We start from the raw sequence: 144,179 nt of genomic DNA, 5'->3' as shown, positions 1-144,179 counted from the left end.
TACAACCACAACCTTTTATCAAACCACACGATTAGTTTAAATATTACAAACCAAACATTGTTTTTGAAACACCCTGCTCTTTTTTTTTTTTTTAAATCACAGCGGAAGTCTTGATTCACATAAATACCCTTAGTTAATTACGAACATGATTATCACAAATCATTAGCTAGTTACTTATTACAAACAACCGGTGTTACGTTAAACAACTAGTTACATATTTATAAAAGTTAAGACATCAGAGTTCATCTTGTCAAACGTATCGTCAACCCAACTCCCGTCCCTACCAGCACTAAGATCGAAAACCTGCAAGGGAGGAGGTGAGGGGGGTTAGCACGAGGCTAAGTGAATAGAATCATCTAACAGATCTAGCATACAGTACCAACTTGTACAACTACAGCAACTACAACAATCCATAACAGGCAACTGACAACTAATAACTAGCAACTATCAACTGGCAACAATCAACTAGCAACTATGCTCCAACTAGAGACTCGGCGGCTTGTACGAGCACACGACCACTAGCTGATCAGTCTAGCGTCTACCGAAAGTCCTTACTACTGAATCCCCAGTATAGTAAATCCACACGCAGGTGATGCGTCATTCAGCACTATACTCAACAAACAGTAGCCAACTGGACCCAACCACAACAAGGTTGACCTCTCTTAGCTGAACCTAACAACAATAGGTTCCAACAGGCAACTACAACTTGTGCACACAACTGTTAAGCAACTACCACTACGAACAACTGTTCCTACGACTAGCATGGCAACTCTACGATGATCATTATTACAACACATCTACTAAGCATAGCAACTATAACAGTATAACATAGTAGCACAACTTGCTACTCTATACTACACCCGGAGATAATCCCACTCACCGATTACCAGCAAATGAGAAGGTGTTCAGCTATCTAATCACTGAACCTTCTCTGTCTCCTTTTCTCCTGAGAAATACATATACACGAGTTAGTTTATGTCCATAAACACTAAATAACACAAATATAGAAATTTTGTCAGAAAATCTGTCCGCTAAAATTTTTCTCCTTAACACTTGTGCACTTTTGAAATTTACATCAAAATCTCAAAATACAAACGGACAGCATAACGGCTAGAAATCAACACTTAGTAAAAATTTCACTGTCTAAGACCATCGGTCGATCGTCAGAGACTATCGGCCGATCGTCACTACTCCATCGGCCGGTGGACTACACCATCGGTCGATCGTTAAATTTTCAACCGTTCGTCGAAGGACTTCCACCATCGGTCGATCGTCTAGTCCGTCGACCGATCGTCTCACTCCATCGGTCGATGGTCAGAGACCATCGACCGAGGGTAGTTCATCTGCAGAAGCTGAAGCCAAAGTGACGGGTTTCACCCAAATTCATCCAATTCTTGCTCTAGAGCTCGATTTTTACCTCAAAACTGATCAAATCTAAGACACTATACATCAAGAAACATAAACCCACAAGATTTGGACTCAACCAACATCAAATTCAACTCTTTTGACCCAAATTACCCACTTTGTAAAAACTATCACAAAACCCAATTTTCTTGAAGATTAAATCATGAAAACTTGTGATTCTTACCTTGATAGAATCAGTAGATCATAAGGAACACGAAAATGTAAATGATTTGAGCTCAAGAACAAAGATTAGAAATTAGGGTTTGGTAGGATGGAGAGGTGAGTGAACGGGTGGGTTTGGGGAATTTTCTAGAAAATGGAAGAATAACCCTCCCACCAAACACTTATGAGTCTTAAAACTCATACATCACAACACACGGGTATTTATCAGTTATCTGATATCTTTCGTACATCATTTGGCAACCCAAACGAAGTCCAAATTCAACAAACGAACCTGTTCTGTGACCCTTGTCACAAACTGGTCTCAACTAAATAACCAAATAATTATAAACATATAATTATTAAAATCACTAATTACACCATACCCTAAGGGTACAATGGTCATTTCATCTAGGCCCAAAACGCGGGTGTTACAGTTTTAATACACACCATAACAAATAACAAGATTGTTCGAAAATGTTTCAATAAAATGATCATGGGCTCGCAGGCCTTCTGTTGTTGTAAGGCCAAAAGTAGTTTTCTGAGCCATCTCTGCTTCGGCGTCCTCGTGGGTATTCCTGCTCAAATCGGCTCCTGGCATCCTGCATCGCATCGTTATTATTATAAATTGGGTAAGGCGGAGGTGGGTGTTCTGGATCAGTGTAGTACTGAGGTGTCAGACGTGTTGTGCCATAGTACTGATCGGGGTTGGAATAATATAACTCGGTGTTATGGTTATTCCAATCAATACCATAACTATTCCATCCCTGGTTATGTATTTGAGCAACCTGGCGTTGCTCCATTTCTTGCTGACCCAACCTAATACTGTTCATACTGTTGACCAAATCATCCCAACCAGATTGAGACGGATACCAAGGACCTTGACCTTGAACATTTGTCTGGGCTTCCATTTCTGCTTCTTCCTCTACCTGCTGTTCCTGCTGCAGGTTTGCTCCACTACTACTCGCGCCACCTGCCACAAAAGGCACTAAATGCCCATTTCCATCCTTCATAAGAATTTCAGCGTTGATATAAGAAATTTTCTTTAATGGTTTCATGACGTTAGTACACTCCATCAATCGGCTGAAATCTATGTTGAAGTGATGAGCAATCCTCGTGATATAGTGGCCTCCAAGAAGCGGCTTTTCTCTCCGTGTTTCGGTAGCGATGGCCAGAAAATAGTTTCCTATCAATCCAAGAATATCAGTATAGCAACCCCGTTTTATTTGATCCATTATCCAGAGATCCAACGTTTTAACCTTTTCGTTACCTTCGACTCTCGCATTGAAAGTGCATGCGATAAGTCGATGAAGAAGTCTATCATCCGGGGATGCAATCTCATTATACCTGTGTCTGCTCGATTTGAATGGTGTAGATGCATTTGGCCCACAAATTCTTCGCCAATAAGCAATCTCATTAAAGGGAACTCGACCAACGTAATCGGAACCCTGAAAGTAAGCACCCAATTGGTTGTCGGTAAGTTCCTCAAAAATCCCCAACACTCTGCACAACTCAAATCTGCTTATCCCTCTATATTCGCCCCCTAACCGAAACCGAAGAAAATCATTCGACAAATAATCCCGAACATTATTAAACCGTACAGTTGAGTAAAATTCCTTTAGTAACACCGGAAAAATTGGTTCGCGGATGCTAAAAATGTGCTCCCATGCGTAGGCAACGATCCTATCGTAGGTGATGGCTAGCAAACGGGAAACATGTTGGTGCATATTCGCCCCATCTAATGGGCCCCAAATAAATTACCACGTGACATTTATAGGCCTACTGTTTATCCTATCAAATGTTTCTGCGTAATCGCTGTCGTTTTGAACTTGTCTCAACCAAACTTGAGGATCATTTAGGTCCTCCTCTTCTTCTTCGCCAGATGATGATGATGAATGTGGTTGTGGTGGTGGTGGTGGTGGAACCAAACCTGAGGTACTGCCTCTCTTTGGTTGACCTCTTCGGCTAGATTGTCCCTGCAAAACATAATAACACCAAACCAAAAGAACATAGAAACCATTGTGTTAATGTTAGCTAAAAACTTAACCGGATAGCAAGAGCACTTAGTCATTCCATTCATAGTTCATAAGCATTATGATTCATTTAAGCAAAAGCGTATGTTCAAAATTTTTAACCAAAGTCAACACAAACTCGCTAATACGCTTTCAAAAATGAAAATCACAAATTCACAATTTAGCATCAACTTAGGACTCAAGCATGTTGCGTTCATAGGTCATAGCATTTAAACTTGCATTCTAATGATATTCGTCACAAATCATAACACAAATTTTCACAATTTTAGCTCAAAAGGATCATTATAACGCCACTACATTATAGCATTCCATACCATCAATCTACTTCAACAGGCCTAAACAAGTGAAAGTCAAGCATACATATTTCATAAGATCATTACAATTCAAAAATATGCTAAAAATTCAAGAACATTCAAATTATGACTCGGCCAAATTGACATTTATATCACCAACAATAGTTAAACACTTTACAAGTATCATTAACATCATACACAAACTCAATATCTTGACTTAATTACCCTAAATTCGGATTCAATTACTATAAACCCTAGAATCATGATCATACCCCTAAAAACATGTAATTTTTGCAAAATCAAGACAATATGGGTAATTAAACAACTAAGGTATGTTAATCTTAACAAGAGTCATGAAAATCAAACACCCCACACTTATCTTTCACCAATGTATACATATAAACATACAATTCAAGTAATTGAGAAAGAAAAGTGTGAAAATCAAGTAACCATACCCTAGAAAACATGATTGGAGCTTGGAAATGATAGAAGAAATCACGAATTTGAAGTAAGAAATTAGGGTTTTTGGGAGTGGGTTCGTGTTTGGCAGAGAAAATATGATAGAAGTGTGTTTTGTGGATGAAAAATGGGGTGGATAGGGTTTAAAACGCGTATTTTTTCTGAGTCAGACATGTTGGACGGCGTCCAGATTGCTGGACGGCGTCCAACTTTAAAGAGTGGGACGGCGTCCAGGTTTAAAATATGGGACGGCGTCCAGATTAACTACAAAATTCTGACCAAATTTTTCGACACTCGCCAGTTTATAATCCAAACGTAAATCATTTTGCACAAAACTAAAAACAATCGTACACACAATTCAAAATATTTACACTTGTGAACCATTTTTTAACGAGTCCTTCACCCAACTTGCCCCCATATCGATTTATGCTTTGTTGTCGAAGTTGAGGCTAACCTCATCTTCGATTTCCAGGGGACCATCAACATAGTGCTTGACCCGGTGGCCATTCACTTTAAAAATATCACCCTTCCAGTTCACCATTTCAATTGTACCATAAGGGTACACCTTTCTTACAACAAATGGTCCCGTCCATCGGGACTTAAGCTTTCCTGGTGATAATTTGAAACGGGAATTGTAAACAAGGACACGATCTCCTTTCATGAATTCCTTTAGATTTTTCAATATCTTATCGTGCCATTGTTTGGTTTTTCTTTGTAAATTAGAGAGTTGTCATAGGCTTCAAGCCTCAACTCGTCTAATTCATTTAACTGGGTCTAACGTAATCGACCCGCCTCTTGGTAATCCAAATTACATGCCCTTAGTGCCCAATGCGCTTTGTGTTCAATCTCCAACGGGAGATGGCATGCTTTTTCGTATACCATACGGAAAGGAGTGGTTCCAATTGGTGTTTTGTAGGCCGTGCGAAAGGCCCACAATGCATCGTTTAACTTAAAAGACCACTCTTTTAGATTCGCACCAACGGTCTTTTCAAGTATGCGTTTTAACGACCTGTTGGTATTTTTCACTTGCCCACTTGTTTGGGGATGATAAGATGTTGAAATTTTATGGATTACTCCATATCTCTTCAACACCTTTTCTAATTGCTTGTTGCAAAAGTGGGTGCCCCGGTCACTGATAAGAGCTTTTGGCGTGCCAAACCTAGAGAAAAGTTCCATCAAAAAGTTTACTACAACTCGGCCATCATTTGTGGGGAGAGGTTTTGCCTTCGCCCATTTGGAAACATAATCAATGGCTACGAGTATGTAGAGATAAGAATGAGATTTTGGAAAGGACCCCATAAAGTCAATTCCCCAAACATCGAACACCTCGCATACTTGGATGCTTTGTTGAGGCATTTCATCCCGTTTAGTTATTTGACCGGCCCGTTGGCACGCGTCACAAGCCTTACAAACGGCGTAGGCATCTTTGAATATTGTAGGCCAATAGAAACTAGCCTCGTAGACTTTCCTCCCCGTAATTTGGGGACCAAAGTGCCTACCCGTTGGACTACGGTGACAATCAAGAAGAATTTGAGTGCATTGCTTTCCCGAAATGTACCTTCGAATCATACCATCCGCACAATGCCTAAAAAGATAAGGGTCTTCCCAGAAGTAGTATTTCAGGTCACTAAAGAATTTTTTTCTTTTTTGATGTGACCAACCGGTTTCTAAGTACCCTCCAACAAGATAGTTGGCTATGTCAACAAACCAGGGATCATCAATTTTCTCAATTTTCATGAGACTTTCGTCCGGAAAGTTATCTTGGATAACAGTCTCATGGAGAACCTCAAGATTCGGGTTCTCAAGTCGAGAAAGGTGATCGGCAGCTAGGTTTTCGGCCCCCTTTTTGTCTTTAATATCAATGTCGAATTCTTGCAAAAGCAAGACCCAACGTATTAACCGGAGTTTAGCATCTGGCTTAGCAAGCAAGTACTTTAATGCTGAATGGTCTGTATAGACAACCGTCTTTACTAGTACCAAATAAGATCAGAATTTATCAAACAAAAAGACAATTGCCAAGAGTTCCTTCTCGGTGGTAGTGTAATTAAGTTGGGCTCCTTGCAATGTCTTACTAGCATAATAAATGGGCTAAAAATGTTTTTCAATTCTTTGCCCCAAGACGGCACCAATAGCAAAGTCAATAGCGTCACACATAAGTTCGAATGGGATTGACCAATTCGGCGATATGAGAATGGGTGATTGCGTGAGTTTTGCTTTAAGGAGGTTAAAGGCTTTGAGACACTCGTCTGTAAAGACAAATGGAGCGTCTTTCTCAAGAAGTTTGTTGATTGGGGTCGCAATTTTAGAAAAATCTTTAATGAACCGACGGTAGAAACCGGCGTGCCCCAGAAAACTTCTTACACCTTTCACGTTCGACGGTGGTGGTAATTTAGCTATGACTTCCACTTTAGCTCTGTCCACCTCCAGTCCCGCAGAGGAAATTTTATGACCTAAAACAATGCCCTCTCTTACCATAAAATGGCATTTTTCCCAGTTAAGTACAAGATTAGATTCTTCACACCTAATCAACATACGCTCAAGATTATGAAGACATGAGTCAAAAGAATCACCGAAGACTGAAAAGTCATCCATGAATACTTCCATAAAGTCTTCAATCATATCATGAAAAATAGCTACCATACACCTTTGGAAGGTGGCAGGAGCATTGCATAAGCCAAAGGACATACGTCGATAAGAGAAAGTACCATAAGGGCATGTAAAGGTGGTTTTCTCTTGGTCCTCGGGTGCTATAGGGATTTGGAAATATCCCAAGAAACCGTCAAGAAAACAATAAAAGTTCTTTCCTACTAACCTTTCCAACATTTGATCAATGTAAGGTAGGGGAAAATGGTCTTTTCGAGTAGCATCATTTAATTTTCTGTAATCAATACATACCCTCCAACCCGTGACAGTCCTGGTGGAAATTAATTGATCGTTTTCATTGGTGATAACGGTCATGCCACCCTTTTTGTGTACACATTGCACTGGACTCACCCAAGGACTGTCCGAAATTGGGTAAATAAGACTCGCATCTAGGAGTTTGACAATCTCCTTTTTAACAACTTCTTGCATATTAGGGTTCAGTCGCCTTTGTCTTTGTACACATGGCTTATGTTATCTTCCATTAAAATCTTATGCGTACAATAAGAGGGACTTATACCCTTGATGTCATGTATTTTCCACGCTAGAGCCGTTTTATGGGCTTTTAATATGAAAACAAGTTTAGACTTCTCACTTACAGAGAGTTCGGATGAAATGATAACCGGGAGAGTAGAATCCTCTTGAAGGTAAGCATATTCCAAGTGACTTGGAAGTGGCTTCAGTTCCAAAACGGGAGGTTCTTCAATCGATGTTTTACATCGATACTCATTTTTTAAATCTAACTTTCTGTATTCTTCATCATTTGGCTCATAACTGTTAGGCATCAAAGCGGTCAACATCTCCACTTCTTTCACCATGTTCTCTTCATCACCTTTCGCAAAAATGCATTCTCCCGAACCTTGCAATTCTAGAAATTCCTGCAACAACTCTGAATATGTGTCTACGGTTTGCAAATAATAACATTGATCATCAGTAGACTCGGGGTATTGCAGGGCATGGTCAACGGAAAAGGTGACCTTAATATCCTCAATGCTAAGGGTCAATTTCTACCCATGAACATCTATCATAGCTCTAGCGGTATTGAGGAAAGGTCGACCCGATATAAGAGGCACACGTGTGTCCTCCTCCATGTCCAAAATTACAAAATCGGCCGAAAATACTAGGGTACCCACTTTTACTAACATATTCTTTAATATTCCACGAGGGAATTTAACAGAGCGGTCCGCTAGTTGAATTGCCATTCGGGTTGGTTTTAGTACCCCGGGGTCTATCTTAACATATAATGAATAAGGCATCAAATTAATGTTAGCCCCTAAATCTGCTAATGCTTTAATGCATTCAAAATCTCCTAGGAGACATGGTATGGTAAAACTTCCAGGATCTGCTAACTTCTTTGGTATTTTGTTCATCAAAATTGCGGAACAATTAGCATTCATGGTGACGGATGAAAGTTCTTCCATTTTCTTCTGATTAGTAAGTAAGTCTTTTAAGAACTTAGCATACTTGGGCATACCTGAGATTACATCAATGAAAGGCATATTTATGTTAATTTGTTTAAACATATCTAGAAATTTTGACCTTTCGGCCTCTAGCCTTTCTTGTTGTTGCTTTCTTGGGTATGGGAGCGATGGTTGATATGGTTTCACTACGGGTTTCTCCCGTTCTTCCTTTTCAACCACTTGTTCCGGCTCCTTAACCTGTTCATCATTTTGGTTCAACGGAACACTGAAATCAGAATTTTCGGGCATTCTTGGAGCTTCGTATGCTAAACCACTCCGTGTGGTGATAACATTGGCGTGCTCATTTCGGGGGTTCTTATTAGTATCGCCCGGTAAACTTCCTGGTTTTCTTTCACTAAGTAAATTAGCTAAACCATTCATTTGCTTCTCTAGATTCTGAATTGAGGCTTGTTGGTTTCTAAACTGGTGTTCGTTTTTCTTGTTTGTTTAGTTTATGTTTGTGACAAGCTGAGTTTGTGATGCAATCAACTTTTCCAACATACTCTCCAAATTTGACTTTTTCTCTTCCTGTTGGGGTTTTTGATAAAAACCCGGAGTTTGTTGTTGAAACCCACTACTTGACCCTTGTTAGTAATTAGAATTTTGACCTTGAGGGTTGTAGGGGTTGTTGAAGTTCCGGTTAAATTGGGCTCTTCCTTGAAATTGATTATTATTTCTTTGGCTTATGAAAGCCACTTCTTCTTTTTGAGCCATTGTTAGACCGGCATCACAATCTTTTCCTAAATGGAGTCCACCACAGTATTCACAACCTACTTTCATACTATGAATTTCCTTGGTGATTTTGTCCATGTTTTAAGCAACACCGTCTATTTTCACACTTAGGGAACTAAGGTCATCATAAGCACCGGCGCTTTGGACTTGAGCATTACGAGTAATTGGTCGTTCTTGATGCCACTCATGAGAATAATCGGCTAGCTTCTCGATTATCTCATAAGCCTCTTGCTCGGTTTTGTCCATGAGTGAACCTCCGGATGCTTGATCAATGGAAATTCGGGTTGCAACATCACAACCCTTGTAAAAGATTTGGACTTTTTGGAAGGTATCCAAACCATGGTTTGGACAACCTCTCAGCATTTTGGAAAATTGATTCCATGCTTCGTACAAGATTTCCATCGGCTTTTGACAGAATTGGGTAATTTCGTGTTAGAGTCTCACGGACTTAGATGCTGGAAAATATTTCTTAAGAAATTTTTCCAACATACCATCCCAAGTTTCTATCGTAGCCTCGGCCAATGAATCTAACCAACTTCGTGCTTCCCCGTGGAGTGTCCATGGGAAAATTCTTAAAAATATGGCCTGGTCAGTGTCTGGTTTAAGTTTGAAAAGAAGACATATCTCTTGAAAGAGACGAATATGTTCGTTTGCATCTTCATTTGGACCACCACTAAATTGACACCTGTTATTAATCATTTGGAGAATAGGTCCTTTTATTTCAAAATTTACCTCACCAGTGGGCGGAGTAATGGCACTACCTTGCCCGGTTCGGGTTGCCTTCATCTTGGCCGCCATTGATTGTCTTTGTACCACCGGTCTTGCTTCTCCTTCCATTTCAAATTTTGGAGGAGGAACGGGCTCACCAAATTCAGAATATCTCAGCTTGGTTGTACTTGATTCCGACTCAAAAGTTTCCTGCTTTGATGAAGATTCAAAAAGTTCAAGTACTTCTTTCGGGATCCTACCAAGCTTTCTATCAGGTTCCGTAAGCGGTGTAAGTAATGGAGAATCTGAACTTCGGGTATGTGGCATATGCAACCTAAAATCTGTCAATCACATAACTAACAAAACTATTAAATGCACTGATTCTATAAGTTTAAAATTCAAAGACTATTAATAATTTAAAATAATTAAGAAATTACTTAATCACAAATTAGTCAATAATTCTATTTTGACACAAAACTGTCCCCGGCAGCTAGTATAGTGGTAAGCAATGATTCAATTCAGAAGATGTAGTCCAGACCAGTTGTAGGGTGACGAAAATGTTAGTCAAAGCTTTTCTCAATGAGGGAGAATTGCTGGCCAAATGGGAAGCGCACCATGATATACAAAATGTTAGTGAATTGATCAGATTCCCAGTGGATAACCTCCGGAAAGGTAAGATATCAGCTTTTAAGCCTGATGAACCTCAATCTTTACGGTTGACTTAACAGATTAGATGATTACCTCATGATTATCGATGATATCTGGACATAATGTGTATCCTCCTAAACGCATTATTTTCTTACCAACATCTAATGATGTTAGGTACCGTGGGAGGGATTGGCTTGACCAGTAGCGGGAAACCCGCACTCATTTTTCAAAAATTCAGAAAATTCGACAAAATCGGAAAACGTGCCTAGTATTAAAACTAGCATGATATTTTCAAAACCATAAAACGTTTTCATCAAGGTCCTGATTTCCCTAGGATCAAATTTCTCGGATACTTGGCTCTAATCTCCCAAAAATGTGTGTGTGTGTGTTTTCATTGTGTATATAGCGTGAGTGTGATTACAATAAAGGTGTGTTATACTTAAAGCGTGTGTTTCATATAGCGTGAGTTGCGTTTCAAAAGAACGTGTGTGTTTCGTGTGCTTCGAGTGATTTGTGTAATGTTTGTAATCTATATTGTGTAAGTATGTTTGATATTGTTCTACTTTGTAAAGAAAGAATTGCTTGAGGACAAGTAAGGTTTAAGTGTGGGGTGTTTTGATATTGCTCAATAACATTATATATATCTATCGCAATATCGTGTAAAATACTCTCGAATCAAGGATACTGAAAGCGTTTCTACAAGTGATAGGCCAAGATATGCAAATTTGTATCTGAGAGTGATTTGTAAAGAGTTTTGATGATTTATGACTGTGGTTGATCCCGATACAAGTTAAGGTCTAATTAGTGCTCTAAAATGGAAAAACAAGGCTTCAAATGATTGGGAATTCATCTAAATGAAAGAAGATTGAAAAGAAAACGAGACAGTAAAATTTAGTACAATAGGACGCCGTACGCCGTCCAGCTTTTCATACTTGGACGCCATCCAAACATTTGGGACGCCGTCCAAGACTTAACAATGGGACGCCGTCCAGAAGATTAGGACGCCGTCCAGAAGTAGGTTTCAGCCTACTTTTGACTTTCTGACCCACTTTCTCCACTTTATAACCTCATGATTGAAGACCAGTTTACCAGATACGAACCAGAGAGTACAGAGACGAATTTTGGGAGCAATATTGGAGAACTCCAAGCTCTTGAAAGAGGCTCAACATCAAGGCATCAAAGATCAAAACCTTCTTCATCCAAGAACTCATTGTTCTTGTAGGTTATTCCTTATTCTAAAGCAATGATTTCCGTTGATAATCTGATTGTTATGTTTTCTGTTACCATGATTGTTGGCTAGTTTCTATAATGTTTGTCTAGATTAATAACCGAGGTATTGGATGTAATCTTATTGATTGTATGTACTATGTGTGAAAGATTGAAGCTTGAATTAAAGAACCATGCTTATTGATGTTTAATCATTTGTATCTAGTTAATTGATATGTTGTTGATAAAGAGAACTCTTGTTGATGTATCATATTGATTTACAATCAACTTGTCTTAGATTGATTGTTTACTAAACCGGACCAAGGGGGTAAATTAGATCAATACGATTAAACGATATAGGAATGAATTGTGTAGAGCGAACGCAAAGACAATTGTTATTTAAGTCTTTGATCTTGCTAATCAACTAGTCATAAACGAAAAGGTCTAGGTAATAGGGAACCCTCACTTAGTACTTCTAGTTTGAGTACTCGCTAAAGAGAACTCTTGGCGGGTCGATTTAGGTGATTAGCACATTTCATAGTTATTTGATTACAAACACGAGAACTATAGAGAAAAGGGAACCCTTGATCTTGTAATTGTGTTTGCGTGTTTATTTAAGAGAACTCTTAGTGAACCTATTAGATAACTTACACACATAATCGTTCAATCAGGCCTTAACAGCAAAACTTACATCCAATACCGAGGGTAAAATATCTAGATGAACATTTCATCTCTTTGATCTAAATCAAACTATCTTAATTGCTTTATTTGCACTTATTTTCATTATATAAACTTAAAAGACCAAAAATATTGTTTTTACTTTTAACCTTCTCTGATTTGGCTAAATCTTTAAAAAGCCACAAAAACATAATATCTTGTACCTTTAAGTTTCATTTACTTAGTTAATCGTAATATAGTTTCTAATTCTAGTTTGACTAATACAACTGTCCTTGGAACGATACACAGAACTAAACCATTATTTATACTACTACACGATCGGGTACACTGCCTGTTAGTGTGTAACAGTCTTTTTAACCGGTGTTTTCCAACGATAATTTATATACCTGATTACGCACATCAAGTTTTTGTATAGTCGTTGTAGTATAGTGGTAAGTATTCCCGCCTGTCACGCGGGTGACCCGGGTTCGTTCCCCGGCAGCGGCGCCAAAAACTTGATGTGCGAAATCAGGTATATAAATTATCGTTGGAAAACACCGGTTAAAAAGACTGTTACACACTAACGGGCAGTGTACCCGATCGTTTAGTAGTATAAATAATGGTTTCGTTCCGTGTATCGTTCCAAGGACAGTTGTATTAGTCAAACTAGAATTAGAAACTATATTATGATTAACCAAGTAAATGAAACTTAAAGGTACAAGATATTATGTTTTTGTGGCTTTTTAACGATTTAGCCAAATCAGAGAAGGTTAAAAGTAAAAACAATATTTTTGGTCTTTTAAGTTTATATAATGAAAATAAGTGCAAAGAAAGCAATTAAGATAGTTTGATTTAGATCAAAGAGATGAAATGTTCATCTAGATATTTTACCCTCGGTATTGGATGTAAGTTTTGCTGTTAAGGCCTGATTGAACGATTATGTGTGTAAGTTATCTAATAGGTTCACTAAGAGTTCTCTTAAATAAACACGCAAACACAATTACAAGATCAAGGGTTCCATTTTCTCTATAGTTCTCGTGTTTGTAATCAAATAACTATGAAATGTGCTAATCACCAAAATCGACCCGCCAAGAGTTCTCTTTAGCGAGTACTCAAACTAGAAGTACTAAGTGAGGGTTCCCTATTACCTAGACCTTTTTGTTTGTGACTAGTTGATTAGCAAGATCAAAGACTTAAATAACAATTGTCTTTGCGTTCGCTCTACACAATTCATTCCTATATCGTTTAATCATATTGATCTAATTTACCCCCTTGGTCCAGTTTAGTAAACAATCAATCTAAGACAAGTTGATTGTAAATCAATATGATACATCAACAAGAGTTCTCTTTATCAACAACATATTAATTAACTAGATACAAATGATTAAACATCAATAAGCATGGTTCTTTAATTCAAGCTTCAATCTTTCACACATAGTACATACAATCAATAAGATTACATCCAATACCTCGGTTATTAATCTAGACAAACATTATAGAAACTTGCCAACAATCATGGTAACAGACAACATAACAATCAGATTATCAATGAAAATCATTGCTTTAGAACAAGGAATAACCTACAAGAACAATGAGTTCTTGGATGAAGAAGGTTTTGAACTTTGATGCCTTGATGTTGAGCCTCTTCCAAGAGCTTGGAGTTCTCCAATATTGCTCCCAAAATTCGTCTCTGTACTCTCTGGTTCGTATCTGGTAAACTGGTCTTCAATCATGAGGTTATAAAGTGGAGAAAGTGGGTCAGAAAGTCAAAAGTAGGCTGAAACCTACTTCTGGACGGCGTCCTAATCTTCTGGACGGCATCCCATTGTTAAGTCTTGGACGGCGTCCCAAATGTTTGGACGGCGTCCAAGTATGAAAAGCTGGACGGCGTCCCACAAACTTGGACGGCGTCCTATTGTACTAAATTTTACTGTCTCGTTTTCTTTTCAATCTTCTTTCATTTAGACGAATTCCCAATCATTTGAAGCCTTGTTTTTCCATTTTAGAGCACTAATTAGACCTTAACTTGTATCGGGATCAACCACGGTCATAAATCATCAAAACTCTTTACAAATCACTCTCCGATACAAATTTGCATATCTTGGCCTATCACTTGTAGAAACACTTTCAGTATCCTTGATTCGAGAGTATTTTACACGATATTGCGATAGATATATATAATGTTATTGAGCAATATCAATATGCAAGAACTTGTAAATCAATTACTTGATGCATTTACAGATATAAAAAAGAGTGACTAAATCATATATACCAGCAGTAAATGCTCCAGCTCGAACTGAAATTCCAAAAGCTGGCAATAATGTCACTGTTGAGTCTTTGCCACGTATCAAACGTGGAAGATCAATTGGTTCCGAAGATAAAAATCCTCGAAAAATAAAATCAGCTGATAATGAGGTAAAAGAAAGTGTTCAAGAAGAACCACAAATCAATATTCCTTCTGCAGAGGATATTGATAAATGTAAATACATAAATTGCGATAAATTATGCAATATTATGGAACCGAAATGAAATGAAAAATCTTGATGAGATATTTTCATATAATATTACAATGACATCATGAATAAAGATGATGATCTAGAACCAAAATCTGTCATTGAATATCAAAATAGACATGATTGAGCTCAATGGAAAGGAGCAATACGAGCTGAATTAGAATCACTCAATAAAAGAAAAGTTTTCGGATCAATCATTATCACTTTAAAGATGTGAAATGTATGAGATACAAATGAATTTTTATCCGAAAAAGAAATATGCAAATGAAGTTACAAGGCAAAACTAGACTTGTAACTCAAGATTTCCCACAAAGACCGGAAATGAATTATGAGGAAAGCTTATCCTCCTGTAATGGATACAATTACTTATTAGATACTTAATCAACCTGGTAGTTACTTAAATGCATCTCATGGATGTTGTAACTACTTATCTGTATGGATCACTTGATAGTGATATACATGAATATACCTGAAGGGTTTAAGGTATCATAAGCATCTAATGCAAAACCCAAAGGAATGTATTCTATTAAATCACAAAGATTTTTATATGGGTCTATACAATCAGGACGTATGTGGTATAACTGATTAAGTGATTACTTGATTAGAAAAGTGTATACATATAAACTTATTTGCACATGTGTTTTTATTATGAAAAACAATGATCGGATATATATCGTAGTTATTTATGTCAATGTTCTTAACATCATATGAACAAATAAAGAGATCTATGAAATCATTCAACTTCTAAAGAATTATTTTGAAATGAAAGATCTTAAAAAAAAAAACCCAAGTATTACCTTGGATTGCAAATTGAGCATATGCCTAATGGTTTACTTGTACATCAAACAACTTATACCGAAAAGATTTTAAAACATTTTTTTTTAAAGACAAACTCATTGTTGTTAGATCACTCAATATTGACACTGATCTATTTCATCCCTGCGAAGATCAAGAAAATCTTAACAGATCGGAAGTTCCATATTTTAGTGCAATTGAGGTTCTTGTATATCTTATAAATTGTACAAGACCTGACATTTCTCTTGCAGTTAATTTGTTGGCAAGATTCAACTCAAATTCTACCAAATGACAATGGAACGGGATCAAACACATATTTTGATACCTTTGAGGAACTGCCGATTTAAAATTATTTTACTCTAATGCTTCAAAACAAGATTTGGTTGATTATGTATATGCAGGTCATTCATCAAATCCTTATAAAAATAAATCTCAAACTCGATATGTATTTCTAAATGGAGGTACCACAAAATCATGGCGTTCTCAAAAACAAACACTTGTTGCAACATCATCAAATTATGCCGAAGTGATTGCATTACATGAAATCACTCTGGAATGTTTTTGGTTAAGATCAATGACACAACTCATTATTGATTCTTGTGGACTAGAACGCGATAAAAGTTCAACAACTATCTATGAAGATAATGCAGCTTGCATAGTACAGATGAAAGAAGGATATATCAAAAGTGACTGAACAATACACATACCTCCTAGATTCTTCTTATATACTCAAGATCTTATAAAAGACAACCAGATTAAAATGAGATACGTTCAATCAACAACTATGCAGATCTTTATACCAAAACACTGTCAACTACTGTTTTCAGAACACATGTTCACAATATTGGTATGAGGCCAGATCAAAAGATGTGACGACTCATCGATGTCTACTTGAGGGGGAGTCAACTCTATGCTGCACTATTTTTCCCTTGGCTAAAGTTTTTATCCCACTGGGTTTTTCTTTAGAAAGGTTTTTAACGAGGCAGTAACTTGTAGTTGATCTCTAGTGAAACAAAATTGTCGTCCAAGGGGGAGTGTTATAAGTCAAGTGTCATGGTGTAGTGGCCGACACTTTTGATAAAGTAAAATTTGGTGAATCAATATATTTGGTGAATCACGGATATTACTGTTCCACCTAACTGCACAGTGAATTATTGTACTATAAGTATGTTATCGATTGTAATCAGTAGGGACACCATTCTTGAATAAGAATCTACTATCTTCTTTCTTCATTCATATTTCTTTAAAATAGGTATTACAAGTAGTTATAAACTACTAAATTATAACACAATTTGTTTTTTTTTATATTTTTTTTATTTTCTTCTTTCAATTTATTTTGTCTCCTTTTCTTTCTTCAAATATTCTTTATTCGCTTTCCAAATTTACTAAACATCACCAACATTCTGTTTTAAAAAAATCTATATATGTCAGATTTCTTTTCTTGCTTCTTTCCTTTTCTAAATTCAACTTTCATTTTCTATATTATATTTATAAATCATGATGATTCGAACCTGTGTACTGATTCATAATCACTCATTGAAACTATATGAAGCAACTGATCAGATTTAACTTCATCACAGATTGCTAATTTCAAAGTCAAAGGCTTGAAGTAAAAAGTCAAATGAGTTGGAATTAATCGAATTCGAAGTGCATACTGTTTCAGGATATGATTATGACTGATGAAGGTTAAGTGATTGATTTGCTACAAATTTCGTGAAGGAATCATAGCATGAAAGTGTCTCAATTAAAAATTCAGATTTTAAGTTTCAAGTTACAAGATGAAGATGAGGTTACTGTACAAATTTGATGAATAAACGGATGGTAGCAAGTTAACAAGTTATTTTAGTTTATATTAACACGAATCTTGAAAGTATAAAGCTAAAAAATAGTGTTTTTTTTGTATGACCTAGAACAATATATATATATATATATATATATATATATATATATATATATATATATATATATATATATATAGTGGTAGGATCAAGAGGGAAGTAACCATTCGGGGGAAGCAAAAACTTTTTTTTTTCGTTTTTTGAAAAAATTTTGTTCACGAACATTATAAATGAGATGAAAATATGAACATTTAGTAGAGACACTTTGTGATAAATGTTTTTATTTTGGCGGAAAAACGCTCGAAGAAGTAATATATAACAATTATCGTGTTTTTCGAGCGTATTTTGAGGTTTTAGCTATTGGGGTTTAGATATTAAGGTTTAGATATTAGGGTTTATAGGGTTTAGATATTAGGGTTTAGAAATTTAGGGTTTAGGGTTTAGATTTAGGATTTAGATTGAGTTTTTAACACGAACGGTTTAGGGTTTAGGGTTTAGGGTTTGGTGTTTTGGGTTTATGGAATAAACCCAAAACACCAAACCCTAAACCCTAAATCCTAAACCCTAAACTCTAAATCGGGCTAAATTTTACTTCACAAAACATGAAGAAAAAAAAACGTTCATATTCTTCACGAACAATATTATCTTGAATGTTATTTTTGTCGATCGTTTTCCCGCCTAAATAATAACATTCATCAAGAAGTGTCTCTTCTAAATGTTAATATTTTCGTGTGATCTTGATGCCGGAAAAAAAAATTCAAAAAAAACGGAAAAAAAAATTTTTTTGCTTCCCCCGATTGGTTACTTCCCCATTGATCCTGCCTATATATATATATATATATATATATATATATATATATATATATATATATATATATATATATATATATATATATATATATATATATATATATATATATATATATATATATCTTTGATAGCCTTAACTATTTACAATATTTTTCAAGAATAAACATTGATTTGTAACAACAAAATCAACTTGATCCATGAATAATTAGTTTTCATCAAATTGTATCAACTAGTGTTTGGGGGACGCGCGTTGTCGCGCTCTTTTGTAGATATTTTTTGGGCAATGTGATGGAGTCGTTGTTGGCGAAAGTGTAGGAAAAATTGTAGGGAAAAAGTCTTTATCGTTTTGTTTTTTGAAGAAAATTAGTTTAAAAAAACGTCTTTATGCGGTCCTTTAGTAAAATTTGTAGGGGAGAATGAGAGGGACAAGTAAAAAAAAAAAAAATTAGATGAATAGTGCATTACTCCTTGTGGGTACAATCTCCCTCTGCGCAACGTACAAGTCATTAAAGCGCAAAATGTGCCGCTATCGTTGAATAGTTAGTGAATAGTAGGCAACTTTGTGGATTAGTATATAGAGTAATAATGAGTAGACTACACTTTGAATAGGATGTCAATCGTAAATATTACAACTTTTGCGGAATTTTGAAAACAAAGACTTTTGTATCGTTGTTTTTTTTTTTTTTTGAACGGCGAATTTGCATCAGCGGATCATTTATTTCAATGACCCTCATCATTTGCACCCACACACGCTAGAAGGAAACTCCTACCCGGGTTGCTTGGCAACTAATCGCGGGACCTGTGTTGCTTGGCAACTAATCGCAGGAAATTGGAGAGAAAACTTTCCGCTCCCAGGAATTGAACTCGGGTTGCTTGGCAACTAATCGCGGGCCCTTCCATACTGAGACTTGATACCGTTGTATCGTTGTTTTAGATATAATAATTTATTTCGTAACTTGATTTAAAATGAAAATATCAAATAATGTTTTTCTTTCATTTATGAAATAAACGTATGCGTACAATAACACGTATTCATTTGTTTAATTGAGAAATACATACGTGTCTAATTAATTAAGTCATAGCAAAAACCATAACTGAAATTATGCGAGTGGAGTGAACCAAGAGCGCAATCCTCGAGTGCCGCTGATTCATTTTTTCACACATTTAACCTTCAATTTCATGTTTACACATAAAATTAATCCCTCAATTAAAACTAACAGCAGCTAAGCTTGTTAATCTCACATTAATTTCCTAGAATTTAATTAGCAAAGAGTTTGGATCAAGAGGTGACCAACTTATTACAAAAGCAACAACTCGTTTATCAGATTACTAGCTCAAATACAAATTGCAAATTTAAGAGATACGGAGTAAAAGATTAGATATGAGCATCATTTAAGAGAAACGGAGTAAAAGATTATATTTCTAAGCTGGTCTAAAAGACTTGAAAATCCTTTAAACAAACACGTGGCAACGTTTTAACGAGTGTAATGTATATCATAAAACTGAAAGCTAAACAAAATGTTAACCCAACTGTCCATAAAAGCCATACGTCTAAGTCACAACATTCAAAATGTGTTTTATACATCCAGCATGCTAAAAAAATTTATTCACCTTTGAAGACTAATCTTGATTTTACTGTTGCAACTTGTTCCTTCACTTCCTCAAGTTCTTTCCTCAGCAACTCAATCTCACTGCCGTGTTCTTTCTGGACTTTTATAATTTCCTCAGCATGCTCTCCCAGTCCTCCTCCTCCTCCTCCTCCTCCTCCTCCTCGTGTCAGAACCCCAGATTCTTCTTCATTGCTTGTCTCATGCTGCTTTGGTTTATCAACTTGCTTATCCTCTCCCAGTACTCGAACCCCAGATTCTCCCTCATCACCTGTCTCATGCTCATTTGGTTTATTAGTCTGCATTCCCAATGTTTCAGACAATTTCTTCTTTTCACCTAGCAACTCATACTCTTCATCGTGCTTCTTCATAGTTGATTCAGCGGACTCCTCATGCGCTATGCCCATTGTCCGTTCCTTCTTTTCTTTTCTCAGTTTGTCAATCTGTTCCTTCAAACGAGTAACTTCAGCCTCATCAGTAGCCAATTTTCCTTGGTTTTCTTCTCTGGCACGTTCCAAAGCTTCGTTTATATACTTCAATTTCTTAGAATATCTTGTTTCCTCCGCGTCTAAAACTCGCTTATGCATTTCTGTGGTATTTTCTTTATCGCTTTCCGCATTTGCTACTAGTATCTGAAGCTTTGTAGAGTCTCCAATAATGTTTTGGGTTCCAAATTTCAAACGTCCATTTTGTTCGCTCAGACTTCTCTTTCTGTCTTGACATTTTGTGACCGCACTTAGCAAACCTTCATTAGTAGGAGTCAATACCGCAACTTCAATATTCAATGCCACATTCTCTTCTATTAGATTCTCTATTTGTGGCAACTCCTCTGTTAGATTCTGTAGTTTGAGTGTTAAATCATCATTTGTATTCTGAGCTGATGTTTTCCCACCCTTCAATCGGGCATTTTCTTTTTTGACACTTTCCATTCTACTTTGATAAAATTCATGTCTTTGTGGCCCGTAATCGAAATTAAATGGATCAGCCATGGCCTAACACATAACATTACAAAATCTTAAATAAAAACCCACAATCTATAGGAACAGAAGAATTCAACTTGAGCAGCATCTTATAGTTTCGTATATGACATGATAATTCAATTTCAATACCAAATTATATATTAAAAAAAAAAAAAAAAAAAACAATCAAACAAGAATGTTAAACACTAATGTATACTCAAAAAATACTCTCTGCAAACTTGGCAATTAAATTTAGAAAATACACAACAAGGAAACTACAAACACGTCTACGATTACAAATAAATAAATAAAATAAATAAATAAAACACACACCTCAAACCTTTGGAAGCGTTATACAAAACTGCGAGATACAATTATAACAGTATAATAATTATAATTATGATATGATGATGATTATGATAATGACAGTATAAAAGAAAAATCAATTATAGAAATCAAGCACAAATCCTAACCCTATAAAGCAGTAAGCACAAATCTAAACAAAATTCTGAAACAAGCTTATCAGTTCATCAATCATGTAAAAAAAAAGCAAATATATAAATTTGACAGCATGAAACAAAAATCAGTGCTAAACCCTAACGTATTCCAAAATTACATTGCGCAGACTCGCAATTACGTCTAGAAAATACACAAGATTGTAGAAACTACAAACGGCGTCTACAATTATAGAAAATTGAACACAAATCCTAACCCTAAGAAGAAACGTAGTAAATAAGTTGTACCTCCGGCAGTAAGCAGCTGATAACAATGAAAAAAAAAAAAAAACTCCGGTGATCGGTAATGGTGTGCGTGGGGAACACTAACTAAATGATTATCTCCAACTGCTACTGTCGCGATTCATTTGTTTGGGTGCATTTTAGGGTTATCGATTCGTTTCTTTCGGTGAATTTAGGGTTATAGATTTGGCCAATGAGCCAATGGATCGATTCGTATGTTTGGGTAAATTCAGGGTTATATATTCGGCCAATGGATCGATTTGTTTGTTTGGGTGAATTCAGGTTATATATTGGGCCAATGAGCCAATGTAAGTTTTTTTTTTACTACTTTAATATTAGTAAATCTACTAGATACATTTAAATCATTAAAAAAAAAAAAAAAAAAAAAACATTACAATATGATTTTTTTTTTTTTTTTTTTTTTTTTTGGGATATTGGGATCACCCATGGGACTAAACCAGCCACGCGTTCATCTTTCGTAGTTGCATAATCTGCCCCCAACTACTGCCCTGGAGGAAACTCAAACCAATCCGAGGGCATGGCCGGTAAAACCCAGTTCCCCGCTACCACAACACTAAGAGAAAAGCGACATGGGTGGATATTCAGGTCATGGATAACATTGAGTGCAATGTTGTAGTCCAGCGGAGTCGAATTCCTGACCCCTCGCCAAGAGAAGCAGATCACTACCAGTTGAGCTACAACTCAATACCCAAGTTTTTTTAGATCAATTTTATTTCAAAATCCCACAAATTATTAGATTACATAAAATCAATATAGTAACACCAAATTAACACGGTTTAAAGCGACAATGTATAACAAAAACAATAGCCTCAAACAAAAACACTGTGATTTGATAAATACAATTCATTAACTTTCGTATGAAATTTAGTTGTTGAAACACAAAATATTTAAATATATCATATATGTCTTGGAATAACCAACATGACAATTTAGATGGTGTTTGGGGCTGCGTTTTAATAATGATTTTTTAATTATCACGATTGTAAAACGTAAACAATTTATTTTTAGTGTTTGGCAAACAATATTTAAAAATTGATTAACTGCGTTTTAATAGGTTGTAAATGCCATTTTGAAACAGTGTGGAAGGTACTGCACCAAAATGCAATAATATTCACTGGTCAAAATTACAAAATTATTCTCAAAATATTATACTCCCTCCGTTCCATATTAATAGTCCAGTATTCCATTTTGAGATGTCCCAAATTAATAGTCCACTTTCATAAATAAAAAATAATAAGAAGTTTATGTTCTATTATGCCCCTAATGTATGTGGATAGGATTAAAGGAGAAAGAAAAAGTAAGGGTAAAACTGAAAAGTAAACAGAACGTACAGTACTTTTATGACAGTTTCTTAAACTGTGTGTTTTTTGTCTGTGGACTATTAATATGAGACGGAGGGAGTATGAAGCTTCGATCCTATTTTACCACATTCTACGCAGAGCACCTCCATTTCACTATTTAATTTATTTTCGTTTTAATTTTTTCATCTTAACATGGTCAACACGTAATGACAAAACCATAATGTATCTATTTATCTATAGTTAATATTAAAATACTATAATAATAACATCATAAATAGTCATTTTCCTTCATTGAAAAAAATCAAAAAGAAAATAGAAAAAAATATCTAACCACTTAGATGACATTATAAATCAATTTAATTTACAATTAAAATTTAATCTTTATAATTAATTATGATTAAGATATAAATTAACAAAAGATGCGGCCTTTATTCCTTTTGTTATCAACGGAGTATTTGTTTTTTTATATGGTAAATAAAATTACCCCAGTGCTTCGCAATATATTCGCTAAATCAAAAAGCATATACGGATACAAATCGTCATCCTTAAAATATATCCTTTTTCCCAAATCAAATTACAACCCTATAAAACTCAAACGAATTGCACGCCTTTATTTACTCTCTTTTACAAAGTGTAAGACCCTAATAATAATTGTACAGCAGTGTAATTATGGTACATGAAGTGTGGGTGACTTTGTATATATAAACAGAGGTCAGAGAGCGATCTGGGCTGGGTGCGCTCAGCGCACACATAGGGGTGCGCCTGGTGCACTCCTCACTGTAGCCGGGTTCTGCTTGTTTTAATTAGATATTTTGATGAGCTTTTTGGTAATTTCACTTGTGGACGATTTGGAGGCCAGTAGGTCAGATCTTGGGGTGTCATCCACTCCATTTCCAACAACCTCATCCTATCCACTTCAATTTTAGAGAGAGAGAGAGAGAGAGAGAGAGAGAGAGAGAGATTCTTGTGTGAGAAAGCTCAAGCAAAGGAAGAAGGAGCTAGTTTTGAGTCTTAGCTCGAGTTATAAAGTTGTTCATCTCTTCTCTAGCTACGTTTTGGTTGTAGTGATATGTTCTAACTTTAATTTCCTTACTTTGATTTTGTGTAAGGGTTAGGGTTTGAGATAGTGATGAACATAAAACCCATATTTTTATGATTTTGGGTGTTCTTGGGTAAGATGGAGTCATGAAGACTCAATGGTGACTAACCTAGGGTTTCAAAGTGTTAATTGATGATTATGAGTCCTAAATGGTTAGTTAATCACTAGCACACCTAGTTAATTAGTAAATGGGTGTTAGATGGGTTAGTGGATGACCCGAATTGGGTGTGTTGACTTTAAATTAGTCTAAGGGCTAATGATTTACCTAGTTGGAAAATATAGGTATGAAATACCCTAATTATGTAATAGTTAGTGTTGTTGGACCTTAATCACTAGCTTTTAAGTGATTAATGATGGTCTTGACCCTTAAGGGCAGTTTTGGTGAAAATGGAGCATTTAATGCATTTAAGTCATTAAATGCACATGAGTGAAGTGTTGGTATTTAGTCCAACAAGTTTGTTTATTGATCGAGTACTTATTATAATAGGTACCTTGCTTTGAAGCTTGTGGAGGTATAAATCATCACCAAATCGTTAAGGTGAGTGGAATGATTATATGCATATGTATGTAATGTATTTATTTGTATGCTATGGTATGAACCAAAGAGCCGGTAGTGCCATAGTATGTGCGAGCGTGCTATGATGTGAACCAAAGAGCCGGTAGCGTCATTGTACGTGTGTTGTAGTGTGAACCAAAGAGCCGGTAGCACTATAGCATGATTTGTTAGGGTGTGAACCAAAGAGCTGGTAGCACCTTAGCGTTGTTAGAGTGTGAACCAAAGAGCCGGTAGCACTCTAGCGTGAGTATGACTCGAGTTATGATGTGAACCAAAGAGCCGGTAGCATCATGACAAATGCGTATGGTGTGAACCAAAGAGCCGGTAGCACCATGACGAGAAAATGGTTAACCATGGTTGTGTATTATTTTGTAGCATATTATATTATGTGTAACAGACTAAAACCGGGGTTAGATGTACGATTACTTAATTACCCTTAGGTTTATATTTGTGTTTAAAATATGCTTTTATTTTAATATTATGTTTATTATTTATTATTAATTGATTATGTAGTTAAGACCAGTTTGTGACAAGGTCACAGAACAGGTTCGTTTGTTTAATTTGGACTCCGTTAGGGCCTCCTAACGAGGTACGAAAGATATTAGATAACTAGTAAATACTCGTGTGTTGTGGGGTATGGGTTTATAACCCACATAAGTGAGTAATATCTGGATGTTTCCATCCATTTCATCTAATTTCCCAAAACTAGTACGTACCAAACTCTTTCACTCTCAAACCCTAATCTGATCCAAGCTTGAAATTGAAGCAAGTGGCTTTATGGATTGATTCATATCATCCTTGTGATCATTAATTCAGGTTTGTGTGTTTGAATTCGTGATTTAATTCTTAGTAATTGGGTTTGGGGTGCAAAGTGGGTTTTTGATGAAATTAAGCTTGAATCTTCATGTTTTGTGTTTGTGATGCTTAATTGATGTTAGAAATAGTTGATATATACTTTATATGATGTATTTAAAGTGGTTTTGGTGTTAGAACTTGCAAAAATTGAGTTTTTGGGCCAAAAATGTGAAAATCAGCGTGCAGGAGCTGTTCTTCAGCTCCCACACGAGTGACAGGTCAACCGCACAAGTGACCACACTTGTGAGGGTCAACCGCGCGTGTGAGGACTCACTCACACGAGTGAGATCTCAGTCACTCGTGTGAGCACAGGGTCAGATTTGTGGAAACTTGTTTTGGTCATAACTTTCAAATCGTAACTCCGTTTTTGATGAATCAAGTATCGTTGGAATCGTAATGAAAAATCATTTCCAATGGTAAAATTTTTAGATGCTATATCAGAATGTATTTGGATCAGAAATAGAGGTATTAGCGTGTGTGTTTAGTGTGCATGCGTTAATTTGTTATTATGGGTCGAATTCTTGATATATGCTTATGAATGAATGAATATATGATGAATATAGGTTGAATAATGTTATTACATGTTGCTATTGATGTTCCTTTTCACTCACACGAGTGAGCCTTCACTCGCACGAGTGAGATTTCACTCGTACTGTTAAGGTGGTCAACCGCATGGTGAACCGCACGAGTGAGTGGGTACTTGAACTATTATATTTGCTGGTTGGATCGTACGGTTGAGATATGACTCATACGGGTCATATGTCACTCGTGTGGTCAACCGTACGGATCTACTGTTGTTAATTGGATATTTGGCCAAGGACCAAACGTACGAGTGAGGTGTCAACCGCACGGTTGATGTTTCTCAAACGTGCGGATAAGTGTCTGATGTTATGCGAGGTGTATACGAAATAGTATTAATTTTACTAGGAATTACTATTAAATACGATACAATTTTACACAAGTTATTTATTTATTTATAGAGTGGATATACCTAAACCTTGCTACAACACTTATAGGCAGTGTACCTAATCGTACAGTAGTGTAGTTTTTAGTAAGTCCGGTTCGTTCCACAGGGATCTTAGCCAAGTTTAACGCTATATTTTTAAAAACTATATTTGTAAAAATATAAATATAAATATATATATATATATATATATATATATATATATATATATATATATATATAAGTAGTATTATTATTATAAAAAGGGGGTTTTTACCGTTTAATGACCGGTTTGTCGATTTTAAAACTTTGGTCGCAGTTAAAACCTAATGTAAAATATTAAAAATAAAAATAACTTAATTTAAAGCGTAAAGTAAATGACAATAATTAAAGTGCGATAAATTAAAGTGCGATAAATAAAATGACAATAAATAAAATTGCGATAATTAAAAAGTACGATAATTAAAATGACAATAAATTAAAGTGTGATAATTAAAAGTGCAATTAAATATGAAATAAAGGAATTATGCTTATTTAAACTTCCGTAATCATGATGTTTGACGTGTTGATTTTAGTTTATTCCCATGGGTTAATTGTCCTTTATCCTGGATTATTTAATATGTCCGTCTGGTTTTTGTCCATAACAGTCCATCAGTCATAAATATAAAGTGCGAGTGTCCTCGTCAAATTATCCTTATATCCGAAGTCAAATATTCCAACTAATTGGGGACTTAAATTATAATTACACCAAGTGTCCTTGTATATAATTCACCCCTGTTTTAATAAGTCCACTGACTATTAATCCATTCCCGTGTCCCGTTAAATGAACGATTATTAGTACTTATAAATATCCCGCCCATCGTGTCCGATCGAGTGTATATGGTTATTTATAGGTACGTCCAATTGTAAATCTTTATATTAAATTAACAAACTATCATTTAATTAAACAAATATAAAGCCCATTAATAACCCATAGTCTAATTTCCACAAGTGTCGTTCTTTTGTCCAAACCCCAATTATGGTACAAAGCCCAATTACCCTGTCTTTAATATTTAGCCCAACATCACGATTACTTCGACTTAAATAAGCATAATAATAACTTAGCTACGAGACATTAATTTAAAAAGGTTGAACATAACTTACAATGATTAATAATAGCGTAGCGTTACACGGACATAATTTCGACTTACACCCTTACAACATTCGCTAACATACCCTTATTATTAAAATTAAAATTAAAATTAATATATATATATATATATATATATATATATATATATATATATATATATATATATATATATATATATATATATATATATATATATATACACACACACACGTAAGATAGAGAGATTGAGAAAAGATGTGTTTTTGTTCGACCAAAACTGCGAAATATATAGATGTGGCCAGCATATTGGGGCCATGCGATCGCATGGAATTTTCACTTCCAGGCCATGCGATCGCATGACCTGCTTTTCCAGCTCACATTTTGTTGTTTACTTCTTGCCGACGGTTTTATAAATATATATAATATATATATATATATAATTTTTAAGAATTATTTATATATTATATTATATTTATGTGCATAGTTGACTTGTAATTTTTAGTCCGTTGCATCAAGCGTTGAGAGTTGACTCTGGTCCCGGTTCCGGATTTTCGAACGTCCTTGCGTACAATTTAATATCTTGTACTTTGCGTTTCGCGTCTTGTACTCTTGTAATTTTGAGACGTTTCTCATCAATAATTTGAACCACTTTGATTGTACTTTGTACTTTTGAGCTTTTTGGTCGTTTACGTCTTCAATTCGTCGAATCTGTCTTTTGTCTTCACCTTTTATTATTTAAACGAATATCACTTGTAAAAAGAACAATTGCAACCAAAATCTTATCTTTCTTGAGGGATAATGCTATGAAATATATGTTCGTTTTTAGCATTATCAGATATTCTCACACTTGAGCGTTGCTTGTTCTCAAGCAATATAGTCTTGAAATACAAATACTAGAATCACTTCTTTATTCTTCACACTTTGTACATCAGTGATTTCTATACGGCGGTATGAACAATGGTAGTAACGTTGTGGTTTACAGTCCCACATGACTATGAAAATTTAGATCCTTAAGGAAATTGGATCTTTATGAAAATATTTGATCTTTTGAAAATTAAATCTAGCTTTTACCCTAGATAAGTTTTCCGGAATAACCCTTCACCGGTGTTTGCAAATTGTTTTTGTGGGTTTTGTGGGTTTCAGATTTGAAAATTTTAGCTCAAAACTTATGGTTTTGTGTCACCAACTTGCTAACCTTGTATTGGAAAAGCAACATGTCCATTATACTTGCTCCGTATATTACCTTTCGGTAAACTACCGTCCGGTTGTAAAGGAAAACGTTGAACAAGCAACTGTTAAGGCAATGTCCCCTGATATGCTTTTAATTATGGTCTATATCGTGTCGGATGCAATTACTATCCTTTGTAGGAGCAATAGTAAAGCTCACCCTATAGTTTTTCGGTCTGGCACAAGGTCCTGTCTTCGACCATGCTATGCAACCACCGTTCTTACGGTTGACACCCGATTTGGTTCAGGTGACCTAATGAATTCCAGGTGAATTCCTAGGATTTTACGTTCAATGGTAATGAACGCATTGAAAATAGGGTTTTCAGAAAACAAATCGGTTTGTAATTTAATCAAAATATTTTCTCTTTCAAGCTCGAGTTTAGATATCATTGAATTCCATGAGTTTGAATTCTCAATCTTTAAGGTCAATCTCAAGGATTGAGTAATATCAGTCTTAAAAGCTGATTTTTAATCTTTAAGGAGATTATCTTTTCTGGGGGTCTGATTCATTAGTCTTATCAAGCTAATTTGCACGGCGCCCTCCCCATTTTACGAGACAGATCCTCTCATGGTTAGGATAAGTCTGACCACTTGGTGACCCTGTTTGATGCTGAGGTCCGTGGATTTTCAGCTGATTTTTTAGAAAACTTTTCTAGGTTTTTCGTAGACTCTACAACTGGTCTGGACGACAACTTCCTGACCTAAATCAAGAAGCGCGTGTCTTTTTCGGAAGACTTTACTTCCTTTTAATGATGGAATTGATTCATCGTGTAGATCTATCTTCTTTCAAATATATTATAAGAAATTGGGTAAAAATGATAAAATTGTCCAAAACAAAAGTATCTTTAGTTATTTGTACAAAAATATGTGATATATGTTTTAAATAACTTGGTAAATTTTCCCACACTTGGCTTTTATTTTCCTTTCTTTGCCTTTTTATTGTCCTCTATTCCATTTTAAATGAATTCTAACATTTTGGGTTGTTTCTCAATTTATGTCCTTTCCGAGGTAACAATAATTTTGGTGTTAACACCTAGTTTTATCGTTCATAAATATGCATAAACATGATTTTGAATTCATTTAATTGAAAATTTTGAAAAATTTTACTAGAATTGGGTAGTCAGTATATAAGACTAGGGCTGTTCTTTATTATCAGAGAGCACTAGATTCTAATACAACTACTGCGTTACTAGTATTTTTAATGGTAACCAAGTGTATAAGTTAAAATTTTAAAAATCCGAAGGAATTTTATCCCTTATCACACTTAAGATCTTGCAATGCCCTCATTTGCAAGAAATCAGTAACAATTTAAATTATTGAGGGTGATTAGTGTAGAAAAATGATTATATTTTACCAAAGTTTCCAAACATATTGGCGTTTGTTTGCTGAATGATAAATGGTACACATCATTTGTTCATTCCGTCTTGTTGTTACATCACATTTGTTTTTCGTTTTGTCGTCAAAATTAGTAGCTTTTGCTGAACTTAATGTCAGTCTTTGAAAATGCGCTGTTTTACCCTGTTGTGTACAATTGACAATATACATACATACAAATAATAAAATGCATGGTAATTTGAAATGGGACTTAACATCCCACTTTTAAATCAAATATGAAATATTAGTACAACATAATAAAAATATTAAACTTACATAAAAGTATCAAATCAAAATATAATGTTTAAACATAAATAAATAAAAATAATAAAAAGATAAAAATCATAGAAATCACCAACGGGAACTATATCAATCTGGATAGGGGTTCCAGTTCATGTCGTCGGTCGGGTTCCATGGTTGGTGATAGGTGTACTGGTAGGCCTGGTTAGGGTCGTATAGAGTAAATGGTGGTCTCATCTCGGGCTGGTGTGGAGGATAGTAACCGGGTCGGGTCGGTATGTAGTGATCCTGAGGTGATAGCCGACTCATGATCTGACGCTGATGATAGTCCCATCTATCATGCTGTCGTTGCCTAGAATGCTCGTACTCATTCCGGGCTAGCCACTGCTCTAACCGACTAAATCTATCCTCGTTTGTCATTTCTCCCTCATCTATACGCTGGTAGACATCAGTCATAGCCTCCCTAATGACATCCCTAATGTCATCCGCTTCCTCAATTTCTTCATCTGAACCTCTCTCTACCTGTGGATGATTACCATCATAGGGTACTGCCTGGTTGCGTCTGCTCTTTAATACCTTAGCACCCTGATAGACCCTCAATCCTAAAGGCTCAACAAGTTCCCTACATACCAAAAGTAGACCCCCTTGATCCCTATCTACACCCAAATACTCTCCAATGAGAGTTGATGTTTTAGCAGAGTAGTATATAAAATAGCTTATATTTTTACCAGGAAATACTATTAAATACGATACAATTTTACACAAGATATTTATTTATTTAGAGAATGGATATACTTAAACCTTGCTACAACACTTATAGACAGTGTACCTAATCGTACAGTAGTGTAGTTTTTAGTAAGTCCGGTTCGTTTCACAGGGAATCTTTTTAAACAAAGCTTAACGCTATATTAGTTTACTTTTATAAAAATACAAATATATATATAAGTAATATTATTATTATAAAGGAGGGTTTTTACCGTTTAATGACCGGTTTGTCGATTTTAAAACTTTAGTCGCTGTTAAAACCAAATGTAAAATAATAAATATAAATACAAGACTTAAATTAAAGCGTAAAGTAAATAACGATAATGAAATTGCGAATAATAAAAGTGCGATAAAATAAAAGTGCGATAATTAAAAAGTACGATAATTAAAAGTGCAATTAAATACAATAACAATAAAAATGCGATAATTAGAAGTGAAATTAAATATAAAATAAAGGAAATTAAATATGAAATAAAAGAATTATGCTTATTTAAACTTCCGTAATCATGATGTTTGACGTGTTGATTTTAGTTTTATGCCCATGGGTTAATTGTCCTTTGTCCTGGATTATTTAATATGTCCATATGGATTTGTCCATAATAGTCCATCAGTCATAAATATAAAGAGCGAAAGCCTTCGTCAAATTATTCTTATTCCCGAAGTCAAATATTCCAACTAATTGGGGATTCGAATTGTAACAAGGTTTTAATACTTTGTTTAATGAATACACCAGGTTATCGACTGCGTGTAAACCAAGGTTTTACTACTTTGTTAACAATTACACCAATTACCCTTGAATGTAATTCACCCCTGTTTCAACAAGTCTATTAACTATTAATCCAGTTCCGTATCCGGTAAAATGAATAATTATTGGTATTTATAGATATCCCGCCCACCGTACCCAGTCAAGCGTATGTGGTTATATATAAATACGTCGAATTATAAGTTTGTATATTAAATTAACAAGGTATTGTTTAGTTAATATAAAACCCATTAATAGCCCATAGTCTAATTTCCACAAGTGTCGTTCTTTTTTCCAAACCCCAATTATGGTACAAAGCCCAATTACCCAATTTTAGTAATTAGCCCAACATCATGATTACTTCGGATTAAATAAGCATAATAATAACTTAGCTACGAGACATTAAATTAAAAAGGTTGAACATAACTTACAATGATTAAAAATAGCGTAGCGTTACACGGACAGAATTTTGACTTACACCCTTACAACATTCGCTAACATACCCTTATTATTAAGATTAAAATTAAAATTAAAATTAAAATTAAAATTAAAATATAAATATATACGATGTAGATAGAGAGATGGATATATGATGGATCAAAAATGCTCAGAATTCGGTTGCTTTTATAGGGAGTTTCAAACTTTGGGGCTCCGCGACTCGCGGCCAATTTTGCCTTCAAACTCCGCGAGTCGCGGAGTTTGCTTTTACAGCTCACACAAGTTTGGCTCTTTGTTTACCGACGGATTTATAAATAAATATAATATATTAAATAATTATAAGAATTATTTAAATATTATATTATATTTATGTGCATAGTTGACTTGTAATTTTTAGTCCGTTGCGTCGAGCGTTGAGAGTTGACTCTGGTCCCGGTTCCGGATTTTCGAACGTCCTTGCGTACAATTTAATATTTTGTACTTTGCGTTTTGAATCTTGTACTCTTGTAATTTCGAGACGTTTCTTATCAATAATTGGAACCTCTTTGATTTGTATTTTGTACTTTTGAGCTTTTTGGTCGTTTGCGTCTTCAATTCGTCGAATCTGTCTTTTGTCTTCACCTTTTATTATTTAAACGAATATCACTTGTAAATAGAACAATTGCAACTAAAAGCTTGTCTTTCTTGAGGAATAATGCTATGAAATATATGTTCGTTTTTAGCATTATCAAATATTCCCACACTTAAGCGTTGCTTGTCCTCAAGCAATATCGTCTTGAAATACTAGAATCACATCTTTATTCTTCACACTTTGTACATCAGTGATTTTTATACGGCGGTATAAACAATGGTAGTAACGATATGGTTTACAGTCCCACATGACTATAAAAATTTAGATCCATTAAGAAAATTGGATCTTTATGAAAACATTTGATCTTTTGAAAATTAAATCTAGTTTTTACCCTAGATAAGTTTTCCGGAATAACCCTTCACCGGTGTTTGCAAAATATTTTTGTGATTTTGGTGGGTTTCAGATTTGAAAATTTTAGCTCAAAACTTATGGTTTTGTGTCACCCACTTGCTAACCTTGTATTTGGAAAGCAACACGTCCAGTTTACTTGTCCCCGTATATTACCTTTCGGTAAACTACCGTCCGGTTGTAAAGGAAAGCGTTGAACAAGCAATTGTTAAGGCAATGTCTAATGATATGCATTTGATTATGGTCTATAACGTGTCGGACGCAATTACTATCCTTGGTAGGAGCAATAGTAAAGCTCACCCTTATAATTTTTTGGTCTGGCACAAGGTCCTGTCTTTGACCATGCTATGCAACCACCGTTCTTACGGTTGACACCCGATTTAGTTCAGGTGACCTAATGAATTCCAGGTGAATTCCTAGGATTTTACGTTCAATGGTAATGAACGCATTGAAAATGGGTTTTCAGAAAACAAATCGGTTTTATCTTTGATCAAAATATTTTCTCATTCAAGCTCGAGTTTAGATATCATTGAATTCCATGAGTTTGAATTCTCAATCTTTAAGGTCAATCTCAAGAATTGAGTAATATCAGGCTTAAAAGCTGATTTTTGATCTTTTAAGGAGATTATCCTTTCTGGGGATCTGATTCATTAGTCTTATCCAGCTAATTTGCATGGTGCCCCCCCATTTTACGAGATAAATCCTTCTCATGGTTAGGATAAATCTGACCACTTGGCGACCCTGTTTAATGCTGAGGTCCGTGGATTTCCTGCTGATTTTAGTGATGACTTTTCTAGGTTTTTCGTCAACCTACAGCTGGTCTGGACGACAACTTCATGACCTAAATCAAGAAGCGCGTGTCTTTTTCGGAAGACTTTACTTCCTTTTAATGATGGAATTGATTCATCGTGTAGATCCATCTTTCTTTTCTTTCATCGGGTAAAACAGTTTAGTTTAGTCCAAAGCAAAAGTATTTTCAGTTATTTGTTACAGATATATGTGACATATGTTTAAGATAACTTGGTAAATTTTCCCACACTTGGCTTTTATTTTCCTTTTTATCGTCCTCTATTCCATTTTAAATGAATTTTAACATTTTAGTTTGTTTCTCAATTTATGTCCTTTCCGAGGTTACAATAATTTCGGTGTTAAAACCTAGTTTTATCGTTCATAAATATGTATAAACAATATTTTGAGTTCATTTAATTGAAAATTTTGTAAAATTTTACTAGAATTGGGTAGTCAGTATATAAGACTAGGGCTGTTCTTTATTATCAGAGAGCACTAGATTCTAATACAACTACTACTTTACTAGTATTTCTAATGATAACCAAGTGTATAAAGTAAAAATTTTAAAAATCCGAAAGAATTTAACCCCTTTCCACACTTAAGATCTTGCAATGCCCTCATTTGCAAGAAATCAGTAACAATTTAAATTATTGAGGGTGATTTGTGTGAAACTGATTAAATTTTACCAAAGTTTCCAAATATATTGGCGTTTGTTTGCTGAATGATAAATGGTGCACATCATTTGTTCATTCCGTCTTGTTGTTATTTCACATATATTTTGCATCTTGTCGTCAAAATTAGTTGCTTTTGCTGAACTTAATGTCAGTCTTTGAAAATGCGTTGTTTTACCCTGTTGTGTACATAAGATAAACTGCAAACATATATACATATTTTTGAAGTTTGGTATATTACCCCACATTCAAAAATTATTAAAATCTAAGAATAAAAGTTAGAAAATTATAAAAACTATTACAATATTAACATAAGTATTAAACGTATCAACATTACAAATTACAAAATAAATAAAACTAAGTAGACTAGGGATGATATTGATACCAATAGGGGTTCCAAGCATAACCATAGGTGCTATAGAATGCTTCGGCAGGGTTATACGTAGGATACGGTGGTTGCATCTCTATAGACCAGGGATGGAAGATGGGTTTTGGTGTAGGAATATAGTTTCTACCTATATGTTGGCAATGAGCTATGATTTGGTTCTGATGAACTTGCCAATCTTCAAATGCTCTCTGTCTAGCATTTTCATATTCCTGTGAAGCTATAAACCTTTGCATTTCTTGCATCTCATTTCCCCCTCCTACATTACCTTGCTGTTGGTTTCTCTCAACCTGTGGATGTCTACCATGGTATTGTACTGCGGCGTTATTTCGCCTCTTCAAAACTTTCGCCCCATGGTATACATTTAAACCTATAGTATTGCGGGGTTCTGGTTCTTCGACTAATAATCCCCCCCGACTTATATCCACACCGAGATATTCAGCAATCAAAGTAATAAAAATACCACCTCCTATTATGCTATGCGGTCTCATCCCCCTAACCATAGCTGATAAATAATAACCCACACAATAAGGTATACTTACAGCGCTTTGTGGGTCTCGAATACACATATGCTAAAACAAATCCTGTTCATTTACCTTTTCCTTGTTCTTACCTCTTTGTGTAATCGAATTAGCTAAAAACCTATGAATTACTCTTAATTCAGCTCTATCTATATCCAAATAAGAGTAATTTCCCCCTTTGAATCGGTGATGGCTTGTCATTTGACTCCATACACCGTGTGTATCAAAATTTTCATCTATCTTTCTACCATTTAGTATCAACCCTCTACAATCGGCAGATGCTAACTCCTCAGGCGTATATATACGTAAAGCCTGAGACATGTCTAGTAAAGACATGTGGCGTATCGAACCTCCTAACAAAAATCTAATAAAAGATCGATCGGTTAAACTAGCTACCCGATCATTTAATTCTATACTACACAACAATTCTTCACACCATACTTTATATACAGGTCTACGCATGGTGAATAAACGTACCCAGTCATTAAAAGTAGAATTACCATACCTCTGTACAAGTAATTCCCTAATTGGCCCGGCCAATTCTACAGCTTCTAAGGGTCCCCATTCTATGACCCTAGGTACCTCAACAACTTTAGAATGAAGAGTATGCAAACCCCTTTGGTATTTTGGATAATCTATCCAAAGTCTGTCAAATCTCAGGTTCGGGTGCAACTCTTCCAAGTGCATATCAGAAAATGTCATGACTGGATGCGGTATATCTTGCTTGTAGTAGTTATCCACCTCCTGTTGTTCCGCATTCTCAGCAGGAGCATTGCGAGCTTGGGATGAAGATTCACCCCTTTCAGTCTGCAAAACACATCAAACACAATTTTTGTGCATCCAAATATGCATTAGTGTCAGCAAAATCATCAATCAAAATAATTACAATGACATGATCAATTTATATCAAACTTAAGCTCATTTTCACATTTTTATCAAATCTACACTTTTTCAAATAAGCATATACGAAAATGTTCGCCAAGTTCATAAGCATTCAACTCAAATAACATGTCAAAATAATCATTACTAGCAATTAAACAAGTTTCAAATGGCATTATCTCTCAAAAATCAAGTTCATGAATTTTAGACTTGAAAAAGTCCACTTTAATTCTCAAAATCATGTTTAGGCTCAAAGTTTGGATCATTTAACTACCTAGACATGTTACACTACTTAATTTAGCAACAATTCATGACAAAAATCGGCCATAACCTGTTTATATCAAAAAGCCCCAAATTTGCTCAAGAACACAAACCCTAGATTACTCAAAATTTGAAGTTTAAGGCTTCTAATCATGTTAAACAGCATCAATCTAGGTTATACAAGCATAATACATAAACAATTTAAGCATAATTACACTAAAAAGCATCAAAATCAAATTGGGGAAAAAATTGCTCAAGAACACTAATTTTCGGATTAAATGGTGTTTAGGTGTAGAAATTTACCATTTTTCTTGAGTAATTCCTTGATAGCATCCTTCTCAACATGATTTTAGTAAAAGATTTGATGATTATCGGTTAAAAATTGTGATTTTGGGGGTGTTTTTGCGTGTTTTTTCGACAGTTATTTTCGCAGTTTGTTTGAGTTTGTGGTGTGCAACTGAGCTGTTTCAGCTCTTTTTATTTTTTCTGTAATCCGATCCCTCCGCGACTCGCGGTGAATTAAACCTCCAAACTCCGCGAGTCGCGGAGTTTGGTATTTTTTTTTATTTTTTTTATATCTTATACTAATTAAAACATTTAAGTAATTAATTTTAAAATTTTGTTTCTCTTGTTATTTAGGACGAGGTCGTTTCGGATCGATGTCCTAGTCTGTCCTTCGACAAAATTTTAAAATTTGTCTTTTTGTAGCGATTGTTTTAAAAGCTAAGATTTTTGGGTTTTTTTAATGTTTTTGGCATACTTTAATTCAATAAGATTAAAAATAATGATAATAAAAGTTCTCGTCCCTCCCTTGGGTAAAGCAATTTCGGTTCAAAGACCTAGTCTTCAACTTACGACGAATTTTAAAAATCATATTTTTAACTTAATGAGATAAAGTAAATTTTTGTTTTTAAATTCACACAACTTAAATATAAAATTCAAAATTAATATTAAAAATTCACACCAAACTTACAATTTAAAATGCATAAAATTAAAAATTCATATTTTAAAAATAAAAAATTCACACCAATCTTAATTTAAAAATTCATATTATAAATTCACACCAAACTTATATTAATTTTTTCAAATATTTACAATTTTAAATATATTGATTTTACAAAGTTTACAATATTAATTTAAGATTTAAATATTAATTTTAAAAACATGGTAAAAATAAAATTAAAAATCTTTTTGGCTTTTTATCTCACTTTAATCAATCAAATATTATCAAAAATATGCGCCCCTCTTTTCGGTAAAGTAATTTCGGTTCCAAGACCTAATTTAACTCATGACGAATTTTTGAAATATTTTGGGTTGATTGATTAAAGATATTTATACCTTAAGAATAAACGTTAAATTTCGCAGTGATGTAATAAATTTTTGAATGATATCAATAATTTCGGTCGCCAAACCTAATTTTATTCAATACCAATTTAATACTTTATAACGAACAAATTAGCGTTTATTATCAAAAGGTTAAAAATAAAAATAAAAAAAATTAAAAACTGTACAAACATACCTGTGAGATAGTATTCTTAGTTATATGATCTATCCCATTCATAAGATAGTCGGTTTAATTGGTTTTCCATGGCTACATAGGCGTAACCTCGAGCATTCGGTATCTTTTCTTCTAAACATATGAACGGTCCGTCTCTGCATAAAGTAACAAATTCGGTGTTTGAATAGGTTTGATTATTTGAACATTTACCTCCATGTGACCATTTTCCGCATTTGTGACATCTTTCTAGGTGTCGTGCTCTTCTTTTCGCTGCGGATTTTGATTTTCCTTTACCAAATTGTAACTTATTATCTTCGCATCTGGATTCTTTTCTAACTCCGTCCATTCTTTCTCTGATTACTGATACTATTTCACTCGGAAGTGTGTCATTATTATGTTTAGTGATCAAAGCGTGTAGCATTAGACCATGGTTTAGTTCACAGGCAGTCTTCATTTCCTAAAAACCTAAAAAAAATAAAAATTCAGAATGGGGGGAGAAGACTAGTTCTTTAGGGTCTGCTAGGGAAAGACCATTCGAGTTCCATTTTCGAGAACTACACGAAAACAGACAATCTAACTCTAACAGAAATACATAAACTCCTTGATTCTCCCCACACTTAGTTAGCTGTGGTGTCAAAATTGTGATTAACTTCATTGTCAACTTCCATCGGACCATGTATGTAATGTTTAACTCTGTGACCATTAACTTTAAATTCATTTCCATTTGAATTTATCAATTCTACTGTTCCGTATGGGAAAACTCTTTTGACTATGAATGGTCCAGACCATCTTGATTTCAATTTTCCAGGAAATAGCTTGAATCGTGAATTGAAAAGAAGAACTCTGTCTCCTTCTTTAAATTCTTTTGAACTTCTGATTCTTTTATCATGCCATTTCTTCGTTCTTTCTTTATAGATTAACGAATTATCATATGCTTCATGTCTTAATTCTTCTAATTCGTTTAGTTGACTTAATCGTAGACGTCCGGCTTCATGTAAATCAAGATTACATGTCTTCAAAGCCCAAAATGCTTTGTGTTCAATTTCTACTGGAAGATGACATGCTTTTCCATAAACAAGTCTAAAAGGTGTGGTTCCAATTGGAGTTTTGTAGGCTGTTCTAAAAGCCCAGAGTGCATCCTCCAATTTAATGGACCATTCCTTCGGATTCGATCCTACGATTTTCTCTAGAATACGTTTTAAAGCTCGGTTTGTATTTTCAACTTGTCCACTTGTTTGTGGATGATATGCGGTGGAGATTTTATGAGTTACTCCATATCTTTTAAGAACTTTCTCAAGTTGATTATTACAGAAATGAGTACCCCGATCACTTATTAAAGCTTTCGGTGTTCCAAACCTTGCAAAAAGACGTTTTAAAAAGTTGACTACAACTCGTGCATCGTTAGTTGGGAGAGCTTGTGCTTCCGCCCATTTAGATACATAATCAATGGCTACGAGTATATATAGATTATTATGAGATTTTGGAAATGGACCCATAAAGTCAATACCCCAAATGTCAAATACTTCACATACTTGGATGAAATTTTGTGGCATTTCATCACGTTGACTTATTTTTCCGGCCCTTTGACAAGCATCACAGGATTTGCAAAGAAGGTGTGCGTCTTTGTAAATTGTAGGCCAATAGAATCCAGCATCATAAACTTTTCTTGCTGTTAGTTGAGGCCCATAATGCCCTCCTGTTGGTCCTGTGTGACAATGGTTTAATATTTTACTAGCTTCATCTCCAAATACACATCGGCGTATTATTCCATCGGGACAACTTTTAAACAGATGTGGATCTTCCCAAAAATAGTGTTTTATATCACTGAAGAATTTCTTTCGTCTTTGGTACGATAATCCTTTTTCAAGGAATCCACATACTAAATAGTTTGCATAGTCTGCAAACCATGGAATTTCTTTATAATCTATCTTCAATAGATATTCATCAGGAAAGTTGTCTTGTATGGCCGATTCATTTAGAACTTCTAATTCGGGATTTTCAAGACGAGAAAGATGATCAGCGGCGAGATTTTCTGCTCCTCTTTTATCTCGGATTTCAATATCAAACTCTTGTAAGAGTAAGATCCAACAGATTAATCTTGGTTTAGCATCTTGTTTTGAAAATAGGTATCTAAGAGCAGAATGGTCGGTATAGACCACCGTTTTTGCTAGAACGAGATATGATCGAAATTTGTCAAAAGCAAGGAGTTCTTTTTCAGTAGTTGTATAGTTCGTTTGTGCTCCTTGTAACGTCTTACTAGCATAATATATAGGTTGAAATCGTTTTTCAATCCTTTGTCCTAAAACGGCTCCCATTGCAAAATCACTTGCATCGCACATTAGTTCAAATGGTAGATTCCAATTTGGTGTTATCATGATCGGCGCATTAGTGAGTTTCTCTTTAAGAATATTAAAAGATTTGATACACTCATCTGAAAAGATGAATGGAGCATCCTTTTCTAGGAGTTTATTCATAAGAGTGGCAATTTTAGAAAAATCTTTTATGAAACGTCGGTAAAAACTGGCATGCCCTAGAAAACTCCTAACTCCTCTAACATTGGTGGGATATAGAAGTTTAGCAATTACATCTACTTTAGCTCTATCCACTTCAATTCCTTCTTTTGAAATTTTATGTCCAAGAACGATGCCTTCTTTAACCATGAAATGGCATTTCTCCCAATTAAGTACTAGATTTGATTGTTCGCATCTAATAAGCATTCGTTCCAGATTAGCTAGACATGATTCAAATGTATCACCGAAGACTGAAAAGTCATCCATGAAAACTTCCATGCATTCTTCTATCATGTCGTGAAAAATCGCCATCATACACCTTTGAAAGGTTGCAGGGGGCGTTGCAAAGTCCAAATGGCATGCGTTTGTAAGTAAAAGTACCATAAGGGCACGTGAATGTGGTTTTCTCTTGGTCTTCGGGTGCTATTGGAATTTGAAAATATCCGGAAAATCCATCTAGGAAACAATAGTAACTATTTCCGGCTAATCTTTCCAACATTTGATCTATGAAAGGTAAGGGAAAGTGATCTTTTCTGGTGGCGTCATTTAATTTTCTATAATCAATACATACACGCCATCCAGTTACAGTCCTAGTAGGAATAAGCTCATTTTTCTCATTTGTAATGACAGTCATGCCACCCTTCTTAGGCACGCATTGAACTGGGCTTACCCAAGGACTATCAGAGATTGGATAAAGTAAACCTGCGTCTAGCAGTTTAATAATCTCTTTCTTAACTACATTTTGCATATTAGGATTTAGTCTTCGTTGGCGTTGCACATACGTTTTATGACCTTCTTCCATAAGGATTTTATGTGTGCAATACGAATGACTTATTCCTTTAATATCATGAATCTTCCATGCAATGGCTGGTTTATGAGCTTTCAACACAGAAATGAGTTGTGATTTCTCATTTTTAGTAAGAGAAGACGATATTATTACAGGTAATTCAGATTCACCATGTAAATAAGCGTATTCCAAATGGTTTGGAAGTGGCTTTAACTCTAATTTCGGAGGTTCTTCTATCGATGATTTGTATCGATATCTGTCTTCTTCTTTTAGCATTTGAATTTCTTCTGTTGTTGGTTCATATCCATTAGCTATAAGTGTAGCTAACATTTCAGCTTCATCAATTGGTTCATTACCTTCTCCTAAAGAACATTCTCCTGTTCCTTGTAATTCTGGAAATTCTTCTAATAATTCTGCATGTGCATCTATAGTTTGAATATAATAACATGTATCATCTGCAGATTGCGGTTGTTGCATTGCTCTATCAACTGAAAAGGTAACACTCTCATCCTCTATACTTAGGGTCAATTTCTTACCGAACACATCTATCATTGCTTTAGCCGTGTTTAAGAATGGTCTTCCTAATATGAGAGGAACTTGAGAATCTTCTTCCATGTCCAGAACAACAAAATCTACTGGAAATACTAAAGTATCAACTTTAACTAGCATGTTCTCCATTATTTCTCTAGGATATTTTATTGATCTATCGGCTAGTTGTATGCTTATTCTGGTTGGTTTCAATTCTCCAAGGTCTAGTTTAGCGTATAGTGAATACGGCATTAGATTTATACTAGCACCTAAGTCTGCCAATGCTTCTATTGAACTAAGACTACCCAGAAAATATGGAATTGTGAAACTTCCTGGATCAGATAGTTTTTCTGGTATCTTATTCAACAGCACTGCTGAACAATTAGCATTCATGGTATCAGCCGAGAGTTCTTCCATTTTCTTTCTATTTGAGATTAGATCTTTCAAGAATTTAGCATATCTAGGCATTCCTGAAATCACATCAATGAAAGGAAGGTTTACATTTATCTGTTTAAACATATCCAAGAATTTGGATTGCTCGGCTTCAAGTTTCTCTTTCTTCATTTTACTCGGGTAAGGAAGTGGTGGTTGGTATGGTTTAACATAAGGTTTAGCCTTAACTGTGTTATCTTCATTAACTTTTTCAACTACCGGTTCTTTTTCCTTATCTTGATCAGGTTGTGGTTCTTGTGGAGTAGGAATAGCTTCATCAGAAGTTACAGGTATTTCAGGTGGTTTAAGTGTTGTACCACTTCTTGTGGTAATGGCTTTAGCTGTTTCATTCCGGGGATTAGCATTTGTATCACTAGGTAGACTTCCCGATTTTCTTTCACCTATTAACCATGCTAGGTTACTTACTTCTTGTTCCAGATTTTGAATAGAAGCTTGTTGATTTCTAAATGCTTGAGCATTTTGTTCATTGGTTTGTTTCTGAGATGTGAAAAACTGCGTTTGAGTCTCAACTAGCTTCGTCATCATATCTTCTAAATTCGGCTTTTTATCATCGGTTTGTTATGGTGGTTTGTTTTGAAAATTAGGTCTTTGCCGATTGTAAGTATTATTGGATACTTGTTGATTGCTAGGACCTTGTTGGTTGTTGTATGGAATATTTCGGTTATAATTCTGGTTTTGATTGTAAATCGGTCTTGGCGGTTGATAATTATCCTGATAATTATTTCCAGGCCTTTGGTTTATGTATGAAATATTCTCTCTTTGTTCCATTGTTAATTCAATACTGAGACAATCTTTTGTCAAATGTGGTCCTCCACACTGCTCACAACTAATTCGTATTGAGTGAATATCTTTAGTCATCTTTTCCATTCGTCTCTCGACAGCATCTATCTTTGCGGAAATGGAATCTAAGTCATGGCTAGAATCGGCTCTAGCTGCTTTAGATGATCTAACGATATCTTTTTCTTGGTGCCACTCATGTGAGTGGGAAGCAGTGTTATCAATAATTTTGTAAGCATCAGTTTCGGTTTTCTTCATAATAGAACCACCAGCTGCTATATCTATGTCTTTCCTTGTAGTGATGTCGCATCCTTGGTAAAATATTTGTACTATTTGACAGGTGTCTAAACCATGTTGCGGACATCCTCTTAATAACTTTCCATATCTAGTCCACGCCTCATATAGAGTTTCATTTGGCTTCTGTGTGAACGTAACAATTTCTCCTTGAAGTCTTACGGCTTTAGATGCAGGAAAGAATTGTTTAAGAAATTTTTCAACTAAAACGTCCCATGTATCAATCGCCCCTTCAGGTAACGATTCCAACCAATCTTTGACTTCTCCCTTTAAAGTCCAGGGAAATAACATGAGATATATCTGTTCATCCTCCACTTCTCGGATTTTAAATAGTGTGCAGATCCTATTAAAGGTACGTAGATGTTCATTTGGATCTTCCTTCGGCGCACCACTAAATTGGCATTGATTAGTCACCATGTGTAGAATCTGTCCTTTGATTTCATAATCTGGCGCATTAATGTCTGGATGAGTAATTGCGTGACCTTGGCCAGTGCGTTTAGCTCTCATTCGGTCTTCCATACTTAAAGGTTCCAGATTCTCCATAATTGAATTTGTTGAATCGAAATCACTAGAGGATTCTGATTTAATGGTTCGTTCCTCAACAATCTCTGTTTGAATGATTGGTGGTTCCGGAGGAAAGTTTAATGGTTCAGGATCTATGAATCGTCTTTGAATATTCTCCGGATTCTCAATTGTGAGGTCGGGTTCAAAAAATGGATTATCGGAAATTTGAACTGGAGTACTTGGTCGACTGGATGACGATTCTAAAGAAAAATCAACGGTAGTAATATTTGCTAAATGTCTTGATCTAGTTACAGGTGGTGAACGTACAAAAGGTGGTGAACGTCTTGCTCGGTGCATTCACTGAATATCCTATTAGTTTTTAAAAGGAAAGAAAAATTATAATAAGTTATCCAATCAATAGACTTTTCTGATTTTGCCCACGTTTCGAATAGCCAAAAGATGCAGCAGAGGGGCAGGATTCGTTTGGTCTCAATATAATTGAGGACTGTTTGGCTCCAATAACCCGGTCCACGTACAAATCCAACTATTACTACGAACCAGAAAATTTTGATGTCTATCAATTTAACCACTTAAAATAAATTTTCGTAATTTTAAGAAATTTAGATAAGGAGTAGAATAAAAATCTATGTCCTAAAACTAGAATAGCGAGAAATAAGAAAGTAAAAGAGTTCGTCGAAAAAGGTCGAAAAAGAAAAATGGTTGAAAAATAAAAGGTGACGGAAAAATAAAAGAAACTTATAAAACTTAAAAATACTTGACTAACCTAACCTTATTACTACAACTAACTTAAAATTATAATCGCAAATTGAGATTAATAATTGGAATGATAATTGATACATAGGTAAAAGTCGTCTAAAAATATTAAAGCTTACAGGAAAAACTAAATCCCAAATGGAAATAACTTTAAAAGAAACTAAAACTTAAAAAGGCGTCGCAAAATTCTAAAATACCTAAATCTTAGTCTAAAGAAAAAGCACTTAAGGAATTCTACGGCAAAGCCTAAAAATCTAGAAATAAAAATAACTATGACAAAAACTAAGTTTAAAACTAAATATGAGCTAAAAATACAAATATTACGCTAAAACAATTAAAAAGGGACAAAATATAAAAATACACTAAAAGTTGTAAAAAGTACAATTTTTATAAAAATATTATTTTTATATTATTTATTTATTAAAACTATTAATTTTACAATTTAATTAAACTAATTTAACTAAATAAAATAAATTAAATAAAAAGTAAAACTTAAAATAAAACTAATAATAATAATAATAATAATTAGGGTTAAATAATAATAATAATAATTAATTACCCGTAATTAATTGCAGTTAGGGTTTCTGTCGGTGTCAGAGTTACTCCGCGATTCGCGGTATTCAATGCAGAAAACCTCCGCGAGTCGCGGGGATCCAGAATTCAACTCAGGAACAGTTTAAATTGACGCGTTTTTTTTTTTTAATTTCTGTTTTTATATTTTCTGTTTATATTGTATAATAAAAACTTATAAATAAAAACTTAAATAAAAATAGAACTTACTTTATAATTTTTAAAAATATCTTAAAAATAGATTTATATATATTAAATTGTTTTTATTTTTTCGGTTTTTATATTTATAAAATATATTTATAAAATAAATTAAATAAAACTTATATTTTTACAAACTAAAGAAACTTTACAAAACTAAAATATTTATCTAACTTCTAAAAATATTTATATTTTTGTTTTTCTTTTTATATTTTCGAATATTTAAAAAGTATTTTTATAAAAATGAATTTTAATAAAAGTAAACTAAATTTTTTTTTTATTTTATATTTTAGCGTTGCGCTTCCGGCTTTTAAGAAGTTCCCCGGCAGCGGCGCCAAAAATACTTGATGTTTTAGCAGAGTAGTATATAAAATAGCTTATATTTTTACCAGGAAATACTATTAAATACGATACAATTTTACACAAGATATTTATTTATTTAGAGAATGGATATACTTAAACCTTGCTACAACACTTATAGGCAGTGTACCTAATCGTACAGTAGTGTAGTTTTTAGTAAGTCCGGTTCGTTCCACAGGGAATCTTTTTAAACAAAGCTTAACGCTATATTAGTTTACTTTTATAAAAATACAAATATATATAAGTAATATTATTATTATAAAGGGGGGTTTTTACCGTTTAATGACCGGTGTGTCGATTTTAAAACTTTAGTCGCAGTTAAAACCAAATGTAAAATAATAAATATAAATACAAGACTTAAATTAAAGCGTAAAGTAAATAACGATAATGAAATTGCGAATAATAAAAGTGCGATAAAATAAAAGTGCGATAATTAAAAAGTACGATAATTAAAAGTGCAATTAAATACAATAACAATAAAAATGCGATAATTAGAAGTGCAATTAAATATAAAATAAAGGAAATTAAATATGAAATAAAAGAATTATGCTTATTTAAACTTCCGTAATCATGATGTTTGACGTGTTGATTTTAGTTTTATGCCCATGGGTTAATTGTCCTTTGTCCTGGATTATTTAATATGTCCATACGGATTTGTCCATAATATTCCATCAGTCATAAATATAAAGAGCGAAAGCCTTCGTCAAATTATTCTTATTCCCGAAGTCAAATATTCCAACTAATTGGGGATTCGAATTGTAACAAGGTTTTAATACTTTATTTAATGAATACACCAGGTTATCGACTGCGTGTAAACCAAGGTTTTACTACTTTGTTAACAATTACACCAATTACCCTTGAATGTAATTCACCCCTGTTTCAACAAGTCTATTAACTATTAATCCAGTTCCGTATCCGGTAAAATGAATAATTATTGGTATTTATAGATATCCCGCCCACCGTACCCAGTCAAGCGTATGTGGTTATATATAAATACGTCGAATTATAAGTTTGTATATTAAATTAACAAGGTATTGTTTAGTTAATATAAAACCCATTAATAGCCCATAGTCTAATTTCCACAAGTGTCGTTCTTTTGTCCAAACCTCAATTATGGTACAAAGCTCAATTACCCAATTTTAGTAATTAGCCCAACATCATGATTACTTCGGATTAAATAAGCATAATAATAACTTAGCTACGAGACATTAAATTAAAAAGGTTGAACATAACTTACAATGATTAAAAATAGCGTAGCGTTACACGGACAGAATTTCGACTTACACCCTTACAACATTCGCTAACATACCCTTATTATTAAGATTAAAATTAAAATTAAAATTAAAATTAAAATATAAATATAAATATATACGATATAGATAGAGAGATGGATATATGATGGATCAAAAATGCTCAGAATTCGGGTGCTTTTATAGGGAGTTTCAAACTTTGGGGCTCCGCGACTCGCGGCCAATTTTGCCTTCAAACTCCGTGAGTCGCGGAGTTTGCTTTTACAGCTCACACAAGTTTGGCTCTTTGTTTACCGACGGATTTATAAATAAATATAATATATTAAATAATTATAAGAATTATTTAAATATTATATTATATTTATGTGCATAGTTGACTTGTAATTTTTAGTCCGTTGCGTCGAGCGTTGAGAGTTGACTCTGGTCCCGATTCCGGATTTTCGAACGTCCTTGCGTACAATTTAATATTTTGTACTTTGCGTTTTGAATCTTGTACTCTTGTAATTTCGAGACGTTTCTTATCAATAAGTGGAACCTCTTTGATTTGTATTTTGTACTTTTGAGCTTTTTGGTCGTTTGCGTCTTCAATTCATCGAATCTGTCTTTTGTCTTCACCTTTTATTATTTAAACGAATATCACTTGTAAATAGAACAATTGCAACTAAAAGCTTGTCTTTCTTGAGGAATAATGCTATGAAATATATGTTCGTTTTTAGCATTATCAAGAGTAACAAAAATACCTCCTCCTATTACTCCCCCTTCCTGTATTCCTTCCACCATCTTAGATAAATAAAAACCAACACAGTAAGGGATATTAACAAAGCCTCTTGGGTCTCGAATACACTTAAGGTAAAATAAATCATGTAAGGTCATTTTCTCCTTGTTGTGACCTCTCTGCGTAATCGAGTATGCCAGAAATCTATGAATTATACTAAGCTCGGCTCTGTTAATATGTAAGTAGGTGTGTGTTCCCGCCCGCCCAAAAACATTATAATCTGACATACGCCTCCAGACGGCGTTAGCATCAAAATTCCTATCTACCTTTTCACCATGATAAATCAAGTTTGTACAATCGGGTAATAGTAATTCAGCGGACGTATATATCTGTAAAGCCCTGGCCATGTCCAGCATGGACATCCTATACATCCTACGGCCAAGTATAAATCTAAGAAAACTTCTATCATCTAACCTATCTACATCCGCATTTAACGCTATAGTACTCATAAGCTATACGCACCATTCTTTATATACAGGCCTACGAATGATGAATAAACGTTCCCAATCGGGAAAAGAAGAGCTGACGTACCTTTGGATCAAATGCTGTCTAACTGAGTTAGCTAGTTGGACCCTTTCCAAAGGCTCCCAATCGATTACCCTTGGCACTTCTACATTTTTCAGTACCAGTTTGAATTTGTTACTTTGATATGTTGGGTAATCTTTCCAGCTTCGATCAAATCACAGATTAGGATGCAACTGTTCTTCATGAATCGTTGGGTGTTGTACTATTGGATGCATTGGAAATACTACGTAGGCATCAACATATTCTTGTTGCGGATCATAATAAGGTACGTGTTGATCAGGTTGTTGTTGTTGTTCCTGTTGTTGCCCCGGTTCATATTGTGGTTCATATTGCATTTCTGGTTCAGGTTCTGGAGCAGGTTGTCTAGATGATGATGATGCACTATCAGTATCGGTATTTCTCTGTAAAACACATTAAACACAAAATTTGTGCATCCAAATATGCATTAGTGTTAGCAAAATAACAACTTGAAACAATTACAATAACATGTTTAATCAAAATTAAACTTATACACATTTTTACAATTTTAACAATTCTATACTTTTTCAAATAAGCATATATAAAAATGTTTACAAAGTTCATGAGCATTCTACTCAAATAACATGTTAAAATAACCATTACTAGTAATTAAACAAGTTTCAAATGGCATTTATATCAATTTAATCAAGTTCATGAATTTTAGACCTAAAAAGTCCACTTTAATTCTCAAAAATCATGTTTAGGATCAAAGTTTGGATCATTTAGCTACCTAAATATGTTACACTACTTAATTTAGCAATAATTCATGACAAAAATCGACCATAACCTGTTTATATCAAAAAGCCCCAAATTGCTCAAGAACACAAACCCTAGATTTCTAAAATTTTTGAAGTTTTTGGCTTCAAATCATGTTAAATAGCATCAATCTAGGTTATACATGCATAAAATACTAACAATTTAACTCTAATTACACTAGAAATTAACAAAATCAAATTAGGTAAAATATAGCCCAAGAATAATAAAAATCAAATTTAAAGAGGTTTAGGGGTGTAATTGTTACCCTTCTTGATAAACTTCTTATCAAATTCATGATTAGAGCGGATTATAGCAAGAAATTTGGTTGATTTTGGTGAAAAATTGATGAAAATTGAGAGGATTTGGGGAGTATGTTCGTGTATTTGTGTGTGGAGTGAGGAAACAGCAGAACTCAACTGACCTTTTGATACCTGACCAGAATTCGGTCCTCATGCGATCGCATGAGTTTTTCAAAGAAACCCCATGCGATCGCATGGGGTCTGGCATTTTATTTTTTATTTTTATATAAAAATCTTATACTTTTTAAAACAAATAATTAATAAATTTTTAAATTTTTTTTTCTTTTTAGGAGTGAGGACGTTTCGGATCATTGTCCTAGTCCGTTCCTCGACAAAATTTTAATATTTGTTATTTTTAAGCGCAGTTTTAAAAGCAAAGATTTTTGGGGTTTTTAAATGTTTTTGGCATACTTTAATTCAATAAGATTAAAAATAATGATAATAAAAGTTCTCGTCCCTCCCTTGGGTAGAGCAATTTCGGTTCAATGACCTAGTTTTCAACTCACGACGAATTTTAAAAATCAAAATTTTAACTTAGTGAAATAAAGTAAATTTTTGTTTTTAAATTCACACCAAACTTAAATGCATAAAATTAAAAATTCATATTATAAAAATTCTCACCAAACTTATATTATATTTTTGTTTTTATACATACAAACTTATTTTAAAAATATTAATTTTTCAAATATATACAAACTTAAATATATTGATTTTAAAAAGTTTACAATAATAATTTAATATTAATATATTAAATTTAAAAACAAAGTAAAAAAAATAAAATTAAAAATCTTTTTGGTCTTTTATCCCACTTTAATCAATCAAATATTATCAAAAATATACGCCCCTCTTTTCGGTAAAGAAATTTTGGTTCCATAACCTAGTTTTACTCCTGGCGAATTTCTGAAATATTTTGAGTTGATTGATTAAAGATATTTATACCTTAAGAATAAACGGTAAATTTCGCAGTGATGTAATAAATTTTTGTATGATATCAATAATTTCGGTTACGCATACCTAATTTTATTGAATACCAATTTAATACTTTATAGTGAACGATTCAGCGTTTATTATCAAAAGGTTAAAAGCAATAAAATAAAAATAAAAACTGTACATACTTACCTGTGAGAAAGAATTCTCAGAGACCCGCTTTAGCCGACTCATAGGAGAGTCGTGTGATTTGGTTCTCCATAGCTACGTAAGCATAACCTCGAATCTTCAATATCTTTTCTTCTAAACATATAAACGGTCCTTCTCTGCATAGAGTAACAAATTTGGTATTTGAATATGTTTGATTATTTGAACATTTACCTTCGTGTGACCATTTTCCGCATTTGTAACATCTTTCAAGGTATTGTGCTCTTCTTTTTATTGCGGATTTTGATTTTCCTTTACCAAAATGTATCTTATGATGATCTTTTCTGAGTTCTTTTCTTACTTCGTCCATTTTGCCTCTTATGAATGATACCAGTTCACTCGGAAGTGTGTCATTATTACGTTTAGTAATCATAGCGTGTAGCATTAGACCATGGTTCAGATCAAAGGAATTCTTCATCTAGTAAAACCTAAAAAAAATAAAAATTCAGAATGGGGGAGAAAACTAGTTCTTTAGGGTCTGCTAGGGAAAGACCATTCGGATTCAATTCTCGGAAACTACACAAAAACAGAATATCTAACTCTAACAGAAATATATATTACCCTAAAAGATTCAAACCTTCCCACACTTAGTTAGCTGTGGTGTCGAAATTGTGATTGACTTCATCTTCAACTTCCATTGGATTATCTATGTAATATTTAACTCTGTGACCATTAACTTTAAATTCAACCCCATTTGAATTTATTAATTCCACTGTTCCGTACGGGAAAACTCTTTTGACTATGAATGGTCCAGACCATCTTGATTTCAATTTTCCAGGAAATAGCTTGAATCGTGAATTGAAAAGAAGAACTCTGTCTCCTTCTTTAAATTTTTTTGAACTTCTGATTCTTTTATCATGCCATTTCTTTGTTCTTTCTTTATAGATTAACGAATTTTCATATGCTTCATGTCTTAATTCTTCTAATTCGTTTAGTTGGCTTAACCGTAGACGTCCGGCTTCATGTAAATCAAGATTACATGTCTTCAAAGCCCAAAATGCTCTGTGTTCAATTTCTACTGGAAGATGACATGCTTTTCCGTAAACGAGTCTAAAAGGTGTGATTTCAATTGGAGTTTTGTAGGCTGTTCTAAAAGCCCAGAGTGCATCCTCCAATTTCATGGACCATTCCTTCGGATTTGATCCTACGGTTTTATCTAGAATACGTTTTAAAGCTCGGTTGGTATTTTTCAACTTGTCCACTTGTTTGTGGATGATAAGCGGTTGAGATTTTATGAGTTACTCCATATCTTTTGAGAATTTTCTCAAGTTGATTATTACAAAAATGAGTACCCTGATCACTTATTAAAGCTTTCGGTGTTCTAAACCTAGCAAAAAGATGTTTTAAGAAGTTGACTACAACTCGTGCATCGTTAGTCAGGAGAGCTTGTGCTTCCGCCCATTTAGATACATAATCAATGGCAACGAGAATGTAGAGATTATTATGAGATTTTGGAAATGGACCCATAAAGTCAATACCCCAAATGTCAAATACTTCACATACTTGAATGACATTTTGTGGCATTTCATCACGTTGACTTATTTTTCCGGCCCTTTGACAAGCATCACATGATTTGCAAAGAAGGTGTGCATCTTTGAAAATTGTAGGCCAATAGAATCCAGCATCGTAAACTTTTCTTGCTGTAAGTTGAGGCCCATAATGCCCTCCTGTTGAACCTGTGTGACAATGGTTTAAGATTTGACTAGCTTCATCTCCGAATACACATCGGCGTATTATTCTATCAGGACAACTTTTAAACAAATGTGGATCTTCCCAGAAATAGTATTTTATATCACTAAAGAATTTCTTTCGTTTTTGGTACGACAATCCTTTTTCAAGGTATCCACATACTAAGTAGTTTGCATAGTCTGCAAACCATGGAATTTCATTATAATCTATCTTCAATAGATATTCATCAGGAAAGTTATCTTGTATGGCCGATTCATTTAGAACTTCTAATTCAGGATTTTCAAGACGAGAAAGATGATCAGCGGCGAGATTTTCTGCTCCTTTTTATCTCAAATTTCAATATCGAACTCTTGTAGGAGTAAGATCCAACGTATTAATCTTAGTTTAGCATCTTGTTTCGAAAATAGGTATCTAAGAGCAGAATGGTCGGTATAGACCACCGTTTTAGCTAGAACGAGATATGAACGAAATTTGTCAAAAGCAAAGCCAATAGCAAGGAGTTCTTTTTCATTAGTTATGTAATTTGTTTGTGCTCCTTGTAACGTCTTACTAGCATAATAAATAGGTTGAAATCGTTTTTCAATCCTTTGTCCTAAAACGGCTCCCATTGCAAAGTCACTTGCATCGCACATAAGTTCAAACGGTAGATTCCAATTTGGAGTTATCATGATCGGCGCATTAGTGAGTTTTTCTTTAAGAATATTAAAAGATTTGATGCATTCATCTAAAAAGATGAATGGAGCATCCTTTTCTAGGAGTTTATTCATAGGAGTGGCAATTTTAGAAAAATCTTTTATGAAACGTCGGTAAAAACCGGCATGCCCTAGAAAACTCCTAACTCCTCTAACATTGGTGGGATGTGGAAGTTTAGCAATTACATCTACTTTAGCTCTATCCACTTCAATTCCTTCCTTTGAAATTTTATGACCAAGAACGATGCCTTCTCTAACCATGAAATGGCATTTCTCCCAATTAAGAACTAGATTTGATTGTTCACATCTAATAAGCATTCGTTCAAGATTGACTAGACATGATTCAAATGTATCACCGAAGACTGAAAAGTCATCCATGAAAACTTCCATGCATTCTTCTATCATGTCGTGAAAAATCGCCATCATGCACCTTTGAAAGGTTGCAGGGGCGTTGCAAAGTCCAAATGGCATGCGTTTGTAAGTAAAAGTACCATAAGGGCACGTGAACGTAGTTTTTTCTTGATCCTCGGGTGCTATTGGAATTTGAAAGTATCCGAAAAAACCATCAAGAAAACAATAGTAACTATTTTCGGCTAATCTTTCCAACATTTGATCAATGAAAGGTAAGGGAAAGTGATTTTTTCTGGTGGCGTCATTTAATTTTCTATAATCAATACAAACACGCCATCCTGTTACAGTCCTAGTAGGAATAAGCTCATTTTTTTCATTTGTGATGACAGTCATGCCACCCTTCTTAGGTACGCATTGAACTGGGCTTACCCATGGACTATCAGAGATTGGATAAATTAAACCTGCATCTAGCAGTTTAATAATTTCTTTCTTAACAACATCTTGCATATTAGGATTTAGTCTTCGTTGGCGTTGCACATACGTTTTATGACCTTCTTCCATAAGGATTTTATGTGTGTAATACGAAGGACTTATACCTTTAATGTCATGAATCTTCCATGCAATAGCTGGTTTATGAGATTTTAGCACAGAAATGAGTTGAAATTTTTCATTTTTAGTAAGAGAAGACGATATTATTACAAGTAATTCAGATTCACCATGTAAATAAGCATATTCCAAATGGTTTGGAAGTGGCTTTAACTCTAATGTCAGTGGTTCTTCTATCGATGATTTGTATCGATATCTGTCTTCTTCTTTTAGCATTTGAATTTCTTCTGTTGTTGGTTCATATCCATTAGCCATAAGTGTAGCTAACATTTCAGTTTCATTAATTGGTTCAGTTCCTTTTTCTAACGAACATTCTCATGTTCCTTGTAATTCTGGAAATTCTTCTAACAATTCTGCATGTGAATCTATAGTTTGAATATAATAACATCTATCATCTGCAGATTGCGGTTGTTGCATGGCTCTATCAACTGAAAAGGTAACACTCTCGTCCTCTATACTTAGGGTCAGTTTCTTACCGAACACGTCTATTATTGCTTTAGCCGTGTTTAAGAATGGTCTTCCTAATATGAGAGGAACTCGAGAATCTTCTTCCATGTCTAGAATAACAAAATCTACTGGAAATACTAAAGTACCAACTTTAACTAGCATGTTTTCCATTATCCCTCTAGGATATTTTACTGATCGATCGGCTAGTTGTATACTTATTCGTGTTGGTTTCAATTCTCCAGGGTCTAGTTTAGCGTATAGTGAATACGGCATTAGATTTATACTAGCACCTAAATCTGCCAATGCTTCTATTGAACTAAGACTACCCAGAAAACATGGAATTGTGAAACTTCCTGGATCTGATAATTTTTCTGGTATCTTATTCAACAGTACTGCAGAACAATTAGCATTCATAGTAACAGCCGAGAGTTCTTCCATTTTCTTTCTATTTGTGATTAGATCTTTCAGAAATTTAGCATATCTAGGCATTCCTGAAATCACATCAATGAAAGGAAGGTTGACATTTATTTGTTTAAACATATCCAAGAATTTGGATTGCTCGGCTTCAAGTCTCTCTTTTCTCATTTTACTCGGGTAAGGAAGCGGTGGTTGGTATGGTTTAACATAAGGTTTAACCTTAATTGTGTTATCTTCATTAACCTTTTCAACTACTGGTTCTGTTTCCTTATCTTGCTCAGGTTGTGGTTCTTGTGGAGTAGGAATAGAGTCATCAGAAATTATAGGTATTTCAGGTGGTTTAAGTGTAATACCACTTCTTGTGGTAATGGCTTTAGCTGTTTCATTCCGGGTGTTAGCATTTGTATCACTAGGTAGACTTCCAGGTTGTCTTTCACCTATCAACCTTGCTAGGTTACTTACTTCTTGTTCCAAATTTTGAATAGAAGCTTGTTGATTTCTAAATGCTTGAGCATTTTGTTCATTCGTTTGTTTCTGAGATGTGAAAAATTGCGTTTGAGATTCAACTAGCTTCGACATCATATCTTCTAAATTTGGCTTTTTATCATCGGGTTGTGGTGGTTTGTTTTGAAAAATAGGTCTTTGCTGATTGTAAGTATTGTTGGATACTTGTTGATTGCTAGGACCTTGTTGGTTGTTGTATGGAACATTTCGGTTATAATTCTGATTTTGATTGTAGATTGGTCTTGGCGGTTGATAATTATTCTGATAATTATTTCCAGGCCTTTGGTTCATGTATGAAACATTCTCTCTTTGTTCCATTGTTTGTTCAATACTGAGACAATCTTTTGTTAAATGTGGTCCTCCACACTTGTAACACCCCAGCTTAACATGACCACAATATTGTCCGCTTTGCCCGCAGGCGCACGGCTTTTTCTTGGCGACCACACACGAGAAGCACTTTCCCAGGAGGTCACCCATCCTGGTAGTGCTCTCGCCCGAGCACGCTTAACCATAACGTACTCGCACTTCTACTCAGCCTGTGATCCCAAAACGCGTTGTGTCATTTAAGCGTGAGTATTACCTTATAATCCCATGATCACTCATGTTCGTGGGCGATGTGGGATTTGCCTAGGGTGTTACATTCACCCCCCCTTAGGGACTCATCGTCCTCGATGAGGTTTGCCCCACCACCCCCAACGGCACATGAGTGGCTCTGATACCATTCTGTAACACCCCAGCTTAACATGACCACAATATTGTCCGCTTTGCCCGCAGGCGCACGGCTTTTTCTTGGCGACCACACACGAGAAGCACTTTCCCAGGAGGTCACCCATCCTGGTAGTGCTCTCGCCCGAGCACGCTTAACCACAACGTACTCGCACTTCTACTCAGCCTGTGATCCCAAAACGCGTTGTGTCATTTAAGCGTGAGTATTACCTTATAATCCCATGATCACTCATGTTCGTGGGCGATGTGGGATTTGCCTAGGGTGTTACAACACTGCTCACAACTAATTCGTATTGAGTGAATATCTTTAGTCATCTTTTCCATTCGTCTCTCGACAGCATCTATCTTTGCAGAAATGGAATCAATGTCATGGCTAGAATCGGCTCTAGCTGCTTTAGATGATCTAACGATATCTTTTTCTTGATGCCACTCATGTGAGTGGGAAGCAGTGTTATCAAAAATTTTGTAAGCGTCAGTTGCGGTTTTCTTCATAATGGAACCACCAACTGCTATATCGATGTCTTTTCGTGTAGTGATATCGCATCCTTGGTAGAATATTTGTACTATTTGATAAGTGTCTAAACCATGTTGCGGACATCCTCTTAACAACTTTCCAAATTGATGTTATGCGAGGTGTATACAAAATAGTTATATATTTACTACGAAAAACTATTAAATACGATACAATTTTACACAAGATATTTATTTATTTATAGAATGGATATACCTAAACCTTGCTACAACATTTATAGGCAGTGTACCTAATCGTACAGTAGTGTAGTTTTTAGTAAGTCCGGTTCGTTCCACAGGGATCTTAGCCAAGTTTAACGCTATATTCTTAAAAACTATATTTTTAAAAATATAAATATATATAAGTAGTATTATTATTATAAAAGGGGGTTTTTACCGTTTAATGACCGGTTTGTCGATTTTAAAACTTAAGTCGCAGTTAAAACCTAATGTAAAATATTAAATGTATAAAAGACTTAATTTAAAGCGTAAAGTAAATAACGATAATGAAATTGCGATAAATAAAAGTGCGATAAATAAAATTGCGATAATTAAAAAGTACGATAATTAAAAGTGCAATTAAAATAAAATGACAGTAAATAAAAGTGCGATAATTAAAAGTGCAATTAAATATGAAATAAAGGAATTATGCTTATTTAAACTTCCGTAATCATGATGTTTGACGTGTTGATTTTTGTTTATTCCCATGGGTTAATTGTCCTTTGTCCTGGATTATTCAATATGTCCGTCTGGTTTTTGTCCATAACAGTCCATCAGTCATAAATATAAAGTGCGAGTGTCCTCGTCAAATTATCCTTATATCCGAAGTCAAATATTCCAACTAATTGGGGACTTAAACTATAATTACACCAAGTGTCCTTGTACATAATTCACCCCTGTTTTAATGAGTCCATTAACTATTAATCCATTCCCGTGTCCGGTTAAATGAACGATTATTAGTACTTATAAATATCCCGCCCATCGTGTCCGATCGAGTGTATATGGCTATTTATAGGTACGTCCAATTGTAAATCTTTATATTAAATTAACAAACTATCATTTAATTAAACAAATATAAAGCCCATTAATAGCCCATAGTCTAATTTCCACAAGTGTCGTTCTTTTGTCCAAACTCCAATTATGGTACAAAGCCCAATTACCCCGTCTTAATATTTTAGCCCAACATCACGATTACTTCGGCTTAAATAAGCATAATAATAACTTAGCTACGAGACATTAATTTAAAAAGGTTGAACATAACTTACAATGATTAATAATAGCATAGCGTTACACGGACAGAATTTCGACTTATACCCTTACAACATTCGCTAACATACCCTTATTATTAGAATTAAAATTAAAATTAAAATTATAATAATAATATGTTTATATATATACGTTTGAGAGTAAGAAGAGAAAAAGATGTGTTTAAGTTCGCTCAAAACTACGAAATTTATAGGCATGTGACCACAAAAAGTGGCCCATGCGATCACATGGATATTAAGCCTACAGGCCATGCGATCGCATGGAGGTAGGATCCAACTCACATTGCTTTGTTTGATTTCTTGCCGACTGTTTTTTAATAATAATATAATATATAAATAATTTATAGAATTATTTAAATATTATATTATATTCATGTGCATAGTTGACTTGTAATTTTTAGTCCGTTGCGTTGAGCGTTGAGAGTTGACTCTGGTCCCGGTTCCGGATTTTCGAACGTCCTTGCGTACAATTTAATATCTTGTATTTTGCGTTTTGCGGCTTGTACTCTTGTAATTTTGAGACTTTTCTCATCAATAATTGGAACCACTTTAATTGTAATTTGTACTTTTGAGCTTTTTGGTCGTTTGCATCTTCAATTCGTCGAATCTGTCTTTTTTCTTCACCTTTTATTATTTAAATGAATATCACTTGTAAATAGAACAATTGCAACTAAAAGCTTGTCTTTCTTGAGGGATACTGCTATGAAATATATGTTCGTTTTTAACATTATCAAATATTCCCACACTTGAGCGTTGCTTGTCCTCAAGCAATATAGTCTTGAAATAAAAACATACTAGAATCACTTCTTTATTCTTCACACTTTGTACATCAGTGATTTCTATACGGCGGTATGAACAATGGTAGTAACTGATGGAATACCACATGTAAACAAGTCACAAAACCCATTTGTGTATGTATGTTTAGAGAAAGCGGAAGCAATTTAAGTTTGCATGTGTATTTTAACCTTTTAAAGGTATTCCATTAAAAGATCTAGTCTTGAAAATATACTAAAATGTAAATAGAGCTAGTTAGGGTTTATACCTTCTCCTAAAATGGAGGTTGAAGCAAGATGAAGATGAGGATGATGAATAGCAAGTTTCTAACTTGAAACCTCAAGAGATAATACCCACAAGCCTTAGTATAACAACACCCTTGTATGTAGTTAGGATTTTTACACCAAATAAGCTTGAAATCAAACTTGAAGAACCCTTTTCCTTCTCTCCAAAATTCGGCCAAGAAAAGGAGGTTGGGAGGAGTTTTGGTTTTTTCAAAAATGCAAGTAATGAAGTGTGAGAGGATGTTCATAAAGTGATGTATCAAATGGAGTGTTTAAACAACCAAGGCAAGGCATGGGGTGGCTTGTCTTGGAGCCATAAAACCGCCACCCCCACCATTGGCTAACCAAATATTTTATTTTTCCTTTATTTTTCAAATTAATAAGATTAATTTGTTAAATAAAACCCCACTTGATACTTACACATTATTCTTTATAAAACCCATTATAAAGATATGTAAATATAATTATTTACTTGTACATCATAAGACTTATAAGCCACTTACAAGTTGTCTATGTGTTTCTTGCACATATACTTAATTTTATAACCATTTTATAAAATCATCACACTTACATTTATAATTATCCAAATAATTATTCAAGCATATTATCTTTAGAAACCAATTTCTAAAGTCAAAGCGTCTAGTATTTATGAAAGGATCCGAAACTAATCATCCGGACGTTGTCCATATTGATTACAAACGAATTACAATAGTTGATAACATTGCGAGGTACTTGCCCTCTATATGATACATCTTACAAACGTTGCATTTATTCTTAAAAGACAATCTATAGTTACATCCATAATTGACATATTCGCCTGACATTTCATAATATTCAAATGACCTAAACCGCCATTTACTTAATAATAGTCTCTATGAACTTCAATGACTCGAATGCAACGCCTTATGATATAAGTCCTTAATGGCCTCAAGTAGTATCCTTAGTACGAGATAATGCACAGCGGAAGACTTAATTCATACCTGAGAATAACATGCTTTAAAATGTCAACATAAAGTTGGTGAGATATAGGTTTAATGTCGACAGCGATATAAATATAGACCACAAGATTTCATATATAAACATTTTAATAAAAATATTCTAAGTGGTTGAGCACTTGGTAACCATACTTAACAATTAATCACGTCGCATATTCCCTTTAATATGAAATCTTACTACACTGTACCAAGTGTAGTCACGAAACGAAGTACTGTGCAACCGTTGAATACTGGTCGTCCAGTCCGGTTGGGGTTGTCAGGCCCGATAGATCTATCAACAGGATTCGCGTTTACAATACCGCTGTAAATATTAGTTACCAAGCTACAGGGAAGTATGCCAGTGGTACAACTCAACGTAGAATATATTTTTCAGTTACTTGTGTCCATAACGTAAAACATAAAATACATGTATTCTCATCCCGAAATATTTAGAGTTTAAAAGTGGGACTATATACTCACTTTCGTCTTGAAGATATATATAATTTGACTTGGTCTCCGGTTGATATCACGAACCTATCCATATATAATATATCAATACCTTTTCTTTTTAAACAAACGTCACATATATATACTTGTTATACTTTTAATACTTTGAATAATTCCTTAGTCCGTAGTTAGCAGCTCGTTGTTAGTAATTCAATTTTAATGGTTCATTTTTAGATGTTTAATATACCCGCAATGAAATAAATAAAACCCCCAACGAAATAAATAAAACCCCATCGTATATGTATTGGTCGAGATTAATCTTGACCCACGGTACCGGTGTTGTCAAATGACGTGTTGCGTACATAAAGTACCGGTGTTGTCAAATGACGTGTTGCGTACAAACATGGGATCTTATGATTAATCTTCTCGTGTTGTTTATGGGTGATCTTGAACCATATAAAATTGAATTATAAGTACATATATATAAAATATCATGTTATCTTAGAAATATGTGATTTATTTAATTTTTCCCAATTAATCCCGAAGTTAAACAAGTCTAGGATAACCAATTTTGTTTCGGTCATAGTTTCTTCGTTACAAATCCGTTTTCGTTGATTCAACTTGCCATCTCCTTGGATCGAGTCCCTCTTTAAGACTATGAACTGAAAATACCTTGGTTTGTATTCAAAATCACACGGCATAGGTGAAACTTTAGTGAAACTTATGAAGTTAAACATTTTTGTTACAAAAAAATAACACTTAATGACCATTTTTCTAAAAATACTTATACTTTGAATTAAATCATGAAATTTCTATGTGTTAACATATTTATAGTAAAAATCATTTTTCCAGAACATAAACCTCCAATTCAAAGTTTAAGTTAGTTTTTAATTATCCAACCCAAAACAGTCCCCGGTTACACTCCGACGTCGTAAAAATAGTTTTTAAGATATTCTTTGAAAAACCAAGTTATACCTTGTTAAGTTAGCATATATTTAAGTTATATTACAGGTCTTGAAGTATTTTAAAAGTTAAGTTAGAAGGATCTATTTAGTTTGCAAACAAGTTTGAAAACTTTCAAACTATGTTCTTGTTGTTAAAATTGTATACCACAAAATATGATAGCTATATATATATGAATCGAATAAGGTTATGAACATAGATACTACCTCAAGTTCCTTGGACAAGGTTTCTGTAAAAGAGGAGTAAAAAGCTAGAACCAAAAGGGTGATGGAATTGGATGAAAGATTGGAAGTAAGTTTGTGTTCTTGGAAGGATTTCTTGAAGTGTTTTTGTATGGTTTTCTTATGGTGTTTAAGTAAGGTTTTTGAAGCTAAATGATGGGGAAAATGCTTGGAGATGATCAAGTATGAAGTTAAGAGTATTTTGAGAGAGAAATGGAAGTGTAAGTATGAGAAAATGGGGTGAAGAAATGGTGTGCATGCATAAAAACGTTTTTAGGTTATAAAGGAAAAAAAAAATACCTAACTTTGTTTTCTTGCTAAATAATTCATGCTACTTGACAAATGGTTGGTTCCACATGTTTCTTAATCATTTAAGGCTGCTAAGGAGCAGATTTTTATTGGTATATACCAATAGTAAATACATCTAGAAGCTGCGTATGATACGGGTACATATACCCTAGGTATACGTATAGAAATCTTTGAGAAAACGGAACGAGGATTCAAATATAGCTATCTTTTGTAAATATACTTATATTGTTTTATGTATTTAAGTCTTTAAAAGTGATTAAATACATTACTTATACGATATATGTATAAACATTATAGGTCATAAGTATTTAAGTCAAATAACGTTACGTATGGTTATCGTTTTGAAAACTTAAGTTAGTAGTTTCAAAATATACTTATAACTTATTGTTATTAATACAAAATGAGATATTAAAACATTCTTAGATCATGTTAAATATGTATATATATATATATCTATACACAAACGTATAATTATCATATATTGTATAGTTCGTGATATCATCGGTCAAACTAGACGGTCAAACGTTGTGTAAAACTCTTTTCGAAAACATAAGTCTCAACAATTTGGATTGCTTATCATGTTGGTAAGGTTTAATTTATGTAAATATTAATCTTATGAGTATAGAACGATCGAAAAAGTGCGGGTCAACTTTAGGGTTTTTGCTTATCGTGTCGGAACCATATAGAGATTAGAGTTTAAATTTGGTCGGAAATTTCCGGGTCGTTACAGTACCCACCCGTTAAAGAAATTTCGTCCTCGAAATTTGGTAGAGGTTGTCATAAATAACAATAGGAATGTTTTCATGACGAATATGAGGTAATAATTAAATTTTATCATTATTGAAAGATTTAGATAAAACGATTCGGTTATGTGAGACGCACGAGCGAAGCTATCACAAAAGAATGAAATGAGTAAATATAGAATTGTTGTAACCGATGACGTGATTATGATCGATTTCCGGGATTTAAGGGTTTTAAAGAAAATCTTATGTAATAAGATTTAGTTTTTCGGCGATCAGGATCTTCTTTGATTTAACGCGGCAATCTGTTTTGATTTCTTTGTCGAATATTTCACTATAAATTTACCTCCTTCCCTTTCTTTCTTCCCACATCTTCTATTCTTTCTCTTTAGTTCCTACTTTAAGACATTCGCTAATATGCTCCATCCCATTCTAATCCTTGTTATATTTCTAACTTTCATATCTTTCATTCTTCTTTTTCATCTATCACCAGAAGAATCTATTCTCTTTTATCCTTTCCTTGGAATTATAATGTTTTTAATTCTCCCATGCCTTTACGTTGCAATACGTATTGATATGCACGGTTTGTAGTTTCGGGGTTGTTGTTAGGTTTTATACCTTCCCTTATATTTCGATGTTCCTACTCCCGTCCCTTAAAATCATTGTCATCCACAGTTAATGCTCTCTCTTATTTGCTGTGGTTTATGTTCCTATTTCTATTCTGAGGTTTTGTCCCTTCGTTTCTTCTTCCTGTCCTCGAGCCAAGCGAACAATGGTCCGAAATTCGTAGGTAGGAAATTTGGAATGAACCTAGCTATTGATTTTAGAATGAAATTGTAATGGCACGATCTTGATTCGTTAAATTACTCGAATATTCCGGAAAAATAGAACTAACAAGGTGATACGTTCTAATATGTTTGGAGACTTGATAGAATGTAAGAGCCGTGTAACATGGCACATGATGACGGTACTGTGAATCATCACATTCCATTAGAAACTTAACATGACTTACTGTAATATAATGAAGTTGATCAAGTTTCATTATATTATACTAATTCATGCATCAGTTCCCAACACTACTTCAAATCATTTATATTTTAATCTCGAAGGTTTCAGAATTTAGAAATTAACACAGTTTCTTTTATATTGTAACGCAGATGTTACGGAGAGATAAATGATCGCAGATAGGAATAGTTGTAAAAATATCTCCAGAAATATGAAAAATATGTATAACGAATGATATGAAGATATCTTATAATATCTAAGATAAGATGATGATGAAAAATATCATCCGGGCAAGGTTTTGAATAAAGAGTAGGGTTCTTACTGACGGTTTCAGCAGGTACGGAATCGTTTGTATTCTTTGAGAGCAGGTTCAGTCCCTGTGATTTATCCACAGCCTCTTTCATACTTTGCTTCATCCGTTTTCTAGTTCCAAACTTTTTTTTTTCAGCTTTACCACCTTACTATTCTTTGTCATCAAACTTTTGACCGTTAAAGTCGTTTACAGTTTTTGCTGCTTCGTTAGCATTTCAAGAACTATTTCATAGTCCCGGGTGTTTTTCAGAAACTTCACGTTCAGATTATGAAATTCTTAGGGATAGACATTATAGATATGATGGAAGAAGTTCCGCGAGATTTTCAAAATACTGATTGTTGATTTCGCCAAAAGGATAACGATCTGCTGGTGCACCTGTTGATGTTGTCGAGGGATATAAAAGGTTTTCCGGTAATGACGGCGAAAGGACAAGGTATAAATATCATGATTATAATAGAAATAATCTCACTGAAAAGTCGAAGTGGAGCTGTGACAAAATTAGCTTCTTGAAAAGGAATTGTAGGGTTGTTCTTGCTAATAAATGGCAAAGGATTCAATACGTTATGTGTTAAATTATGAATTTGGGTTCGAGAGTTCTTCAGGTGTATAACTGTATGTATAAATCTTCATTCCGTAGGCGAGGTGCGGCGGGTTCAACTTCTCGGTCGAGGTGTTTTCAGGAATCATGAAAGGATTTGAATGCGAATTGTAATCGTCAAGTTACGAATGAGGTTTAAGATAAAATCAAGTGGCAAGCTTGAAGAATTGTTTAGCTTCATATGTTACAATCAACATTTTAATTCATTTTAATTGTCCAGAGTTAGCCGGAACAGTTAGCGTGGAATCCTTAATAGATTTTTAATTAGTTAAATCGTGTGTTTCTAACAATTTTTTTTTTTTGTCCAATGTTTTCTTCTTTATGCCACTTGTTGGATTCTGGTAGGTCAAAATCCGAATATGAAATTTGATTGAAAATGGTTATTCTGGGGTGAGCGGATACGAATATCGGTGGTTGTAAGTAAGATAATAGATAACCGTTGAATCAGATTCAAGAATGTACAATATAACTTATTAATGTGAATTCTAAATATTCCTCGGGTACTACCCACCCGTTAAAATATTTTCATCATTAATAGTTTGTACGAAGGAATTTTTAATTACTATCTTTATGAAAATATACTTGCATATATATTTTCTTCAGAGATAATCATAGATTTAATGAGTCAATAAGATATTAAACTCATTTGATTTATCGTTAATTCTAGGTTACATAATCTCTAAGACTTTAGAAATTACATAATCGTCATACGATACGTAAAGCGAAGATAATCGATGTAGAACGATATATAGAACGAAGATCATACTCGAAGTACAGATATTGAGTCGTGTGATGTTGATATTCGAGATACAGATTGTGATGTTGAGATTTAAGGCGCGGTTGTGATTGGGGTGATAAAGGTACTGTCGGCGTTGACGATGGTAGTACGGATTATGCTGCTGGTGCTGCTGTTGGTGTTTGTAACCTTCGCACCATATTCTCCAAAACCACTACCCGAGCACGGAGTTCGTTGACTTCTTCTATTATACCGGGATGATTGACGGTTGGAACGAGCGAATGAACAAGATTTGAAATATGGGATAGTATGTAATCATGACGAGATACTCTAGAAATGAGCGAGAAAATGGTGTTTCGAATAGGTTCGCCGGTAAGTGCTTCAGGTTCATCGTTAAGAGGACAATTTGGTGGATGGAATGGATCACCTTCTTCTTGCCTCCAGAAATTTAGTATATTACGAACCCATCCCCAATTCATCCAGAATAGATGATGGGAAATTGGTTGATCCATTCCGGTAACGCTGTTCTCGGAGCTCGAATGGAAATCCATATCGGCGAAGCTATCGAAGTCGGAGGAATTTGAGCTGGATGAAGAATCCATCTTGTATGGTCGGAGAAATGAATTTTTGGTTTGGAATAGATTATGGAGTTGGGTTTGGTACTCTTCAATACATAATTTACATATGTATATATAATATCAAAATCCCATGAATTACGGAGAATCTTTGAAATACGTCAGGCAATGTCTATAGTAATAGATACGCTAGGATATGAATTTTGTCTATACATTATCGATGCACTAAATGTAGTAAGACGTCTCTAGACTTAAGAATGATAAGCAGGCAGTTCCCTAAGGATGATAAGCAGATGATTTCCGACTAGGATTGATAAGCAAAACTTTTGACAGGCAGACACGGTCAAAGTCCAGACTCACTTAATGTATCCTAACAACTACTAGTTAGACACACTAATGCAAGGCCTGGTTCGCTAAGACCAACGCTCTGATACCAACTGAAAGGATCCGAAACTAATCATCCGGACGTTGTCCATATTGATTACAAACGAATTACAATAGTTGATAACATTGCGAGGTACTTGCCCTCTATATGATACATCTTACAAACGTTGCATTTATTCTTAAAAGACAATCTATAGTTACATCCATAATTGACATATTCGCCTGACATTTCATAATATTCAAATGACCTAAACCGCCATTTACTTAATAATAGTCTCTATGAACTTCAATGACTCGAATGCAACGCCTTATGATATAAGTCCTTAATGGCCTCAAGTAGTATCCTTAGTACGAGATAATGCACAGCGGAAGACTTAATTCATACCTGAGAATAACATGCTTTAAAATGTCAACATAAAGTTGGTGAGATATAGGTTTAATGTCGACAGCGATATAAATATAGACCACAAGATTTCATATATAAACATTTTAATAAAAATATTCTAAGTGGTTGAGCACTTGGTAACCATACTTAACAATTAATCACGTCGCATATTCCCTTTAATATGAAATCTTACTACACTGTACCAAGTGTAGTCACGAAACGAAGTACTGTGCAACCGTTGAATACTGGTCGTCCAGTCCGGTTGGGGTTGTCAGGCCCGATAGATCTATCAACAGGATTCGCGTTTACAATACCGCTGTAAATATTAGTTACCAAGCTACAGGGAAGTATGCCAGTGGTACAACTCAACGTAGAATATATTTTTCAGTTACTTGTGTCCATAACGTAAAACATAAAATACATGTATTCTCATCCCGAAATATTTAGAGTTTAAAAGTGGGACTATATACTCACTTTCGTCTTGAAGATATATATAATTTGACTTGGTCTCCGGTTGATATCACGAACCTATCCATATATAATATATCAATACCTTTTCTTTTTAAACAAACGTCACATATATATACTTGTTATACTTTTAATACTTTGAATAATTCCTTAGTCCGTAGTTAGCAGCTCGTTGTTAGTAATTCAATTTTAATGGTTCATTTTTAGATGTTTAATATACCCGCAATGAAATAAATAAAACCCCCAACGAAATAAATAAAACCCCATCGTATATGTATTGGTCGAGATTAATCTTGACCCACGGTACCGGTGTTGTCAAATGACGTGTTGCGTACATAAAGTACCGGTGTTGTCAAATGACGTGTTGCGTACAAACATGGGATCTTATGATTAATCTTCTCGTGTTGTTTACGGGTGATCCTGAACCATATAAAATTGAATTATAAGTACATATATATAAAATATCATGTTATCTTAGAAATATGTGATTTATTTAATTTTTCCCAATTAATCCCGAAGTTAAACAAGTCTAGGATAACCAATTTTGTTTCGGTCATAGTTTCTTCGTTACAAATCCGTTTTCGTTGATTCAACTTGCCATCTCCTTGGATCGAGTCCCTCTTTAAGACTATGAACTGAAAATACCTTGGTTTGTATTCAAAATCACACGGCATAGGTGAAACTTTAGTGAAACTTATGAAGTTAAACATTTTTGTTACAAAAAAATAACACTTAATGACCATTTTTCTAAAAATACTTATACTTTGAATTAAATCATGAAATTTCTATGTGTTAACATATTTATAGTAAAAATCATTTTTCCAGAACATAAACCTCCAATTCAAAGTTTAAGTTAGTTTTTAATTATCCAACCCAAAACAGTCCCCGGTTACACTCCGACGTCGTAAAAACAGTTTTTAAGATATTCTTTGAAAAACCAAGTTATACCTTGTTAAGTTAGCATATATTTAAGTTATATTACAGGTCTTGAAGTATTTTAAAAGTTAAGTTAGAAGGATCTATTTAGTTTGCAAACAAGTTTGAAAACTTTCAAACTATGTTCTTGTTGTTAAAATTGTATACCACAAAATATGATAGCTATATATATATGAATCGAATAAGGTTATGAACATAGATACTACCTCAAGTTCCTTGGACAAGGTTTCTGTAAAAGAGGAGTAAAAAGCTAGAACCAAAAGGGTGATGGAATTGGATGAAAGATTGGAAGTAAGTTTGTGTTCTTGGAAGGATTTCTTGAAGTGTTTTTGTATGGTTTTCTTATGGTGTTTAAGTAAGGTTTTTGAAGCTAAATGATGGGGAAAATGCTTGGAGATGATCAAGTATGAAGTTAAGAGTATTTTGAGAGAGAAATGGAAGTGTAAGTATGAGAAAATGGGGTGAAGAAATGGTGTGCATGCATAAAAACGTTTTTAGGTTATAAAGGAAAAAAAAAATACCTAAATTTGTTTTCTTGCTAAATAATTCATGCTACTTGACAAATGGTTGGTTCCACATGTTTCTTAATCATTTAAGGCTGCTAAGGAGCAGATTTTTATTGGTATATACCAATAGTAAATACATCTAGAAGCTGCGTATGATACGGGTACATATACCCTAGGTATACGTATAGAAATCTTTGAGAAAACGGAACGAGGATTCAAATATAGCTATCTTTTGTAAATATACTTATATTGTTTTATGTATTTAAGTCTTTAAAAGTGATTAAATACATTACTTATACGATATATGTATAAACATTATAGGTCATAAGTATTTAAGTCAAATAACGTTACGTATGGTTATCGTTTTGAAAACTTAAGTTAGTAGTTTCAAAATATACTTATAACTTATTGTTATTAATACAAAATGAGATATTAAAACATTCTTAGATCATGTTAAATATGTATATATATATATATATCTATACACAAACGTATAATTATCATATATTGTATAGTTCGTGATATCATCGGTCAAACTAGACGGTCAAACGTTGTGTAAAACTCTTTTCGAAAACATAAGTCTCAACAATTTGGATTGCTTATCATGTTGGTAAGGTTTAATTTATGTAAATATTAATCTTATGAGTATAGAACGATCGAAAAAGTGCGGGTCAACTTTAGGGTTTTTGCTTATCGTGTCGGAACCATATAGAGATTAGAGTTTAAATTTGGTCGGAAATTTCCGGGTCGTTACAATTTATTTTAAAGATCCATTCATTAAAACAAATACTTTTAAAAGTGTTGTCGGCATGTTATTGGGTATGACCCGACTTGGATCATAACATATTGGCCACATTAATCAATTATGTCTCTCGGGCATATGAAATACCTTCTATCTCCCACTTGCACGAGAAACATAAGGAATTAATGCAAGTGACGGATACCACCTAACGACCGTCCATCACCCCCAATGTGTTATGACTTAGTGCCATTCAATAACATCATCCCTTTCGAGTTCCCATCTCGAATATGATTAGGTGAATCTTTCAATATATCCTTTCGTCCTAGATGTCATGTCAAATCCAAGAGACATAGAATGATCACTCTCTTATAGATTTAACTTTATCAGGCCTTAGACATCCGACTCTCAACGAATAAGAGGGACAAATTCCATCTTGACTACATACGTCCTAGACACTACACCTTGTACCATACCTGAAGCCTCCCTTATGTACTACCATATTTCAGAATAGCGAAGGAAAGAATCAAGGCACAATATTCGGTGAATATCCGAACCCAATATGTGTCTCAGGTCAGAGGATATAATGATATTCTCCTTTACTCAAGATTACATGTGATCAACCACAAAGGCTCCATATAGTAAATCTTGAGAGCGGGTCTTCCAATATTTGTGTCTCACAAATATCTATGAACCTTGGTTGCAACCTTGCCCTACATTCACCATTTGAATGTTAACCAATCCAAGTTCATAATAGTCTAGACCTCACACTTGTTCCCACAAATGTGATCAACTACGGAATTTAGAATAATAGTTTATTCATGGATAAAATATGCAAAATTGGAACATGACTCATAATTAAATTAATACCATAATTATATTAATGAGTTTGAACTAATTCGTTCCGTTACAATACTTAAAATAGATCAATTCCAATCACTAGAATATCGAAGCCCTAATGCACAAACATGTCCCTCATGTTTTGGCCCATGTAAAAGCTTCGTGAGTGGATCCGCAACATTTTGATCTGTGTGAACTTTGTGAATACATATCTTTCCTTTTTCAACCTCATCCCTAATGTAGTTGAATCTCCGCTCAATGTGATGAGTCTTTTGATGAGCACGAGGTTCCTTGATTTGAGCAATCGCACCCTCGTTGTCACAAAAGATCTCAAGAGGGTCCTGAATGGAAGGGACCACTCCTAAGTCGTCTATGAATTTCTTCATCCATGCAGCTTCCTGAGCTGCCAGTGAGGCGGCAATGTACTCCGACTCTGTAGTGGATAACGCAACAACTTCCTGTTTTGAGCTCTTCCAAGAGACTGCACCACCATTTAACATGAAGACATAACCGGATTGTGATCGAGAGTCATCTCGATCAGTTTGGAAACTCGCGTCCACGTAACCTTTTACAGCGAGTTCTTCCTCACCAGACCCATATATTAGAAACATATCCTTAGTCCTTCTAAGGTATTTCAATATACATTTAACCGCAGTCCAATGACTATTTCCCGGGTTATTCTGGTATCTACTTGTCAGGCTTAGGGCGCATGACACATCCGGTCTAGTACATATCATTGCATACATGATAGACCCAATAGCAGATGCGTATGGGACTTTCTTCATTCTCTCTTGCTCATCTTTCGTGGTAGGACACTGAGATGAACTGAGAATGGTTCCTTTTTGAATAGGTACCAAACCTTTCTTAGAGTTTTCCATCTTGAACCTTTTCAAGATTTTATCAATGTATGCACTTTGACTTAAACCTATTAATCTCTTGGATCTATTCCTATAGATCCCAATCCCCAATATGTATTGTGCTTCTCCAAGATCCTTAATAGAGAAGCAACTCTTTAGCCAAGTTTTGACTCCTTGCATTGTGGTAATATCATTCCCAAACAATAATATATCATCCACATATAGCACAAGGAACATTATAGAGCTCCCACTAGCCTTCTTGTACACACAAGCTTCATCACCATTTTTAATGAAGCCAAATTTCTTTGCCTCTTCATTAAAGCGATGATTCCACATTCTAGATGCTTGTTTCAATCCGTAGATTGATTTCTTCAACTTGCATACCTTTTTAGGATTTTTCGGATCAACAAAACCTTCGGGCTGTACCATATAAACATCTTCCTCAAGATATCCATTTAGGAAAGCGGTTTTGACATCCATTTGCCATATTTCATAGTCATAGTGAGCAGCAATGGCAAATAATATCCTAATAGACTTTAGCATTGCCACTGGCGAGAAAGTTTCATCATAATCAACCCCTTGAGTTTGAGTGAAACCTTTTGCTACAAGTCTAGCTTTGTATGTATCCAAGTTTCCATGTATGTCGGTTTTCTTCTTGAAAAGCCATTTGCAATCAACTAGCTTGGAGCTAGGAGGTTGCACAACAAGTTCCCAAACTTGGTTTTCATACATGGATTGCATCTCGGCGTTCATGGCTTCCTGCCATTTATCTTTATCAATTCTTGATAAAGCATCTTTGTAGTTTGTCGGTTCATCCAAATCAACCGTATAGCAACCTTCCACGAGAAACCCATATCTCTCGGGAGGATTACTAATCCTACTAGATCTTCGAACGTCTTGTGTACCTTGATCATCCACTTGATAATTTTCAACATCCTCATGTTGAGTACTAGTGCCAACCAATTGTGTATCATCGGCTTGATCTTGTACCTCTACAAGATCTATCTTCCTTTCACCATCACCTTCCATAAGGAACTTGGTTTCAAGGAATTCCGCTTTCCGAGCAACAAATACCGTTTGCTCGGATGGATCATAGAAGTAATATCCCATGTCATCTTTGGGATATCCTATGAAGATACACTTTGTGGATCGAGCATGTAGCTTATTTGCTACATAACACTTAGGATAAGCTTCACATCCCCATACTTTCAAGTATGAAAGAGAAGGAGGTTTTCAAACCACATCTCATGAGGAGTTCGTTCCACCTTCTTGGTTGGGGCCATATTTAAAATACGAGCCGCGGAGCTTAGACAATAACCCCAAAATGATAGAGGTAACGAGCTTCTTGCCATCATAGATCGAACCATATCCATTAGGGTTCGGTTCCTCCTTTCGGAAACTCCATTAAGTTGGGGTGTTCCGGGTGGAGTAAGTTGTGAGATAATCCCATAACTCCTAAGATGATCTTGGAAGGCATCGCTTAGGTATTCACCTCCTCTATCGGTACGTAGTACCTTAATTGTCTTATTGAGTTGATTTTGTACTTCGTTTTGATATTCTTTGAATGCTTCAAACGTTTCGTCCTTGTGTCTTAATAAGTAGACATATCCGAAACGACTAAAGTCATCAATGAAAGTAACAAAGTATCTTTCACCTTTCCTAGTCATGGGTTTAAAGGGTCCACATACATCCGAATGTATTAATCCCAATAAATCTTTAGCCCTTTCATAAGTCCCTTTGAAGGGTGCTTTAGTCATCTTGCCTTGTAAACAAGATTCACATACATCAAACGAATCCATTTCATTTGATTTCAAAAGTCCATACTTTTGAAGTGTATGCATTCGGTTCTTGTTTATGTGACCAAGGCGACAATGCCATAAATAGGAATCACTCAAATCCCTTTTGAGTTTCTTGGTGCTTGTATGGTATATAGAGCTCGATGATGCGTCATCATGAACCAATTCATAAATTCCATTTGAAGGCGAAGCCTTGAAATAGAATACATTGTCTTTAGAAACATGAATAACATCATCAATAAAATTAACAAAGTAACCACATTGTTTTAAGCGAGAAATAGAAATAATGTTTCTACACAAATCCGGAGCATACAAAACATTTTCTAAAATAAGTTCCAATCTCTTGGAAGCTTCAAAATAAAATCTCCTTGAGCTTTAACATGCACCTTTGCACCATTGCCCATATAGAGACTTGATGTTCCCGCCTTATGATCACTTCTTTTGAACCCCTGCAAGGAATTGCAAATATGAGTTCCACATCCCGTGTCTAATACCCATGTATTAGAAGAAGTAATACTAAGCTCTATATATACCATATATATATTACCTGAGGTTTGGCCTGCATCCCTCTTGTCCTTCAACTCCTTAAGATAGACCGGACAGTTTCGTTTCCAATGACCCATCTCACCGCAACCGAAACATGGGTCTTCTTTGGGGTTTGCCTTCTCGGCTACCTTTTGCTTCTTAGCCTTGTTGATGGTTGGGGTAACCATCTTCCCTTTCCCTTTGCCTTGATGGGCGGGTCCTTTTCTCTTGGCCACCTTTGGCTTAGAGGTGTTACCTTTTGACCCACCTTGATCGATTGCTAACACGGGTAAAGCCCTTTTACCCATGCTAGTTTCCGCCGTTCTAAGCATACCGTGAAGCTCACCTATGCTCTTATCCATCCCATTCATATTGTAATTAATTACAAATTGATCAAACCTTTTTGATAGGGAGTTTAGGATAAGATCGGTGGCTAACTCATTTAATATGTTTAGGTCAAGACGGTTAGCACGATCGATAAGGCTTTTCATCTTAAGTACATAAGATGAAACCGATTGGGTATCGTCCATACGACAAGCATGTAGCGCCCGAACCGTTTCGAAGCGCTCGACACGCGCTTGTTGGAGGAACATCTCCTTCAATTGCGTTATCATGTCTTATGCACTATGATGCTCGAAATCCTTTTGGAGTTCGGGTATTATAGTCCCAAGCATTAAGCATGAGACTTGAAGGGAGTCGTGGCAATACTTATCGTAAGAGGCCATTGCCTCCACATCATTCTCATCCGGTTGATCGGGAATGGGGTCCTCAAGTACATACGCTTTATCCTCTTGTTTGAGGACAATCCGAAGATTGCGGAACCAATCCATAAAGTTGGTATGGTTGAGTTTGTCTTTCTCGAGGAGAGACCGTAACGATAGGTTGTTCATGTTAAGTGGTGCGTTTTGCATGTTGTTGTTGTTATTAGCGGCCATCTACAAAATTCAACAAAGTCCTTTTAAGTATCGATTTTAAATTTAATAAACAATACCCTTTTAATTTGTTTTATTAAATATTAGAATCCATCGGTAAATCAAATTTCGGTTAGGTGACCTTTATCCCGTCATTTGATTTAGCTAGGTAGTCATAATGACAATTGCAATCCTTTTGCAACTTCTAATTTTATGGGATCATGCAATCCTTTTGCATGGCATATTAATCCCATCAACGCCTATTTGTTCCTCATGCTTCGGTGACCCTAAGTTCATGATTCCCAAATCAAGTCGTCCTACTTGTGTAAACATGTAGACTTAACATACAAGTGGTTAGGTGACCTTTATCCCACATGTATGCGAAGTGTACCTTATTCATATTTGTTCACTCATGACGGTTAGGTGACCTTTATCCCATCAAGAGATTCCTAATATGTCTAAGTGTTTCCACAAAAGGATGGCGTTTAACTTGTTTACCTTGTTTTAGTTAAAGGGATTTTATGTTTTCTACATTCTAGTTTTAGAAAACAAAATGCTATACACCAACATGCATTTGGTGTGTAGTGTTTTATGAAAAACCTATTTTCATGTCCTTTTAGTAAACCAATTACTAGTTATAAACCATTTCATTACCTTTTAAATAAACCATTTTATTTAGATCTAATAACCAATTATTAGTGTCATTTTGTTATGTTTTATTATAACCACTTATAATGTATTATGCAAGTGTTAACATGTGATAATCTTGTAGCAACCAATCATACAAACATACACAACATGCATAACAAAATATGTTCACAATCGGGAGCCATTTTGGTGGACATTTGTTTAGCCAAAAAACAAATGTCACCGGAAAGGGTAAAGGAAAGTAAGAGATTTTAAGCAAAATCTCCCACTTAATCTTGTAATCTTCAAGAGCTCCAACTTGTAACCTTCTTCTTGATTCTTCATTTTCATTTTACAAAATTATATCCTAATACAATTTTTCTAGAAAATGAAATAACAACCTACTCTATTTTTTACATACCAAAATAGAATGAATTACATCAAAATTACAAGAACAATTACAACTTATTACAAACCAAAATGATGAATTACAACCATGAATAATAACCAAATCATTCAACCAAACAAACACACGGTCTAGGCTCGATTGTGAACAACAACATAACAACAAATCTTGGCCAAACTTGAAGTCCCAAACCCACTTTTGGGACCCATAAAATTCGGCCAAGGTACCAAACCCACCAAAACTCATGATTTTTCCATTCTACTTTCATGCATGTTAGTAGATTGTAAAATAAATGAGTTTTCTAGCCAAAAACAAGAAGCATATTATCAAGACTTTGGCTCTAGATACCATTGATGGAATACCACATGTAAACAAGTCACAAAACCCATTTGTGTATGTATGTTTAGAGAAAGCGGAAGCAATTTAAGTTTGCATGTGTATTTTAACCTTTTAAAGGTATTCCATTAAAAGATCTAGTCTTGAAAATATACTAAAATGTAAATAGAGCTAGTTAGGGTTTATACCTTCTCCTAAAATGGAGGTTGAAGCAAGATGAAGATGAGGATGATGAATAGCAAGTTTCTAACTTGAAACCTCAAGAGATAATACCCACAAGCCTTAGTATAACAACACCCTTGTATGTAGTTAGGATTTTTACACCAAATAAGCTTGAAATCAAACTTGAAGAACCCTTTTCCTTCTCTCCAAAATTCAGCCAAGAAAAGGAGGTTGGGAGGAGTTTTGGTTTTTCAAAAATGCAAGTAATGAAGTGTGAGAGGATGTTCATAAAGTGATGTATCAAATGGAGTGTTTAAACAACCAAGGCAAGGCATGGGGTGGCTTGTCTTGGAGCCATAAAACCGCCACCCCCACCATTGGGTAACCAAATATTTTATTTTTCCTTTATTTTTCAAATTAATAAGATTAATTTGTTAAATAAAACCCCACTTGATACTTACACATTATTCTTTATAAAACCCATTATAAAGATATGTAAATATAATTATTTACTTGTACATCATAAGACTTATAAGCCACTTACAAGTTGTCTATGTGTTTCTTGCACATATACTTAATTTTATAACCATTTTATAAAATCATCACACTTACATTTATAATTATCCAAATAATTATTCAAGCATATTATCTTTAGAAACCAATTTCTAAAGTCAAAGCGTCTAGTATTTATTTTAAAGATCCATTCATTAAAACAAATACTTTTAAAAGTGTTGTCGGCATGTTATTGGGTATGACCCGACTTGGATCATAACATATTGGCCACATTAATCAATTATGTCTCTCGGGCATATGAAATACCTTCAGTAACGATGTGGTTTACAGTCCCACATGACTATAAAAATTTAGATCCTTTAGGAAATTGGATCTTTATGAAAACATTTGATCTTTTGAAAATTAAATGTAGCTTTCACCCTAGATAAGTTTTCCAGAATAACCCTTCACCAGTGTTTGCAAATTGTTTTTATGGGTTTGGTGGGTTTCAGATTTGAAAATTTTAGCTCAAAACTTGCGTTTTTGTGTCACCCACTTGCTAACCTTGTATTGAGAAAGCAACACGTCCAGTATACTTACTCCGTATATTATCTTTCGGTAAACTACCGTCCGGTTGTAAAGGAAAGTGTTGAACAAGCAACTGTTAAGGCAATGTCCCGTGACATGCTTTTAATTATGGTCTATAACGTGTCGTATGCAATTACTATCCTTTGTAGGAGCAATAGTAAAGCTCACCCTTATGGTTTTTCGGTCTGGCACAAGGTTTTATCTTTGACCATGCTATGCAACCACCGTTCTTACTGTTGACACCCGATTTGGTTCAGGTGACCTAATGAATTCCAGGTGAATTCCTAGGATTTTACGTTCAATGGTAATGAACGCATTGAAAATGAGTTTTCAGAAAACAAAATGGTTTGTAATTTTAATCAAAATATTTTCTCGGTCAAGCTCGAGTTTAGATATCATTGAATTTCATGAGTTTGTAATTCTCAATCTTTAAGCTCAATCTCTAGGATTGAGTAATATCAGTCTTAAAAGCTAATTTTTGATCTTTAAAGGAGATTATCCTTTCTGGGGGTCTGATTCATTAGTCTTATAAAGCTAATTTGCACGGCATCCTCCCCATTTTATGAGACAGATCCTCTCATGGTTAGGATAAGTCTGACCACTTGGCGACCCTGTTTGATGCTGAGGTCCGTGGATTTTCAGCTGATTTTCGAGAAAACTTTTCAAGGTTTTTCGTGGACTCTACAACTGGTCTGAACGACAACTTCCTGACCTAAATCAAGAAGCGCGTGTCTTTTTATGAAGACTTACTTCCTTTTAATGATGAAATTGATTCATCGTGTAGATCCATCTTTCTTTCAAATATATTATAAGAAATTGGATAAAACTGATAAAATTGTCCAAAACAAAAGTATCTTCAGTTATTTGTACAAAAATATGTGACATATGTTTTAAATAACTTAGTGAATTTTTTCCACACTTGGCTTTTATTTTCTTTGCCTTTTTATTGTCCTCTATTCCATTTTAAATGAATTCTAACATTTTGGGTTGTTTCCCAATTTATGTCCTTTCCGAGGTAACAATAATTTCGGTGTTAACACCTAGTTTTATCGTTCATAAATATGTATAAACATGATTTTGAGTTCATTTAATTGAAAATTTTGAAATTTTTTTACTAGAATTGGGTAGTCAGTATATAAGACTAGGGCTGTTCTTTATTATCAGAGAGCACTAGATTCTAATACAACCACTGCGTTACTAGTATTTTTAAATGGTAACCAAGTGTATATGTCAAAAAAAATTAAAAATCTGAAAGAATTTAACCCCTTCCCACACTTAAGATCTTTCAATGCCCTCATTTGCAAGAAATCAGTAACAGATTAAATTATTGAGGGTGATTAGCGTAGAAAAGTGATTAAATTTTACCAAAGTTTCCAAACATATTGGCGTTTGTTTGTTGAATGATAAATGGTGCACATCATTTGTTCATTCCGTCTTGTTGTTACATCACATTTGTTTTTCGTTTTGTCGTCAAAATTAGAAGCTTTTGCTGAACTTAATGCCAGTCTTTGAAAATGCGCTGTTTTACCCTGTTGTGTACAATTGACAATATACATACATACAAATAATAACATGCATGGTAATTTGAAATGGGACTTAAAATCCCACTTTCAAATCAAATATGAAATATTAGTACAACATAATAAAAATATTAAACATTACAATAAAAGTATCAAAATATAATGTGTTTAAACATAAATAAATAGAAATAATAAAAAGATAAAAATCATAGAAATCACCAACAGGAACTATATCAATCTGGATAGGGGTTCCAGTTCATGTCATCGTTCGAGTTCCATGGTTGGTGATAGGTGTACTGGTAGGCCTGGTTAGGGTCTGAGACGACCCGACCCAATCCATAGGGACGAATACAATAACATATGATAACATTGCGAGGTACTTGACCTCTATATGATACATTTTACAAACGTTGCATTTATTCTTAAAAGACAATCTATCATTACATCAAAAGTTGACATGTTCGCCTAACATTTTATAATATCCAAATGACCTAATCTGTCATTTACTTAATAATAGTCTCTAATGATCTTCAATGACTCGAATGCAACGTTCTTGAATCCTGGCTTAAATGGTCCCAAATAGTATCCTTAATATGAGCTAATGCACAGCGGAAGACTTAATACATACCTGAGAATAACATGCTTTAAAACGTCAACATAAAGTTGGTGAGATATAGGTTTAATGCCGGCAGCAATATATATATATATAGACCACAAGATTTCATATATAAACATTTTAATAAAAATATTCTAAGTGGTTGAGCACTTGGTAACCATACTTAACAATTAATCACGTCGCATATTCCCTTTAATATGAAATCTTACTACACTGTACCAAGTGTAGTCACGAAACGAAGTACTGTGCAACCGTTGAATACTGGTCGTCCAGTCCGGTTGGGGTTGTCAGGCCCGATAGATCTATCAACAGGATTCGCGTTTACAATACCGCTGTAAATATTAGTTACCAAGCTACAGGGAAGTATGCCAGTGGTACAACTCAACGTAGAATATATTTTTCAGTTACTTGTGCCCATAACATAAAACATAAAATACATGTATTCTTATCCCGAAATATTTAGAGTTTAAAAGTGGGACTATATACTCACTTTTGTCTTGAAGATATGTAATTTCGACTTGGTCTCCGATTGATATCACGAACCTATCCATATATAATTTATCAATATATTTTCATTTTAAACAAACGTTACATATATATACTTATAATACTTTTAATACTTTTAATAATTCCTTAGTCCGTAGTTAGCAGTCCGATGTTAGTAATTCAATTTTAATGGTTCATTTTTAGGTGTTTAATAAACCCCCAATGAAATAAATAAAACCCCCATCGTATATGTATTGGTCGAGATTAATCTTGACCCACGGTACCGGTGTTGTCAAATGACGTGTTGCGTACATAAAGTACCGGTGTTGTCAAATGACGTGTTGCGTACAATCATGGGATCTTATGATTAATCTTCTCGTATTGTTTACGGGTGATCCTGAACCATATAAAATTAAATTATGAGTACATATATATAAAATATCATGTTATTTTAGAAAGATGTGATTTATTTAATTTTCTCCAATTATTTTCGTAGCTAAACTAGTTTTGGATATCCGATCTCGTTTTGGTCATAGTTTCTTCGTTACAACTCCGTTTTCGTTGATTCAACTTGCCACTTCCTTGGATCGAGTCCCTCTCTAAGAATATGAACTGTAAATACCTTAGTTTGTATTCGAAATCACAGGTCATAGGTCAAACTTTGGTGAAACTTATGAAGTTAATCATTTTCCCTTATGTAAACAACATTAAATGATTATTTTTCCAAAAATACTTATACTTTGAGTTAAATCATGAAATTTTTATGTGTTAACATATTCATAAGAAATATCATTTTTCCAGAATATAAACCTCCAATTCAAAGTTCAAGATGGTTTTTAATTATCCAACCCAAAACAGCCCCCGGTTGCACTCCGACGTCGTAAATTCAGTTTTTAAGGTGTTCTTTGAAAAACTTATACCTTGTTAAATTAGCATATATTTATGATATATTACAGGTTTTGAAGTATTTTAAAAGTTAAGTTAGAAGGATCTATTTAGTTTGCAAACAAGTTTGAAAACATTCAAACTATGTTCTTGTTGTTAAAATTTTATACCACAAAATAAGATAGCTATATATATATGAATCAAATAGAATTATGAACAAGGTTACTACCTCAAGTTACTTGGACAAGGTTGCTGTAAAAGAGGAGTAAAAACCTAGAACCAAAAGGGTGATGGAATTGGATGAAAGATTGGAAGTAAACTTGTGTTCTTGGGAAGGATTCTTGAAGTGTTTTTGTAAGGTTTTTCTTATGGTGTTTAAGTGATGTTTTTATGGCTAGATCTTCATGGATATTAGCTGAATGGTTATGGAGTTTAAGGCTCTTAAAAGTGTGTGTGTTTTTAGCTAGAGGTTTGAGGTAAAAATGAATCAAAAATTGAAAATGGATGGAGTATAAATGGTGGTGTAAAAGGTGTATAAGTTTGTAATTTTGTGAAAAGATCTTTTAATCATGTGAAATTGTCATACTAGATAACAAAAGTAGTTACCTTATACATAAGGCATGAACAAGGGCTGGTTGGTGGTGATTTGATGTGTATATACCAATAGTAAATATGTATAGAAGCTAGGTATGATACGAGTACATATACTCTAGATATACGTATAGAAATCTTGTGAAAAATGGAATGAGAATTCAAATATAGCTATCTTTTGTGAATACACTTATATTGTTTTATGTATTTAAGTCCTTAAAAAGTGATTAAATACATTACATATACGATATATGTATAAACATTATAGGTTATAAGTATTTATGTCAAATAACGTTACGTATGGTTATTGTTTTGAAAACTTAAGTTACTATTTTCAAAATATACTTATAACTTATTGTTATTAATACAAAATGAGATAATAAAACATCCATAAATCATGTTAAATATGTATATATACATATATATACACAAACGTATAATTATCATATGTTATATAGTTCGTGATATCATCGGTCAACTAGACGGTCAAACGTTGTGTAAAACTCTTTTCGAAAACATAAATCTCAACAATTTGGATTGCTTATCATGTTGGTAAGGTTTAATTTATGTAAATATTAATCTTATAAGTATAAAATGATCGGAAAAATCCGGGTCGTTACATTACCTACCCGTTAAATAAATTTCGTCCCGAAATTTGGTAGAGGTTGTCATAATTAACAATAGGAATGTTTTCATGACGAATATGAGGTAATAATAGAGTTTTATCATTATTGGAAGATACGGATAAAACGATTCGATCATGTGAAGCGCACGAGTGAAGCTATCACAAAAGAATGAAATGGGTGAATATGGAATTGTTTTAACCGATAACGTGATTAGAATTGATTTCCGGAATTTATGGAAAATCTTACGTAATAAGATTTGGTTCTTTGGCGATCAAGATCTTCTTTGATTTAGTGCGGCGATCTGTTTCGATTTCTTTGTCGAATATTTTGCTATAAATCCACTTCCTTCTCTTCCTTATTTCCACAACTCACATCTTCTATCCTTTCTCCTTCAACTCATACCTTAAAGTATTCTTTTAAATGCTCCATCCCGTTCTAATTCTTGTTACACTTCTAACTTTCATATCTTTCATTCTTCTCTTTCATTTATCGCCAGAAGAATCTATTTACTTCTATCCTTTCCTCGGAATTATAATGTTTTTAATTCTCCCGTGTCTTTACGTTGCAATATGTATTGATATACACGGTTTGTAAATCCTGGGTGATTTTCTGCCTTTGTATTCTTCATTATTTTTCAAAGCTTCATACTTTCGTTTTCTCTTCCCGACTTCGAGTCAAGCGAGTAATGGTCCGAAATTTGTAGATATGAGATTCGAAATGAGTATAGCTAATGCTCTAAGAAAGAAATGGTAATAGAACAATTTTGATTTGTCAAATTACCAGAATACCCCGGAAAAGATAGAACTGTCAGGATGACATGTTCCTATTATGTTTGAGAATTGGATAGAATGTAAGAGCCGTGTAACATGGCACATGATGATGGTACTGTGAATCATCACATTTCATTAGAAACTTAACATGACTTACTGTAATATAATGAAGTTGATCAAGTTTCATTATATTATACTAATTCATGCATCAGTTCCCAACACTGCTTCAGAACATTCCTATTTTAAACTTGAAGGTTTTAGAACTTAGAAACTAACACAGTTTCTTTTATGTTGTAACGCAGATATTACGGAGAAATAAATATTCTCAGATAAGAATAGTTGTGAAAATATCTCCAGAAATATGGAGAATATAATAACGGAAGATATGAAGATATCTTATAATATCTAAGATAAGATGATGATGAAGAATATCATCGGGAAAGGTTTAGAATAAGGGGTGGGGTTTTTTACTAATGGTTTCAGCAGGCACTGAATCGTTTGAATCCTTTGAAAGCAGATTCAGTTCTTGTGATTTATCCACAACCTCTTTCATACTTTGCTCAAACCGTTTTCCGGTTCCAACTCTTCTCTTTTTCTGAGTTTTATCAACACACTGTGCTTCATCATCAAACTTTTGACTGTTTAAAATCGTTTACAATTTTCGCTGCTTCATCAGCATTTAAAGAACTACTTCATAATTCAGGGTGTTTTTCAGAAACTTCACCTTCGGAGTATGAAATCCTTAGGAATAGACGTTATAGGTATGACTGAGAAGTTTTGCGAGATTTTTAAAATACTAATTGCGGATTCCGCCAAAAAGATGACAAGCTGCTGGTACATGATGTCGTGGAATATGAAAGGTTCTCCGGTAACAACGGTGAAAGGACAAGGTATATATATCGAGGTTATAATAAGAGTAGTCCTACTGAGAAATCAAAGTGGAGCTTTGACAAAATCGACTTATATTGAAAAGAGAAATGTAAGGTTGTTTTTGCCAATGAACGATAAGGAATTTGACGCGGATAAGTTTTAACGATAACTTCGGTTTCGAAAGTTTCAGGTGTATAACTGTATGCATAAATCTTTCTTCCGTAGACGAGGTGCGGCTGGTTCAACTTCTCGATCGAGGTGTTTTCAAGAATCATGAAAAGATTTGAACGAGGATTATAATTGTCGAAGTACAAATGAGGTTTAGGATGAAATCAAGTGGCAAACTTGAAGAATTGTTTAGTTTTATATGTTATAATCAACATTTTATTTCATTTTAATTGTCCAATGTTTCTTCTTTATGCCACTTGTTGGATTCGGATAGGTAAAAATCCAAATATGAAATTTAAATGAAAATGGTTATTCTGGGGTGAATGGATACGTATATCGATGGTTGTAAGTAGAATAACAAATGACCGTTGAATCAGATTCGAAGAATGTACAGTGTAACTTATTAATATAAAATCCAAATATTCCACGGGTACTACCTACCCGTTAAAATATTTTTCATCATTAACAGTTTGTACGAAAGAATTTTTAATTACAATCTTTATGAAAATATACTTGCATATATATTTTCTTCGGATGTAATTATGAATTTAATGAGTCAATAAGAGATTAAACTCATTTGATTTTTCGGTTAGAATTGGAGTACATAATCTTTAAAACATTAAAGATTACATAATCACTATGTAGAACGAAAACAAATGATGTAGAACAATACGTAGAACGATGATAATCAATGTAGAACAATATATAGAACAAAGATCATACTCGAAGTTCCGATGAGGTTTTTGAGGTATGTGATGTTGATATCCGAGATACAGTTTGTGAGGTTGAGATTTTGGGGGTGACAAGAGTACTGTCGGCGTTGATGATGGTGGTACAGATTATGCTGCTGGTGCTGCTGCTGGTGTTTGTAACCTTCGCACCGTATTTTCTAAAGCCACTACCCGAGCGCGAAGCTCGTTGACTTCTTCTATTATACCGGGATGATTGACGGTTGGAACGAGCGAATGAACAAGATTCGAAATATGGGATAGTATGTAGTCATGACGAGATACTCTAGAAATGAGCGAGAAAATGCTGTTTCGAATAGGTTCGCCGGTAAGTGCTTCAGGTTCATCGTTAAGAGGACAATCTGGTGGATGGAATGGATCACCTTCTTCTTGCCTCCAGAGATTTAGTATATTACGAACCCATCCCCAATTCATCCAGAATAGATGATGGGAAATTGGTTGATCCATTCCGGTGACGCTGTTCTCGGGGCTCGAATGGAAATCCATATCGGCGTAGCTATCGAAGTCGGAGGAATTCGAACTGGATGAAGAATCCATCTTGTATAGTCGAAGAAATGAATTTTTGGTATGGAATAGATTATAGAAATTGGGTTTGGTACTCTTCAATACATAATTTACATATGTATATATAATACCAAAATCCCGTGAATTACGGAGAATTTTTGAAATACGTCAAGCAATGTCTATAGTAACAGATACGCTAAGATATGAATTTTGTCTATAAACTATCGATGCACTAAATGCAGTAAGACGTGTCTAGACTTAAGAATGATAAGCAGGCAGTTTCCTAAGGATGATAAACAGATGATTTCCGACTAGAAATGATAAGCAAAACTTTTGACATGTAGATACGGTCAAAGTCCAGACTCAATAATGCATCCTAACAACTACCAGTTAGACACACTAATGCAAGGCCTGGTTCGCTAAGACCAACGCTCTGATACCACATGAGACGACCCGACCCAATCCATAGGGACGAATACAATAACATATGATAACATTGCGAGGTACTTGACCTCTATATGATACATTTTACAAACGTTGCATTTATTCTTAAAAGACAATCTATCATTACATCAAAAGTTGACATGTTCGCCTAACATTTTATAATATCCAAATGACCTAATCTGTCATTTACTTAATAATAGTCTCTAATGATCTTCAATGACTCGAATGCAACGTTCTTGAATCCTGGCTTAAATGGTCCCAAATAGTATCCTTAATATGAGCTAATGCACAGCGGAAGACTTAATACATACCTGAGAATAACATGCTTTAAAACGTCAACATAAAGTTGGTGAGATATAGGTTTAATGCCGGCAGCAATATATATATATATAGACCACAAGATTTCATATATAAACATTTTAATAAAAATATTCTAAGTGGTTGAGCACTTGGTAACCATACTTAACAATTAATCACGTCGCATATTCCCTTTAATATGAAATCTTACTACACTGTACCAAGTGTAGTCACGAAACGAAGTACTGTGCAACCGTTGAATACTGGTCGTCCAGTCCGGTTGGGGTTGTCAGGCCCGATAGATCTATCAACAGGATTCGCGTTTACAATACCGCTGTAAATATTAGTTACCAAGCTACAGGGAAGTATGCCAGTGGTACAACTCAACGTAGAATATATTTTTCAGTTACTTGTGTCCATAACATAAAACATAAAATACATGTATTCTTATCCCGAAATATTTAGAGTTTAAAAGTGGGACTATATACTCACTTTTGTCTTGAAGATATGTAATTTCGACTTGGTCTCCGATTGATATCACGAACCTATCCATATATAATTTATCAATATATTTTCATTTTAAACAAACGTCACATATATATACTTATAATACTTTTAATACTTTTAATAATTCCTTAGTCCGTAGTTAGCAGTCCGATGTTAGTAATTCAATTTTAATGGTTCATTTTTAGGTGTTTAATAAACCCCCAATGAAATAAATAAAACCCCCATCGTATATGTATTGGTCGAGATTAATCTTGACCCACGGTACCGGTGTTGTCAAATGACGTGTTGCGTACATAAAGTACCGGTGTTGTCAAATGACGTGTTGCGTACAATCATGGGATCTTATGATTAATCTTCTCGTATTGTTTACGGGTGATCCTGAACCATATAAAATTAAATTATGAGTACATATATATAAAATATCATGTTATTTTAGAAAGATGTGATTTATTTAATTTTCTCCAATTATTTTCGTAGCTAAACTAGTTTTGGATATCCGATCTCGTTTTGGTCATAGTTTCTTCGTTACAACTCCGTTTTCGTTGATTCAACTTGCCACTTCCTTGGATCGAGTCCCTCTCTAAGAATATGAACTGTAAATACCTTAGTTTGTATTCGAAATCACAGGTCATAGGTCAAACTTTGGTGAAACTTATGAAGTTAATCATTTTCCCTTATGTAAACAACATTAAATGATTATTTTTCCAAAAATACTTATACTTTGAGTTAAATCATGAAATTTTTATGTGTTAACATATTCATAAGAAATATCATTTTTCCAGAATATAAACCTCCAATTCAAAGTTCAAGATGGTTTTTAATTATCCAACCCAAAACAGCCCCCGGTTGCACTCCGACGTCGTAAATTCAGTTTTTAAGGTGTTCTTTGAAAAACTTATACCTTGTTAAATTAGCATATATTTATGATATATTACAGGTTTTGAAGTATTTTAAAAGTTAAGTTAGAAGGATCTATTTAGTTTGCAAACAAGTTTGAAAACATTCAAACTATGTTCTTGTTGTTAAAATTTTATACCACAAAATAAGATAGCTATATATATATGAATCAAATAGAATTATGAACAAGGTTACTACCTCAAGTTACTTGGACAAGGTTGCTGTAAAAGAGGAGTAAAAACCTAGAACCAAAAGGGTGATGGAATTGGATGAAAGATTGGAAGTAAACTTGTGTTCTTGGGAAGGATTCTTGAAGTGTTTTTGTAAGGTTTTTCTTATGGTGTTTAAGTGATGTTTTTATGGCTAGATCTTCATGGATATTAGCTGAATGGTTATGGAGTTTAAGGCTCTTAAAAGTGTGTGTGTTTTTAGCTAGAGGTTTGAGGTAAAAATGAATCAAAAATTGAAAATGGATGGAGTATAAATGGTGGTGTAAAAGGTGTATAAGTTTGTAATTTTGTGAAAAGATCTTTTAATCATGTGAAATTGTCATACTAGATAACAAAAGTAGTTACCTTATACATAAGGCATGAACAAGGGCTGGTTGGTGGTGATTTGATGTGTATATACCAATAGTAAATACGTATAGAAGCTAGGTATGATACGAGTACATATACTCTAGATATACGTATAGAAATCTTGTGAAAAATGGAATGAGAATTCAAATATAGCTATCTTTTGTGAATACACTTATATTGTTTTATGTATTTAAGTCCTTAAAAAGTGATTAAATACATTACATATACGATATATGTATAAACATTATAGGTTATAAGTATTTATGTCAAATAACGTTACGTATGGTTATTGTTTTGAAAACTTAAGTTACTATTTTCAAAATATACTTATAACTTATTGTTATTAATACAAAATGAGATAATAAAACATCCATAAATCATGTTAAATATGTATATATACATATATATACACAAACGTATAATTATCATATGTTATATAGTTCGTGATATCATCGGTCAACTAGACGGTCAAACGTTGTGTAAAACTCTTTTCGAAAACATAAATCTCAACAATTTGGATTGCTTATCATGTTGGTAAGGTTTAATTTATGTAAATATTAATCTTATAAGTATAAAATGATCGGAAAAATCCGGGTCGTTACATTACCTACCCGTTAAATAAATTTCGTCCCGAAATTTGGTAGAGGTTGTCATAATTAACAATAGGAATGTTTTCATGACGAATATGAGGTAATAATAGAGTTTTATCATTATTGGAAGATACGGATAAAACGATTCGATCATGTGAAGCGCACGAGTGAAGCTATCACAAAAGAATGAAATGGGTGAATATGGAATTGTTTTAACCGATAACGTGATTAGAATTGATTTCCGGAATTTATGGAAAATCTTACGTAATAAGATTTGGTTCTTTGGCGATCAAGATCTTCTTTGATTTAGTGCGGCGATCTGTTTCGATTTCTTTGTCGAATATTTTGCTATAAATCCACTTCCTTCTCTTCCTTATTTCCACAACTCACATCTTCTATCCTTTCTCCTTCAACTCATACCTTAAAGTATTCTTTTAAATGCTCCATCCCGTTCTAATTCTTGTTACACTTCTAACTTTCATATCTTTCATTCTTCTCTTTCATTTATCGCCAGAAGAATCTATTTACTTCTATCCTTTCCTCGGAATTATAATGTTTTTAATTCTCCCGTGTCTTTACGTTGCAATATGTATTGATATACACGGTTTGTAAATCCTGGGTGATTTTCTGCCTTTGTATTCTTCATTATTTTTCAAAGCTTCATACTTTCGTTTTCTCTTCCCGACTTCGAGTCAAGCGAGTAATGGTCCGAAATTTGTAGATATGAGATTCGAAATGAGTATAGCTAATGCTCTAAGAAAGAAATGGTAATAGAACAATTTTGATTTGTCAAATTACCAGAATACCCCGGAAAAGATAGAACTGTCAGGATGACATGTTCCTATTATGTTTGAGAATTGGATAGAATGTAAGAGCCGTGTAACATGGCACATGATGATGGTACTGTGAATCATCACATTTCATTAGAAACTTAACATGACTTACTGTAATATAATGAAGTTGATCAAGTTTCATTATATTATACTAATTCATGCATCAGTTCCCAACACTGCTTCAGAACATTCCTATTTTAAACTTGAAGGTTTTAGAACTTAGAAACTAACACAGTTTCTTTTATGTTGTAACGCAGATATTACGGAGAAATAAATATTCTCAGATAAGAATAGTTGTGAAAATATCTCCAGAAATATGGAGAATATAATAACGGAAGATATGAAGATATCTTATAATATCTAAGATAAGATGATGATGAAGAATATCATCGGGAAAGGTTTAGAATAAGGGGTGGGGTTTTTTACTAATGGTTTCAGCAGGCACTGAATCGTTTGAATCCTTTGAAAGCAGATTCAGTTCTTGTGATTTATCCACAACCTCTTTCATACTTTGCTCAAACCGTTTTCCGGTTCCAACTCTTCTCTTTTTCTGAGTTTTATCAACACACTGTGCTTCATCATCAAACTTTTGACTGTTTAAAATCGTTTACAATTTTCGCTGCTTCATCAGCATTTAAAGAACTACTTCATAATTCAGGGTGTTTTTCAGAAACTTCACCTTCGGAGTATGAAATCCTTAGGAATAGACGTTATAGGTATGACTGAGAAGTTTTGCGAGATTTTTAAAATACTAATTGCGGATTCCGCCAAAAAGATGACAAGCTGCTGGTACATGATGTCGTGGAATATGAAAGGTTCTCCGGTAACAACGGTGAAAGGACAAGGTATATATATCGAGGTTATAATAAGAGTAGTCCTACTGAGAAATCAAAGTGGAGCTTTGACAAAATCGACTTATATTGAAAAGAGAAATGTAAGGTTGTTTTTGCCAATGAACGATAAGGAATTTGACGCGGATAAGTTTTAACGATAACTTCGGTTTCGAAAGTTTCAGGTGTATAACTGTATGCATAAATCTTTCTTCCGTAGACGAGGTGCGGCTGGTTCAACTTCTCGATCGAGGTGTTTTCAAGAATCATGAAAAGATTTGAACGAGGATTATAATTGTCGAAGTACAAATGAGGTTTAGGATGAAATCAAGTGGCAAACTTGAAGAATTGTTTAGTTTTATATGTTATAATCAACATTTTATTTCATTTTAATTGTCCAATGTTTCTTCTTTATGCCACTTGTTGGATTCGGATAGGTAAAAATCCAAATATGAAATTTAAATGAAAATGGTTATTCTGGGGTGAATGGATACGTATATCGATGGTTGTAAGTAGAATAACAAATGACCGTTGAATCAGATTCGAAGAATGTACAGTGTAACTTATTAATATAAAATCCAAATATTCCACGGGTACTACCTACCCGTTAAAATATTTTTCATCATTAACAGTTTGTACGAAAGAATTTTTAATTACAATCTTTATGAAAATATACTTGCATATATATTTTCTTCGGATGTAATTATGAATTTAATGAGTCAATAAGAGATTAAACTCATTTGATTTTTCGGTTAGAATTGGAGTACATAATCTTTAAAACATTAAAGATTACATAATCACTATGTAGAACGAAAACAAATGATGTAGAACAATACGTAGAACGATGATAATCAATGTAGAACAATATATAGAACAAAGATCATACTCGAAGTTCCGATGAGGTTTTTGAGGTATGTGATGTTGATATCCGAGATACAGTTTGTGAGGTTGAGATTTTGGGGGTGACAAGAGTACTGTCGGCGTTGATGATGGTGGTACAGATTATGCTGCTGGTGCTGCTGCTGGTGTTTGTAACCTTCGCACCGTATTTTCTAAAGCCACTACCCGAGCGCGAAGCTCGTTGACTTTTTCTATTATACCGGGATGATTGACGGTTGGAACGAGCGAATGAACAAGATTCGAAATATGGGATAGTATGTAGTCATGACGAGATACTCTAGAAATGAGCGAGAAAATGCTGTTTCGAATAGGTTCGCCGGTAAGTGCTTCAGGTTCATCGTTAAGAGGACAATCTGGTGGATGGAATGGATCACCTTCTTCTTGCCTCCAGAGATTTAGTATATTACGAACCCATCCCCAATTCATCCAGAATAGATGATGGGAAATTGGTTGATCCATTCCGGTGACGCTGTTCTCGGGGCTCGAATGGAAATCCATATCGGCGTAGCTATCGAAGTCGGAGGAATTCGAACTGGATGAAGAATCCATCTTGTATAGTCGAAGAAATGAATTTTTGGTATGGAATAGATTATAGAAATTGGGTTTGGTACTCTTCAATACATAATTTACATATGTATATATAATACCAAAATCCCGTGAATTACGGAGAATTTTTGAAATACGTCAAGCAATGTCTATAGTAACAGATACGCTAAGATATGAATTTTGTCTATAAACTATCGATGCACTAAATGCAGTAAGACGTGTCTAGACTTAAGAATGATAAGCAGGCAGTTTCCTAAGGATGATAAACAGATGATTTCCGACTAGAAATGATAAGCAAAACTTTTGACATGTAGATACGGTCAAAGTCCAGACTCAATAATGCATCCTAACAACTACCAGTTAGACACACTAATGCAAGGCCTGGTTCGCTAAGACCAACGCTCTGATACCACATGAGACGACCCGACCCAATCCATAGGGACGAATACAATAACATATGATAACATTGCGAGGTACTTGACCTCTATATGATACATTTTACAAACGTTGCATTTATTCTTAAAAGACAATCTATCATTACATCAAAAGTTGACATGTTCGCCTAACATTTTATAATATCCAAATGACCTAATCTGTCATTTACTTAATAATAGTCTCTAATGATCTTCAATGACTCGAATGCAACGTTCTTGAATCCTGGCTTAAATGGTCCCAAATAGTATCCTTAATATGAGCTAATGCACAGCGGAAGACTTAATACATACCTGAGAATAACATGCTTTAAAACGTCAACATAAAGTTGGTGAGATATAGGTTTAATGCCGGCAGCAATATATATATATATAGACCACAAGATTTCATATATAAACATTTTAATAAAAATATTCTAAGTGGTTGAGTACTTGGTAACCATACTTAACAATTAATCACGTCGCATATTCCCTTTAATATGAAATCTTACTACACTGTACCAAGTGTAGTCACGAAACGAAGTACTGTGCAACCGTTGAATACTGGTCGTCCAGTCCGGTTGGGGTTGTCAGGCCCGATAGATCTATCAACAGGATTCGCGTTTACAATACCGCTGTAAATATTAGTTACCAAGCTACAGGGAAGTATGCCAGTGGTACAACTCAACGTAGAATATATTTTTCAGTTACTTGTGTCCATAACATAAAACATAAAATACATGTATTCTTATCCCGAAATATTTAGAGTTTAAAAGTGGGACTATATACTCACTTTTGTCTTGAAGATATGTAATTTCGACTTGGTCTCCGATTGATATCACGAACCTATCCATATATAATTTATCAATATATTTTCATTTTAAACAAACGTCACATATATATACTTATAATACTTTTAATACTTTTAATAATTCCTTAGTCCGTAGTTAGCAGTCCGATGTTAGTAATTCAATTTTAATGGTTCATTTTTAGGTGTTTAATAAACCCCCAATGAAATAAATAAAACCCCCATCGTATATGTATTGGTCGAGATTAATCTTGACCCACGGTACCGGTGTTGTCAAATGACGTGTTGCGTACATAAAGTACCGGTGTTGTCAAATGACGTGTTGCGTACAATCATGGGATCTTATGATTAATCTTCTCGTATTGTTTACGGGTGATCCTGAACCATATAAAATTAAATTATGAGTACATATATATAAAATATCATGTTATTTTAGAAAGATGTGATTTATTTAATTTTCTCCAATTATTTTCGTAGCTAAACTAGTTTTGGATATCCGATCTCGTTTTGGTCATAGTTTCTTCGTTACAACTCCGTTTTCGTTGATTCAACTTGCCACTTCCTTGGATCGAGTCCCTCTCTAAGAATATGAACTGTAAATACCTTAGTTTGTATTCGAAATCACAGGTCATAGGTCAAACTTTGGTGAAACTTATGAAGTTAATCATTTTCCCTTATGTAAACAACATTAAATGATTATTTTTCCAAAAATACTTATACTTTGAGTTAAATCATGAAATTTTTATGTGTTAACATATTCATAAGAAATATCATTTTTCCAGAATATAAACCTCCAATTCAAAGTTCAAGATGGTTTTTAATTATCCAACCCAAAACAGCCCCCGGTTGCACTCCGACGTCGTAAATTCAGTTTTTAAGGTGTTCTTTGAAAAACTTATACCTTGTTAAATTAGCATATATTTATGATATATTACAGGTTTTGAAGTATTTTAAAAGTTAAGTTAGAAGGATCTATTTAGTTTGCAAACAAGTTTGAAAACATTCAAACTATGTTCTTGTTGTTAAAATTTTATACCACAAAATAAGATAGCTATATATATATGAATCAAATAGAATTATGAACAAGGTTACTACCTCAAGTTACTTGGACAAGGTTGCTGTAAAAGAGGAGTAAAAACCTAGAACCAAAAGGGTGATGGAATTGGATGAAAGATTGGAAGTAAACTTGTGTTCTTGGGAAGGATTCTTGAAGTGTTTTTGTAAGGTTTTTCTTATGGTGTTTAAGTGATGTTTTTATGGCTAGATCTTCATGGATATTAGCTGAATGGTTATGGAGTTTAAGGCTCTTAAAAGTGTGTGTGTTTTTAGCTAGAGGTTTGAGGTAAAAATGAATCAAAAATTGAAAATGGATGGAGTATAAATGGTGGTGTAAAAGGTGTATAAGTTTGTAATTTTGTGAAAAGATCTTTTAATCATGTGAAATTGTCATACTAGATAACAAAAGTAGTTACCTTATACATAAGGCATGAACAAGGGCTGGTTGGTGGTGATTTGATGTGTATATACCAATAGTAAATACGTATAGAAGCTAGGTATGATACGAGTACATATACTCTAGATATACGTATAGAAATCTTGTGAAAAATGGAATGAGAATTCAAATATAGCTATCTTTTGTGAATACACTTATATTGTTTTATGTATTTAAGTCCTTAAAAAGTGATTAAATACATTACATATACGATATATGTATAAACATTATAGGTTATAAGTATTTATGTCAAATAACGTTACGTATGGTTATTGTTTTGAAAACTTAAGTTACTATTTTCAAAATATACTTATAACTTATTGTTATTAATACAAAATGAGATAATAAAACATCCATAAATCATGTTAAATATGTATATATACATATATATACACAAACGTATAATTATCATATGTTATATAGTTCGTGATATCATCGGTCAACTAGACGGTCAAACGTTGTGTAAAACTCTTTTCGAAAACATAAATCTCAACAATTTGGATTGCTTATCATGTTGGTAAGGTTTAATTTATGTAAATATTAATCTTATAAGTATAAAATGATCGGAAAAATCCGGGTCGTTACAGGGTCGTAGAGAGTATATGGTGGTCTCATCTCGGGCTGGTGTGGAGGATAGTAAGCGGGTCGGGTTGGTACGTAGTGATCCTGAGGTGACAGCCGGCTCATGATCTGATGCTGATGATAGTCCCATCTATCATGCTGTCGTCGCCTGAAATGCTCGTAATCATTCCGGGCTTGCCACTGCTCCATCCGACTAAATCTCTCCTCGTTTGTCATTTCCACCTCATCTACACGCTGGTAGACGTCAGTCATAGCCTCCCTAATGACATCCCTAATGTCATCCGCTTCCTCCATTTTCTCATCTGAGCCTCTCTCTACCTGAGGATGACTACCTTCATAGGGTACTGCCTGGTTGCGTCTGCTCTTTAATACCTTAGCACCCTGATAGACCTTCAATCCTAAAGGCTCAACCTGTTCCCTACATACCAAAAGTAGACCCCCTTGATCCCTATCTACACCCAAATACTCTTCAATGAGAGTAACAAAAATGCCTCCTCCTATTATTCCCCCTTCCTGTATTCCTTCCACCATCTTAGACAAATAAAAACCAACACAGTAAGGGATATTAACAAAGCTTCTTGGGTCTCGAATACACTTTAGGTAAAATAAATCATGTAAGGTCATTTTCTCCTTGTTGTGACCTCTCTGTGTAATCGAGTTAGCCAAAAATCTATGAATTATGTAGTGACCCGAACTTTTCCATGTTTATATATATTAATTGAGATTGATATTTACATGATTAAATGTTTCCAACATGTTAAGCAATCAAACTTGTTAAGACTTGATTAATTGAAATATGTTTCATATAGACAATTGACCACCCAAGTTGACCGGTGATTCACGAACGTTAAAACTTGTAAAAACTATATGATGACATATATATGGATATATATATATAGTTAACATGATACTATGATAAGTAAACATATCATTAAGTATATTAACAATGAACTACATATGTAAAAACAAGACTACTAACTTAATGATTTTTAAACGAGACATATATGTAACGATTATCGTTGTAAAGACATTTAATGTATATATATCATATTAAGAGATATTCATACATGATAATATCATGATAATATAATAATTTAAAATCTCATTTGATATTATAAACATTGGGTTAACAACATTTAACAAGATCGTTAACCTAAAGGTTTCAAAACAACACTTACATGTAACGACTAACGATGAATTAACGACTCAGTTAAAATGTATATACATGTAGTGTTTTAATATGTATTTATACACTTTTGGAAAGACTTCAATACACTTATCAAAATACTTCTACTTAACAAAAATGCTTACAATTACATCCTCGTTCAGTTTCATCAACAATTCTACTCGTATGCACCCGTATTCGTACTCGTACAATACACAACTTTTAGATGTATGTTCTATTGGTATATACACTCCAATGATCAGCTCTTAGCAGCCCATGTGAGTCACCTAACACATGTGGGAACCATCATTTGGCAACTAGCATGAAATATCTCATAAAATTACAAAAATATGAGTAATCATTCATGACTTATTTACATGAAAACAAAATTACATATCCTTTATATCTAATCCATACACCAACGACCAAAAACACCTACAAACACTTTCATTCTTCAATTTTCTTCATCTAATTGATCTCTCTCAAGTTCTATCTTCAAGTTCTAAGTGTTCTTCATAAATTCTACAAGTTCTAGTTACATAAAATCAAGAATACTTTCAAGTTTGCTAGCTCACTTCCAATCTTGTAAGGTGATCATCCAACCTCAAGAAATCTTTGTTTCTTACAGTAGGTTATCATTCTAATACAAGGTAATAATCATATTCAAACTTTGGTTCAATTTCTATAACTATAACAATCTTATTTCAAGTGATGATCTTACTTGAACTTATTTTCGTGTCATGATTCTGCTTCAAAAACTTCGAGCCATCCAAGGATCCGTTGAAGCTAGATCCATTTTTCTCGTTTCCAGTAGGGTTATCCAAGGAACTTAAGGTAGTAATGATGTTCATAACATCATTCGATTCATACATATAAAGCTATCTTATTCGAAGGTTTAAACTTGTAATCACTAGAACATAGTTTAGTTAATTCTAAACTTGTTCACAAACAAAAGTTAATCCTTCTAACTTGACTTTTAAAATCAACTAAACACATGTTCTATATCTATATGATATGCTAACTTAATGATTTAAAATCTGGAAACACGAAAAACACCGTAAAACTTGATTTACGCCGTCGTAGTAACACCGTGGGCTGTTTTGGGTTAGTTAATTAAAAACTATGATAAAATTTGATTTAAAAGTTGTTATTTTGAGAAAATGATTTTTATTATAAACATGAAACTATATCCAAAAATTATGGTTAAACTCAAAGTGGAAGTGTGTTTTCTAAAATGGTCATCTAGACGTCGTTCTTTCGACTGAAATGACTACCTTTACAAAAACGACTTATTACTTATTTTTCCGACTATAAAACTATACTTTTCTGTTTAGATTCATAAAATAGAGTTCAATATGAAACCATAGCAATTTGATTCACTCAAAACGGATTTAAAATGAAGAAGTTATGGGTAAAACAAGATTGGATAATTTTTCTCATTTTAGCTACGTGAAAATTGGTAACAAATCTATTCCAACCATAACTTAATCAACTTGTATTGTATATTATGTAATCTTGAGATACCATAGATACGTATACAGTGTTTCGACCTATCATGTCGACACATCTATATATATTTCGGAACAACCATAGACACTCTATATGTGAATGTTGGAGTTAGCTATACAGGGTTGAGGTTGATTTCAAAATATATATAGTTTGAGTTGTGATCAATACTGAGATACGTATACACTGGGTCGTGGATTGATTCAAGATAATATTTATCGATTTATTTCTGTACATCTAACTGTGGACAACTAGTTGTAGGTTACTAACGAGGACAGCTGACTTAATAAACTTAAAACATCAAAATATATTAAAAGTGTTGTAAATATATTTTAAACATACTTTGATATATATGTATATATTGTTATAGGTTCGTGAATCAACCAGTGGCCAAGTCTTACTTCCCGACGAAGTAAAAATCTGTGAAAGTGAGTTATAGTCCCACTTTTAAAATCTAATATTTTTGGGATGAGAATACATGCAGGTTTTATAAATGATTTACAAAATAGACACAAGTACGTGAAACTACATTCTATGGTTGAATTATCGAAATCGAATATGCCCCTTTTTATTAAGTCTGGTAATCTAAGAATTAGGGAACAGACACCCTAATTGACGCGAATCCTAAAGATAGATCTATTGGGCCTAACAAACCCCATCCAAAGTACCGGATGCTTTAGTACTTCGAAATTTATATCATATCCGAAGGGTGTCCCGGAATGATGGGGATATTCTTATATATGCATCTTGTTAATGTCGGTTACCAGGTGTTCACCATATGAATGATTTTTATCTCTATGTATGGGATGTGTATTGAAATATGAAATCTTGTGGTCTATTGTTACGATTTGATATATATAGGTTAAACCTATAACTCACCAACATTTTTGTTGACGTTTAAAGCATGTTTATTCTCAGGTGAATACTAAGAGCTTCCGCTGTTGCATACTAAAATAAGGACAAGATTTGGAGTCCATGTTTGTATGATATTGTGTAAAAACTGCATTCAAGAAACTGATTTCGATGTAACATATTTGTATTGTAAACCATTATGTAATGGTCGTGTGTAAACAGGATATTTTAGATTATCATTATTTGATAATCTACGTGAAGCTTTTTAAACCTTTATTTATGAAATAAAGGTTATGGTTTGTTTTAAAAATGAATGCAGTCTTTGAAAAACGTCTCATATAGAGGTCAAAACCTCGCAACGAAATCAATTAATATGGAACATTTTTAATCAATAAGAACGGGACATTTCAAATTATACGAAGCTCGGCTTTGTTAATATGTAAGTAGGAGTGTTTTCCTCCCAGCGTAAAAACATTATAATATGACATACGCTTCCAGACGGCGTTCGCGTCAAAATTCCTCTCTACCCTTTCACCACGATAAATCAAATTCATATAATCGGGTAGTAGTAATTCACCAGGTGTGTAAATCTGTAATGCCCTGACCATGTCCAGCATAGACATCCTGTACATCCTACGGCCAAGTATAAATCTAAGAAAACTTCTATCATCTAATCTATCTACATCTGCATTTAACGCTATAGTACTCATAAGCTCAACACACCATTCCTTATATACAGGCCTATGAATGGTGAATAGACGTTCCCAATCGAGAAAAGAAGAACTGCCATACCTTTGGATCAGATGCTCCCTAACTGAGTTAACTAGTTGGACCCTTTCTAAAGGCTCCCAATCGATTACCCTCGGCACTTCTACATTTTTCGGTATCAGTTTGAATTTGTTACTTTGATATGTCGGGTAATCTCTCCAGCTTCTATCGAATCTCAGATTAGGATGCAACGTGTGTTCAGGAATTGTTGGCTATTCTACTGGTGGATGCATCGGAAATACTATAAAGGCATCAACAAATTGTAGCGGATCATAATAAGGTACGTGTTGATCAGGTTGATGTTGTTGTTCCTGTTGTGGTTCTTGTTCGGGTTCTGGCTCGTATTGCAATTCTGGCTCAGGTTCCGGTTGTGGTTGTCTAGATGATGATGATGCACCTCCAGTTTCAGTATATTTCTGCAAAACACATTAAACACAAAATTTGTGCATCCAAATATGCATTAGTGTTAGCAAAATAACAACTTAAAACAATCACAATGACATGTTTAATCTATACTAAACTTATGCTCATTTTCATATTTTTATCAAAATCTACACTTTTTCAAATAAGCATATATGAAAATGTATACAAAGTTCATAAGCATTTAACTCAAATAACATGTCAAAATAGTCATTATTAACAATTAAACAAGTCTCAAATGGCAATTATATCAAATTAATCAAGTTCATGAATTTTAGACTTAAAAAGTCCACTTTAATTCTCAAAAATCATGTTTAGGTGGATCATTTAGCTACCTAAACATGTTACACTACTTAATTTAGCAATAATTCATGACAAAAATCGGCCATAACCTGTTTAAATCAAAAAATCCCAAATTGCTCAAGAACATAAACCCTAGATTTCTAAAATTTTTGAAGTTTTTGGCTTCAAATCATGTTAAATAGCATCAATCTAGGTTATACATGCATAATATACTAACAATTTAATACTAATTATACTAGAAATTAACAAAATTAAATTAGGTAAAATATTGTTAAATATCACAAAAACTAGAAAATTTAAGAGTTTAGTGGTGTAATTTTTACCTTTTTGTTGAAAAATCCGAACCTAGGCATGATTGTAACAGATTGTAGGATGAAATTTGGAGAAATTTGGGTAAAAAATGGTGATTTTTTGGTGATAATATGTGTATATGCTCGTGTATGTGTGTGTGTAAAATGTGGAGCAGCAGCAGCAGGTCGATGAGCTTTATGCTCCTGACCAGTTTTTGGGGGCCATGCGATCGCATGGCTTTGCCGTGCAATTCCCATGCGATCGCATGGGGGGTCTGTATATATATATATATATATATATATATATATATATATATATATATATATATATATATTTTTAATATAAAAACCTTATACTAATAAAACATATAATTAATTAAAAATTAAAATTTTGTTTCTTTTTAGGATGAGGGCGTTTCGGATTGTTGTCCTAGTCTGTCCCTCGACAAAAATTTTAAAATTTGTCATTTTTTTTAAGCGCAGTTTTAAAAGCAAAGATTTTTGGGTTTTTTAAATGTTTTCGGCATACTTTAATTCAATAAGATTAAAAATAATGATAATAAAAGTTCTCGTCCCTCCCTTGGGTAGAGCAATTTCAGTTCAACGACCTAGTTTTCAACTCACGACGAATTTTAAAAATCATATTTTTAACTTAGTAAAATAAAGTAAATTTTTGTTTTTAAATTTACACCAAACTTAAATTTAAAATGCATAAAATTAGAAATTCATATTATTAATATTTTAAAAATTCACACCAAACTTATATTATATTTTTGTTTTTATACATACAAACTTATATTAAAAATATTAATTTTTCAAATATTTACAAACTTAAATATATTTATTTTAAAAAAATTTACAATTAATAATTTAATATTAATTTTAAAAACAAAGTAAAAATAAAATTAAAAATCTTTTTGGTCTTTTATCCCACTTTAATCAATCAAATATTATCAAAAATATACCCCTCTTTTCGGTAAAGTAATTTCGGCTCCATAACCTAGTTTTACTCCTGACAAATTTTTGAAATATTTTGGGTTGATTGATTAAAGATATTTATACCTTAAGAATAAATGGTAAATTTCGCAGTGATGTAATAAATTTTTGTATGAAATCAATAATTTCGGTTACGCATACCTAATTTTATTGAATACCAATTTAATACTTTATAGCGAACGATTTAGCGTTTATTATCAAAAGGTTAAAAGCAATAAAAATAAAAATAAAAACTGTACATACTTACTTGTGAGAAAGAACTCAGAGACCTGCTTTAGCCGACTCATATGAGAGTCGTGTGATTTGGTTCTCCATAGCTACGTAAGCATAACCTCGAATCTTCAATATCTTTTCTTCTAAACATATAAACGGTCCTTCTCTGCATAGAGTAACAAATTCGGTATTTGAATATGTTTGATTATTTGAACATTTACCTTCGTGTGACCATTTTCCGCATTTATAACATCTTTCAAGGTGTCATGCTCTTCTTTTTGTTGCAGATTTTGATTTTTCTTTTCCAAAATGTATCTTATGATGATCTTTTCTGAGTTCTTTTCTTACTCCATCCATTTTTTCTCTTATGAATGATACCAGTTCACTCGGAAGTGTGTCATTATTACATTTAGTAATCATAGCATGAAGCATTAGACCATGGTTCAGATCAAAGGAATTCTTCATCTAGTAAAGCCTAAAAAAAATAAAAATTCAGAATGGGAGGAGAAAACTAGTTCTTTAGGGTCTGCTAGGGAAAGACCATTCGGATTCAATTCTCGGAAACTACACGAAAACAGAATATCTAACTCTAACAGAAATATATATTACCCTAAAAGATTCAAACCTTCCCACACTTAGTTAGCTGTGGTGTCGAAATTGTGATTGACTTCATCTTCAACTTCCATTGGATTATCTATGTAATATTTAACTCTGTAACCATTAACCTTAAATTCAACCCCATTTGAATTTATTAATTCCACTGTTCCGTACGGGAAAACTCTTTTGACTATGAATGGTCTAGACCATCTTGATTTCAATTTTCCAGGAAATATCTTGAATCGTGAATTGAAAAGAAGAACTCTGTCTCCTTCTTTAAATTCTTTTGAACTTCCGATTCTTTTATCATGCCATTTCTTCGTTCTTTCTTTATAGATCAACGAATTTTCATATGCTTCATGTCTTAATTCTTCTAATTCGTTTAGTTGGCTTAACCGTAGACGTCCAGCTTCATGTAAATCAAGATTACATATCTTCAAAGCCCAAAATGCTTTATGTTCAATTTCTACTGGAAGATTACATGCTTTTCCATAAACGAGTCTAAAAGGTGTGGTTCCAATTGGAGTTTTGTAGGCTGTTCTAAAAGCCCAGAGTGCATCCTCCAATTTCATGGACCATTCCTTCGGATTTGATCCTACGGTTTTCTCTAGAATACGTTTTAAAGCTCGGTTGGTATTTTCAACTTGTCCACTTGTCTGTGGATGATAAGAGGTTGAGATTTTATGAGTTACTCCATATCTTTTGAGAACTTTCTCAAGTTGATTATTACATAAATGAGTACCCCGATCACTTATTAAAGCTTTCGGTGTTCCGAACCTAGCAAAAAGACGTTCAAAAAAGTTGACTACAACTCGTGTATCGTTAGTCGGGAGAGCTTGTGCTTCCGCCCATTTAGATACATAATCAATGGCAACGAGAATGTAGAGATTATTATGAGATTTTGGAAATGGACCCATAAAGTCAATTCCCCAAATGGCAAATACTTCACATACTTGAATGACATTTTGTGGCATTTCTTCACGTTGATTTATTTTTCCGGCCCTTTGACAAGCATCACAGGATTTACAAAGAAGGTGTGCGTCTTTGAAAATTGTAGGCCAATAGAATCCAGCATCGTAAACTTTTCTTTCTGTAAGTTGAGGCCCATAATGCCCTCCTGTTGGTCCTGTGTGACAATGGTTTAAGATTTGACTAGCTTCATCTCCGAATACGCACCGGCGTATTATTCCATCGGGACAACTTTTAAACAAATGTGGATCTTCCCAGAAATAGTGTTTTATATCACTAAAGAATTTCTTTCGTTTTTGGTACGACAACCCCTTTTCAAGGAATCCACATACTAAGTAGTTTGCATAGTCTGCAAACCATGGAATTTCACTATACTCTATCTTCAATAGATATTCATCAGAAAAGTTGTCTTGTATGGCTGATTCATTTAGAACTTCTAATTCAGGATTTTCAAGATGAGAAAGATGATCAGCTGCGAGATTTTCTGCTCCCTTTTTATCTCGGATTTCAATATCGAACTCTTGTAAGAGTAAGATCCAACGGATTAATCGTGGTTTGGCATCTTGTTTTGAAAATAGGTATCTAAGAGCAGAATGATCGGTATAGACCACCGTTTTAGCTAGAACGAGATATGAACGAAATTTGTCAAAAGCAAAGACAATAGCAAGGAGTTCTTTTTTAGTAGTTGTGTAATTTGTTTGTGCTCCTTGTAACGTCTTACTAGCATAATAAATAGGTTGAAATCGTTTTTCAATCCTTTGTCCTAAAACGGCTCCCATTGCAAAATCACTTACATCGCACATAAGTTCAAACGGTAGATTCCAATTTGGAGTTATCATGATTGGCGCATTAGTGAGTTTTTCTTTAAGAATATTAAAAGATTTGATACATTCATCTGAAAAGATGAATGGAGCATCCTTTTCTAGGAGTTTATTCATAGGAGTGGCAATTTTAGAAAAATCTTTTATGAAACGTCGGTAAAAACCGGCATGTCCTAGAAAACTCCTAACTCCTCTAACATTGGTGGGATGTGGAAGTTTAGCAATTACATCTACTTTAGCTCTATCCACTTCAATTCCTTCCTTTGAAATTTTATGACCAAGAACGATGCCTTCTTTAACCATGAAATGGCATTTCTCCCAATTAAGAACTAGATTTGATTGTTCGCATCTAATAAGTATTCGTTCAAGATTAACTAGACACGATTCAAATGTATCACCGAAGACTGAAAAGTCATCCATGAAAACTTCCATGCATTCTTCTATCATGTCATGAAAAATCGCCATCATGCACCTTTGAAAGGTTGCAGGGGCGTTGCAAAGTCCAAATGGCATGCGTTTGTAAGCAAAAGTACCATAAGGGCACGTGAACGTGGTTTTCTCTTGGTCCTCGGGTGCTATTGGAAATTGAAAATATCCGGAGAAACCATCAAGGAAACAATAGTAACTATTTCCAGCTAATCTTTCCAATATTTGATCAAGGAAAGGTAAGGGAAAGTGATCTTTTCTGGTGGCGTCATTTAATTTTCTATAATCAATACAAACACGACATCCTGTTACAGTCCTAGTAGGAATAAGCTCATTTTTCTCATTTGTGATGACAATCATGCCACCCTTCTTAGGTACGCATTGAACTGGGCTTACCCATGGACTATCAGAGATTGGATAAATTAAACCTGCATCTAGCAGTTTAATAATTTCTTTCTTAACAACATCTTGCATATTAGGATTTAGTCTTCGTTGCCGTTGCACATACGTTTTATGACCTTCTTCCATAAGGATTTTATGTGTGCAATACGAAGGACTTATGCCTTTAATATCATGAATCTTCCATGCAATAGCTGGTTTATGAGCTTTTAGCACAGAAATGAGTTGAGATTTTTTATTTTTAGTAAGAGAAGACGATATTATTACAGGTAATTCAGATTCACCATGTAAATAAGCGTATTCCAAATGGTTTGGAAGTGGCTTTAACTCTAATGTCGGTGGTTCTTCTATCGATGATTTGTATCGATATCTGTCTTCTTCTTTTAGCATTTGAATTTCTTCTGTTGTTGGTTCATATCCATTAGCCATAAGTGTGGTTAACATTTCAGTTTCATAAATTGGTTCAGTTCCTTCTCCTAAAGAACATTCTCCTATTCCTTGTAATTCTGGAAATTCTTCTAACAATTCTGCATGTGAATCTATAGTTTGAATATAATAACATGTATCAACAGAAAAGGTAACACTCTCGTCCTCTATACTCAGGGTCAGTTTCTTACCAAACACGTCTATTATTGCTTTAGCCGTGTTTAAGAATGGTCTTCCTAATATGAGAGGAACTCGAGAATCTTCTTCCATATCCAGAATAACAAAATCTACTGGAAATACTAAAGTACCAACTTTAACTAGCATGTTCTCCATTATCCCTCTAGGATATTTTACTGATGGATCGGCTAGTTGTATGTTTATTCGTGTTGGTTTCAATTCTCCAAGGTCTAGTTTAGCGTATAGTGAATACGGCATTAGATTTATACTAGCACCTAAGTCTGCCAATGCTTCTATTGAACTAAGACTACCCAGAAAACATGGAATTGTGAAACTTCCTGGATCAGAGAGTTTTTCTGGTATCTTATTCAACAGCACTGCAGAACAATTAGCATTCATAGTAACAGCCGAGAGTTCTTCCATTTTCTTTCTATTTGTAATTAGATCTTTCAAGAATTTAGCATATCTTGGCATTCCTGAAATTACATCAATGAAAGGAAGATTTACATTTATTTGTTTAAACATATCCAAGAATTTGGATTGCTCGGCTTCAAGTCTCTCTTTTCTCGTTTTACTCGGGTAAGAAAGTGGTGGTTGGTATGGTTTAACATAAGGTTTAGCCTTAACTGTGTTATCTTCATTAACTTTTTCGACTACCGGTTCTTTTTCCTTATCTTGCTCAGGTTGTGGTTCTTGTGGAGTAGGAATAGCTTCATCAGAAATTACAGGTATTTCAGGTGGTTTAAGTGTAATACCACTTCTCGTGGTAATGGCTTTAGCTGTTTCATTCCGGGGGTTGGCATTTGTATCACTAGGTAGACTTCTCAGTTTTCTTTCACCTATTAACCTTGCTAGGTTACTTACTTCTTGTTCCAAATTTTGAATAGAAGCTTGTTGATTTCTAAATGCTTGAGCATTTTGTTCATTGGTTTGTTTATGAGATGTGAAAAACTGCGTTTGAGATTCAACTAGCTTCGACATCATATCTTCAAAATTTGGCTTTTTATCATCGGTTTGTGGTGGTTTGTTTTGAAAAATAGGTCTTTGCTGATTGTAAGTATTATTAGGTACTTGTTGATTGCTAGGACCTTGTTGGTTGTTGTATGGAATATTTCGGTTATAATTCTGATTTTGATTGTAGATCGGTCTTGGCGGTTGATAATTATTTTGATAATTATTTCCAGGCCTTTGGTTTATGTATGAAACATTCTCTCTTTGTTCCATTGTTGGTTCAATACTGAGACAATCTTTTGTTAAATGTGATCCTCCACACTGCTCACAACTAATTCGTATTGAGTGAATATCTTTAGTCATCTTTTCCATTCGTCTCTCGATAGCATCTATCTTTGCAGAAATGGAATCTAAGTCATGGCTAGAATCGGCTCTAGTTGCTTTAGAAGATCTAACGATATCTTTTTCTTGATGCCACTCATGTGAGTGAGAAGCAGTGTTATCAATAATTTTGTAAGCGTCAGTTGTGATTTTCTTCATAATGGAACCACCAGCTGCTATATCGATGTCTTTTCTTGTAGTGATGTCGCATCCTTGGTAGAATATTTGTACTATTTGACAAGTGTCTAATTCATGTTGCGGACATCCTCTTAATAACTTTCCAAATCTTGTCCACTCCTCATACAGAGTTTCATTTCTCCTTGATGCCAGAAAGAATTGTTTAAGAAATTTTTCAACTAAAACGTCCCATGTATCAATCGCCCCTTCAGGTAACGATTTCAACCAATCTTTGGCTTCTCCCTTTAAAGTCCAGGGAAATAACATGAGATATATCTGTTCATCCTCCACTTCTCGGATTTTAAATAGTGTACAGATCCTATTAAAGGTACAAGATGGTCATTTGGATCTTCCTTCGGCGCACCACTAAATTGGCATTGATTAGTCACCATGTGTAGGATTTGTCCTTTGATTTAATAATCTGGAGCATTAATGTCTGGTTGAGTAATTGCGTGACCTTGGCCAGTGCGTTTAGCTCGCATTCGGTCTTCCATACTTAGAGGTTCCAGATTTTTCATGATTGAATTTGTTGAATCTGAATCACTAGAGGATTCTGATTTAATGGGTTGTTCCTCGACAATTTCTGTTTGAATGATTGGTGGTTCCGGAGGAAAGATTAGTGGTTCAGGATCTCTGAATTGTTCCTGAATATCCTCCGGATTCTCAATTGTGAGGTCGGGTTCAAAATATGGATTATCGGAAATTTGAATTGGAGTACTTGGTCGACTGAATGACGATTCTAAAGAAAAATCAACGGCGACAATATTGGCTAGATGTCTTGATCGAGTTACAGGTGGTGAACGTATAAAAGGTGGTGAACGTTTTGCTCGGTGCATTCACTGAATATCCTATTAGTTTTTAAAAAGAAAGAAAAATTATATAAATTATCCAATTAATAGACTTTTCTGCTTTTGCTCACGTTTCGAATAGCCAATAGATGTAGCAGGGAGCCAGAACCCTTTAAATCGGAAGCTCACAACTCAGCCACTAACAAATCCAACTATTACTACTAAGCAGAAAATTTTGGATGTCTATCAATTTAATCACTTAAAATAATTTTTCGTCGAAATTTAAAGAAATTTTAGAGAAGAAATAGAAAATTCTATGTCCAAAAAATTATAGCGGCGAAAAATAAGAAAGTAGCGCGTCGAAACTTAAAAAGTCTAAAAACTAAAAATTAAAAGTTGCGTCTGAAGGTATTAAAGCTTAAAAGGAATATTATATCCCAAATGGCAATAACTTAAAAACGTACTAAAATATAAAAACGGCGTCGCAAAATTCTAAAGCACCTAAATCTTAGTCTAAAGAAAAAACACTTAAGGAATTTTACGGCAAAGCCTAAGAATCTAGAAATAAAAATAACTACGGCAAAAACTATGACTTAAAACTAATTACGAGAGAAAAATACAAATATTACGCTAAAACAAATAAAAAGATACAAAATATAAAAATAAACTTGAAGTTGTAAAAAGTACAATTTTTATAAAAATATTATTTTTATATTATTTATTTATAAAAGTATTAATTTTTTTAATTTTAATAAAACTAATTAAACTAAATAATACAAAATAAATACTAAAACTAAAATAAAAACTAATTAAATACACTAACCCTAATTAGGGTTTTAATTAATAATAATAATAATAATTACCCCGTAATTAATGCTGTTGTAGGTCAAACCTGGCGTGTCAGGGCCAGTCATGCGATCGCATGGTCTGTGCGTTTTAAATCCATGCGGTCGCATAGATTAGGGTTTCGGGCCAGGATCTGGGCTGCCAGGATCTGGGCTACAATATTCTGCGAAGAATATGTGGATCCTAATAGTTTTAGAGATTACTTATTCTAGCTCAAACTGAAAATCAAATGAATCTAATATTATATTGACTCGTCAAATCCATAATTACATCTGAAGAAAATATATGTGTATATATATTTTCATAAAGATTATGATTAAAAATTCTTTCGTACAAACTATTAATGATAAAAATATTTTAACGGATAGGAAATACCCGAGAAATATTTAAGATTTCACATTAATAAGTTACATTGTACATTCTTCAAATCTGATTCAATAGTCATTTCCTATCCTACTTACATCCACAGATATATTGTAACATCCCACCTTTTTCCGTTTTCTTTTCCGTTATACTAATTTAAACTCCGTTATATGTTTATAACATCTCCCGTTAATACGCGTTTTAAAATATTCCGTTTAGGTATTTTCCGCACCCGACTACAAACTCGAGGGACTAAAATTGACACGGGGCAAACTAGTTGACTAGGTCACCTAGTCTACCCCAATTACCACCATTCAACCACCTCTCACTCTCTCTCTCTTTCTCTCTAGCAAGAACACACTCAATTTCCAAATTCATTCATTCATCATCTAAATCCGGATTAGGGAGCTAGCAACCAAATAAATTACATATTCTTGATCCTCTCATCATCCTCTTCGATTTGATGCTAACTACTTCGATTTTGGGTAACATTTCTAAAATACTAGATTTCTTTAAATTTGTGTTCTTGACTTAAAAGTGTGTTAATTAGTGTCTATGGCTCATTGTGATGTCGTGTATGTAATTTGTATGCTCGATTTGTTGTTTTTGGTGTAACTAGCTTGAATATGAAAATTGCTTGCTTAATCTTTGATTTTGGATGATTAAAAGTTGTTTAATTGTTAAAGTTCATGTATTAAATGTGTTACTAGCATCATTAGCTTCAAATTGATGTGTAGGTTGATTAAGAAAACTTCAAAAACATGATTTTTGATTTTGAGATGTTTGACTAGGGTTTGATAGTTCTTGACATGAATTTTTGGATGCTTGAATGTCATGGAATGTTAATTGTTAGTGTTTAGTAGTAATGTATGCTTCATTACCTTCAAAACGGCATATCATATGTGTGAATTGGTTTCCCGAAACTCAAAATGCAATTGATGAACTTGAAACTTAGGAAATGGACTTTTATTGTTCGCTTGATGAGATTTCGGCTATTGTAAATGATGTTATTGTTGGACCATAAGTGCTTAGTTGTATTCCTCGTCAAAATACCTTTCCAACGATATATGATAGGTATTATAAGTGTTTGCGGGTCAAGAGTTGGGTTGGAAAAGGTTTTGGTTCGTGCATACTTTGAAAAACTGGCCAGAATTCTCTGCCCAGATGGTGGCGCGGCGCGCCCCATCCCCGCGCGGCGCGCGGATTGGCCTGGTCAGATTCTGACCTCTTTGTCCCATTTCACGTGAAATGTTTGACTAGCTACCGACCTCCGATTCACATGAAACTTGTTCTAATATACTTGTATATGAATAATTAGCATAGAAAAATAGTCCGGGACCCGACCCGAACATGTTGACTTTTTCGTTGACTTTGACCCGACCAAGTTTGACTTTTTGTCAAACTTAACCAATTAATTATGCAATCTTTCTAACATGATTCTATACTTGTATCTTGCATGAAACTTGACTAATTGATTCACATGCTATATTAATCGAGTCGTAACGAGCCATAGGACTAATTGAACATCTTTGACCGTTTGTGTTTACCGTTATTGATACAACCTATATGATTAGGTCAAGACTAGCTTTGTCTTTGCACGCGTCTACTTGTTGAAGTACTTTATTAACTCTTGCACTCAAGGTGAGATCATAGTCCCACTTTTACTCTTTTTGAACTTATATTTGGGATGAGAAAACATAAACGATTCTTTTGAACTAAGTGAACACAAGAACGGGAAAACAAACATTCTACATACGAGTTTAGAACAAAAATCCTCAATTCGATTATCATTAGTTACACTTGCCGGGTGTAAGCGAGAACTTATGTTATATGGCCATATGGGTTGACAACCCTCATCTTTGACGGTTCGCTACCGTCTACGGATGAAATATATTTTCGAGAATCAGTGTTTGTTCTAGCACTATGGATGGGGTATACAATGGATGGAATGTTAAGCTTTGATAATTGGGTGCTCGTGAAACAAACTTTTGGAATGTATTACTATTATTTCTTTGATGCAAATCTTGTGGTTCACTTGTACTTACTTACTTAAACCTATGATTTCACCAACGTTTTCGTTGACAGATTTCTATGTTTTTCTCAGGTCCTTGAACGATACATGATACATGCTTCTGCTCATTATTTTGATACTTGCATTGGATGTCGAGTATATATGCATACATGGAGCGTCTTTTGGATACTTTTAAATTGTGTCGCATAAGTTTCATTTGTACTTAAAACTTTGTATCGTAACTTGTGGTGGAACTATTCTTGTAAACTTGAACAACCTTTACATTTGAAATGAATGCGACATATCTTTTGGTCAAACGTTGTTTTAAAGACTTATGACCACGTAACGGGACCTAAGTAGACGGCGCCGTCAATGATGATTTGGTCGGGTCGCTACAGATGGTATCAGAGCGTTGGTTGTAGGGATTTAGAGTTCATTAGTGTCAACCCCGAGTCATAGGGTACATTGGTGAGTCTAGACTACAACCGGCATATAGACTTGAAGTAGGAATTACTTGACTACTTGTGCATTTATACTCGAACGCTTCTACTCATATCTACTCTTGGTTCATCTTAATCTCACGTTGTTTAATTTGATTGACGCACCACCTTGACTATATGAAATGATGTCGAATGCACATATGAATCAGGGTAATATAATTTCCGGGATTATATTACGGTGACTCATATGAACGTTCCGACATTATGACATAAAGAATTTAAGGCGAGTCGAGGAAAAACTTCTCTTTATCTTTATTCTATATCACGGTTAGTATTATTGAGAATACTAATCAATGATATTCTTGTGTCTTGAAGGAACAATGGCTCCTCGTCGTGTACGCCGCAATGAAACTCCCGAACAAGCTCTCGAACGGATGATAGCCACCGCCGTAGATGCGGCCATGGCCGGTCACTCATCCAACAACAATAATAATAACAACCACAACAACAACAACAACAACAACAACCAAGGAGCCGGTAACTCTAGCGAAGGGTGCTCCTACAAAGCTTTCATGGGGTGCAAACCCCACACTTATGATGGAACCGGGGGACCGGTTGTGCTTACTCGTTGGTTTGAACAAACCGAGGCCGTCTTTAGCATAAGCGGTTGCCGGGATCAAGACAAGGTCAAATACTCCACTCACACTTTCTCCGGAATTGCTCTAACATGGTGGAACACCTATGTTCAATCGGTGGGTACCGATGAAGCTCATGCCCTCTCTTGGGCCGATCTAAAGGAAAAGATGATTGTTGAATATTTTCCTCGCGAAGAAACCCGAAAGCTTGAGGAAGAACTAAGAGCTTTGAAAGCGGTCGGGAACGATCTTAAAGCTTATAATCAACGCTTCGCCGAACTATCCTTGATGTGTCCTAATCTTGTTAACCCCGAATCTCAAAAGATTGAGCTCTACATGCTCGGTCTTCCAAAAAGCATCAAACAAGGGGTGATGTCATCCAAACCCACTACTCATCAAGCCGCTATGAACATGGCTCGCCAACTAATTGAAACGGTTGACGAAATCGTAGTGCCGGCTCCTAAGACCGAGGACAAGTCGGGTGGCAACAAAAGGAAATGGGAAGCCACTCCATCAACCAACTACAACAACAACACCTTCACCAAAAAGCCCTTCAACAACGACGGCAAGAGGGGTTATGCCGGGAACCTACCTCTTTGCAACAAATGCAACAAACATCACTTTGGTGAATGTGGCAAGTTAATTTGCCACCGGTGCCAAGGAGTTGGTCATAAGGCCAACGATTGTAAAAGTGCCACTCCCGTTGCTCGAAAGTGGCCCAATGCACCAAAGACGGGCACTTGTTACGAATGTGGTCAAACGGGTCATTATAGAAATGCATGCCCAAAGAAGAAAGCCAACCCCAACAACCGAGGCCGAGCCTTTAACATCAACACCGAGGAAGCCCGAGATGACAATGAACTAGTCACGGGTACGTTTCTTCTCAACAACTCTTATGTTACTTGCTTATTCGATTCGGGTGCCGATAAATGTTTTGTGTCCAAGACTTTAGCTCCTACCCTTTGCACTCCACCACACCCTTTAGATACTACTTATTCCATCGAAGTGGCCGACGGAAAACTCTTAAGTGCCGACACATATTACCGGGGGTGTACCTTGAACATTTTGGGTAAGGAATTTGAAATTGACTTGATACCCATGGAACTAGGAAGCTTTGATGTAATAATCGGTATGAATTGGTTAGTTAAAACGAAATCTCACATTCTTTGTGATCTTAACGCAATCCGAATTCCTATCGAGAATGGTGAACCTTTGATCGTCTATGGCGATAAGAGTTGCACCGGACTCAACCTCGTTTCGTGTATTAAAGTTAGAAAACTACTCCGTAAGGGTTGTTTTGCGATCCTTGCTCACGTTAAGAAAGTCGAGTCCGATGAGAAGCACATCGATGATGTGCCAATTGTTAGTGACTATTCCGATGTATTTCCCGACGAATTGCCGGGTCTTCCGCCTCATCGACCGGTTGAATTCCAAATCGATCTTATTTCGGGAGCCGCACCCGTAGCGCGTGCACCATATAGACTCGCTCCATCTGAAATGCAAGAATTGCAAAGTCAAATCCAAGAACTACTTGATCGTGGTTTTATCCAACCTAGCCATTCACCTTGGGGCGCTCCGATTTTGTTTGTTAAAAAGAAAGACGGATCCCTACGAATGTGCATTGATTATCGTGAACTAAATAAATTGACGGTTAAGAACCGATATCCTCTTCCTCGCATCGATGACCTCTTTGATCAACTACAAGGGTCTTGTGTATATTCGAAAATCGATCTCCGCTCGGGTTATCATCAATTGAGGGTTAAGGGGGAAGATGTCTCCAAAACCGCTTTCCGAACTCGTTATGGTAGTTATGAATTCCTTGTCATGCCATTTGGTCTCACTAACGCACCGGCGGTGTTCATGGACCTTATGAACCGCGTGTGCAAACCGTATCTCGATAAATTCGTTATTGTGTTCATCGATGACATATTGATCTATTCTAAAAATGAAGAAGAGCACGAACAACATCTCCGACTTGTGCTTGAACTTTTAAGACAAGAACAACTCTATGCCAAATTCTCCAAGTGTGAATTTTGGTTAAAGGAAGTTCAATTTCTTGGTCATGTTGTAAGTGACCAAGGTATTAAAGTCGATCCAACGAAAATCGAAGCCATTAGCAAATGGGAGACTCCTACTACTCCTACTCACATTCGTCAATTTTTGGGTGTCGCCGGGTACTATCGTAGATTCATCGAAAACTTCTCTTTGGTTGCACGTCCTCTAACCGCATTGACTCACAAGGGAAAGAAATTCATCTGGGCGACCGAACATGAATCCGCATTCCAAATCTTGAAAACGAAGCTAACCACCGCTCCTATCTTGTCACTTCCCGAAGGCAATGATGACTTTGTTGTATATTGTGATGCCTCGAAACATGGTTTTGGGTGTGTATTGATGCAACGAACGAAAGTCATTGCTTATGCTTCTCGACAACTCAAAATTCATGAACGAAACTATACGACACATGATCTCGAACTCGGAGCCGTTGTCTTTGCACTTAAAATGTGGAGACACTATCTTTACGGGACCAAGATTACTATCTTTACCGACCACAAAAGCCTCCAACACATTTTCGATCAAAAGCAACTAAACATGAGACAACGAAGGTGGATTGAAACCTTAAACGATTACGATTGCGAGCTTCGTTACCATCCCGGGAAGGCAAATGTAGTAGCCGATGCCTTAAGTCGAAAAGAAAGAGCGGTGCCTCTTCGTGTCCGAGCCTTAAACATCACCATCCACACAAACCTTAATAGCCAAATTCGGGTAGCCCAAGATGAGGCTCTCAAGGATGAAAACCTTTCACACGAGCTCTTGAACATTCTCGTCTCTCGATTTGAAATTAGGGAGACCGGACTCCGATATTACACCGGAAGGATTTGGGTGCCTAGTTATGGGGACCTACGAAGCCTTATTTTAGATGAAGCCCACAAGTCACGATACTCGATTCACCCCGGTGCCAATAAGATGTACCACGACCTTAAACAACTATATTGGTGGCCGAACATCAAAAGGGACGTAGCTACTTATGTTTCCAAGTGTTTGACATGTTCCAAAGTCAAAGCCGAACACCAAAGACCGTCCGGACTACTTCAACAACCCGAAATCCCGCAATGGAAGTGGGAAAGGATAACGATGGATTTTATCACCAAGCTACCAAAAACGACGGGCGGTTATGATACCATTTGGGTTATTGTTGACCGTCTCACCAAATCCGCACACTTCCTTGCCATGAAAGAAACGAACAAAATGGAGAAACTTGCACAACTTTACATTAAGGAGATCGTAGCCCGACACGGTGTACCTTTATCGATTATCTCCGACCGAGATGGCCGTTTCGTTTCTAGATTTTGGCGTACATTGCAAGAAGCGTTGGGAACGCGTTTAGACATGAGCACCGCATATCATCCTCAAACCGATGGACAAAGCGAACGTACAATTCAAACCTTAGAGGACATGTTACGAGCTTGCGTGGTTGATTTCGGAAAAGCTTGGGACAAGCACTTACCTCTCGCCGAGTTCTCTTACAACAATAGTTATCACGCGAGTATTAAAGCCGCACCTTTTGAAGCGCTATATGGCCGCAAATGTCGTTCACCTCTTTGTTGGGCCGAGGTAGGCGACGTGCAAATCACCGGACCCGAACTCATTCACGAAACCACCGAGAAAATCGTTCAAATCCGAGATAGGCTTAGGACGGCCCGAAGTCGTCAAAAGAGCTATACCGACAAATGACGCAACGATCTTGAATTTCAAGTCGGTGACCGAGTAATGTTAAAAGTCGCACCTTGGAAGGGTGTAATCCGTTTTGGGAAACGCGGGAAGCTAAATCCGCGGTATATTGGTCCTTTCAAAATCTTGGAGCGTATTGGAACCGTTGCTTATCGTTTAGATCTTCTGCCTCAATTGAACTCCGTTCATCCTACCTTCCATGTATCTAACTTGAAAAAGTATCTTGCCGAACCCGATATCGTCATCCCTCTCGAAGAACTTACTATGGATGACAAACTTCATTTTGTGGAGGAACCGGTTGAAATTGTGGACACCTCCGTCAAGACATTGAAACAAAGCCGAATCCCGATTGTCAAGGTTCGTTGGGATGCCAAAAGAGGACCCGAGTTTACTTGGGAAAGACAAGATCAAATGCAAAGGAAGTATCCTCATCTATTTGTGAATTCAGAAACGCAAGATCTCGAGGAAGAAACAACGACTACTACGCCTACTTAAATTTCGGGACGAAATTTCTTTTAAGGAGTAGGTAATGTAACATCCCACCTTTTTCCGTTTTCTTTTCCGTTATACTAATTTAAACTCCGTTATATGTTTATAACATCTCCCGTTAATACGCGTTTTAAAATATTCCGTTTAGGTATTTTCCGCACCCGACTACAAACTCGAGGGACTAAAATTGACACGGGGCAAACTAGTTGACTAGGTCACCTAGTCTACCCCAATTACCACCATTCAACCACCTCTCACTCTCTCTCTCTTTCTCTCTAGCAAGAACACACTCAATTTCCAAATTCATTCATTCATCATCTAAATCCGGATTAGGGAGCTAGCAACTAAATAAATTACATATTCTTGATCCTCTCATCATCCTCTTCGATTTGATGCTAACTACTTCGATTTTGGGTAACATTTCTAAAACACTAGATTTCTTTAAATTTGTGTTCTTGACTTAAAAGTGTGTTAATTAGTGTCTATGGCTCATTGTGATGTCGTGTATGTAATTTGTATGCTCGATTTGTTGTTTTTGGTGTAACTAGCTTGAATATGAAAATTGCTTGCTTAATCTTTGATTTTGGATGATTAAAAGTTGTTTAATTGTTAAAGTTCATGTATTAAATGTGTTACTAGCATCATTAGCTTCAAATTGATGTGTAGGTTGATTAAGAAAACTTCAAAAACATGATTTTTGATTTTGAGATGTTTGACTAGGGTTTGATAGTTCTTGACATGAATTTTTGGATGCTTGAATGTCATGGAATGTTAATTGTTAGTGTTTAGTAGTAATGTATGCTTCATTACCTTCAAAACGGCATATCATATGTGTGAATTGGTTTCCCGAAACTCAAAATGCAATTGATGAACTTGAAACTTAGGAAATGGACTTTTATTGTTCGCTTGATGAGATTTCGGCTATTGTAAATGATGTTATTGTTGGACCATAAGTGCTTAGTTGTATTCCTCGTCAAAATGCCTTTCCAACGATATATGATAGGTATTATAAGTGTTTGCGGGTCAAGAGTTGGGTTGGAAAAGGTTTTGGTTCGTGCATACTTTGAAAAACTGGCCAGAATTCTCTGCCCAGATGGTGGCGCGGCGCGCCCCATCCCCGCGCGGCGCGCGGATTGGCCTGGTCAGATTCTGACCTCTTTGTCCCATTTCACGTGAAATGTTTGACTAGCTACCGACCTCCGATTCACATGAAACTTGTTCTAATATACTTGTATATGAATAATTAGCATAGAAAAATAGTCCGGGACCCGACCCGAACATGTTGACTTTTTCGTTGACTTTGACCCGACCAAGTTTGACTTTTTGTCAAACTTAACCAATTAATTATGCAATCTTTCTAACATGATTCTATACTTGTATCTTGCATGAAACTTGACTAATTGATTCACATGCTATATTAATCGAGTCGTAACGAGCCATAGGACTAATTGAACATCTTTGACCGTTTGTGTTTACCGTTATTGATACAACCTATATGATTAGGTCAAGACTAGCTTTGTCTTTGCACGCGTCTACTTGTTGAAGTACTTTATTAACTCTTGCACTCAAGGTGAGATCATAGTCCCACTTTTACTCTTTTTGAACTTATATTTGGGATGAGAAAACATAAACGATTCTTTTGAACTAAGTGAACACAAGAACGGGAAAACAAACATTCTACATACGAGTTTAGAACAAAAATCCTCAATTCGATTATCATTAGTTACACTTGCCGGGTGTAAGCGAGAACTTATGTTATATGGCCATATGGGTTGACAACCCTCATCTTTGACGGTTCGCTACCGTCTACGGATGAAATATATTTTCGAGAATAAGTGTTTGTTCTAGCACTATGGATGGGGTATACAATGGATGGAATGTTAAGCTTTGATAATTGGGTGCTCGTGAAACAAACTTTTGGAATGTATTACTATTATTTCTTTGATGCAAATCTTGTGGTTCACTTGTACTTACTTACTTAAACCTATGATTTCACCAACGTTTTCGTTGACAGATTTCTATGTTTTTCTCAGGTCCTTGAACGATACATGATACATGCTTCCGCTCATTATTTTGATACTTGCATTGGATGTCGAGTATATATGCATACATGGAGCGTCTTTTGGATACTTTTAAATTGTGTCGCATAAGTTTCATTTGTACTTAAAACTTTGTATCGTAACTTGTGGTGGAACTATTCTTGTAAACTTGAACAACCTTTACATTTGAAATGAATGCGACATATCTTTTGGTCAAACGTTGTTTTAAAGACTTATGACCACGTAACGGGACCTAAGTAGACGGCGCCGTCAATGATGATTTGGTCGGGTCGCTACATATATGAATCTGTTCACCACAGAATAACCATTTCCATTCAAATCTCATATTTGGATTTTGACCTATCAGAATCCAACAAGTGACATAATGAAGAAAACATTTGACGGAATAAAATTTGTTAGAAACAAATAAATTAACTATGAGAAATTTTGTTAAGAATCCACGCTAACAAAATCCTAGCTAACTGTTCCTAGCTAACTGTGAACTAATCAACTGAGGACTACCAACAGTGGACAATTAAAATGAATTAAAATATTGATTATAACATATGAAACTAAACAATTCTTCAAGTTTGCCACTTGATTTCATCTTAAACCTCATTTGTATCTTGACAATTACAATCTGCGTTCAAACCTTTCATGATTCTTGAAAACACCACAATCGGGAGGATGAACCAACCGCACTTCATCCACGGAAGAAAAGATTTGTGCATATAGTTATACACCTGAAAATACTCGGAACCTGTATAAATGATTAACACGTATCTGTGCTAGCTTCTTTGGCATTGTTATTATCAAAAATAACTTTTCAATCTCTTTCCAAATTAGCCAATTTTGTCACAACTTCAGCAAGTCAATTTCGACTTTTCGTTCAAAACAACCTTATTATAACCTCGATTTATATATGTACTCTTTTATTGTTATCGGAGAACCTTTTATATTCCACCATATTACTATCAGCATTTAATCATCTAAAAACACAATTCATTTGAAACCTCCTCGGATTAACAACCGACGATTCAGATATGATAGCATTAAATGCAGAGGAAACAGCAAAATTGTAGATGGTCTAAACGGCCAAATATTTGATAAAAAAGAATGGAAGGTTGGAAAAACTCAATAGAAAATTTAGTACCGAAAAGCGGATTATGCAAAACTAGGAAGGAAGCCGTGGACAAATCACAAAGACTAAACTTGCCCTCAAAGAATCCAAATGATTCAGTACCTGCTGAAGTCATTAACGAATACCTTGCTCCTTAATTGCTCTAAATCATCGTGAATGAATTTCTTCATCACAATTTGGTTCTAACATTCCAAGATATTATCGTATCTTTCATTGTAAATATCCTCAATATTTCTGAAGATATCTTCATAAATATTCTCGTTCGATATTAAATATCTGTGACGACCCGAAAATTTCCGACCAAATTTAAACCTAACCTTTATATGTTTCCGACACGATAAGTAGAATTTGTAATGTTGAATCTCAAAAAGTTTGGCACTACATTCATGTAATCAATTATCCTTTGACCGTGTTCGACGATTCACGAACAATTATGTGTATATAGATATGTATATATAATATATAATAACTGAAAACATTAACAAAGTATTAGATATATATGATACTTTACATGAACGTATTTATTTCGATATATTTATAGACAGAATTAAGAGATAATATCAAATGATTGAATTATCAGATACATTATGATATGATTACGGGCCAATGTTATGAGGTCCACTGTGATTTAAGAAATCTATTCTTTTTGACAATATTCGGAAAATGGTAAAGTGATCTATAAGTAAGAACGTGGAGTGTAAATAACTTAGATGTTGGATATCGACAAGTTAAGTAACTCGACATTTTTCATTAAGATGATTTCATACGTTTATTAAACCTTTGGACTTTATCCAATGCTTCACCAACAGACTGTAATTTAAAAACTTGAAACCTATTATGAATATATATAATTCTACTTTTCTAAAATATTTTATGATATAACGATTTAAATTAATATTAAATATATTTATACGCATATTATACGTACATAATTTTATACTTTTACTATACCTTAACTTTACCTTTACTTTACTTTTATTTTACTTTAACTTTAATAATTCACTTTAATAATTCATACTTTAATAATTCACTTTAATAATTCATACTTTAATAATTCACTTTAATAATTCATACTTTAATAATTCACTTTAATAATTCATACTTTAATAATTCACTTTAATAATTCATACTTTAATAATTCACTTTAATAATTCAAAAATCTATTATAAATAGAATTCAATAGGTTTCATTATTTCATAGAAACTTGAAAATATATTTCTCTAAACTCTCTCAATCGAATTACATATATATATTTACTTAGTATTATTTCAAGATATTATTAGTATACATAAAATACTACGACGGAGTTATATTCAGACGATTTCAAAATAAGTTTTCAAACGGAATAGAGCTAAGGAAATTATGGGTTATAGCTATGGAGGTTATGGGTATTGTTCGAGGGTATTACTCGTGAGGTCAACCTAACGTTTATCATTTTCGTTGCGTCTACGTACTTTCCTACAATATTAAATCACAATATTGATACGTGAGCATTCATATCTTATCTTTTATATATTAATAGTGTATCCCTGACTAGTGCTCGAGTATATATGATTATGCATGTTTGTATGCTTAGTTTCGTCGTTAAATAGTTTATGATAAATCACGAATTTGATACATATGCTACTGAGATAAGGTATATGATATGCATGTCGTTGAAAAGCTAAAGAAAAATTAATAACTTTTCATTTAGAAATCGTGTGGGTTCGATGAACGGATTAAAAGATATGGTCAACTGAATTATTATTAATTTTAATATTATTATTAAAACGATTATTATAATTGTTATCTGTTGATGTTATTACTAAAATTATCTTTTTTACTAAAAATTAATATTTTTATTGAAACTATCATTTTATTATTTTTATCATTATTATTATTATCAATATTATTTTATCAAATAAATATGCGTACAAAGATATTTTTACCACACGTAATATAATTACATTAATAATACATACCACTATATTTTTATGATATTAAGTGAATTTTATAAATTTTATTACTTGAGATATATAAAAGTATATTTTTATCATATATGAATTTAAATATAAATTTTTATTTATTATAATAAGATCTGATAAATATATTTAAATATATAAAACGACTATATATAAGTTATATAATAAACATGTATAGATTTTGGAAGTCATTTTGGGTCAAGTTGACTTTTGTTGACTTTTGCATGTCGGTCTCGAGCATTAGGATTGTGATACACTACGACTTGACCTAAATTGTTAGACAGATATTGACCAACATATAAATATATATACTTAATATAGGTTCGTGAATCCGAGACAAACCCTGCACTTGTTCAGTGCCGTCATATACATAATTGCTACGAAATACAGTATTGTGAGTTTCATTTGCTCCCTTTTTAATTGCTTTTGCAATATATATTTTTGGGTTGAGAATACATGCGCTGTTTTATAAATGTTTTACGAAATAGGCACAAGTACTAAAACTAATTCTATGTGGGTTTAAACCAGAAATATACCCTTAGCTTGGTAACATTAAACTACTTGTCTATGTACGGTAGGCGCGAATCCTAAAGATAGATCTATTGGGCCTGACAAACCCCATCCCGACTATGGGATGCTTTAGTACTTCGAGGCTATTTTAAACACACCTGACCTGGTGTACTTCAGTGGGTAAAACGTGAACGTTAAGGCTTGTTACCGGGTGCCTACAACTTATAGAATACTTTTATACACTCGCGAGTGTACGGATATTTATAGAAACTGAAATCTTGTGGTCTATTACTATTACGGAAATGATTGATTATGATAAACTAATGAACTCACCAACCTTTTGGTTGACACTTTAAAGCATGTTTATTCTCAGGTATTAAAGAAATCTTCCGCTGTGCATTAGCTCATTTTAAGGATATTACTTGGAGTCATTCATGACATACTTTGAAAGACGTTGCATTCGAGTCATTGAGTTCATCAAGATTAATATTAAGTCAATTATAGTTGGATGTAATATGAAATGGTATGCATGCCATCAATTTATGATGTAAAGAAAGTTTGTCTTTTAAAAACGAATGCAATGTTTGTAAAACGTATCATATAGAGGTCAAATACCTCGCGATGTAATCAACTATTGTGAATCGTTTATAATGTATATGAACGGATCCTTTCAGTTGGTATCAGAGCTGGTTTAATGCCGTTTATTAGCGGGTTAATCGTAGAGGGGGTTCTCACAGTGTTACCTGTGACGAAGCATTGGCTCTTACTCCTCGCGGTCCCTATTAGGGTTGGCTGTACTGCCGAGAGGCGGGCCGTAAAATCAGTGTCTGAGGTACGCTCAGTGGTCACAGGCGGTTAGCTGAGAAGGCACTGAGTGGGATGCGTCCCCAACTTTCAGTTGGTATCAGAGCGGTGGTCTTAGCGAACCAGGTCTTGCATTAGTGTGTCTAACTGATAGTTGTTAAGATGCATTAGTGAGTCTGGACTTCGACCGTGTCGGCATGTCAAAAGTCTTGCTTATCATTTTTAGTCGAAAATCATCTACTTACCATCTTTAGGAAATTACCTGCTTATCATTCTTAAGTCTAGACGCGTTTTCCTACATTTATTGCATAATAATGTATAGACGAATTCTTATCTTAGCATATCTGTTACTGTGAACTTTGATTGACATCTTTCAAAGATTCCTCCGTAATTTATGGGATTTTGGTATTATATATACATATGTAAATTATGTATTGAAGAATACCAAATCTAAATTCTACAATCTATTTCATACCAAAAATTCTTTCCCTGATCATACAAGATGGATCCCTCAACCAGTTCGAGTTCCTCGGATTCTGACAGCTATGCCGATATGGATTTTCACATGAGCTCCGAAAGCAGCGTGACCGAAATGGATCAACCAATTAGCCATCATCTATTTTGGATGAATTGGGGATGAGGTCGTAATCTACTTAACCATTGGAGACAAGAAGAAGGTGATCCCTTTCATCCACCACATTGCCCTCTTGGCAATGAACCTGAAGCATTTACCGGCGAACCTGTCCGAAACACCATTTTCTCTCGCATTTCCAGAGTATCTCGTCATGATTATATACTACACCAAATTCTAGATCTTATCTATCCGCTCGTCCGAACCGACAATCACCCCGGTGTAATAGAAGAAGTCAACGAGCTTCGCGCTCGGGTAGTGGCTTTGGAGAATATGGTGCAAAGGTTACAAACACCAGCAGCATAACCAGTACCACCATCAACAACATCAACAGTACCATTACCACCACCAACAACAACCGCTTTGCAAACCTCAACTTCACAATCTGTCCCACGAGCATCGACGTCATACGCCATGTAGATACCAAGGAATACCACAACGATGAATTATTGATTCATAACTTCATTGGGGAAACATTCTACGACGATTATGTAATTTCTAAAGTTTAGAAATTATCTATCCTAGCCTTAACCATAAATCAAATGAGTTTAATTTAATATTAACTCATTAAATCTATATTACATCTGAAGAAATATACACATATATATTTCCATAAAGACTGTAATAAAATTCTTTTTCGCAAAATATTAATTGTGAAATTTTTTTTAACGGGTAGGTAATACCCGAGAGATACATAAATTCACAATTAATATGTTACATTCTTCGAATCTGATTCAGCAAATCATCCATTATACTCCCTACTTTCACAACAATATACATTCTTTTATAGAAATCAAAACAACCATACTCATTCAAAATCTAATTACATATTCTGATTTTGAAATCTCAGAATTCGATTCAAGATATAACCGAAATCATCACTCTTAGATTCCTACATCTTTCAAAACTATACTTTGACTTCAAAACTGTTCTAGAACCACATTTCTACTGTCCTAGAACCTCATTTCTATTCATGGAACTCACAAAAATATTTGTATCATTCAAAATCTTAGAACATCATATGTATATTAACAATTACAATATGTGTTCAAACACTTCGAAATTCCTAAAGACATGTGAGATGATTATCCAACCACACATTACCCACTGTCATGCACCTGAAAAGCTCTCGAAACCAAAGTTATAGTTTAACATGTATCCATGTCAGATCCTTTGATATTTATTACCAAATATAATTTTTCAATCTCTTTCCAAAATAGACAGTTTTGTCAAAGCTCCAGCAAATCACCTTCATTTGTTTATACGAATAAACCCTTCATCATGGTTACCGGGGAACCTTTCATATCTCGTCACATTAGCAGTAAACTTATCAACAACTTCATTAACCTTCGACTTAAGCCTCTCCGAAAATCCACTATACTTATTCATTAAAACCCCATCATGTACTCACCTACATCCTGTAACAATAATTGTCACACCAACTACTGGGAATTAGCAATCAGTATTTTGAATTTTGCGACAATTTTACGTTAAAAGTTATATGTATACATATAACGTCTATCTCCTAGACTTACATACTTCGAATGTGAATTTTCTGAAAAACATCCCAAACTATGAACTAGTTCTCCGAAATTGGAAAAATGCTGATGAAGCAGCAAAAACTGTAAACGACTTTAACAGTCAAAAGTTTGATGATAAAGAATAGTATGGTGGTAAAGCTGAGAAAAAGAGAAGGTTTGAAACTGGAAAATGGATTGAGCAGACCATGAAGGAGGCTGTGGACAAATCACAAAGACTAAACCTGCCTTCAAAGGATCCAAATGTTTCAGTGTCTACTGAAATCATTAGCAAACACCTTACTTCTTATTCTAAACCTTCACAGACAAATCTTCTTCATCATCCATCTATGTTAAGAATTCTAAGATATTATCGTATCTTTTATTATAAATATCTTTGATATTCCTGAAGATATTTTCACAACTATTCTTATCCGAAATCTTTTATCTCTTCGCAATATCTGCGTTACAACATAAAAAGAAACTGTGTTAGTTTCTAAATTCTGAAGAAAAAAAAAATTCGAATTTAAAATAGGAATGTTTTTAAAGCAGTGTTGGGAACTGGAACATGAGTTAGTATAATATAATGACACTTGATCAACGTGATTATATTACAGTAAGTCATGATGAGTTTCTAATGGAACGTGATGATTCATAGAACATACCGTCATCATGTACTATTTACACGACTCTTACATTCTAACAAATCTCCAAACATATTAAGAACATATCTTCTTGATAGTTCTATCTTTCCGGATATTCTGGTAATTTGCTAAATCAAGATCGTACCATTACGATTTCCTTCTTAGAACATTAACTATGTTCATCCAAAACTTCATACCTACTAATTCTGGACAATTATTCGCTTGACTTAAAGCCGGGAAGAGACAACAAAAGTATGAAACTCCGAAATGTAAGGGAGAATATAAAGTCCAATAACAACACATAAATTACAAACCGTGTATATCAATGTTTATCGCAACATAAAGACACGGGAGAATTAAAAACACTATAACCCCAAGGGCGAAGTAGAAGAAAACAGATTCCTCCGGTGGAAGTTGGAAAAGGAGAATGATTGTTGCGATAGTAAGAATAAGGACAAGGATTAGAACTGGATTAAGCATTTTCGCAATCTTTTGAAATTGGAATTGAGTATAGAAGTGGTAAAAACTAATGGAATGGAAAAGGTAAATATATAAGGGAAATATCAGACGTAGTAATCGAAACAGATCATCACATTTAATTAAAGAGATCATAATTTCCTTAAATCTCGAAGAAACATATCTTATAGATTTCCAAGATTTTTTTTTTTAAATCCCTTGAATTCCGGAATTCAACCATGACTACGTCAAAAATTTTGACGAAACTTATTTTTCTAATTCCACTATTTTGTGATAACTTCACTCATACGCTTCGAGTAATCGGATCATTTTATCCATATTACTCTATGGTAATAAAATCATATCTATCAACACATATCCGTCATGAAAACATTTTTATGGTTAGCCATGACGACCTCGATCAAATTTCGGGACGAAATTTCTTTAACGGGTAGGTACTGTGATGACCCGGAAATTTCCGACCAAATTTAAACCTAACCTTTATATGTTTCCGACACGATAAGCAGAATTTGTAATGTTGAATCTCAAAAAGTTTGGCACTACATTCATGTAATCAATTATCCTTTGACCGTGTTCGACGATTCACGAACAATTATGTGTATATAGATATGTATATATAATATATAATAACTGAAAACATTAACAAAGTATTAGATATATATGATACTTTACATGAACATATTTGTTTTGATATATTTATCGACAGAATTAAGAGATAATATCAAATGATTGAATTATCAGATACATTATGATATGATTACGGGCCAATGTTATGAGGTCCACTGTGATTTAAGAAATCTATTCTTTTTGACAATATTCGGAAAATGGTAAAGTGATCTATAAGTAAGAACGTGGAGTGTAAATAACTTAGATGTTGGATATCGACAAGTTAAGTAACTCGACATTTTTCATTAAGATGATTTCATACGTTTATTAAACCTTTAGACTTTATCCCATGCTTCACCAACAGACTGTAATTTAAAAACTTGAAACCTATTATGAATATATATAATTCTACTTTTCTAAAATATTTTATGATATAACGATTTAAATTAATATTAAATATATTTATACGCATATTATACGTACATAATTTTATACTTTTACTATACTTTAACTTTACCTTTACTTTACTTTTACTTTACTTTAACTTTAATAATTTACTTTAATAATTCACTTTAATAATTCATACTTTAATAATTCACTTTAATAATTCATACTTTAATAATTCACTTTAATAATTCATACTTTAATAATTCACTTTAATAATTCATACTTTAATAATTCATACTTTAATAATTCACTTTAATAATTCAAAAATCTATTATAAATAGAATTCAATAGGTTTCATTATTTCATAAAAACTTGAAAATATATTTCTCTAAACTCTCTCAATCGAATTACATATATATATTTACTTAGTATTATTTCAAGATATTATTAGTATACATAAAATACTACGACGGAGTTATATTCAGACGATTTCAAAATAAGTTTTCAAACGGAATAGAGCTAAAGAAATTATGGGTTATAGCTATGGAGGTTATGGGTATTGTTCGAGGGTATTACTCGTGAGGTCAACCTAACGTTTATCATTTTCGTTGCGTCTACGTACTTTCCTGCAATATTGAATCACAATATTGATACGTGAGCATTCATATCTTATCTTTTATATATTAATAGTGTATCCCTGACTAGTGCTCGAGTATATATGATTATGCATGTTTGTATGCTTAGTTTCGTCGTTAAATAGTTTATGATAAATCACGAATTTGATACATATGCTACTGAGATAAGGTATATGATATGCATGTCGTTGAAAAGCTAAAGAAAAATTAATAACTTTTCATTTAGAAATCGTGTGGGTTCGATGAACGGATTAAAAGATATCGTCAACTGAATTATTATTAATTTTAATATTATTATTAAAACGATTATTATAATTGTTATCAGTTGATGTTATTACTAAAATTATATTTTTTACTAAAAATTAATATTTTTATTGAAACTATCATTTTATTATTTTTATCATTATTATTATTATCAATATTATTTTATCAAATAAATATGCGTACAAAGATATTTTTACCACACGTAATATAATTACATTAATAATACATACCACTATATTTTTATGATATTAAGTGAATTTTATAAATTTTATTACTTGAGATATATAAAAGTATATTTTTATCATATATGAATTTAAATATAAATTTTTATTTATTATAATAAGATCTGATAAATATATTTAAATATATAAAATGACTATATATAAGTTATATAATAAACATGTATAGATTTTGGAAGTCATTTTGGGTCAAGTTGACTTTTGTTGACTTTTGCATGTCGGTCTCGAGCATTAGGATTGTGATACACTACGACTTGACCTAAATTGTTAGACAGATATTGACCAACATATAAATATATATACTTAATATAGGTTCGTGAATCCGAGACAAACCCTGCACTTGTTCAGTGCCGTCATATACATAATTGCTACGAAATACAGTATTGTGAGTTTCATTTGCTCCCTTTTTAATTGCTTTTGCAATATATATTTTTGGGCTGAGAATACATGCGCTGTTTCATAAATGTTTTACGAAATAGGCACAAGTACTAAAACTAATTCTATGTGGGTTTAAACCAGAAATATACCCTTAGCTTGGTAACATTAAACTACTTGTCTATGTACGGTAGGCGCGAATCCTAAAGATAGATCTATTGGGCCTGACAAACCCCATCCCGACTATGGGATGCTTTAGTACTTCGAGGCTATTTTAAACACACCTGATCTGGTGTACTTCAGAGGGTAAAACGTGAACGTTAAGGCTTGTTACCGGGTGCCTACAACTTATAGAATACTTTTATACACTCGCGAGTGTACGGATATTTATAGAAACTGAAATCTTGTGGTCTATTACTATTACGGAAATTATTGATTATGATAAACTAATGAACTCACCAACCTTTTGGTTGACACTTTAAAGCATGTTTATTCTCAGGTATTAAAGAAATCTTCCGCTGTGCATTAGCTCATTTTAAGGATATTACTTGGAGTCATTCATGACATACTTTGAAAGACGTTGCATTCGAGTCGTTGAGTTCATCAAGATTAATATTAAGTCAATTATAGTTGGATGTAATATGAAATGGTATGCATGCCGTCAATTTTTGATGTAAAGAAAGTTTGTCTTTTAAAAACGAATGCAATGTTTGTAAAACGTATCATATAGAGGTCAAATACCTCGCGATGTAATCAACTATTGTGAATCATTTATAATGTATATGAACGGATCCTTTCACTATCTCTCTGCGTTATCCGTATTATATCATAAAAGGAAACTGTTTTAGTTTCTATATTCTTCGAACCTTCGAATTTAAAATATGAATGTTTTTGAAGTAGTGTTGGGAACTGATGCATGAGTTAGTATAATATAATGACACTTGATTAACGTGATTATATTACAGTAATTCATGTTGAGTTTCTAATAAAACATGATGATTCTCAGTACCATCATCATGTACCATTTACACGACTCTTACATTCTAACTAATCTCCAAACATAATAAGAACATATCTTCTTGATAGTTCTATATTTTCGAAGATTCTAGTAATTTGCCAAATCAAGATAGTGCCATTACGATTTCTTTCTGAGTACATTAACTATGTTCATTTCAAAATCCATACCTATGAATTCCGGACCATTATTCGCTTGAGTTAGAGTCAAGAAGAGAATAAAAAGGCAAAGAGCTCCGAAATATAAGGGAGGTGATATTGCTCTAAACATACATATTATTCGACGCAATATCACTCATATTTCATAGGTTTTTATCTTCTACGAAGACATTCAATGCGCATTTCACGAGAAAAACGATAAAGGTAGACAAGAGTTTGTTATTTGAAGACTCGACGATAAAACGATCGTTTTAACCAGATTTATATCAAGAAACGTTTATCCGAATGAAAGTACAAGATGAAAGAAGAAAAGAGTTCAAATGTATAGTGCCAAGACAGTACACGTCAACACGAGATCAACAAAGAACAAATGAAGAAGAAAAATCAAGAAAACTGGAAATTTGCCTTACACGAATCGTGTACTATTACACGAATCGTGTAATATCTCTGGTCATACACGATTCGTGTATATATACCCGATTCGGGTAATGTTAGGCCTCAACAGTTTCCAGAACGTGCAAAAAGCTGGCGGCTGCTTTATTATTTTTTATACTACTTTTGGCTAGTGCTGCAAGTAATGGACGAATAATCATCAAAACACTCAGCAATTGGACAGTCTTTTTGACCAAATTAAGCTCAACTACTACTTCTATTCAAGCATAAATACGGAGTACTATCAACAGACACAAGAGAGAGATATTACAACACAAATTTATATTTCAATTACTATAGTTAAAGTTATTGTTAATTTTATTACGCTGTAAAAATAGTTTCAGTTATTAAGGGGGTATTGTTCGTGATTAAGGGTGTTATTATATGCGTGAAAGGGGTGTTATTATTGTAATTTTTCTACCATTTGAAGTTAATGCAAGTGAAGATATTTTAGTAAGTTTACTCTGTTAAAATTAGTGTTGTTATTATGTTTGCAGATCTATATTTTTATGTCTCCCCTAGTGTAATGAATAGCTAAATTTCCCTAGTGTTTGCTTAAATGTAGAGCCCCTAGTGAAATGGATTGTTACCATTAGTAAAGTTAAAATGTAACTTTAGTATTTTTAATATTGAGCCTAGTTAAAAGAACCATTTTTATGTAATTAGGTATTTAACCCTTGCCACTTAATTTAGTAAATTTAAATAACGAAAGTTGTTTTTATTTACACAAATTAAGCTTCAACATTAAAAATGATCTAGACGAATTTATGGATAAGTTATTGACACCAATTTAGAAATAAACTTCGGTGGTTTGGGTGATATCAATAAATTATGTGAAGGTGAAATTATAAAAAGGGAGACCGTTATAATTTGGGTATTGGCGAAGGTCAAAACTAGGCTAGGTCTCAATTTAAATACTTAGGGAATAGTAGCTTTCTAAAAAGAATCCAATGAAAATTAGATTTTATTTAGTTAAGTTGTAACTTTATATTTTTTCGAGAGAAAAATGTAAAGTTTGATACTAGAACATTTTAATAGGGCGTAAAACTTAAAACAATCCATGGACCTAGGGGTGACACAATTAAGTAAACACTCCCATTTATCTTATTTATACTTCCTATAAAAAGTATTGTTGTATTTATTCATGAATTATAAGTTTAAAATATATAAAAATACATAAAAATATTTAATTTTCGTAACAGTTATGTGTCACACATTTTTACACTTACACGAATCGTGTAACCTCACACGAATCGTGTAAGGCTTGAATACGGCTACAGTACACCGTAGGTCAAAAATTAGGGTTTTAATTATTTAATATTATAAAATTAGGTTATTAGTTATTTATTTATTATAATTAGGTTATTTATTATATAATTAGTTTTAATTAATATAAAATACTTAAATACATGTTTTAATCCTAAAATTAGCATTAACTATTATAAGTTCATAAATTATAACTAGTTTATAATTAGTTAATTAATTAGTTTCCTTTTAATTTGTATTAGTTTTATTAAAAATGTCATTTAGTTAATTTAAATAAGTTTATATAATAATTACTTAAAACAAATTTCTAAACATATAGTTTTATTAAAAATTACTATTTTACTAATTACCATCTAGTAATATAATTGTCACATAATAATTAATATAATTTCAATTAGATTCCCTTTTTAAGTTAATTTTTGTAATCTTGTAATTTCATTTAGTAATTTAGTTTAAGTTACCTTCTTTTACTGTTACTATAAATTGCCTAATCCAAAACCCTCTTTAATTAAGTTTGACATCAAAGACTATTAAAAAAACCATTAAACACTCCATCTCCCTGTGGAACGAATCGGATTTACCAACAAACTAAACTACACGGATAGGACTAGTTGCCTATATATATGTGTGAAATCAACCTAAAATCAATAAAATACCACATATACAATAAATCAATTCGTGTAACAAAACAACTCAAATCCGTTCATAAATAAAGGTCTCGATCCAGCACATCAACTTTTTGGCGCCGCTGCCGGGGACTTGGCAGTTAAATAAATAGATAATTTTTCTGATTCGTAGTAGTAGTTGGATTTGTACGTGGACCGGGTTGTTGGATCACCAATTTTATTGGTCAATAGAAGGATCCTGCCCCTCTGCTGCATCTTTTGGCTATTCAAAACGTGGGCAAAATCAGAAGGAAAATCTGTTGTTTAAGGGTTTTTCTCATTGTTTTTATGTTATTCGATCCTCTCGAGGAAATTCATTTCCAAGAAAGTTCAAAGTTTTTGAATAAATCCTTTAGTTCTTTGTACAATTTCCCAAATTGTATGATCCGTTCAATCTTAAACTCATTAAACTTAATCCAGAACCTCAAAGAATTAATAAAGGACAAAAACAACAAAAAGAAATAGGAAGTACTTTTAAAACACCGAAAAACACTAAAAAAGAGAAACAAATAGGTAACCCTAGATAAACCTTTAGTAAAGTGATCTCATAATAGAAATTAATGTATGAACTTACGTTCCTCCAACGCTGAATTAACTCCCTCACATCCTGAACCCGAAAGAAAATTCCACGAACGCTTAAGAACTCAAGAAGTAGAATCTCTTGCTAAAAATTTAGAGTCACTTTTCTTAGAATCCGACTCTGAACCAATAATTCAACCAATCATAGAGCCGATTATTAAAGAAGAAGAAGAAATGGCTGATACAAATCAAACGATGGAAGCATTAATGAAGGCCACAAGAAAAGGTCAAGGCCACGCAATCATCCAACCACCGATGACTGATGGCTTTGAAATAAAAGGTCAATTTTTACACATGGTAACTAATACATGCCAATTCGGTGGAGCTCCAAACGAGGATGCTAACGAGCATCTTCGTAAGTTTGTAAGCATTTGCAAACTATTCAAAATTAAGGATGTCTCCGATGATGTTGCATGTTTAAAAATCTTTCCATGGTCATTAAAAGATGAAGCTAGAGATTGGCTAGACTCATTACCAGAAGGTTATATTGAAAACTGGAATGATATGATGGATAAATTTTTGTCAGAATTCTTTCCTGCTTCAAAAGCAGCAAAATTACAAAGTGACATAAATCACTTTAAACAAAAGCCTAATGAAACTCTTTATGAAGCTTGGACCCGATTCAATAAAATGCTTCGAATATGTCCTCAACACGGGTTGAATACATTCCAAAAGGTCCAAATATTCTATAAAGGAGTCAATGTGACAACTAGAAAAGATATAGATGTTGCAGCTGGAGGTTCGATCATGAAGAAAACACCTGAAGACGCTCATACAATCATTGCTGATTTAGCGTCCCATTCTCATAACTGGCATCAAGAAATAGAATTTTCTAGATCATCAAATGTTGCTAGTATTGAAAGCAATGATGAAATTGCTTCTTTAAAAGTTCAAATAGCAAATCAAGCAAGGCAAATCGAGAAAGTAACCAAGGAAATGCATTCTATTAGAGTAGGATGTGAACTATGCCAAGGTCCCCATCTTACTAGAGATTGTGATCAAAGTACAATGGAAGAGCAAGCAAATTTCTTAGGTTACTTACGAAAAGGTGAAATGAACTTTAGCGATTTTCCAGCTATAGAAGCAAACAATCGAAAACATCCTCCTATAAACAGCTATCAAGTAGGTGGACCTTCAGGATCTAATAACTATCAGAATAATAACTATCAAGGAGGAAATCCAGGTTACCAAAACAACCGGAATTTCCCAAATCAAAATCAAAGAAATCCGCCACCAGGTTATAATAACCGAAATCAACCTCAACGAAATTATCAAAATAATTTCCAACACAATCAACCACAACCACTAGCACTCATGCAACCACAACCATTAGCAATTATGCAACCTCAACCCGAGAAGATATCCGGTATAGAAGATCTCTTGAGAGATTTTATGGTTAAGCATGAGCAAAATGCAGAGCTCCAAACTCAGCAAATTCGAAATCAACAAGCCACGATTCAGATTTTAGAAAGAGATGTTGGAAGGATCTCACAGTTACTAGCAGAGAGACCACCAATTGCAAGTAATCCTTCGGTTATACTAAAGAAGAAGGATACTCAAGCTCCAGCATATTCACAAGTGAATGCTATTTATAGTTTCTGTGAGGATGAAGCAAGTTTCAAAACACCGGAGCATAGTCCTATTTTTACTCTTGGGTGTGAAGATGATGATGAAGAGTGTGATGAGTTTATATTTTCCGATTTATCCAATATGACGGATTACACTCCTTATCAAGAGATGGATGGTACCCGAGCTGAAAGTGTGAAAAGTATAACATGTGAAGATGAAGAGATCCGAGTTGGTGACATAACTCCCGAGTATGGTGATTATTTGATGAGGCTGATGTCAGGAAATCATGTGGAAGTGCAGAAAATAGAGATCACCGAGCCTTCCGAATTTAGGGTCAATGATAAGAAAACCACGGAAGAAGCGAAAGATATGGTAAAGCAAGCACCTAAAGTGGAAGACTACAAACCACCCATTCCATACCCGCAAGCACTTGCATCCGAAAAACCAAAGGAGAACCATTGTAAGCCTTTAAATACGGATAATATTTGTGTAGATGTACCTTTGGTTGATGTTATTTCAGGTATGCCAAACTATGGGAAATTCTTGAATGATTTGATGGCAAAAGAAGGAGTGTGTGAGCAGGCATCATCCGCGTTCCTTGAAGCAGAATGTGCTGCTATTATGAAGAAGAATGAGTTGCCACCTAAGTTAGGTGATCCCGGACCGTTCATAATACCTTGTAAGCTTAATGAATCTAAAACTCTTAGATCATTAGCTGACTCAGGTGCAAGTATAAATCTCATGCCTTATTCCATTTACTCGCATTTGAACTTAGGTGAACTTAAACCCACCAATTCAGGCCTTAGATTCATTGATCAATCGGTTAATAAACCTGTAGGGATTGCTGAAAACTTAATAGTAAAAACAGGTGAACTTGAGTTTCTAGCTGACTTTGTAGTTGTAGACATGAAGGAAGATAAGTTTGTACCTATTATTTTAGGTAGACCATTTTTAGCAACTGCATGTGCTTTAACAGATTGGAAAACAGGAAAACTAGTTTTGAAGGATAGAGGCAAGAGTGCAATCTATCAAACTGAGTTTATTATGAACCCACCACCCACACCGATAGTTTCAGTGAATATTATTGATCATGCTAAACCCATTAGTCAACAAGCTAAATGTGGGGAGGACGGTAAAGAAAAGCTTAATAGTAAACCGCCCAATGATTGTGTTGTTGAGAAAACCATGAAGAAGTTATATGGTAGGATTAGAAATGCTATGTCGAAAAAAGATAAACATTTGAGAGAGAGATTGATTTCAAACCTATCAAAATTTGAGAAAGATAAGTTAAAAAAATTGGTTAAAGAGTCAAGATTTTCGGACTCTTGGTTATTGTCAAAAATTAGTGGTGAGAATGGTTGCGGTAATGGTTCTATTGGAGTAAAGAAGGGTGATGTTTATCACCCCGACGTTAGTTAAAATTGGGGTGGAGTCGCGTGAACGACTCGCTAATAAACTTCACACATTGTAAATAGTCTCATTCGTGTGTCTCGTTTTTTTTCTACTATGCTTGTTTTAAAATTTAAAAATGTTAATCCTTTTAACATATAAAAAAAATAGTTTGTTTTTCTTTATTTTATTTTAAATTTGTTTTCGAAAAAGATTAAAAACTTTAACTTTTAATGGATTAAATTTTAAAAATTGAAATTAAAAATGTATAAACGGATTAAGATCAGGTATAACAACCGAATTTCCGTTACAAATATAAATCTATAAAAGATATTTTAAATTTAATTGATTATAAGTTATAAAAAAAATATATATATATAAAAAGAAAAAAAAAAAAATTTAGTTTGTAATAACATAATTTTTTGGTGTGTATTGAAACTTATTTTTTTTTTTTTAGCAAGAAAATATAGTGTGGGGTAAAAAAATGTGTTGTACGATTGAATTAAAACCCCATATTTTGTGTGTTTTTAACATGGTTTTGACAGGTACAGACGAAAATGCAATTAGACGAAACGAAACATCAAAATACATTGTAATACAATATTGGATATGATCATAGGTAAAACAATTTGAAAATCCAAATCGGTTAACAAAGGAAGTTCCAAATATTCTACACTTTTTGTCCTCTCAAATTTATACATTATTATCTGATTTTATGTAATGAGGGCATTACATAATCTTAAGTGTGGGGTGGAGATATATAAATTCTCGAGAACTTTTAAGTTATTGGTTTTTATGAAAAATTTGAAATATTTTAAACAAATATATCTAATCAATTTTTAAGGTAACTACGAGCAATTAAAGATCAGGTGTAAAAACCGAAATTGTTGTCTCCATACATTAAAAATACATAAGTTTATTTGTTTAAAACTTATAAAAGAAAACCATTTATAACAAGAATTTATAAATCCTTATATTGAGAACCATTTATCACATGTTTCTTTGAAGTTTATTGCAGATATCATTGCTAAGGAACGTATAAACCTGAATATTCCATTATCACGAGTAATAGAGGATGAATCAAGTCCATCCCGTAAGGAAGTAAAGTCTTCCGAATTGACACACTTGCCAACTTATGTTAGAAGATGTAGTCCAGAACAGCTGTAGGTTGACGAAAAATCTTGTAAAGTCATCCCTAAAATCGGCTGGAAATCCACCTAACCTCAGCATCAAACAGGGTTTTTGGTGGTCAGACTTATCCTAACCATGAGAAGGATATGTCCCGTACAATGGGGGGGCACAATGCAAATTAGCTTTTAAGACTAATGAATCTAATCCCCAGATGGATGATCTCCGTAAAGATCAACTGCATCTATGTTTGACCGCGGTCAACATACATATGCCATAACAAATTGAGGTGTGCAAACTCATGGTTCACCGATGATATTTGGACACGATATAATTTTGTTCTAAAACTTATGCTATTTTATGAATTATATTTGTGTAAAACTATTTTTGGACATTTGGCTTCAAGTTCCATGATACTACAATCATGGGGGCGAATAGCTTGCTAATCGCCGACTGAGACTTCGGTTTTCAGTTACCCTCAACCGGAATTTGAGGTTAAAACCGGAAAACGTGTCTAGTGTAAAAACTAGCATGACATTTTATAAAATCATAAAACGTTTTCACAAGGTCCAATTTTCCCTAAGGATCCAAATTTTTTAAACCCTAATCACGAGTTTCATGTTTGTTTCTGTTGTCAGAATTTCATTTCGTGTGGTGTGCTTGTGATCCAATAAATACTGTGTTGTGTAATATATTTCATATAGCGTGTGTTTCATTTCGTGTAGTGTGTGTTGTGTGATCTAAATGTTCGATAAGAAAGATATATAATGTTCTAACTCTGTTAAAAGATGTAATTGCTTGAGGACAAGCAACGTTCTAGTGTGGGGTATTTTGATATTGCTCTAAACATACATATTATTCGACGCAATATCACTCATATTTCATAGGTTTTTATCTTCTACGAAGACATTCAATGCGCATTTCACGAGAAAAACGATAAAGGTAGACAAGAGTTTGTTATTTGAAGACTCGACGATAAAACGATCGTTTTAACCAGATTTATATCAAGAAACGTTTATCCGAATGAAAGTACAAGATGAAAGAAGAAAAGAGTTCAAATGTATAGTGCCAAGACAGTACACGTCAACACGAGATCAACAAAGAACAAATGAAGAAGAAAAATCAAGAAAACTGGAAATTTGCCTTACACGAATCGTGTACTATTACACGAATCGTGTAATATCTCTGGTCATACACGATTCGTGTATATATACCCGATTCGGGTAATGTTAGGCCTCAACAGTTTCCAGAACGTGCAAAAAGCTGGCGGCTGCTTTATTATTTTTTATACTACTTTTGGCTAGTGCTGCAAGTAATGGACGAATAATCATCAAAACACTCAGCAATTGGACAGTCTTTTTGACCAAATTAAGCTCAACTACTACTTCTATTCAAGCATAAATACGGAGTACTATCAACAGACACAAGAGAGAGATATTACAACACAAATTTATATTTCAATTACTATAGTTAAAGTTATTGTTAATTTTATTACGCTGTAAAAATAGTTTCAGTTATTAAGGGGGTATTGTTCGTGATTAAGGGTGTTATTATATGCGTGAAAGGGGTGTTATTATTGTAATTTTTCTACCATTTGAAGTTAATGCAAGTGAAGATATTTTAGTAAGTTTACTCTGTTAAAATTAGTGTTGTTATTATGTTTGCAGATCTATATTTTTATGTCTCCCCTAGTGTAATGAATAGCTAAATTTCCCTAGTGTTTGCTTAAATGTAGAGCCCCTAGTGAAATGGATTGTTACCATTAGTAAAGTTAAAATGTAACTTTAGTATTTTTAATATTGAGCCTAGTTAAAAGAACCATTTTTATGTAATTAGGTATTTAACCCTTGCCACTTAATTTAGTAAATTTAAATAACGAAAGTTGTTTTTATTTACACAAATTAAGCTTCAACATTAAAAATGATCTAGACGAATTTATGGATAAGTTATTGACACCAATTTAGAAATAAACTTCGGTGGTTTGGGTGATATCAATAAATTATGTGAAGGTGAAATTATAAAAAGGGAGACCGTTATAATTTGGGTATTGGCGAAGGTCAAAACTAGGCTAGGTCTCAATTTAAATACTTAGGGAATAGTAGCTTTCTAAAAAGAATCCAATGAAAATTAGATTTTATTTAGTTAAGTTGTAACTTTATATTTTTTCGAGAGAAAAATGTAAAGTTTGATACTAGAACATTTTAATAGGGCGTAAAACTTAAAACAATCCATGGACCTAGGGGTGACACAATTAAGTAAACACTCCCATTTATCTTATTTATACTTCCTATAAAAAGTATTGTTGTATTTATTCATGAATTATAAGTTTAAAATATATAAAAATACATAAAAACATTTAATTTTCGTAACAGTTATGTGTCACACATTTTTACACTTACACGAATCGTGTAACCTCACACGAATCGTGTAAGGCTTGAATACGGCTACAGTACACCGTAGGTCAAAAATTAGGGTTTTAATTATTTAATATTATAAAATTAGGTTATTAGTTATTTATTTATTATAATTAGGTTATTTATTATATAATTAGTTTTAATTAATATAAAATACTTAAATACATGTTTTAATCCTAAAATTAGCATTAACTATTATAAGTTCATAAATTATAACTAGTTTATAATTAGTTAATTAATTAGTTTCCTTTTAATTTGTATTAGTTTTATTAAAAATGTCATTTAGTTAATTTAAATAAGTTTATATAATAATTACTTAAAACAAATTTCTAAACATATAGTTTTATTAAAAATTACTATTTTACTAATTACCATCTAGTAATATAATTGTCACATAATAATTAATATAATTTCAATTAGATTCCCTTTTTAAGTTAATTTTTGTAATCTTGTAATTTCATTTAGTAATTTAGTTTAAGTTACCTTCTTTTACTGTTACTATAAATTGCCTAATCCAAAACCCTCTTTAATTAAGTTTGACATCAAAGACTATTAAAAAAACCATTAAACACTCCATCTCCCTGTGGAACGAATCGGATTTACCAACAAACTAAACTACACGGATAGGACTAGTTGCCTATATATATGTGTGAAATCAACCTAAAATCAATAAAATACCACATATACAATAAATCAATTCGTGTAACAAAACAACTCAAATCCGTTCATAAATAAAGGTCTCGATCCAGCACATCAGGAGGATATAAAGCCCGATAATAACACATAAATTACAAACCGTGCATATCAATACGTATTGCCACAAAAAGGCACGGGAGAATTAAAATTACTATAACCCTAAAGTAATAGTAAAAATAAATAAAATCCTCCGGGGGTAGATGAAAAAGAAGAATGACAGATATGAAAGTTAGGAGTATATTAAGAATCAGTACTGGAAGGAGCATATCGACGAATGTTTTAAAAAATATGAATTGAGGGAGAAAGAATAGAAGGTGTGAGTTGTAAGGAAACGACGGGGGTGAATTTATAGTAAAACATCCGACAAAGTAATCAAAACGGATGATCGCATTTAAAGCAGATCCTAATTCCCTTGATTACCGAAGAATCAAATCTTATTACAAAGATTTTCTCCAAATCTCTTGAACTTGGGAAAATCAATTCTATCTACGTCAAAAGATATGATGAATCTATACCTACTCATTTCACTCTTTGGTGATAGCTTCACTTGTACTCTTCACAAAATCAAATGGTTTTATCCATATTACTCAATGATGATAAAACTTTATTTATCAACTCATATTCGTCATGAAAACATTTTTATTGTTAGCCATGACCACCTCACTCAAATTTCGGGACGAAATTTCTTTAACGGGTAGGTACTGTGATGACGCAGAAATTTCCGATCAAATTTAAACTTTAATCTTTATATGTTTCCGACACGATAAGCAAAATCTGTAATGTTGAGTCTTGAAAAATTTTGAAATTTATATTCATTTAATCAATTACCCTTTGACTGTACCCGACGATTCACGAACAATTGTTTGTAAACAAATATGTATATATATATAAATAAATTACTATCCAATATAAGTTATTATTATATAATATAAATTATAAATGATAACATGTAATATTAGTATATTAAAAATTTATACAACAATAATATTGTTCTCATTACTATAAGAAGTATTAGTGGTAATATATATAGATATGAAGAGTAAAATACAAAATAATTAATGAAATATTAAAAATAAATATATATATATATATATAAATTCGGTACACAATTAATATTAGGTATGTTGTAATATATACAAAATATATAGATGTTAAATATTCAAATGTGTAATTATATAATATGATTACTATTTAATCAATAATATGTAACATTATTATATCAAGTTAAAATATTGCCATTTCTTTCATTATGACATAATTAAGAGTAAAATTTAATTAGTATTATGATTATTATTTTTTTTAATCACCATTTTTATCATAAATAATACAAATAGTATTATCATTATGAATAAAAATATTACTACCAATTTTATAGTTAATATCATTATTATTATTTATTAATATTATAGATACTATAAAAATAAGTATATTAATAATATTACTTTTAGGATTTTAATATAATTATTATTATTATTGGTATTTTTATTAATATTATTATTATTACTAAATACTTTTATTATTATTAATAATATTAAAAATATTATTATTATTAACTATTATTATTAATCATTATTATTAATTATATGCAAATACAGAATATAATCTAATCAGAATCCTTTTCAACTTTAATTTTTTTTCTTCCTTGCTGTACGATCGAGCTGTTTAATTTTTTTGTTTCCATTCCAAATTTGTTACAAGTCTTAGTCTAATCCAGCACACAAGATTCAATTCTTAGCAGAAGAAGTTAAAAATCTGTTATCCATTGTATTCACTCTTTATTTTTATATATATACTTTTTTATTACCTGTCTTGTTGTCTGGGCAAGAGGAAATCGACACCCACCTTCTTTATAATACTCAATCCCTTCAGGTAATTAAGTTAGTGATTTCCAATTCCTTTTCATTATCAAAAACAAATACAACAACCAGTATCTACTTAAGTCTGTTAAATTAAACTGATTTTTATAAAAAAAAGAAGAACTCGATGCCTCTGTTTGTTTCATTTTTCCAAAAACTATGAATTCGAAGTTAATTTCAAAAAGTAATATTGCAAGATTGTTAGGAATCCTTATTTGAATCTATCTGCAAATCTTTAGTTCGTAATTCTCAATATCGAATTCAAATTGTAGAGTCAAAGTTAAGTTTTTCAAAAGTCAACCATTGTTCTTGATTCTAATTCGAGATGTCTGTTGTAGATAAAGTTCAATTGAAGATTCCAAACGTTCCTAGGATCGATTGGCAACATAAATCGTTTTATAACCTTTGTCTAAAACAGACCAGAAATCAAAATCAATATTTTTTTTTCTCTTATACCGTCACTGTAACAGCAGGCCTTTTATATATATTTTTTTATTTTCTATTTGTTTAATTTAAACTGTAAACTTTATGTATTGTTTTTCGAATTTTGATTACGTTTTGGAAGTCTGGTCAACTAGTTTATGTAAAGAGAAGTGTCGACTGGTGTATAAGGAGAAGGAGAAGAAAACACTGTAATACGGGTTAAATAAATATAAAGGTCTCTTTAAAACAGAAAATAGGCGGTAGCTTAGATGGTTAAGTGTTGATGCAGTTTAGCGAGAGGTCTCGGGTTCGAGTCCTGGTTCGGGCCTTTTTTTTAAAAGCTTGTTACTTTAAGGTATATATTATTATTATTATTATTATTATTATTATTATTATTATTATTATTATTTATTGTTATTATTCTAATTATTATTATTATTGTTACTAGTATTATTATTATTATTAAGATTATCATTAATATACTTATCAGTATTGTTATCATTAGTAATATAATTATTATTATACAAGCATTAGGATAAAAATTAGCATTTATTAATATTATTATGATAACAACTAATATTATTAGTATTATTATGAAAATGTTAAAATTATTGTTTTTCATTAACATTAGTATTATTAAAATAAGTATTATGATAAAATTTTTATGTATTATGATTATAACTACAAGTATGAAAATTATTATTATTATTATTATTATTATTATTATTATTATTATTATTATTATTATTATTATTATTATTATTATTATAATACAAGTTATCATTAAACTCATTAATATTAGTATTAGTATCAATTTTGTAACTATTAGAATAATTATTATTATTACTAAACAAATCTATCATTGTTAACAATATCATTATTTTTATTAATATTATCATTCTTAATAAAATTATTATTATTATTACTAGTAAATCATTAATAACTATCATAAACAGTAGAATTACTATTTTTACAAGTATTATTATTAATATCATGATTATTATCACTAATAGAGTTATTATTAACATATGTATATTATTAAGGTTATTATCATTATTTTTTTTACTAATATTAACTTAGTATAACAGAACTACTGTTTTGATAAACAAATGAAATACATACATAAACATAAATATTTAACACATAACATAACAAAATTTAATAATTTATTATATATATAATGAACATATAAAATGTATATATATTATTAACATAAAAATGATATAACTAATATATTTATATATATGTGTGTTCAATTACAACCATGAATATTAATAAATATACAAATGATATATGTTCGTGAATCCGAGGTCAACCCTGCATTGTTCAATATAGTCATATGTATTTTTACTACAAAATACATTAGGTGAGTTTCATTTGATTCCCTTTTTACTCTTTACATTTTTGGGACTGAGAATACATGCGCTTTTATAAATGTTTGACGCAATAGACACAAGCACTTTAACTGCATTCTATGATAGAATTATCTGGGATTGGGGTTGATTATTATGACACGCATTAGCCCCCGGTTTCCGTTAGAGCGTATGAGCTCCCGAGCCGGGTGGATGGTTTATTATTTACGACATTTTGGCACCGGTTGGCCTATATTTTATAAACATGTGTTCAGCCGTGGGGTGTAAAGACCGGCACAGAGGTTCTATATTTTGAAGGCACATGTATTCAGCCGTGGGGTGAAAGACCGGCACAGATGGTTACTATTATATTTTGAATCATCACCAGGTGTTCTTCATATGAAAGATATTTTTTATGTAGTTGGAATGAGACTTCTGCACGTTTTATAATATTTAAAATCTTGTGGTCTATTAAAATGATGAAAATGAAATGATTACTATAAACTGATGAACTCACCAACCTTTTGGTTGACACTTGAAAGCATGTTTATTCTCAGGTTTGAAAGAAATCTTCTGCTGTGCATTAGCTCATTTTAAGGATATTACTTGAAGTCATTCATGACATATTTCAAAAAGACGTTGCATTCGAGTCGTTGAAGTTCATTAGAGATTATTATTAAGTAAATGACAGATTAGGTCATTTATAGTTTGGATATTATGGAATGGTATGCATGCCTGTTAACTTTTGACGTAATGAAAGTTTGTCTTTTAAAAACGAATGCAATGTTTGTAAAATGTATCATTTAGAGGTCAAGTACCTTGCGATAAAATCAACTATTATGAATCGTTCATAATCAATATGGACTTCGTCCGGATGGATTAGGACGGGGCGTTAAATTTTTCAGCTCACATTTTGTTGTTTGCTTCTTGCCGATGGTTTTATAAATATATATAATATATATATATAATTTTTAAGAATTATTTATATATTATATTATATTTATGTGCATAGTTGACTTGTAATTTTTAGTCCTTTGCGTCGAGCGTTGAGAGTTGACTCTGGTCCTGGTTCCGGATTTTCGAACGTCCTTGCGTACAATTTAATATCTTGTACTTTGCGTTTCGCGTCTTGTACTCTTGTAATTTTGAGACGTTTCTCATCAATAATTTGAACCACTTTGATTGTACTTTGTACTTTTGAGTTTTTTGGTCGTTTGCGTCTTCAATTCGTCGAATCTGTCTTTTGTCTTCACCTTTTATTATTTAAATGAATATCACTTGTAAATAGAATAATTGCAACCAAAAGCTTGTCTTTCTTGAGGGATAATGCTATGAAATATATGTTCGTTTTTAGCATTATCAGTGTCACTCGTACGGTTAACAGTTCAGATTGATTAAGTGTTCAAGTGTTTGTTTATATATATTGATGCTATTGTCT

This window comes from Rutidosis leptorrhynchoides, chromosome 5 (assembly GCF_046630445.1).
Source record: "Rutidosis leptorrhynchoides isolate AG116_Rl617_1_P2 chromosome 5, CSIRO_AGI_Rlap_v1, whole genome shotgun sequence".
Classification (NCBI taxonomy): Eukaryota; Viridiplantae; Streptophyta; class Magnoliopsida; order Asterales; family Asteraceae; genus Rutidosis; species Rutidosis leptorrhynchoides.
Note: the sequence above shows the minus strand (reverse complement) of the source record.